This window comes from Xiphophorus maculatus, chromosome 9 (genome assembly GCF_002775205.1).
Source record: "Xiphophorus maculatus strain JP 163 A chromosome 9, X_maculatus-5.0-male, whole genome shotgun sequence".
Lineage (NCBI taxonomy): Eukaryota > Metazoa > Chordata > Actinopteri > Cyprinodontiformes > Poeciliidae > Xiphophorus > Xiphophorus maculatus.
The window spans coordinates 27,649,556-27,775,014 of NC_036451.1; the positions used below are offsets into that span (position 1 = coordinate 27,649,556).

Genomic DNA, 125,459 nt, shown 5'->3' on the forward strand with positions numbered 1-125,459 from the left:
TTACATTAAAGCACTGATGGTCCCACGCGTTCATTTCCAGTATGTTTTGTGCTCATTTAACCAGCAGAGGGCGCAATTTCCCTACTCATTCGCTGTGACGTTTGAGCTTTTGTTGGGGGGGGGGATAAAACAGTGGATTTTACCAATAACAGACGAGCGTCTTTCGGTCTTGATTCAAACGTAGAAATGAGTTAAAGGGCTTTGAGCTGTTGGCCTTCAAGTCATTTCCACTCACCAAGCCCAGCAGAATTCTGCCCACTCTACCTCCTTTCATCTCTGCTCTGCAAACATCGACTGAATGAGAACTCTCCTTTTCTCATTGTGAAAATTTCTACTTTTTAATTCACCATTCTCTGTGTATTCTCTCAACATAAGGAGCATTTTAAAATAGATTTCAAATTAAAAAGCTACTTTTATGAAATATGCTGGCCATAAGACTCAAGCATTCCAAAGAGCACACACACACACCCAACTACATCAGTAGATGATCAAAGAACTTGATTTTTTAAAAGTAACTCCATTAAATGCAGTTTAAATGGTAATTTAATTTTCAAACTGAAATCATGACAATGTATCATAATCATGGTCACTATCAGTTTAAATTAATGCATGATGCATTGTTTTTTGATATATTTTCCCCCCAAAGTGGTCAGATTGTTATGGTCCGTAGGTGTTTGGACTTTTATCTTCAGTTATTTTCTATTTTGATCATGTCCTTATTATTTATTTCCATATTTCTTGCTGTCTTAGTTTATCCTTTGTGTCAGTTCAGTTGTTCTCATTGTTTGTGTTTTTTTTATTTGTTTCATTAGATTAGTATTTGTTTCTGTTTACTGTTCAGGTTTCCTTTCCCCTTTCATTCCCTTTGTTTCCATCCTCACCTCAGCCTATCATTTTGCTCCCCTTCACAACTGTTAATTATTTCCCCACTTGCCCCTGCCCGCTCCCCATCTGCCCCCACTTACCAGAAGAATCGTCTTGTTAGAATTAGGTCTTCTGTTTTTTTTTTGTTATTTCCACTCCCTCCTCAGTATGCTTAAACTCTCTAGTTACTTTGTCCTCCACTCAGTCCTTCATTTGAAGGATGCTTCTTATTCATTTGGACATGAAAAATTAAACCTGTGTAAAAACATTAGGGGTGGGTGGAGGATATATTTTCACTGTGTTTCAGTGGGTATTAGGACTACATGTAGACTTTTTGAGAACTTCTTTCTGTATTACATCACACCTCTCACTGCCTTTCTACTTCCAGGAAGAGCAACAATCTACACTCTGCCAAGAAACCTTTAGAGAACATTTTACTGTCAGTCACTTTTGTGAGTGAATTTGACTAATAAAGAATTAGAAAGATGGAGCTCTTTTCAACACTCCGCTTTTCGACCCACTCAGGAATCTACTCAGGATAATTAATTTAATTTTCTACAAGTTGAAGTGGTTTTGCAGAAATATTGCAAACTATTGAAATGCAGTGATTAAAGATTCCACCACTAAACTACCGGAATCTATTTTTTCCTGCTGCCATTAAAGCATGAAACTCGAACCCTGGAAGTCAAAGACTTAAAGAAAAATAAATTACTTGACAAGATGCTTTTAAAGTTCTTTTGGTTTCAATTTGTATGGATTGAAGTGCAGAAGTATTTTCTGCAGTCTCTTCTACTTTAAAAAGATCTTTCCTGGAATGTATGGCTTGTGGAAATCAGCACACTCTTAACACAGTCATTCTTCTGAATAGATCTTCAGTCAAACTTTAAGATGATATTAGAAGTTTTTAATTCTATAGCCAAACACGAGGAACAAAGCAATCAGTTTGTGGCAGTGTAAAAATGTCAGTAATTTTAATCTGAATAGATCAGATATATGCTGTTTATTCTAAAGGATGCTTCAGTTAAAGCCGCCAAGGTTTTACCGTTTGTTTGTCTGTCAGCTTCGCACATCTGACCAACTTCTATTCTTGCAAAATAGCTGAGGTTCACCGGATGGAAAGTGTCTGCAAGCATCAGCTTTCAAGTCAAATTTTTTATTTATTTTTTTACATATGACATATAACAAATGTGGTGAAAACGTGACTTTAAAAAACGAACTTCCAGTTTCTTCCTTCTCATGACAGGCTAAATAACAAATTATTACTGTTTGTTTTAGACTAACTTTACAAATGGCATCCCGTAATATTCTACTTTACATGCCTCAGGAGGATGTTTGAACACAAACGTAGTAACAAAAAATAAACAACATAACATCATTATTATTGAAAACTGATATTTTAAATAAGAATTGTATGCTCTGCGGCTGTTAAAATCATATTTTATGCTTTAAAGCTGCCCAAATTAAAGACCGTTCGCTGCTATCTGACATCGACAAATCGAGTCTGGATATTCATGTCAATGTGAAAAGACAGGAAGAAACCCGGAAGTGCTGCAGTTAGCTAACAGCAGGAGAAAGGAGAAAGTACAGCAGTAGATCTGCTTGTTTGTTTTAGCAGAAGCGCTTTTTTCGTTCCGTACTCCTTACAGCAGAATGCCTGAAATTCACAGGTAAGGCGGGTTAAATTCATACCGTTTTCATTTAGCATCGAGCCATTTAACAGGTCCACCATCATTGGTCCTGTTTATCCCGTTTAGCTCTGGACTGGGACGAATGTCAAGGAAAAGCCGATAGTCGGGTTTATCATCTAGGCTTCAATTGACAGCTGCTTATATTAGGCAAAGACTTTAATTGACGTAAACTGATGCTACACAGTTTAAATACCCCGCTGATCAATAAACAAAGTGAAGATTAGAGCCTCAATTAACCAAATGTGACAACAACTTTAATCTAACAAACGTTCTCCAGGCTGTAAGGTCAGTAACCTGCTGATGTCACCTGAGATATTTGTTCAGTTCAAATAAGGCATGATGTTTAAATTCTTTCTACTTTTTATTGGGCGTGTTTACACTTCTGGTTTCCACTGTACACGTGTTAAACAGCAAACACACAGATTAAGTGATGCTGCTGAACATCAGTCCTGTTCCCACCTGTTCCTAACACACAGCAGTCCACTTCGATTCAGGCCTCATCCAGGAGAACACACTTCAGGGAGTAAAGTTTAATTATACATTATTTAAAAAAAAAATTAAGGAAAAAAATGTCAAAATACAAACTAGAAAATCCATGCTAGCAGGTGCTGAGCCTCCCCTCATGTTGGTGCGTTTTGCCATAAATGGCAGCTCAGTTAGACTTCCAGTCATCAGCCAGATCTCCTTCTGGTTAGTCGCCCCCAGGATTCAGGTGAGGAAGTGATGGAGTGAGTCACCTCGGGGTGTGTGGCCTGGAGGGCTGGGGGGCCAATCACATGCAATGAACGTAGCCATCAAAGGTCTGTGCCCTGAGCTTTCCTGATCCTACAGTGACTCCAAAGATGAAAGAATCACGATGGATTCTTTGTTTTGACCACTTTTAAAGGCCGTACTTTAGAGGCAGATTTGTGCTGCGGCTCAAGCTTTCTGTGTGTTGTCTGACGACGATGTTGTCTGTGTTCCTCTCTGTCCTTTGCGTTTCGTCTTTCTGCTCGTCGTCTTCATGGGAAGGATTCGAGCCGTTCGGACCAGCGCTGGTACCGGACTGGAGGGCTTCAAGGCCCATGCTGTGTTTGAGGAGATCAACAGGAAGCTGCAGGAGGTGACTGCATTACACACACCAACCAATTATTCTTACTTTAAACATGAACTCACAGGGAAGTTTTAACATGGAAGAACCTTGCATGAAGATACAGCAGCTTCATTTTAAATAAAGCATGTCATTTGGATCTAAAACTGAAAAACAACAATTATTTCTACTGCTGGTAATGGACTGAAGAATCAACAACTGGATTTCACTAAGCAACAGGAAGAAGCATCCTGTAGGATAATTACTGCATGGACAATTACCTTCCAGCTGGCAACAAGTTATTTAACCCCAATGAGAAACTCCTCATTTCTTAAAGGGGCAGTGTTATGTTTTTTCCAGGCACGTAGAACAATCAAGTAACTATGTTACTGTCAGTTGTTATAAAAAATGCTATATATATCAAAAATGACTTTAAAGAAATTTGAAATTGGGCCTGTTTCTTTCAGAAATGTCTTGCTCTTTTTGAAACTCCACCTTCAGGAAGTCATCACAACATGGCTCCTCTATTAAACCTTTAACAACATTTTTACCAGGATTTCACTGAGAAGTAGCTTGTATAATAAGATAAGCAGGTGCACAGTTCCACCAGATGTTTGCTAATTGCTGCTGGCTAGTCTGAAGGAGCTGAGTGGGGGAGTGCTGCTCTGTGAGGCAGAAACTCTGAAGTTTGGAAACTGCAGCTCTGAGGAGGAGCTGCGTCTTGAAGGCAGGGCTATGTCCACCCAGCCGTTTTCTACAGCTGAATGGTTGCCATGGAGATTAAAGGATTTCTCATACATACATGAAAGAATCAAGGCAACACTCCAGGAATGTTTCTGATGAGGGAATAACATTATGACATGATTCAAAGCTTAAAAAGTGGATTTTACATTTACACACTGTCCATTTAAACAAACATGGAAAGTTGGGCTGGGCGATAAAATGATAATGATCTCTAAGGCAATAAGACATGTGATCAGTACTGGTAGAAAATATGTCTGATCAAATGTTGTTAATTTCACTCAACCTAGATCCAGAATCTAAAAAAAAAGTTCAACAGTTCAAGAAGAAATTATGGATAAAAGCTGAAAGGTAACATAATCAGTTTGGCAGAATTCTGGATGTTTAAAATAAAAACTAATCAGTTATTATCTATCAACTGATAAGAAATGCTAATATCATTTTTCAGTCATTTGGCCCAGCCCTGGTGGAAAGACACATCATTGGTCATGGAAATGATGTTTAAGAAGTTTTTAATGATTGTCGTAAAGCAGAAAAAATACCTAAGGATAACACAGATATTCTAAGATGACAGTGCCAGCTTTCAGCCAGCTGACTGGCAGTACACAGCAAGGTGTCGCTTTGTTATTCTAAGCTTTAAACAGCTGAAAATAGCTCTGGACTTCTCTGGCACTCCATTCTAACTGTAGGAACAGAGTGCCAGAACATCTGATCAGTTTTAAAACCTCAACGTACGTTGATACTGGTAACCAACCCACCACTTATGGGATGCTTCAGATTTTTACAGCTGCGTAAATAAAATAATTTAAAAAATCATCAGTTCATTCATTTGTTTGTGCTCACGTGTGCGCCTGCTGCACCAGCTCCAGGTGGCACATTGGGACCGCCTCACCGCACACACATCACGTCAAGCTTATGCTGACTCAATCAGCAAATGGTTTCCTCACTGACTCTGCTATCCTGAAGCACTTACCTCTGCCTGACCTCAGGGAAGGCAGGTCGATCTCCAGCTCTGCGGCAGGGCCGGCTGTGAAGATTTGTCTTAAATGACAGAAACGTGGAGATAGAAGTGTCACTGTGTCAGTTAAAAAAAAAATAAAAACAAAAAGTCAGAACGGGTAGGTTGGGCTTTTTAAGCCTGGAAAAGAAATCTGCAGTCGGCGCCTCCCCACTGAAAACACAAAGAAGGACTAAATGACAACAGCTGACAGGGTGTAATTTTTGTCAGAGAACACAGTCATTATGGACTTCTACATGTGTTCAGTACCTGATCCATATTCAGCATATGAGCCATTGTTTAGATGAATTCTTGATAGTCCAAAAGAAAGCACAGATTAGAGTAAAAGCTGTTTTTCAACAATTATTAATTCCTTCTGTTGACATCTTTAGCTTTGTTTGTAACTTTCTATAGCTGTAATCTGAAGCTTTTGATCAGCATTAAATCTTGTTTTCAGAGACTTGACCTCTCTGTGTCTTCCTGGTGTTTTTGCTGCAGCTCACCTTGAACTTGAAGCCTGGTTACATAAAGCAGAGAAATGTCAGTCATTGTTCGCTGTTCTTAAGGTTTTGAATGCATTGAAGCAACTCGGAGTCTATCTTGGCTGGTTGTCAAGTAAATTAAGTCTAACCATTCATGTGGTTCTCAAATTAATACTAAAGCAAAGAGAACATCAGGAGTTTAGCATTTACATCAGACACTTGCAGGACCCTTGGTTCAGGAACATTCTGGGAAAATAAACTCCCAGTGAACTTCAGAGACAGGTGGAGATCGCCATGGAGACTCCCTCCACTTCCCTTTCCAGCTTCTATAAAATTGACCAACAAAAACAAACGGTCATCCTCCAACTACTTCCTGTCCTCTTCTTCATCGTTTTCGACAGTAGCAACATATTGATCATGTGACTCGTGAGGCCAAAAAAGTGTTTCCATTGTCGTTTTTGCAAAGTACATCAATTTTTATCAGACCAAAAACCACCTCATCCTTATAGAAAAACATTTTTCCTTAAAGCAAATTTATTTTCGTAATTTCAATTTGCGCAACTAAATGTTTAAAGAAAACGCAACTACATTTTTCAGCTGAAAATGTAACAAATGTTACAATTTTTAATTGAATTTTGAATTCTCTAAATGTTCACGGTTTCTGCGGTTTCCAGGAAGGGGAGCAGTTTGTGAAGAAAATCGGAGGAGTTTTCGCCTTCAAAGTGAAAGACGGCCCAAACGGACAGGAAGCCACTTGGATCGTGGACGTGAAGAACGGCAGCGGCTGCGTTCACAACGACGCAGGTGGGAAAACTTGCAGGTTGTCTTTAGTCACAGATTGAGGTCGAAGCTGAAGGTCTGCTCACTTATCTGCTTTATCTCCGTAGATTACCTTTAACTCAGCAAATATGTCTAATCTTTAACTTCTTTATCTCCTCTCGGCAGACAAGAAAGCAGATTGCACCATCGCCATGTCCGACACGGACTTGTTGGCCTTGATGACCGGGAAAATGAACCCACAGACTGTGAGTATGCAAACCATATCGTATCCTAGAAGACATCTCACCAGAGAAGGAGCCATCTTTCTTTCTTTTTTCCCCCTACTGAAGAGATGGAAATGTGGGAAGCATAGAGAAAGACAGCAGGCACTTGAAGACTGCAAGCATTCCAGCTCATTAAATCACAGCATTGTTATGAAATATGTTTGGCTGCTTCTGGAAATGATGGAAGCAGCGGCTGCAAGGATGAGCTCAGAATTACTGTGAAAATTCTAAAAGTGTGTTTGAAAAAAAAAAAAAAATATTGTCCGTATTTTCATCCTGCGACGAGACGATGACCTCCAGGACGCAGGCTGTGTAAACACGACTTTTATCAGTGTCAAACAGTGAGTGCTGTTCACCGAGGAGGGAAGCTGCCGGAGCAGAACCAAGAAACCTTCAATTGAAGACTTATTTGAAAAAAAAAAAAAGTCTTCCCATGGGAATAATCCAAGTTGCAGAGCATTCAGAGAGAACGCAGCAGATAAAAACTGCTCTGTTAGTTTAAGAAGTAACCTCAGGTAACCTCATCTTCTAATGGATTGTGCTTTTGTGTCCTGGACCAAACAGAACATTAAATTATTTAACAACTTCTGCGTCCATAACAGTTTTGACTCATTTGACTGGTTGCCCAAAAAATCCGCCGTTATGAAACAGTTTCTTTAGGGTACTTACAAATCATTTACCTGCTAATAGAGTTTCTCCAGTTTTCTTCTTCGCTGTTTGCCTCCTCAGTTGATGCTCCTAAAGCCTCTTCCTGCTTAATGGGCATGATTTTATTTCCTAAGTTTTAAAAGGGCAGGATTATGTAAAAATTTTTTTGTGCTTTACGTCATGTTATAATGTTAATTTCTCATCTAAAATATACCTGGAGTGTTGCTTTGATTCTTTCATATGTTTGAGAAATCCTTTCATCTCCATGCCAACCATTCAGTTATGCAAAAGGCCTGGGTGGACCTAGCTCCGCCTTCGAGGTGCAGATCCTCCCCCTCACAGAGCAGCCCTCTCCTACAGCTCCCTTCAGACTAGCCAGCAGCAATTAGCAAACACCTGGTGAAACTTTACATCTGCTGAACTCATTATAGGAGCTACTTAGTGAAACGCCAGTAACAACTTTAACACATTGATAGAGGAGCCATTTTGTGATGACTTCATGAAGGCAAAGCCTCAAAAGGAATTTCTTAAAGAGACAGAGGCCCAATTTCAAGGCATTAAAATAAATTTGATTTTATAATTTAAGTCATGTTTGATATAACAACTGAAGGTAACATAGTTACTTGATTAAGCTATAAAATTGCACTGTGTGCATGGAAAAATCATAATACTGGCCTTTAAAGACTTTTTAAAGAAAACATTCAGGTTTGTGCAAAGTGTTAGTTTTGTTTTGTAAGACTTGCTGAGTTCACTGTGACATGTTGGAGTCCTGACTGATAGGGAGCCGGTCTGGTCTTATCAGAGCTTGGAGGTTATCACAGTTTTTGGTCCACTCACTTTCTGAGGATTAGCTGTAGGTTCTTAATGAGGTTAAGACTTTCCCACAGAAGATACAGACTTTATATATAGAAAACTATGTGGTACTTATTCAAATAAAAATAAAAGTCACTAAGGAAATTATTTTATTTCATAACCTGTTGGACTGCATGTCTGCTGCTGCTGCTGCATACAGTCATTAAAATTTCTGTACAAAAAACGTTATTGATCCCAAAGGAAAATTGAACGTCGTAACTCGGTATTGATTCAAAGTTTTTCAAATAGTTGTTGTAGATAGTGATGACTGTTGACAGAAAAGCTCTCCTGTGCCAGTCTGTATTGCAGCGAATCTGAAGGAGCCTCTGACTGAAGACACTCAGTTTTTCTAAGACAGTCTCATGAAGAGGAGGTTCAGAATTGTCCATAATTTTCTTGATTTTTATGCATCATACACGTCAAACTCAATCAAAGAGGCCACTTCAAAAATACCACCAATTATTATAAACAGAACACAGTAATTTAATAGTCATTTTTTCCAGCGGTATGTCATGTTGCTCCAATGAAGAAAACAACTGATCAAATGGGGAACAAAAGTCAGCTTTTGGAGTTTGCTTGTAGCATCAATTTGTGTTTGAACTCATCATAAAAAATAATTCCTCAGTAATAAATGATTAATTACTCATTGATTTACTGTAACAATGTCTTCACAGGTTCTAAAGTCCTTCCACTGACTCCTGCAGCTCAGAGAATAGACTTTAAAATCCTGCTAGTTTATAAACCACTGAACGGTTTAGCACCACAACACATTAAAGATCTGATCTGGCAGTTGGATCAAGCTGCCAGACCTCTAAGGTTCTGGTTCTGGTTCTGCAGATGGAGAAGCAGCATTCCATTTTTATGTCCACTAATCTGGAACAAACTTCCAGAAAACTACAAAACTTCCGATTCACTGAGTTCCTTTGATATTTAAATAGAGGCTGTTTAAACCCACCTGTTTGCCCCATTTCCATGTGATTTCTTGGTTTTTCTGTTTTTAATACATTTACAAAAGAGTCCAAAACTTTATTCCCCATTGTCATACTGGAGTATTTGTGTGGTGGGATTTTGATGAATGAGATTAATTAATTTAAAACAATTTGGAATAAGAGTGTAACATAAAAAATGAAGCTCTGTGAATATTCATTACAAATTGTCTTTATTTTCCTTTTGTCATATCACTGCATTTACTTGTGTTTATTAGCCTGTTTTCAGCATAAAAAAAACACTTTATATTGCGACTTGTTCAGCCTTACTGTGCTGGGTTCTGGTTTTAATTAATAGCCCAGTTAACTGACCAGTGTGTGTTGAAGCAGGGAGCCGTGGGCAGGCAGGGTGAGCAGGACGGGGTCTGGTTTGAAAAGCCAAAAAGAAATGTCAAACATTTGTTCCAAACTTAGTTTATTGATGCAATACTGGGAAATCCTTACATTTTCATTATTTATTGATATTTTTTTTGCTGCATTCATCTTTTCAGCTGCAAGAATTTGTAACTCCAATTTATTGTGTGTAATAGCAGTAAATCGCAATACCAGGTTGAGCTTAAAAAATGACTCGATCAAATCACCTCCGATTTGTAGAAGGTAGTTATAACAAAAGAACAGTTTAGATTTTTCTCGTTACGACCAACTTTTTTTTTTTTTGGATTCAGAGAGCGGAGCCTGCATTTCAGTCGATGGCTCTATTCTGTTTTTCCAGATTAAGTTAGTCTTCCCAACATTCACTGCTCCGCTCCGAACGCGCCTGCCGTGCCGTTTCCTGTCGTGTCATAAGCTTTTGTTGCCGTTGCCCCACTTTCTCCCCGGCTGAGTTAATCTCTCACGGTAACTCTTAAAACTGCTGCTGCGTAGTTCACTCTAACACCAATTCCAAGCTGTTCTGACGCTGATTTATTTATTTATTTCATTTCATTTTTTTTTCTTTTTACCCATCCCCGCCTCCCTCTCCCCATCCGATTCCCAGGCATTTTTCCAGGGCAAGCTGAAGATCACGGGGAACATGGGCCTGGCCATGAAGCTCCAAAACCTGCAGCTGCAGCCGGGCAAAGCCAAGCTGTAAGAGACGCTGCATCAAGCCCTCACTGAAACGCTCGACTGTGAAGAGTTGAAGGTGTGGAGGAAAGGTGGAGGTCTGGAAGGAGAAACCGTTGTGGACAGACTGAACCACTTTTCCTCTTGGATGATCTCACTGACCGAGCTGGGGGTGGTGGTGGGGGTGGATTAGTCAAAGCTCCCTCCTGTCTAACTGGGGAATAGGATAGATGGACAGATAATTAATTTCCTAATTGAGTTCCTGTCTGCACTCTGTCTTTTTAGCGCCGGCCTGGAGTTCAGACAGTCACTCTGTACTTTGGTACTAATTCCGCTTCTGTCCAGACTTTTTAACCTTCACCGATAATGACACCTAACTTTGAGTGCACTGTAACTGCAGGTGTTTTTGAGAAGAACTGATCGATAATATGTTGCACAATTATGAATGCAGCTGTGTTAAGTGCCTCCCTCAGTATCTCAAATCAGTGTTTGTAGTTAGCTACCAACGCAGAGCGGGTTTGGACTGTGGCTACCCAACGTTTTCTCTCCCTGCCTTGTCATTTTCTGGAGTACTGTCTGTACGCTCTGGATCTTTGTCGGATTTCTTAGAAATAAACTTGTCCTTGCTGAACAGTTTAGCCTTTTTTCCCCCTCATTTGCTGCACTTAATTTGCACCCCTTGCTGCCTGGTGACCTCATGTTTTTCGTGCACACAGCGGCTCCCGTGAGAGTCCACAGAACAAGGCTTTATTTTCACTTGCATTTTTTCCAACACTACAGCGACCTGATTCTGCACTCTGACACGCTGTACATGGAGGAGCACGGCTCACACACAAATCTTTTAACTAGCTCTGACCCAGATTCCTCTGCAGCTTTGGCTTGGAGTTTTCTGGCTCTTACTCTGATGTCACAATGAGGTTGTTTTACGACAGATTTCTTTTTTTTAAAAAAAAGACTTAATCAATGCAATGCCTTTTTATCTTTCAGTAGAACCCTACACTATTAAAATTTATGTTGTGCATCTCTACTCCTTTTGATGAAAACAAGAGAGCAGAGTGTTTGAGAGAGTGAAGTTCTTGGCCAATAAAATCAGTTTCTAGTTTTGTTTTCAGTGAATCTGGATTCAATATCTTCAGAATAACTTCACTTATGTTTCTGGGATAAAAAAAAGAAAAAAAAAGCAGATTGGGGTTAATTTGAAACAAAGTATTTCCATGTGAAGATATGATGATTTTTTAAAAGTGTCATTTCATTTTTTTTTTCTTTTTGCTTAACCTTTATTACAACAGAAAAATCTCATTGAGATTAAAAATCTTTTGCAAGTGAATCCTGGCCAAGACTGGCAGCAGCGAAACAAAGATTACAGAACATTCAGAGCAAAACCAGAAAAAGTTCATACTGTCAACAAATTAAATTAAATTAATCAGTTTAACAGACGTTACTTTCCCAGAATTAGTATGTTTGAAATAAACCCAAACATAGACATGCATTACATAAAATATCTTATTTTTTGTCAATTGACCTGAAATCGGAATGTTTATCTAAACCAGATGAGCAAAGATCCTACTTGATAAAAGCAAGAATGCTTTCTTGCTAGCTTGCTTGCTATCTAACTAGTTAAGTAGCTGGCTAAGACGTTTATCAATTTTCAAATACCCAGAATATGTCATGGTTTTGCAAGCTGCTGATTTGTTAACTTGCATGGTTTGCGTTCAGTAAAGGCACATGTGGATGTATTTTAGGCAGTAGGCAGACTGCCATGCTTCAAAGTGAGTTGAATAGAATAGAAATGTCCCTCATTGTCCCATACTGGGAAAATTGAGGTAAGTAGGTCCAAGATTTTAAGAAAATTGTTAAAAATACATGAGCAACATTAAGGGTAATGTACTGTAAGAAGAAGATAAATAGTGCAATTATCAGAAATGGCATACTCCAAATGTGCAACCGAGTAGGACCCTTTTTCTTTTATGCAAGTGCATTGTGCATCAAAAGACAAAGTATTTACAATATATGAAAAATAAAATCTGTAAAAACAACTGAAATGTGCAAATACCAGCAGAAATGTTATTTAGAAAGAGTAAAGATTCACATATCAGCAGAGATGTACAGTAAATACACAGTTTGTTGTGAGCAGTGATGGTTCCAGAGTCTGACAGCTGCTGGGAGGAAGGATCTACCATAATGCTCCTTTACACATTCATGATGTAGCTATCTATATAATGTTATGTGAAAATGGCACAGAATCGCTGTGACAGAGGGTGACCCAATACTTCCAGCATGTACTTTCTAGATTAGCTGGGTTGTGTTGACTCGAATGATATTATGTCAAATTTTGCAGCAATTTTAACATGGTAAAGTTCTTAAAAGCTTTTCAGCATGTGGTAATTTAACACATTTAGCTCTTCCAAACACACACATTCTTGTCATTAAGACCAGATAGTTTAATATTTGTCTGTCCTGAGCACAAAACTTCTCCAGTTGGTCGTTTATCTTGTCCACATGTTGGAAATAGTTTCTTTCTTGGATAGAGACAGTTGGGAAAACGACAACTGATCTCTTCAGTTCACACTGAGTGAACAAATAACTCACTCAGTTAGTGAGTTATTTGCTCACTAACTAAGTGAGCAAATAACTCAGTTATTGCTGAGTTATGGTTGACAGCCATATCTGTCAACACAAATATGGCTGAAGTTTGTTGTTGAATGATGTTGCAGAGTCAGGTCAAGAACAGCTTGCCTAAATGCTGCTTCAGAAGAAAAGCACCAAAATCTTCTTTGGGTGTCCTCTCACATTTTAAACACTTGTTGTGACCCAGGTCAGAGGCAGCTTCTGACATATGGGCCACATCTGTCCGGTGCAACATTTGCCAGTAATAAAAACAGAGCCATGTGAGGAGAAGGTGGCCCAGATAAGATGTAAAACTCTTCCTCTGCTTTTGTAAACAGAGTTTTGTGAAGGAAAAACTGATCCAACGTTTTGTATCTAAGGATTTTCTGGCATCAAGAGCAGCATGAGGCAATATGGACTTCATTCTTATTTTTCAGTTAGAATTATTTTTATGCACCAAATATTAAACAGGTTTGTTCTGGTGTACACAATTACAGTTGTCTAACACAGTGGTTCTCAAACTTTTTTCAGTGATGTACCCCCTTAAAAATATATTTTTAGTCAAGTACCCCCTGACACGGGCAAAACATTTTTGGAATTAAAAAGAGGTACAGTGCTGTAAAATCACTGTCTGATTTATTAAAGCCAAACAACTTATATCAGTGAACCTGACAAATACATCCATATTACAAACATTGCATGGTTAAACAAAAAAGAAAAACAGAAGACGGTGACCACCAGGAAGGTATAAAACCAGTCAAACCGTTTTATTTTAAAGGATATTGAAACTAAATACTGAATATAAAATTCAGTGCATGAACACACATTTATATTTTATCGAACTTTTTACAAAATAATTTTTCCCAAGACTTATTATGAGGAGCCTACTGATTTTTTAAAGATATTTTGAAAAGCTTCACGTACCCCCTGTAGTACCTCCACGTACCCCCAGGGGTACAAGTACCCCCATTTGAGAACCACTGGTCTAACAGATACTAAGAGGCTAAGCCACAAACCGTTATTGCTAAATAGGCTTTACAGATTGCTGTATCCAAGCATTTTGATGAAAAAAAAGTTGAGTGGAAGGAAAAAGTCTGGTAGAAAAAATAACTACAACTTATGGATTGTAAAGCAAATCGCACTAAAGATTTTCAGGGCTACACTACAACATTCTTTGTGTGAATAAGAAGGTTTTGTTACAACACTTCGGCCAAGGAGAAAAAGGAAAAGTACCAATAGATGCTTTAATTACCAAACTGACCCAACACAAACCCCACAGAGAATCCATATTCATATCTTAATATCTGGATTCATTTTTTAATGAAATCGAATATTTAGCTTTAATTAGAATAAAATAAAATAGAATAGAAATTGCATTTATTGTCTCATATGAGGAAATTTGAGTGCAACAGCAGCAGTAAATATATAGGTTCACATAATTTGCTCCTTAATGTTTGTTATTTTGTTTTGTTTTCTACGTAATCATTTTATTTAAATTTTTATCTGACATTTTACTTGTTTGCATTAAATAAAAATTTCATTTTATTTTGAATAGGAACACTATTTTATTTTGGGGTATCAGCCTGAAGGGAGCTGAATATAAACAAACACAAAACCTTTCCGATTTTCATTAAAACAAGCAAAAAAGAAGTTAAAGCTATACATTATTTACTTCCACATTATGTTTTTGTTTGTGTCGGCCATTATGGCATATTAAATACTGTGGTTAGCTGCGTTTGCGGCTAACAACAGAGGATCCTGGGTCTTTTTGAATCGAGCTTCCAGCTTTGTGTATCTGTAAAGTGAAATATATAAAGTGTCCTGCCTCTATTCCAATGACTGCTGCAGACAGGAACCAGCCCTGTCCACCTCATGGACGGTCGGCCGGACGGACGGACAGATGAAGAGCTGGTTTTAGCCTGAGAAGTAGAAGTCAGACGTGGGTTTCTGTGCCAGACTCCCTTTCCAAAGCTGCAGAAAAACACACTCATGTCCATGCTCTCTCTATTAGTCATCGTAGTATTTGGCAGTCTGTTTTTTCCCTTGGAGAGGCTCTGTTTGCTGCTTGGTGTTTTCACTAACTTTCCACTGTTCCAGATGTACAGACGGCGTCCTCACAATAACAGACCTCAGAGTGAATTGCTTGTCGCTGCCACTCAGGCTGCTTGATGTCATTCTGCACAGAGCATCAGGCGTCTCACTGACGCACACCATCCTTGATATCGTCCTCTCTCGCTCCTGCTGTTTTAAATCACAGACACACACATACGGTCAAACCTGATCAGTGTGAAGTTTTATCATTTGCAGCCAGGCTTTCTCCTCCTCTCTTTGCACACACCAGAGGTCCCATCTGCATTCTCCCCATCTGCTGTGTTTGATCTTTGACTTGAGGGAACCATGCTCCTCTGAGCAAAGTAGTGTAAATGTTGACGCTCCTCCCCAGAAACAAGGATTCCTATGCTTCTCCAAGAATGTTTGTGAAGGAAACATTATAAACCCCAAACAGGACAGTTATTATCCAACATATTTTTGCAGGATTTATTTTCCCCCCTCTGCCGCACAGCCAGGGGGTCTGTTTCCACGGAGCATTACTGTGTCTCCAAATCCCATCTCCGCACCTGTCCCCTCCAAAAACAGATTTAGAAATATATCTGTAGAAGCATCTTGTGGCAGATAATTGTGTCCCAGCACAGGAGCTGAATCACCGCAGGGATGCGTTACTCCTACTGAGCAGGAAACTATTTCTTCAGGTCAGAGTCACGGCCACAGAGTAAGCAGGTGCGTCGTGGGAAGTAGAGTCTGGCTGAACTGTGAGTGCTGGTTTGCTTCCTTTCATTCAGTGCTGGACTCTTTTATTTGGTTTATGCCAAAAGACAAAGAGGATTATCACGGCCAGTGAAAACCTTCTATGGGTGTATCTATATATGTGACTCAGCAGCGCATGTTCGTAATTAGCTCAATCAAAGAGGTGGTCTTACTACTAAATGACCTTTAAATGTTGGGGTGGGATGTATCTCAGGTGTAGATGGTGTCCACTGCTGCACATGGAACATGGAAACACTGCGCTTGGAGTGTGATGGAATACCACCATCCTGTTGTTGACCATAATGTTCGGTCAGTGTCCTGTCATTCACTTTTTTTATCCAAAAGAGAAATTAAGTGTCCTTACTCCTATCAATCAAGTTTATTCAAAGAGTCATAGTGATTGGTCATGCTGGGAATGAACAGTCTCTGGTAGCGGTCAGAATTGTGACAAATCTGTTTGTACTATGTATTTTCCACACACAGTGCGATCTTATTGTACAATCAAGAAACTATGTTAACTTCAGTTGTTATAAAAATGCTACATATATAAAATTTGACTTCTTAATATTACACCTTAAAATTGGCCTCTGTCTCTTTAAAAACTGCTCTTTCTGTCGCTCTGCCTTCTGGAAATTATCACGGATTCTCTATTAACCCTTGAAATACATTTTTACCAGTGTTTCTCTGAGTGGTAGCTCCTATAATGAGCTCGGCAGATGCACAGTTTCACCAGGTGTTTGCTAAATACTGCTGGCTAGTCTGAAGGAACTCAGTGGGGGAAACATTGGGGAAGGCTGCTCTGTGAGGCGGAAACTCAGAAGTTTGGAAACTCCTTGAAGGCGGCACTCAGTCCTCTAAGGCTAAAGGATTCCTTAAACATGCATGAAAGAGTCAAGGCAACACTCCGGCTTTGTTTTTGATGAGAGAATAACATTTTAATATTATGTAAAGCTCAATAAAGTTGATTTTACATAATACTGCCCCTTTAAATCTCTGTCTGACTGAGCCTCTTCCTTCTTTTCTCTGGTCCCTCTCTGCATCCACCAAACCTCCATTTTAACTCGGTTGATGGTAATCTGTGGATCAGCATCAAATAAGAAACACATCTTTACAGTGAGAGGTGAGTCACTGCTATTAATACATTCAACTCCTGTATTACCAAGATGTAAAAACAACTTTGTTTACTTTGTTAATCTGCTACTTGCTTGTCCACAGCTTTATATAATATAAAGACTCATTGATTGGAATTATCAAATGATTTGAATGTTTACTGGGTCTCAGTTTTATATAACACGTCTCTAATCTACACATAAATTACTGTTATTGAATGCAGTCATGTAATGTCAGGTCAGGTAAATGGTGGATATGATCTTTTCTTTTAAGCCATTTCATCCTTTTGTGCCTTTTAAAATTTTAATTTAAGGTTTGACGTTGGGTCGGTTCTTAGTCGGGTCTCAAGGTTTGATTCTAATTAAGGCTTGTTTATAATTTGTTTTGTAAAATTAGCTAAATAAAATTTCATTTTATCTCTCTTACTAGCCACCAAGCCTTTGATCGTTGGAATGATAACTGATGAAAATCACAGGTATTGAATGATGAGTCACAAAACTCTTTATTAGTTCTGATTAGAAAAACAAATCAGAGAGTGATTTGAACATGCTACAGGAAAGCTGACCTCAACTTTTATTTAATGGTGTGCTTAGAAAAAATAAGACGAAACGGTTTGCATGGTCTTCTAGAGTCTTGTTAATCAACATGGACTTGTGAATGTGCTCCTTTAATGCTTTAATGCAAAACTGCAGAGAACAAGATGGTTATTAACTTGTATTACGGTTCTTAGTCTTAGAGAAATGAGAGGAGGAAGACTATCTTTCTCAGAAAGGTGTGATTATCTCCAGAGGAGCAGGATTTAGTCTATCAGTGAAGCCCATCCTGGACCTGCCTGAGAGCGCTGGAATAATTACAAAAACAACTTTATCTGTAAAATCTGTTACAGTCACTACTGCTCCCCTTAATAGAAATCTGATACCAAGTTACAAAATCAAAGATGAGCATTTTGCCATCTTACTTCTAATGGTTTCACCTAAAAAAGAACAAAACAAAAAAAGAAGAGTATTTTTCATCAAAGGAAGGTACTCAACCTTTAAGCAATAACCTTTTCAACCTCTTCAACCAGCTGGTAATCACTCTGACTCAAACATGCTCCATCTGTTTCAATTATGTTTGGCTTTCGGAAAAACATTCACCGTTCCATAGTCCCCCAGCACCGCGTCATGAATGGGCAAAGAGAATTATTCTCATTCGTTCTCTGCACAGATTAATCTGGGCACACACTGTTCAATTTTTAGACCATTTTCAGATGACCTTTGCGACCAGGCCGAGTTTTGACTTAATAGTGTTTTGTACATTGCGTGAAATTAAAAAGGGCGATGAGCAGCGATTAGCACCTCATCACCAGCTTCTGATGAACAATCTACAGCGGGATGAAAATTTAAATTCTGGTTGTTCTTTGTGAAGCTATCTCACTTTTGAAACTGTCACAAGCCAAATTTACCTGAAACTCTCACAAGTCATTCACTATAACATTACTCAAGAAACTATCTAAGTAACCTCTCTTACGATAAGTAAGCATGAAAAGCAATTTAATAATTAAATATTACCAGAAGTGTTTAGAGAATGTGACCACTACTAGGACAGGGTCCGGTCTCGGCTGAAGGTCAAAGGACGCTGCGTTCAGGTTCGGTGGCAGACTGGCAGTCAAGGTGGCTAAGAGAAAACTGCCTGCACGGAGTGAAGAGGGCAAAACAGGCCGTCCAGAGGATCCAGATTCACGTCACGTCCAGCGATCCACAGAGTGTGAAGGGGTACAACGTCCATCCCAGAGGATAACAGCAAGGATGCTTAATGCCCCAGAGAGCTCTCTCTGCCAGGTGCTTTCAGGAAATTCTATGTCTGATTTGAGGAACCAAACATCTCCCTCAGCACCAGACCTACTCCTCAACCAGGAGAAGAGACACGGTGACCCCAGCAGAAGTGAACGGGACCCTGCAGAGGATCAATCCCTGCTAAGTTGCTGACCTTGACAACGTCTCTGGGCCGGTGCTGAGGGGCTGACTGACATTTTAAGTACCTCTCTTCTTCAGACTTGAAGACCACAATCATCCTCATCCCCCAAACATCCACATTGACAAACCTGAATGTCTACTGTCTGGTAGCCTTCACTCTGATAGTCATGAAGTGCTTTGAGAGACTGGCCATGGCTATATTGACCATGCAATAAATTGTGATGTTTTCAAGTGGTCAGTATAAAAAATGCTTTCCTGGAGTCAACTTTAGCCTTTTTGTCGCAAAACTAAAATCCTGTTGTCTTATCCAAGGGGCTCTTAAGGTTTACCCTGGGATTATGTGGTGAGGGGTGGGGGCGCTTTGTGTGAACAGGGATGTTTTGGGTATGATGGTTTGAACAAAACTATTATTTTATCTGTCATTTAGTCATTAAGACATATTTTGGGGGAAAAATATTGCGCTGCAGAGCCTCTTTAGTTGCGTTGAGGACAAACAGGTCTTTACATTGTGTCAGAAAATGGTGCAAGGTATTCCATTCTGCTCCACTGGCATAATGTAACAGCTTGAGGTGATGAGGAGTGGGGTCTTGAAAGTCATTTCCTAAATAAACAGAAAAGAATTTGCAGAAGGCCTGGCCTGTTGTTTTAACTCAGGGTGGACTTCCCAGAGCAATAACAAGCGAGATGACTTTCTCACTGCTGGATTTCAGCTCTTGTGCGTCTATACACTGATTTCTAATGGTGTGAAACCAAAGTTTGAAACCAGAGAAAACAACACATCTTCATCATCTTCAGTCTCCAGCTCCTCTTGTTTATTTGCTGCCACCCCAAGTTACCCCAGCGCTCTTTGTCTCTCTTGTGCACTGCTGGTTGCTTTGAGTGGTGAAGCCCTGGTGTTTAAACTCATCGACCTTCTGAACAGCAACTCCTTGCATCTCCACCAGCTGTGTTCCCATCACAAATATGCTCAAAACTTTGTCACTATTCCACTAATGTAAAAACAAACATCCCACAATATTGCAATTGCAGTGTTTCCAGTAAATGAGAAACAATTATAATCACAAGTGAATAAGTTTGTTCAAGTGATAAGTTATTAAGAAACACGATCCTCTAACCACTTCCTGTCATCTTCTTCATTGTGGTTTGTTGAAGTGGTAACATCCGGTTGTTGATCATGCAGCTCGTGTGATGTAGAAAAAGTTTTTCTATTGCAGTTTTGGGAAATAAACCAATTTTGATACTGCAAAGAAAAAGCAACAAACACCTCGTCCTAGTCCTAGTTTAAGATGTCTATATTTTATGGCTTATCTGTTTTAGTTTGAATCCCAGGTTCCTCTTCCCCCATCATGACATTTAATGTAAGAAGTTGTGAAAATATTCTTCTGAGAAATATGAGTCTCTATCAAGAAGCATCATCAGTTCTTATTTTTAATTATGCTGATGGATGTGACTTAATATAAGGGTTGTGGATCCAGTATTATAATTTCATAATGTATTGCAAATATACAATAAGAAAAAATGTTGACCACTTAGTTTATATTTGTTCTGAAGCAGAAGACTTTATTGAGTCTACTAATCATTAAATACTCTGTGTTGCTAAAACGATTCTCTCATCTGCCGTCACACATAATCATGGGGGACATGTCAGGATTAATCCATTGCATTTCATATGATGTTGGCTCACTCATCAAACTCTGGTTTAAAGTGTATTCCTTTGTTTGTTTTGCAACAACATGTCAAAAAAGAAAAAACAACCAATATCTTTTCATTTTCAAACATTTGATTCTGTTTATTGTGAAGAAAAACATAGAAACGAACCACAGTGGTAACAATGAAACATTGGGTCTTTTAGGTTTCTATAGTGACTTCTATAATGATTAATAATAATGAACAGTAGCATTACATATTGGAACATTTTAAATAAATAAACTATGTGAAGCAGCAGCCATTCCTTTATGATTTGTTGAAGTTTTGCATTCCTCAGATGTTCTTTCACTCTTGGGAGTTGAGTTAAACTATTAGTTTAAAAGGCCTTTGACCTTTCTCTTTGACCCCTCCGTCCCTTAGCAGGGTGTTATCTGGACCAATCATCTTTCCACTCTCCAGCCTCGGTAAATCTGCCCCCCTCCTCTTCCTTCCTCTCTTCTTCCTGATCCAGGCACTTCGCTGTGATAGCAGGATTTTAAATCTCTCACCTGCCCTGCAACTGCCTCTACATTTTGTCTGTAATCTTTAAAAGCACAAATGGTAAGCATAGACATTTATTGTTTTGGAGGCATTTCTTTGGGATTTCTTTGCATTTAATGAACTTTATGGTTATGGTTCTGAAAAGGACTTATGTTTCTGAAAAAAAGAAAAAAAAGCTGATGAAGGCTGGTCCTTCAGTCTTTTTCCATTTAAACAAAGTGCAGTTTCAGTTTGCTTTATGCATGCTTACAAAAGCACTCTGCAAAGGACAACATTTCCTTCAACGTACCAGTAGTTTAGTTCTTTTAGATTTACAAGAAGAAAACTAAAAAAAAAAAATAATAATTTATTGAAGTATTCAACTTCCTTTAACCTCATTGTCAAGTTATGAGTACTTCAGTATTTTTAATGGGAATTTCTGAATCAAAGATTTTCCTGATAATGCACCAGAATGAAAAGGATCTACAGTTTTCAACATCTCTAAAGTTTAATGTGTGTTTCTTTTGACCCCCAGTTATATAATAATAATTTAATAAAGTTACTTAGAAGTCACCTAATCAAGAAACAGAATCCCCCTGTGTGTAATTAAATTTCATTTGTTCTATGAAGGGATCAGGTTTTTTAGAGGACATTGGGGAACTACTGGAGACCAAAGAGCAGCAGGCAGGTCAGAGAGGACGGCGTGGTGAATCCTGGAGGAAAAACTGGAAAAAACTTCAAAAGATTTGAGGCTGGAAAGAAAGATCGCCTCGCAGCAAGAAAACTACTGCAAACATAAAACCAGTTAGAAATGGAATGGTCTGGATCCAAAGATATTCCTTCCTTAAAATGGCCCAGTCAAAGTTTAGACCTAAATCCGGATTCAATTCAATTCAGTCAGCAACAAGTTTTGTCTTGAGGTAATTTACAAGTATGTCATTTAAATTAAGGCATAAACTTCAATTGACCCCGGTTATCAAACTGTGCATTAAGTTCAGCTGATTTTTCAAATTAGTTTGAGAAATTATGAAACGCAGCAGATTGCACCGAGTCACTGACAAGTTGTGACAAGATATGGAAATTAAGGTTCCCAGACTCTTTTACTCCAATCTCAGTTAGACTGAGCTATGCTGGAAGGAAAACGGGCAAACATTTCAGTTTCTAGATGTGCAAAGGCAGTAGAGGTAGAAATGGAGAAGACCGGCAGCTGCAGCTGCAGCAAAACTAATGACTCAACAAGACTGAACATGAATAAATGCCACACCTTTCAGATAAAGACTTTTGCTTAGTTTATTTTTCATTTCTCTCCACAGTTATGAGCTTAGTTTTGTTGAAAAAGTGAAAGTGCAATGAATACTTTTGTATAAGACTAAAAGAATGATGCAACTCTTGATTTTGCTCCTCACTCCCTGCCTGCCGGCTCGTCTGTTACATCCTGAAATCTCCTTCAGTAACGTCTGGAAACCCCAAAGAACCTGAACCAGCATCCACCTTCACCACGCCCACTTCCCTTAGCGTCATCCTCATCCACCTATTGTCTTTCTTGGATATTGTTTCAATTGTGATTTCTGCAAATAATCCAAATAAAAATATCCCAATTTTTGTATGGAGTTTAGTTTTAATGAGCCTAAGTTTAATTTTTATTTCTTTTATTGTGTTTTGCTACATTTTACTTCCCTTTCTGTGTTAATTCTGTTGAGTATTTCTTTAAACCGTTTTTCAATGTGCTTAAATAAATGTAACATTAAGACTTGCTGCTCTTTTACTTTACTATTTTGTCTGGATGGTTAATCTTTTCACTTTCCTCCTTACATAATTTAAGCACATTTTTCAGGCAATTTGTACAACAATGATTCATGGCCCTGAGAAACTTGACTGCTTTTAAGTATCCTTTTCTTTTTTTTTTTTTTTTTTTTTGAAGAGATCTGAGAACATTTTGGTGAAGATATTTTTTAAAACCCAAATTCCACAGTTGCTTTTTTCTTTTTAAAAGAGCAAAAACAAGGAAGAATCTGCGTTTTTGGCTGACCCTCCTCCAAACTCACTTCCTTTTCACATCTTCCTGCCTTCTTCTCTCCCTTTAACCTTCCCTCTCTCACTTCACATCTGGAAGGGGTTCTACTGCAGATCTGTGACTCCTCGCCTGCTATGGGACAGCCTCAGCTTGGACCAGATATCACGCTTCGGTTCTTTTCAGCAAATGTTGGTCAGAGGGGGTAAAGTAGCGTAGTAACTCTGCTGCATGATTTGCGGTTGGCTGTTATGTAGGACAGAGCTTGCACTGAGTTTCCAGAGTCAAGGTAATTCATTTATGCATGACAGTTCTGCCTTCTGGTATGTGTTAAGACAATCCAGTCAGCTAAATATGAGCAGAGCCTCTTCATAACCTCTGCTTTGCTCAGAAATGGCATGAAAACAGACCAAAGTCATAAAAGTACTGAGCATCTCTATTTTGTACTTTAAGCCCATAAATGACAACTTTTAGCAGGATATTGGTGTTCTCTTAGAGATGGCTTTAAACTTCTCTATGACCCTTGGTTGCTATGATGTTTTTATGAAGTCGTCTGTGTGCACTAAGTGCTCGCTGCGCTGAGTCTACTCTAGCCCATGTTTTTAAGCTGTTTCTATTAGTTCTTACCCTGCGACAGCCTGAAAAGGTTCCTTTGATGGACAGCTTTTAGAAGCTTGCCTTGAGAGCTGCTCTGAGTGCATAACAGTGGTATCTCTGTCAGAATCAGAGAACGTAATGAAGCAGTTTTTTTTTTTGAACGAAAGCTCAAGAAAGAATAAATTACAGCAATATGTTGCTGTAGAAGTTTGCACACACCTTGCTTAAGACTTCAAATCTCAGAAAATCACTGGTGCAATTAGAAAAAACAGAGCAAAAGCCCTAACATGTCATGCTTTTGTTTCTTTAAATTAGACTTTACATTTGGGTGTTGACCTTCTGCTACTGGTGGAAATGTGCTCATAATGTTTATTTTTATGTGTTGGTGATCAATATCCAGACAGATTTGAAGTGAAATATTTTAAATCAAACAGGTTTATATCCAGGTCGTATCTGTGAGAATTTGCTTCGTTATAAATTTCTTCAGTTTTTTCTGTGATGTCACACTCAAGTGTTTCAGGTAATCAGGTCTTACTTTCAGACAAAGATAACATGAGTAAATACAAAAAAACCCTTGCAAGTGATGATTTTGTCTCTTAAAATCCATCCAAATGAACCCGTCACTATGTGAGAAGTATTCAGAATGCCTGCTAAATGAAGAAACAGCTGTGAATAACCGTATTTCTTTTTGAAACTGAGTTCAGTTTGACCAGCACCGCTAATGCTATAGAATCAAGGAATTTTTAAAATAGAAACCTGCCTGATAACATGAAGTAGGTTTACCTGAAGCCAACAGTCGACACTCGGTCATGTAGATGCTGGACGTTTGTATTCGCACACACCTTTCACACACGGCACAGATTGCCTTTGAACACCATTTGACCTTCAGTCTACGCCACACTGGCGTCTCCACTCTGTTCCTGCATCCTCCATTTTGCTATAACTAAACAGCCACACCATTCTGCAGACTGGCTCCTCTGTGAACAACTGCCTTGGAATTTTCTTCCAAGAGTTTTTGGCCATTTAACAGTCATTATAATAGGTATTTTGTGATGACAAATTACCTACTATCACTGCGTTTGATAAATGCTACTCAAAAGTATTAATGTCAACTGTAGATACAAAACCAGATGGTGGAAGCAGACAAGTTGAAGCGAAATATCAACACTGCCATCCAAGTGCATTTCTGCATAAATACAAACTTCTGACCAGTCATATAAAACATTGCACTGAGCTCTGTGAGAGTGAGAGGAAGACTGCTCCCTGAAGGAAGATGCCATTTTCATCATGCGCCTACATTTTGAAGCTTTGGACGAAGCATGTCAGAGCCTTTAAGGTCTATACAAGCTCTGCAAGACCAGAGACATTTGTTTTCTCTCCCAGGGCTACAAGTAAGAAACAGCACTCTTCTATTACTGCAGCCCTGGTTTGGGCTGCAGGATCTCCTTCATCCAGTTTTGAATGGAGATCTCAAAGCAGACAGTCATGTACTGAGGATCAAAGTCAAGAGCTTACTAATTCTTTGATTGCTCTTTTTTGCGTGGTCTCCAACAACTATGGAGTAATTAGTCAGAAATATCAAGTGGGTGTGGCAAGAACCTTTGAGCACTTCCTGAAAGTTCTTCACTTGTTTCTTTTGAGGTATGAGATATCCAATCAAAAAGATTTCTGTTATTTTGTTTTTGCCACCTCAAGTACAGCTGCCTTCTCCTTGACTAATAATAACATCATTTAAAACCCGAGAACGGATTGGCTAGTTTGCCAGATCGTTAGGAAATGCAGACCTTTCACTGCTTGGAAGACTTTCATTTCTGTAGTTTGTACCTAAAAACCCAAAGATGAACAATTTTGATTTCTTGCTGGAGCATCCATTTAAAAGCCCCAGCTCAAAGGAGAATTATTGAACTAAATATTGTTTGAATGATTCCTGAGGGAATTCCAAGGAAAACTCTATTGATCAAAAAGAAAACACAAAAGCTTTAATAACATTTTCCAATCATCTTGAAGATCTCTGACATTAGGAAAAAATATTCTGATGAGTAATAAGATAGGAATTAAACATTTTGGATTGTGTGCGTCATGATCAAATCCTGTGAGAAAATTCTGAAGATGAATGTCCAGTTTGTAACCTTAAGCTCAATAACCCACTGACGTGCATATACTGCTTTGCTTCATGAAATATGCAGCACAGAGTCCAACTACAAATGAAGGAAAAAAAGAAGGTTCTGAAGTGATGTAGTCAAAGTTCAGATGTAAAAATGTTTGATATCCTGTGGCATAATAGTAAACAGGTAATGCTCAAAAACATTCTGATCTTCCTTCCAATGTTGCTGAGTTAGCAGAGTGTGTCAAATTTCCTCCACAGTGAAAAAAATACTAATTGTCAGTTTTTGTGAATGCCTGGTGGCAGTTGTTGCTGCCAAGAGTGGCACAAACAGATATTAGGTTTCGGGGGTCTCACATAGTCTCACATAGAGTCTGGTAGGTTTGGATAGCTATTTTCCATTGAAGAAGAAAAACATTTGGGACTGATATTGTATTTACTCATATTATCTTTGTCTGATATTTCAATTTCTTCAATGAGCTGAAACAAAACAGAAAAACAGAAAACTGATTGCTGCTTTTTCGTTGAACAGTGGAGATAACTGTTGCTGTGTATTTGCTTGTGCAACAGGACATATCAACAGTAGACATGGACTTTCCAAAGCATTCCATCCTGCAGGCCTTCAGTGTGATGCTCTTGGTGTGGATGCTGGTACGTTGCCAGACCCCAGTGGAACCTGAGGAAGAAGAAGAGGAAGAGGCAGTAAAGGAAGCTGACACTGCAACACTGGTAACAGCTGAATGCCCTTCAGAATGCAGCTGCACAACAGACGGAACAGTGGACTGTGCAGGAGTTGACCTGACAGAGTTCCCCGAAGAGCTGCCTAATAAGATCCGTCGACTTTCTCTACAGGTCCCACACACACACAATTGTGTTTTTGTGCCTTGTGGGGACTTTACATTGACTTACATTCATTTTCTACAGCCTAACCCTTTCCCTACCCCTAACCCTATTCTTAACCGTAACCCTATTATATCTATCAAACACCTAACCCATAAACGCAATTTCCCCTTATGGGGACCAGGATTTGTCCCCACAAGAAGCAGTGGTCACCACGACCCCACAATGTCGACAGAAATATGTTTCCACAAGGACATAAAAATCTGGTTCAGACGCACACACACAAATTTGTATTTCTACCCATATTGTGACTTTGCATTAACTTCCATTTATTTTAGTAAGTATATTATGCCTAATCCAGACAATTTCCCATGACTCTAATCCTAACCTTAACCTAATTCACACCTTACTTCTAAACCCTCATGCTAAATGTAAACAAAAGGGTCCTTTGTATTAGGACCAGCATTTGGTCCTAATACAATGTTTGGTCCCCATAAGGCTTATCTGTCTTCAAAAGATCCATAAATACTGCTAAACAAGTAGTCACACACACGCACGCCCACCCACCCACCCACACACACACACACACACACACACACACACACACACACACACACACACACACACACACACACACACACACACACACATTTCTCATCAATTTCAGCAGTACACCTACCTATTCATAATACGAAATTATTGCTCAGAACACAAAGTGCTGAACTTTAGTCTGCCTTTGTAAATGTTGCATATTTTTTTCCCTGATGGCAGAACAACAAAATCAAGGAAATAACAGTGGAGCACATTTCCCATCTGCATCAGCTCGAGACTCTCAACCTCCAAAACAACTGGCTCACCACAGAGGGTAAACACAGTAACCAAGTCTCAACACTATGCTGGAACTCTGTGTTCACTGGGGAGGGAAACTGCAGACATGGTTCCAAGGCCATTTTAGAAGCAGAGTGGAAAGTTTTATCAGTGCAGCTTTGTTTGTAGGTTGGCTGATTGAAGTAAATATCTTCAATATGCACCTGTCAGTAGCAGAGGAATTGCTGCTATTTCACTTGTTGCCTGGTTCAGCGGTCTGTCCCAACGTGTGTTTAATTCCAGCAAATAGTCACATACAAGAAATAGATGGCAATGGATGGAGACGAAAGAATTCATTTTTAATTTTTGACAGAAAGGTTTCTGAAGTGTTGTTTAAATGACATGGAGTCACATGATCAACAGCCGACTTCTAGTGAAAATGACAAAGAAGACGACAGGAAGCAGCAAGAGGATGAGTTTTTTTTTTGTTGACTTTTTTGTGTGGGACAGAAAAACAAAAAGACGCTGGCTCTCCACAGAGGGTAAATACAGCAACCAAGTCTCAACAGTGCAGAATCTCTGTGTTCACTGGGGAGCCCTATGTGAGCTCTCACAGCATCACACAGTTCATAAAAAGTTCTGTGTCATTCAAACATGTTGAATCCATAGCTCTTCTGTAAAACCCATGGCAACAATTTCCCCAAAAAGCCGCATGCGTAGCTGCTCCCAAGTAGGCGGGGCTTGTTGCTCCAATGCCTGAATAAGATGCTAATTTCTCCACTGATTGGCTGATATAGGATGAGTGCCAGCACCGTGGCTGAATTATGAATATATCTCATGTAGCTGTTTACAATCTGTGCAGCCATGATTTTTAATGACTTATTGCATGAACAAGCTTATTCACCTGTGATTTTATTTTTCATTTGTTATTTAATGGAGACACTACAATTGCAAAAGTGTGTTTTAACTGAATATAGACAAAGTTTTGCACACATTTGTAGAGTGAAAGACAGCACACACAATTATACTTTTACTTAAGGAATATTTATCGTCTTTAATGATCTTAATACACCTGTTTTTTGGACTGTGGGTGAAAGAGTACCTGGAAAGAACTCATGCATTCATGGGGAGAATGTTCAAATTCCATACAAAGTCCTCGACCAGGATTTATCAAGCCAACTCTATTTTTATTTACTTAAAAAATAACAATGACAAAAGTGCTGAACTAAAAAGAATTCATAAAATAAACTAATAGAACCCATGAATTTCATAAGGCAGATCTGACATGCATTAGAAACACATGTAATGATCAAAAGTAGAAATAAAATACAAGTAAAAGTAACACAGAAACTTTTACTTGTTTTTCATATCTGTTATTCACTCATAACAGATATGATTGAATAATGAAAATATTAAAATGTAATAGGACTTGCTGGCAACTGTTTTTTCTCAGTGTAGAACACCATATGAAATATTGCTTGTAAAAGATATGAGAGCTCCGTCGCTCAAGAGTTGTTGTTCAGGTCAAAGAAAAAAGTTCTGCCAGAATCAATGACTTTTATAGCCAACGACAGAAGATTCACCTAAACATCTTCTCTAGTTTTACAAAACTACGTACATCCCTTGAGAATAACCTTCAGGGATGACCAGGTAAAGTTTATTCAATGAAAGAATAAACTTTTGTAGAAAGTTTTGTGAATTAAGACAATAAAATGTAGATTAGTAATGTAATGTGAGAGGATGTAATAAAATTTCTAACTCTCAATCCACATTAGATAGTTGACTGTGCCACTCTAGAGAGCACAAACTGCCATCAAGCCTTGGCGATAACTGAGTCTTTCAGATCACTGAGTCAACGTCAACTCACTCTTCTCTGGATAATTGTATTAATTCAGCTGCAATAAAGGGTTTGATGCATGGATGGTGTGTTTATGGTCATGCCACAGCAATTTGATTAGATTTATGTACAGACTTTTAACTGCCAATCCAAATGATATGATTTGGTAACATTTGAAAAGCTCAGATCTGGACTTGTTTTTGCACTTTGAATCACTGTCCTGCTGTAAACCCCAAGTGTGCTTTGATCAAGAGAGGAATATTCTCTTTCAGAGTTTTCTCATAGAGAGAAAACGTCAGAATCCCATCAAAAGGTCAAAAAGAATGAAAGCAGCCACAGACCATCCTATTACAGCTGTCATGTTTGACTCTCAGTACAATGTCCTTTTTCTATAATGTTGTGCTAGGTTTAATCTAGATGTTACATAGTGCACACATGGCAAAAATTGTGCATCGTTTGACCATTCCACAGAATGGTTTCCCTGTAGTCTCTGGGATCTTTGAAATGTGGTTTTGTCTTTGTTTTTGGTCAGCAGTGGATTTGGCATTGGAACCCTTTCCAGGCCATTTTAACACCATCTCTGCTTTTAAAGTTCTTTTGAGACCTTGGAGTAAGTTTGATCTACCAGACAATCCAGGGATGGTTCACCACTGTTCTGTGTTTTCTCTGTTTGTGGATAACGGCTCTCACTGTGGTTCACTGGAGTCTGAACGCTCTACAAACGGGGTTGTAACGCTTTCCGGTCAGATAGACATCAGGGACTTTGTTTCTCATCGGATATCAATTTTATTTTAAATAGGATTTTATGTGTTGTTTTTTCAGATCTTTTAGCCTACTTCATGTTGTTAGGCAGGTTCTTTTTAAGGGATTTGTTAATTCCACTGACAGGAAGGCGTGGCAAGGGGAACAGAACTAAACAAATGTGGTTAATCACAGTTAATCAGTTATTTAAAAAATACATCTTCATGTATTGTCAGGGTGGTTTGGGTAGGATTTTTCCTCTAATGAATGAAATCATCTTGAATGCTATATTTTCTATTTAGCTTTATCTGATTTTGAAATTTTGTGATCTGAAACATCTAGGTTTGACCGAAAAACTTGCATGCATGTGACATCATGATTTCATAGGCAGGATTAAGTATTAAAACAGCTTTGATCTCCAGGTCTTTTTCTCTATGGCCCAATTTCAAAGCGATAAATTACAAAGTCAAACTTTTTTTTAAGTCATGTTGGATATATAATTTTATAACAGCTGAAGTTGATACAGTTACTTGATTGTGCTATAAAATGGCACCAGGTACCACCACCCCTTTGGGACAATGCAATGACAGGCAGGCATATTAATTCACATTTTTGTCTATTTTTCAGGCCTTGAAGATGAAGGCTTTGAAATGCTTGAAGAGCTGGCTTATTTGTACCTGGCTAACAACAAGGTGAGTCATACGCAAGAATCTAAAATGTACAAAATTATCACACTGCACAATGGCACGATTGTTTCTTTGCCTTCAAAACATCTTGTCTATTTTGTTGTGAAAGACACAACAAAATAGTGTGTTTTAGCTGGTCAAAGCTAAAAATGCTACTGACCTTTCACTCAGTAGCAATGAGTGCTACTGAGGACCGGATTGGACAAGGCGAGTGAGAGAGAAAGGATGGGCAGATTTGTGTGTCCAAAGGGTCAAACAGAAAAACAGAATGCAGGAAGAATAGAGGATTTTTAAGTGCTCACTAAGCTTCAAAGACATCCCGTGTTACTTTAATACATAAACCGTGTTATTAAGGAGAAAGCTCTAAATGAATGTGTAATCTCAAAAATGCTTCTCTGCTTTTTATATTCATTTGACAGATTTTAGCATTTGAAAGCCTTATATTATTGAAGAGATACATCTTTTCTTTTTAACTATGATGACACTCAGAAAGAAAAACGTGTATGTTATATAGATTTACTGCACATAGAGTGAGATATTTTAAGCCTTTAATTCTTGGAATTTTGATAATTACAGGTTACAAATAGTGTTAAACCAAGATTCAGTTTTTCTTCTCAAAAAATGTAAATATCTTCCAAAAAGTTAAGTATTGGAAACTGTATCCAAGCGATTTATAAAAAAAATTGAGTGGAAGGAAAACACCTGCAAAGGTTTCCTGAGCCTCTAAATGGTCTCTCACTCTGGGTCAGTTGGCTCCACAATCATGAGTTAAACTGCCGACTGGACAGATGTACAGAAGACAAACATGGACACTTTTCACAAGGAAGGCAAGGAAGGGAAGCCACAAAAGGTTAATACTAATTATTCTGATTGTTCACAAAGTGCTGTATCCAATCATTTTCATAGAAAATTGAGTGGAAGGAAAAGATGTGGTAGGAAATGGTCCATCCATGAATTTCATCCAGGAATGTCATGGCAACAGGTCTGTAGTTGTTAATGCCTGATTACTGAGTTTTCTTTGGTACCTGAACCAGGCAGGATGTCTTCCACAACAACAGAACCTTCTGTTTGGTCAGGCTGAGGATGAGGAGATGTTGCAGAATCCCACAGAGGCCTTCAGGACTCTGGGGCTCACACCATCCAGACCTGCTGCCTTGCTCCGGATCAGTCTCTCCAGCTGCCTCTTCACCTGACTTCTATATACAGAAAAGTGGGAGGGGAAGCAAAGGGAGCAGCAGCAGCTCCTGATTTGGTTGAAGACAAACTTGTGGAAGTAGAAGAGTCAATGACTGAGGTAGAAAATAAAACATCTCAGATTTTACAGGAAAGCTGTGGGTCAGAGGAGGGTGGGATGCCTGTCTGGTTGGGGACAGGAGAGGAGAATGTGAACTTTTCAGAAACCTGACATTTCTGTTTTATAGATAGTATGTAATAATCTAACTTTCTATGCAAAAAATTAGAAAATTTAGACAAAACTGGAGTTTCTTTTTCTTGAAAAATCTGCTAAATGAAACCATTTTACATATCACGTGCTTTGAGGCATACATCATCAGAGTAATTAATTGCTTAGGGGCAACAACATTTTGATTGCTGATATAATTTGATGAGAGGCCTCAGAGCTCAGAGGCTTTTGGGTAATCTGGGCTGTGATTTAGATCAGAAAAATAGAAAAGGAGATGTGGAAAGAGACTTTTGGCTTCAGACGTAAGACATTAGGGAAGGTGGAGAACGCATAAGTAGTTGGAGCTTTAATATCATTGCAGGAATGAAACTAGGAGATTATGATCCATGCTGGAAATGTGAAAGGACCAATGGAAGGGTCATTATATTATATAATATGCAACACTTGTTTTCAGAAACTGCATGTCTCTTGCCATCATCAATCAGAATTTGATTCAGGATGAATTCTTGGAGAGTAAATGCACTCTGGATGGAACTGGAAGAATTTTCACCGTAATCTATGGATTAACCTTATATTTTAATTATGCTAATAATGTTTGAAGCACCTCTTTTCTTATTTTTTGTTCTTCTCCCTGTTCAAGTCTTGTTTGTTGCAGTTCTGTTTTTAGATTCCTAAAGTCGCTCTCTACATTTAAACTGAGACGACCTCTTTCACTCCCTCTACTAATACCAGTAGAGGCCTCTTGTACATTTGGAAGGAAGATCTAACAACAAACAATTTACAGTTCTTTGTCTCCAACAGCTTAGCCAGAATAAGGCAGCCTCAGAAAAAGCGGCTAATGGCCAGTTGTGACAATACATGTAAACCACATAGAGAAAACTAAAAAGAAATCACAATATTTCATCCGGGAGGGTCTCAGAGTAGAGCCGCTGCTCCTTCACATCGACAGGAGCCAGTTGAGGTGGCTCGGGCATCTGGTCAGGATGCCTCCTGGACGCCTCCCTGGTGAGGTGTTCCGGGCACGTCCCACCGGGAGGAGGCCCCGGGGACCCAGGACACGCTGGAGGGACTATGTCTCTCGGCTGGCCTGGGAACGCCTCGGGATTCCCCCGGAGGAGCTGGAAGAAGTGGCTGGGGAGAGGGAAGTCTGGGCCTCCCTTCTGAAGCTGCTACCCCCGCGACCCGACCTCGGATAAGCGGAAGAAGATGGATGGATGGATGGATGAATATTTCATTCATTCTCTGATGTGCTTGTAGCTCTCCTCTGCACCAAGAGTCCTGCCGCCATCTTTGGTCAGCGCTGATTTTGCTGCTAATCAGCTCTCCAGGATCTACCCATACACATTTGGTCATAAACCAAAACTAAGGTACCGACATGTCTTATGTGTGATTATACCTCTTTTTATTTCAGGTACAGTTAGTAGAACATATCCTGTGTGTGTATCATGACTCCATAGGTCTGTGTATCTCCATAACAACAAGCTGACAGATGAAGGACTTCCCGATAATATGTTCAATGCTTCTGACACGCTGGAGATCCTCACCATATCCAGCAACTTCCTGAGGGTCGTTCCCAGCAATCTGCCGTCCAGTCTTCTCCGACTTCATCTGAAGGTCTCACACATGCAGCAACAACAATGATATTTGGACACAAGCGATTACAATAACACACGTTATTTATTCCTCCATAAGGTTTTCCTCTTCAGCGATGCTGAAGTAAGAGGAAAAACTTTTTCAACAGATAAGTACGGTAGTGGTTTTATCATGCTGTGTTGGTGTTTTACTGCAGGAGGGACTGGTGCACTTCATTAAATATCACTGTGAGAAAAGAACATTATGTAAAAATACTGAAGCAGCGTTACAAGACTTGAGCCAGGATGTTAAGCCTTGAGCACAAACGAGTCTTCCAGATGGACAAAGTTCATTAAGGACAACAATGTTAATGTTTTGAACTGACCATCAAAAACCTCTGATATTTGTTCCATAGACGTTTGCAGAACTAAAAGAGAGCAAACTTACAAACCTGATTAAGATAAACCAGAAGAAATGGGTCAAAATTCAAAAATTGTTGTGAGAAGCTGGTGGTGGGAAACCGAAGGAGCATAAAAATTACTAAGAAAATTATACTTCTCGTTATTTAGAACATTTGCAAATAAAAATAATTTTGGCAATCTTAATTGATGCTTCTAGACAGATTTAATATCAGACAGTAAGAAAACTGCTTGTGTCTACTTACATAATGTATGTAGAAGTATGTTCTTAGTGTGAGCCAGCTGGGGTTCATGTTTCTCTAAAGCAGCTGGACAAGAATATTCTATGACCAACACAGTAAATAAAATGCAGAACAAGACACGTAAAAACCCAGGACTCCATCTCAGTCAAACCATATCCTGAAGTCATGTCTGGAGCCACTTCTTGTTTCCTGCCACTACGCCGTCTCCTTCCTGTCATAAAGTGCGGGTGGTGTTGGTGGTGAGGCAGATGCAGCGGACCCAGGTTAGATGAATTATGATGATGTTTAATTATAAATAAGTCCAGCAACAAGCAGCAGGCACAAGGAAACACTGACGAAACATAGACGTAACAATGATGAACATTGACGAATAATTGACGAGGACCCGACGAGGAACAAGGAACACAGGTGGAGTTAAATACACGGGAGGGTAATCACAGAACGAGACACACCTGGGAACAATCAAGGGGAGGACAGGACAACGAAGAGACTCAAGGACACAAAACACTCTAAATGAACACAGAAAACACAGATCCTGACAGTACCCCCCCCTCAAGGGCGGCTACCAGACGCCCACAAAACAAAAACACAACAAGGGTGGGTGGAGGGGCGCCGGACGGCGGGCCAGAGTCCAAAATAACACAAAACAACCCACCGTTGTGGGCGGAAACACAGGGAGGGCCAAGAGTCCAAAAACAACAAAAAACTACCCACAGGGTGGGCGGAGGCAAAGGAGGCGGGAACCACGGAGGCGGTCTGGCGGTCGTCCGCGGCGCTGGAGGCGGGAACCACAGAGGCGGGAACCACGGAGGCGGTCCGGCGGCCGTCCGCGGCGCTGGAGGCGGGAACCACGGAGGCGGTCCGGCGGCCGTCCGCGGCGCTGGAGGCGGGAACCACGGAGGCGGTCCGGCGGCCGTCCGCGGCGCTGGAGGCGGGAACCCCGGAGGCGGGACCCCAGGAGGCGGTCCAGCGGCCGTCCGCGGCCCTGGAGGTGGTGATGATGAGCCCCGGGGGCCGCCCACAGACGGCAACGACGAGCTCCCCGAGGCAGGGTCTCTGGTGGAGAACATGGGGTCTCGGTCGGAGCACAGGGGGTCTCGGTCGGAGCACAGGGGGTCTCGGTCTCGGACGGAACACTGGGGTTCTCGGTCTCGGACGGAACACTGGGGGTCTCGGTCTCGGATGGAACGCAGAGGGTCAGGGTCTCGGGTGGAACGCAGGGGGTCTGGGTCTCGGTAGGAACGCAGGGAGTCTCTGGAGGAATACAGGGAATCGGGGTCTCAGGAGGAACACAGAGGGTCTGGGTCTCAGGAGGAACACAGAGGGTCAGGGTCTCAGGAGGAACGCAGAGGGTCAGAGTCGGAATGCAGGGAGTCTCTGGAGGAACACAGGGAGTCGGGGTCTCAGGAGTCGGGGTCTCAGGAGGAACACAGAGGGTCTGGGTCTCAGGAGGAACACAGAGGGTCTGGGTCTCAGGAGGAACACAGAGGGTCAGGGTCTCAGGAGGAACGCAGAGGGTCAGAGTCGGAATGCAGGGAGTCTCGGAAGGAACGCTGGGGGTCTGGGTCTCGGAAGGAACGCTGGGGGTCTGGGTCTCAGAAGGAACACTGGGAGTCTCGGAAGGAACACTGGGAGTCTCGGAAGGAACACTGGGAGTCTCGGAAGGAACACTGGGAGTCTCGGAATGTGCGCCGGCTGGAACGCCGGCTGATTCGGCCTCGGGTGCGCCGGCTGGAACGCCGGCTGATTCGGCCTCGGGTGCGCCGGCTGGAACGCCGGCTGATTCGGCCTCGGGTGCGCCGGCTGGAACGCCGGCTGATTCGGCCTCGGGTGCGCCGGCTGGAACGCCGGCTGATTCGGCCTCGGGTGCGCCGGCTGGAACGCCGGCTGATTCGGCCTCGGGTGCGCCGGCTGGAATGCCGGCTGATTCGGCCTCGGGTGCGCCGGCTGGAACGCCGGCTGATTCGGCCTCGGGTGCGCCGGCTGGAGGTGAGCCGGAGCGGAGCCTCGGGGCCGGCTGCGGGGGCGAGCCGGAGCGGAGCCTTGGAACCGGCTGCGGGGGCGAGCCGCAGCGAAGCCTTGGAAACGGCTGCGGGGGCGAGCCGCAGCGAAGCCTTGGAAACGGCTGCGGGGGCGAGCCGCAGCGAAGCCTTGGAAACGGCTGCGGGGGCGTGCCGCAGCGAAGCCTTGGAAACGGCTGCGGGGGCGAGCTGCAGCGGAGCCTGGGAACCGGCTGCGGGGGCGAGCCGGAGCGGAGCCTGGGAACCGGCAGCGGAGGTGACGGATCCGGAAGGCGACGAGGGGCCGGGTCTGCCGGCGGCTCACGTCGCCGTCTCCGGGCTGACAGCGGAGGTGACGGATCCGGAAGGCGACGAGGGGCCGGGTCCGCCGGCGGCTCACGTCGCTGTCTCCGGGCTGACCGTGGAGGTGGCGGCTCCGGAAAGCGACGAGGGGCCGGGTCTGCCGGCGGCTCACGTCGCTGTCTCCGGGCAGACAGCGGAGGTGGCGGCTCCGGAAAGCGACGAGGGGCCGGCTCCACCGGCGGCTCAGGTCGCTGGCTTCCCGGACGGAGGTATCGACGGGGGCCATATCCGGGGGGTGCTAACACCAGCCTTGTTCCCCGGAAAAGCTCCCGCTGCAGGTCGGCGAGAGCCTCCGCCAGCTCCCTGTCCTCCCTGCCGGACCTCCGCCACGGGCCGCTCTGCCCTTTAGGCGGTAACCTCACTCCAGCTGGGTCCATCATAGCAGCCTCGCCTTTCGGTCTGGTCGGGTCCTTCTGTCATAAAGTGCGGGTGGTGTTGGTGGTGAGGCAGATGCAGCGGACCCAGGTTAGATGAATTATGATGATGTTTAATTATAAATAAGTCCAGCAACAAGCAGCAGGCACAAGGAAACACTGACGAAACATAGACGTAACAATGATGAACATTGACGAATAATTGACGAGGACCCGACGAGGAACAAGGAACACAGGTGGAGTTAAATACACGGGAGGGTAATCACAGAACGAGACACACCTGGGAACAATCAAGGGGAGGACAGGACAACGAAGAGACTCAAGGACACAAAACACTCTAAATGAACACAGAAAACACAGATCCTGACACTTCCATTATTGTTCTTCGTCATCTTCTTGAACTCTTCTTCTTTATCTTGTTCCTTTTCTGCTCATTTCCTTGTGTTGCATGTTAACAGATCACATTCCTTCCGCTTCTCTTAAAATCTTGAATATCTTTCCTGATGAAGCCACCAGGTGTTTCCCATCAGTGAATATTTCACCAGATTAATACGTCAGATTAAAGACGTACGATGACATATTTTAGTCTGTTTTTTTTCACATTCTAAAAATCTGACAGTTTTATCTTGGTCCTGTAGACTTTTTAGATCCAGAGTTAATCTGTGCTTAGGCTTTTATGTAAACACCAGGTAGTAATCATTCACTCTGACTGTGTTTTAGAGACATCTGTTCAACAAGCCTAAACGGAATTAGGGAAAAATGCCTGTAAATATGCAGCAGATGTTTCCTGGAATAATTTTAAAAACAGAAAAGAACCTGAAATGTTTGAAACTGGATACAAAGAGAAAGATTTAATAAATTCTGATGATTTTCTTTCATATTTCGCTTATTTATTATTATTACTGTTTTATTTGTTGTAAGTTCAAATGCTTTGGACCCTTTGAGACATTTTACCTAAAAACAAAAGGATATGATAAAGATATAAGGTCTGGAGGGAAATCTTCTTGCATGTTCCTGCATGATCTGGTGGGGTCGTCATGGTGAGACACAGTAGTGATGCAAACTGGAAAAACTTTACTTGCCGAGTACTTGAGCCTGGCAGGATCATGACTGACTTCACACCAAAAGAGTTTTAGTTCATTTGCCCCAATCCAGCCACTCTCTGCTAAAAGGTTGTGGAGAGCATATCATTTTATTCATAAAAAAATATTTCCTTTTTGCTACAGAGTAACAGGCTGGAGAAAATCCCAACAGGGGCCTTTGAGGATTTGCGCAACCTTCGAGAACTTTATCTCCAGAACAACCTCCTCACCAATGATGGGATGGACAACGAGACTTTCAGGTGCGCTTAACATTTTAGTCACAAAACAAAACAATTTAAATATTTCACTCTGTATTTTCATAACTAAAATAAAGAACACAAAAGTGTCTCACATCACACAAATAGATCATACCTCAAAATTTACACAACTAACAAGTCCACAGCATTCTAAGACAGAGTCTGTACTGTGAATGGTTTGTTAACATGATCATCAGATCTCAGATCTCCCTAAATGAGCAGCACTGCTGGGAAAAAGACTTTACCTGATCAAAAAAGAACCAATCCGCTTGTAAAATCATAACCACCAGCTGCAGATATTTAATATTTTGGTCAACTTTTATCTTCGTTCTATAGAACAAGGATTTAACAAACTGTGTAGTTTCTTAATGTTTCTTCCACTGACACCATAAACACCATAGAATCGAAGTATTCAACTTAAGCAGACTCACCACTTGGTCGTCTGAATGGTAGTTGGTAGTTAACTGCCAGTACATCTAGCTAATGCTGGAGAGGTAACTGAAGTCTCCTGGTATACATCATCCCTTGATCCTACTTGGACAAAATGTTTTTTTATTACTATTTTCAACTCCTAATGTGCAGGAAACTTATTTCAAGCATCTTTAAATGCAAACCTTGGAATTTGCTCTGTAGCTGTTAAACAGCTAGGAGTCACAAAGAACATAAAGTGTTAAATTACAGAGTGCAGAATCAAAAACATGATTTCCCTCCTCTTCTATTTCCTCAGCCAGCTGAGTAGCCTCGAGTATCTTGACTTGTCAAATAACAACCTGAGCGTTGTTCCTATGGGTTTGCCTCGCAACCTGGTGCTGCTGCACCTGGAGAAGAACGCCATCCGCAGCATTCCTGGAGACGCGCTCATCTCTGTGCGGAACATTGAATACCTGCTACTTCACAATAACAAGCTGCGCTCCCGCTCTATACACCCAATGGCCTTCCAGGTACTTTAAGGAAAAGTTGACATATACTGGATGCTACTCATATACTGTATGTGTAATGGCAGTGCATATCCTCAGACGCACTGCATAGCAACAGTGCTCTTCATTCATTTGAATTGCATTTTTCTCCTAGGGCTTGAAGAAGCTGCACACACTTCATTTGTATAATAACTTGCTGGAACGAGTTCCCAGAGGCTTACCTCGGCGAGCCAAGACTCTCATGCTGCTCCACAACTTTGTTTCTGAAATTGGCCGCAATGACCTGTCCTTGCTGTATACCCTGACTGAGCTCAATCTCAGCTACAACAAACTGACCAACACCAAGATTCACCGCGACGCCTTCAGAAAGCTGCGCATACTGGAAACTCTGGACCTGTCTGGAAATGCCCTTCATGCCATTCCACTGGGCCTTCCGCACAGTCTGAAGGTTCTGGAGATCAAGAACAACCAGCTCAGTGCTATACCATATGGAGCCCTGGCAGGAATGCAGAAGCTACAGAAGTTGATCCTCAGTGACAACAAACTTAAACTCAACTCAGCCTACCAAGGAGCTTGGATGGAGCTCAGTGCTCTCACAGTGAGTGACCTGCAGAGATACTGGTCAGATTATGCTTAGTAACAAGTCTAGTAACCCCAGTCTAGTACCTTAACATAGAAGGTTAAAACCTACAGTAGATTACTTTTATTTACATTATTTGTTTTAAATGAGACTGTGAAAAAAAATCTGTGAAAACATTGAGCTCCATTGCCTCCTTCCTGTGGTCAGATCTGCAGAGATATACCGCTCAGGAACCTAGCAATCAGAATCATGCTCGTGTATGCACTACTCACACCCTTTTTTCTGCTATGCTACCGCTAGTTGCCCTCAACAGAGCCTGCCGTGAATGCTAGGCTAGTTAGCATAGCCACCGATGATGGCAGATAAACTGTTTTTCAGTAACAGTAAGTTGCTTCTCCGTCATTAGCACACTGAGGAGCGCGTACACAAGCTTAATTCACAGTACTAATACCTTCCTCCTGGCTCTGATTGGTTGTTTTTGACTTTACTTAGCAGTAGGACCACAGGGACAAGGTAGAGGAACTTGATTCTTTTTCACAGATCATCTGTCTTATGATATACTGTCACAGCATACTGACAGGTGTACAAAATATGCAAAAACATTTTTATAAAAGTTACATACTTCAAGTGTGACAAAATACAAAAAATAAATAAATTTTTACGGATCCATCCACCCACCCACATGTGATAGTAGTATATGAGTAACATTAATTTCTTTTGCTATGTTCCTTTTTGATGATATATATTATTATCATTATTATTTTAGACACTAGACCTTTCTGGTAACCAGCTAACACACATCCCATCAGACCTTCCTGAGTCTCTGGAGTATCTTTACCTGCAAAGCAACCGGATCTCCAGTGTTCCTGCTTCAGCGTTTGAAGGCACTCCAAACATTAAAGGCATCTTCCTTCGGTAAGAGACGCACAAACATCCTTAACCTGAAACATGGCCACATCTGCATGCTTCAAAAAGTATTAAAAACCTAATATCTGCACTAATGTTCTCATCCCCTGGTCTATTTGTTCAACTATGATCTAAACTTATGGATATTTCTGCTGGCAGGTCATTGGTGCTTTCTGCTTTGTGAATTATAAACTGAGATAGAGCAGATAGTGAATGCAATCCACTATCTGCTTACAAATAAGTTATTTGTCAACTTACAAATAATTCAACACTTTTTTGTAAGATCTACAACATTCAGCGTTTACATTTGGGACCATTTTCCTTTCTGGAGCTGTTTTTGGTTTTAGTGTTAATAAAATGAGATTTTTCCTCACAGGAACGACCTTCTGTGTGCGCCGTTCTGTTGCAAATCAAAAGAAAGCACTATCTGCTGCGCATTCGGACTTAGCTTCATTTTGTAGAGTACCGCAACACAGGATCTAATCTCTCCAACTCCACTAACTTGAGTGCATTCAGCAAATGTTCCACTTTGGTTTATTCCACGTACTGCGGGCTTACCGCCACAAGCCCTGCAGCTGAAAGCAGCGGTCAGACAAGAGTTAAGAGGGTTTGAACATGTGCTTTCAAGGTATTTGTTCTGGTTTGGTTTCAGTGTGACCTTAACCTTGTTGCTTTATAGCTACGCTTACGAGCTTTGACCCCTTCCGGGATGCAGGTTTGTCATTATTATCATAACAGCCGCTGCTCCATTTCTCTCCGCTTGCTTCCCTCAGCAGTGTTTAGTACTGTTGCAGTACTAAACACATAGTCTGTTTCAACTGGAGTGTTTGCAGCAGGAGGGAAATGGAAATAAAGATTGTAACGTCACAGAAATCACTTGGTGATGGATGATTAAACTCATGGATAGGCTGTGTAATCAGTTTCTACACATGCAAGTAAATGGAATGGATCTCAGACATTCCTTAAAAATACTCTGAGGTAACTAAAGCCAACACTTTGGTGAGTAAATGGTGCAGAACAACTAAAACTAGTTTTGCTCAACAGTTGTAAGAGATGCTCACAATTTGCACCCTTCCAAACTCACTCTGGACCAGCATCACCAGACAGATCTGTAAATTTAAGTTCATCTGCTAAGTGAATCCTAAAGCCTTCAGCTTCAGTAGACGAAGTGCCAATTTCACAAACTAAACCGTCCCTCCTGTTTTTCGTTCCAAGGTTTAACCGGCTGTCGGTGGACTCTGTAGACGAGAGCTCCTTCGCCCACCTCGTCAACTTGCAGGTGCTGGACTTTGGGACGGGAAACACAGAGCTGTCCTCAAAAACAGATGAGAAAGAAGTTGGAGAGGTGATGGAGCAGGAAACATAGAGCACCGGGCTGCATGTTTCAGAAAACAGAACAGGCTCTTAAATGGGACGGAACCTGTGTATTGTTTTTTTTTTTTTTTTATCTCCATCTTTAAATCATGCTGAGATGCAGAGCCACATATTTCTGGTGCAGGATACCGGATGGAAGTTCATTTTGTTCAAACTGAACTTTAAAATTTGCTTTTGATTGTTCATATGTAATCTTTATCTTTAAAGAAAAACTATAAAAAGAAAAGAAAGAAGGAATCTATCATATATGCATCTGAACACCAACCTGGAAAGAAACATGAAAAAGGACAAAGTCACTTCCAGTTTTCCTCTTCATTTTTATGTCATTTTGAAAATGGCTGCCCTATCAGCAATATTACCAATGCAATCTACTTGGATTTGTTGAAGCAAATATAGCAACCAAAGCACTCATTTTGTTATTAAAACCACAAAAACATTTGAATCAAACATAGAAATCAGGGACATAATTCCATGTTACTGTTCCTGGATATTTATAGGCCAACACAAGCCTAACAAAATTTGTTTTTATGTTATTATTCAGCAACGTAACAAAATCCAAAGGTTTTAAGTTATTTTAAGCCAGAGTAGTAATAAAAAAACAACTACAGAGTAAGATTTTTGTGGTTGAGCAGCAGCCGACCTGAAATGGACTTATAGACTTGATCTTTTAAAGACTGGTGGACTTTCTCCCAGTCAAACGTTGTGTGATCATAAAGTATGACAAATGTTCTCAGTATGTCCACAGGTTCAACTTTCCTATTTGTAAGCCAGAACATTTGATTTGCAAGACCCAGTGGATCAGGGATGTAAGTGTACACACACTCTGCGTTGAAGTCCTGGTTTGATATGGGTTTAGTAAAGAAGGAAAAAAATGACACCAAATGCTAAATATTACTACACGTAGGCATAAAGTAACCTTCAAAAACAGACATGGAGAACCCCTCCTGCTCTTCTAAGGAAAATGGTTTTGCTCAACAAGTAAAGATGGTTTATTTACTAATGATTTCTCTTTAACATTCTAAGCATTTAAACAATTTTCATCCAAATTAATCTCAACAGTGCCCTACAGACTGTCTCAAACAAAAAATTTAAAACTGAACAGTATCTAATTTTCTAAAGAAATAGTCAAATAAATTACTAATTAAGATAAGGTTAGCTTGTCAAACCTTGTCTTAGTGAAAAACAAAAGGAAACATGGAACTGAAAAATTTGAGTCCAAAAATACTTTCATGATGCCACTTCAAAACAGCATGGCTTCCTGGATGTCATCATGAATTATTATCAGTAGATCTTGCACTGCTATGGCGTGGCGTTCTTTAGATTTCTTCTCCATCTGCACATTTTCTTTGGCTGCTATTGACAGAAAACAATCAAAACTGTGCACATACATCCTGGTGGCTGCCTTTAAAAGAAATATTCTTCAGCTGATTGTATGCCCCAGTCAATATTTTATTACATTGCAATATAAAATAAATTTATCTAGATAAAATGTCTTCGTTTTCCAACGAGAAATGGCAAAAAGGTAAATGGACATATTGGATATGTTTCGGCATCTTTATGCTCAAACTAAGCTGTGTAATCCTTCCATCCGTCCATCCATTTTTTAACAACATTGTCCCTAATGGGGTCGGGAGGGCTGCTGGTGCCTATCTCCAGCTACGTTCCGGGTGAGAGGTGGGTTCACCCTGGACAGGTCGCCAGTCTGTCGCAGGGCAACACAGAGACAGACATGACAAACAATCATGCACACACACACTCACACCTAGGGAGAATTTAGAGAGACCAATTAATATAGCAGTCATGTTTTTGGACTGTGGGAGGAAGCCGGAGTACCCGGAGAGAACCCACGCATGCACAGGGAGAACATGCAAACTCCGTGCAGAAAGACCCCGGGGCGGGAATCGAACCCAGGACCTTCTTGCTGTAAGGCAACAGTGGTACCAACTGCACCACTGTGCAGCCAAAGCTAACCCATCAAAGTTAATCACATTTATCATTTTAATTCCAGATACAATTAAAATGATGAATGATCAGACTTATGCCTCATACATAACCTGGAAAACATTTAGATTTCAGCACTGATCTGAAGCCAGAACCTCTTTAATGTTACACTAAATACAACCAATGACTTACTCCTGTGTAGAAATAAATAATGAGCTATGCATGTTCTTATTACTTTCTGTATTATGCTGTATTTTTGGATGCAATACTTCAATCAAAAGAAAAAAAAAACCCCTTATCAATATAGCTGAGGAAGAAGTTCCTGCTACTCTTCCTTTACACCCAGCCTGTTTTCCACCAAGATATCAAATATTTCTTATCAAATTAAAATGCTTAACTAACATATAACCTTCATCATGTTGCTATGAACACAGACACTTGCACATATTGTAGCCTTGTATCGTCACATAGAGTATTACAGTCATTCAAAAAAGCAATAAATCATTGAAAACGCTGAAAAAGAAATTGCTGTCTGTTTCCTTAGAGTCAGCAGAATCTTCTGGATAACATCGCTGCAGCTTGTCCTACAAACTGAAAGTTGTTTGACGTACAATCATTTGGTCTCAATATGCACCAAGTGCCACAGTGCTCCATATTGGGGGGGTTGTGTATGGCTGAAAGAAGGCACAGATGAATGTCAACATCACAGAAGTTAGATAACTTGATGAGGAAAACTGAAACTGTGAAATCTACTGTTGGTCATAAGACTGAAAACCTGAAAGCAGTTCGACCTTATGTGTGAGACAATCACTGAAATCTTTCATGTAGGAGAGTAATTTTCTGCTGTTTCAAGGCAAACTTCTCAAGCATTCCCTGTAATAACACCAATCATCTCCAATACATAGACACTGTCAACAGCGACTGAACGGTAGATGCCTACATTTCTAACTTAGTGAAATTGCTTTTCCATGAAAAACAACAGTCAGTAATTTTTGTAGAAATATTTTCTAAGAGATTTCATACGCTGTTCTGACAAAGGTTTAGTTGGAGCTTCAGTATTTGTACATACTGTATTTAATGTACTAAAGAATAACATCAAAAACTGTGACATGTGTTTCTTTAAAGAAAAGCATGTCACATCAATGAACAGTTTGGCACAGAAATGTTTGTCTTTGTTTGAAAAACATTCACACACTAATGGTACCAAGCTACCTACTAGTAGCCACAGCGGCCCTGGGCCAGTCTGATAGAGGAGAGGCTGCCAGGCACCGGCCCCACCGGGCCCTCTGACCAACACCAGCACAAACTAACAGCATGAAAAACTGGAGATTACAACATCACAATCTCAAAGATCATGCAGCAAAAACCTTGATCTCCACTGCACTACAAGCATCTGGCTGGGAGATCTGGCATTGTGGACTAACTGCAGACGATGGAGAGTCGACTGATCCAGGTCATAATATGAGTTGCAGTAGTCCAATCTAGAGGTAACAAATTAATGTAAAAGATTTTCAAGATTTTTAGGAAGAATGTAAGATTTATCTTTGGTAATTTGGTGATACAAGAAAATCCTGACTACTGTGGACACTTTCTGACATTTCAAGGAACTACCTAACAACACTCAGAGACTCCTGACAGTGGAGGAGCGATGGACTGCTAAGGGAGCCAAGGAAATCAGTTTGCCTAGGAAGGTGTGATCGTCAAACACAATAACTTTGGTTTTGTTGTCATACCTAATAAGGTAAAGACTGTCGTCTGTAAGCCTTTTGGGTTGTTTGAATTTAACAGAATGCTATTTGGACCTCGCAATGCCCCCAACACGTTTCAGTCACTAATGGAGCAAATGTTTGGGTCTCAATATTGTCGGTCTCTGTTATACTTGGATGACCTTGAGGTTCTCTCTTCCTCAGTTGCTGAACGTTTGCATCGTCTGGAAACTGTGATGAAGCCACCTGAAACAAGAGGGACTAAAAGAGAGGCTCAAAAAAAGTGGATTCTTCAGGAAAGACATAAAATACCTAGTCTTGGTTATTTCCAGTCAGTCCATGGACTTAATTAAAATCTCTACTGTAAAGAATGAATCTTGTCCAACCAGTGGCCCAGAGCTGCAGTCCTTTCTGGGGTTTGTCAGCTACTACAGATTATTTATTGAAGGCTTTGCAAAATTGGCAGCCAAGAGCTAATAGCTGATGAAATGCAGAAGATTTAGGGTTGTCAGTGGCAACGGCAGTTAGGTTACCATTGGTCAGATGATTGTGAACAAGGCTTTGAAGAGATGCAAGTCAGGCTGGTTGGCACACCCGTTCTATTCTCTTACCACAGACTATACTTTGTGTTTGTACCACTGATCACTTGATTCACTTAATATAAACAGAGCAAGGTTGTTTTTTTGTCTCTGTCTTTCTTGCATAATCTACGTTCCATATGTTTGACTGTTAATTTCTATGCTTGGTTCTTGGCCTTCAGAAACTTTTGTGCATATGAAAAGAATGATGCAGTGGAGTGAAAGCAGTCTGTGTAGGCCTGACTTTATTGTAAGTGTTTCTGTTTTTTATGTGAATTGGATATTAGCCATTAGCCATATGCACAACCCTGCTGTAGAGGCCCATCACATTCTGCCCTGATTTGTATGAAATGAATGTTCGGACATAGCAGCTGAAACTATGAATATGCCAGTCTGATAAACGTTGAGAGCATTGTTTTCACCACTCTAGCAGATCCACTGATCAAAAGGAAAAGAGTGGTCCACTGATTGACTTTTTCTTTTTTCCTTTCTGAAACAGCCTTGGCTGTGGACATAATCAATCCTTAATATTGGCGAAACACAGGCAGCAACTCAAATAAACAGGCACAAAAAATATATAGACAAGAGTTAGGAGTTTATTTGTGCTGTAAGAGTCTTATTTATCTTAACAGTTTTGAGACTTGGACTGTTCATTAGACAAAACAAGTGAAAGTATTATTATTATACTGGGTGTAAATGTGTGTGTTTTTTTCAGATTAATCAATGAGATCAGCCAACACGTCAACTCCTGTAAACAAAATGACTTTTCTGTCTCTATGATGTAAGTAGCAAGCAAAAAAAACAAAAACAAAACCTTTTTGTTAAGATAGCATTTGATTAATGTTAGTCCCAAACCTTGATTGCCATGGTTGGCTTTCCGTCCAGCCTTGCACACTTGACATTGCTCCTTTTTCACCACCTCATTTCTGGAAACATTTCTTTCTCCAAATTTTTTCATGCTTATCTTCGGCAACTTCGTTGGATGTTGTATTGTTACAGGGAGGCTGGGTAATTGTGAAAGGTGGCTGGAAATGTTCAACGTTAATAGTTTGTTGAAGAAATATCAAAAAGGTCAAATCCAAATAAAGTCCCAAGTCTTTTGCTTTGATCAAGTTTAGCCAAAAGTCATTAAATTTGTGTCTTTTTTCTTCATATCGGTTGAAACATACAAAACAAAATCACTTCAGTTCCCATCCTTATCAGCCAAGGATCATACGAAGGCAAAACCGTTTAAGTTTACCTTTTCATCACCAAGCTTGAATGTATGTCCTTTTGCATGGATGTGGTTCTGTAAACCATCCGTGAAAGTCAGAATTTTTCCTGCAACTGACAGAAGCAGACAAAGTGTGTAATCAATCTGACGAACGCTCAAGAAAAAACTGGTCAAGGAGTTGAGCATTAAGGTGCCACAGAAGATTAAAAGTTTGTTATGGAGGAAAAAGTTGTCGTTTGAGAACTTGGTTTTGGATTCTAGTACCAAGATGTCAAGTGAAAGTAACAGACTTTTGTGTGTCAGTATTTCTGACACTCAACATTATTCACTGCAGTTCCAGGTGAGGAACAACTTATCGTACACACACTTGAGTACACACACATAGACTCTACAGAATCCTTCTTTTGGTGCATTTTTCAGACAAGTGACTGGACTATCTTAACTGAATATACAATTGCATCAGTCAATATCTGACTCTGGGGCAGAGACATGTTACCTCACAATGTGCTCCAACCAGTCATTGTAATTTTCTTTACTTCATTGTATTGTAAACATGTTTTCACTATGTGAGCGGGAACGTCCCGTCGCTAAGGAATCTGTAAATTGAGAGGAACAAGAAGCGACGTCTTGTTTGAGCATGAAAACCAGTCCTGGGTCAGAAAAACAATGCTTAAACATAGTGGCAATGGAGAGAAACGGCATTGCAGTCCTCTTCCTCGCAATGAAGAAATGACAATAAGAGGTTTTTAAAACCCGACAGAGTCTGAATTAAAAAACAAAACAAAACAAAAACTATCACAGCTGGAAAACAAACTCCATTCATCACACACAGCGTGTAATTTGGGTGAAACTTATGTCAATTTATTTTCAACTAAACCATATCGGTGCCGGTGGACTAGAAGTTTTCTCCACATAAAAACTTTCCAGCCAATTTTTCCATGTTTTCCAAGGTCTGACTCTGGCCAGTGTCTACTGCTCACAAATTCTGACCTTTAAGTAAAAGTACAACTTATGTCATTTCTTTTGGTGTGACCAGTGCTGCAGTATACAACAAGCTGGGTAGCTGGTTAGACAGACAGATTGCTAGCTAGCTGGATAGCTAGATAGACAGATAGGTAGATAGATAGATTTTGGTACCGCAGGATATAAAATACAATATTGATGCCTTTACCAGTTTCCTTTGCTTCTGGGCATCCATCTGTCCAAATACACTAATGTCAAATGAAATTGCACTCAGAGGCTATACATTGGTCTCAAGGCCATTCATGTCAATAGTGCAGTGTTGTTTGCTCTTCTTCAGATATCTTGGAGGAATTGGAGGTTTCTTTTTGTCTGAAATCTGCTGAACACCTTCCTCAAGCTGCATTAGTCGAGCAACATCAGGCGGGATGAGCTTGTGTTTGACTCCTGAGGAAGGCGGTCGAACGTTCCCATTGTTGTTGTGGCAGTTCATTGTGGGTGGGGGATTCACTGGGATTTTAGCCTCACAGACCAGAGGTACCTGTGGACAGAACATAAAAAAAGTACTTACAAAAGACAAAACAAACAAACAAACAAAACCAAAAAACAGCTTTTGGTTCTTTTCGCTTTGATTAAACACCTCCAGAGAATTTAATGAAGTGAAAATAAAAATCCAACTGAAAAAAGTAACATTTTAAGCTGAAACTTTAAAAGCAAATTCAGCCATCAATTCTCAATAGAAATGTGATCACAAATGATCAGACTTTGACCGAATCATTGTTTGTTGAAGGATGTTTGACAAATAATTATGCTTTGCAAGTTTAAAAATGTGATTTTGATCCATGTTTAAAAAAACAACACAGAATGTTTTTTCTCAATGAATGGTTTTAAACATAAGTATAAGCAACCAATGAATTAGAACCAACCCCATCTCCCTCTTTCATGAAATCTTTCCTGCAGATGTGTGCCATGATGCCTGTGGCCAAAGCGTCCCCCATTACATTTACCATCGTTCGGAATCTGTCCCTGCAAAGGAGACAAAGAGAAGCCGGATCAGAAATGCAGCGACCATGCAGCAAAAATGAAGCCGGTATGCTCAGCCTGATGAGTTTTTAGAGAACATTAGTAAAAAGAAGCATGACCTACAGTGCCCAGTCCACTGCAATGATGAGGGTGATGTCATCAGTGGGCAATCCAACAGATGTCAACACAATTACCATGGTGACCAGTCCAGCTTGTGGTATCCCTGCTGCTCCGATGCTTGCTGCAGTCGCTGTGATGCTGGTAGAGATTTGGAAGATTAGCATTGTTCCAATGAAGGACTGAAATTAGTGACATACTGTTTGTTTATGTTCTGCTATTTCACAACAAAAGTCATCTCAAGGTAGAAACACAAATTTATATTATTCACAGCTGGGTTGTTCAAAGTGTGGGGAGTAAAACAGACAAAGTAACTGCAAACATTTAGTCAACTTCACCAAGACCATCCCAGTGACAAAATGAATAGATTTTTAGTAAGTAAAGTGAATGTGAATAAGGAGACAGAGTCTTGACCAAGCAAAAATAATAATAAAAAAGAACAATGTAGAGTTAATCTGTGTTCTCTAATTAATGAATGGTGCTCTCTGGGGACAATCATCAAATATTTAGTCTCAGAGTTCAGTTAAAGTGTGTTAATTTTCAAAAAGTTTATTTCTTTAAGACACTGTAATTCTGACAGTTTCAATAACTGTCTTCCTTCATTTGAATAAATGTAATAGGAAATATTATAAAATATGTTAATGATCTCTCCAAGTGAGTAAAAATACAATATAGCAAATATATGATATATAGCAAAAATGTTCTTGAGGTGTGCCACATAATTACCCAGTAGAGTTTGACATGACATGGTTTATACGGACACTGAAGATCCAAACCCCTCCATTCAGAAATGTCCACCAAACTAAGAAGTGTGTTAAATAAGACGATGCAAGCTACAATGTCAAATATCTGTAAAATGTACAGGTATTAAGGAGAAGCAGCATAATTTATTTTACCAATTTGTTTTGCTTGAGAATAGTGGATTTGACAACAGCTCTGGAGTTGTTTTAAATATCGGATTCAAAGACTTTATAAGAGCTTTAAGGCACAGAATGTGAACTTCCCAGAAGCTGTGAGTTTGATCACAGCTCTTTTAAAAACACCAGAGGTCAGATATCAGGGGAATATTCCTTTTCAGTTGAATAAAACAAAAATACAGGATGCTACAGGATTAATATTAGAATAAGCCTTAGGAAAACACAATGATGGTCACACAGAAATCTTTTCAAATATATAAATGGTCGATGATTAGTCCTAAAGCGAAGATCAAATGTATGCCTTGTTATATTAGTGGCCACCATCTTATTTTTTAAGTTAAAAGAGTCTGCAGCTTCATCACAGGAGGGGGTAATCAATGTGAAAGGTGAAATCATAAGCAATTAAAACTTTCCATTTGATAATTAGTGTTAAAATGTCTCTACACATTCAGAATGTAAAGGTTCAACCGGAGCAGGGGGTCAATAAATTACAATACAGTAAAATATATTTTTCATACCTACTTAGAAGACCTGGCATTCAGAAGTGAAAGAGCCATTCTCCATCTGATTATAATTGTAATTCTCTTAAAGACCACAGCAAGACTTCCCCCATGACCTTGGCGATCGACAATGGTAAAAACGGAGGAAATTAGAGGACGTTTTTCATAAAAATACAAAAAACAAAACCCCCCAAAACAAAGTTCTTACTGTTGCGATGTTTCAACTTTAAAATGATCCCTGATTAGAAGTTAAATTTGGCAGAAGCAGAATGGTAATTTAACAGAGCACATTGTACTGAATGTGTCTGGTCAGAGGTTCACTTGGCTGGTTGTGGACAGATCTTCAATGTAGGAAGTTCCAGGTGTGTAAGCATAAGATGTAGTTGTGGAGTAAAATGAGGAAGGCGCTAACATTGGTAGTGTGAGCATCAGCCATAGAAGAAAAGAGAAATGGAGATTCCTGGAATGTCATGGTTGCTGTGACGACTACACAGCATCTGTTAGCATATGTGAGCCTTGATTGTTTGGATGGGTACTGTCTCACCTTGAAAAGGAAAAATGCTTGCAAGTTGAAATAGTCAATAAAGCCAGAGTTGAGGCAGCGTAAAGAAATAAAACAGACATTCCACTGCTCATGATATGGTTTATGCTCAAGGTCAAAGAACTGGTTCAGATCCTTCTGTGAGATAACCGCTGAACTACATTGTTAGGTTTTAACCAAATCTGGGACTCAGGGTGGCACCTTCTATAAACCACCTTATAATGACTTTAAAACATTGGGCATTTAAACTCCCTACCAACCAAATGATAAGAGGGACCGGGTCTTGGTTGATTGGTTACAGAATTGTCAAAACTTTGAAGCTTGGGAACAGCTGGGAGCAGAGCCTAACCCAACCCTGGTAGGGCTGGAAGGGGATGGAGGGTGTGGTGGAAGCGAGCACAGGGGCTCTTTGTTAAGAGCAACGCAGCTTCAATGTGGTAACAATCAAAAGTCCTCAAATTTCGGAAGAAGTCCCAAGACAAAATTTTAAGAAATAAAGCCCATAAACAAAGTGTAATATGAGTCATATGTGGCCCTTTCACACTTTAAGATAGAATTGAGTCACTCTTTTGCTGTTTTCATATTGTGTGTGTGTGTGTGTGCGTGTGCATGTGTGTGTGTTGTGAAAGACTGATGTGATGAGAGGACTTAAAGTCAGCCCACCTCTGTTACCTTTGTTTTCAAAAGCGAATTCTGAATCAGCTGACTTCTGCAGGGATGAGCTGGCTCTGCTGGTGGAAGGAGTGATGTAGCGAAGATTCATGGTGTGTGTGACCAGAGTGTGTGTGACCAGAAAATATCACGATTTACAAGCATAAACAGGACTTCTGATGAGAAGATTACAGGTGCAGTGCTATGTATTTTCCAAGCACATAGTGCCATTTCCTAGAACAATTATATAACTATGTTAACTTCAGTTGTTAGAAAAAATGTTTTATATCAACTATGACTTCAAAGAAATTTGATTTCTTAATTTAACGCCTTGAAATTGGGCCTCTGTCTCTTTAAAAACTTCTGAAACTCCGGCTTCAGGAAATTATCACAACATGGTTCCTCTGTTAAACCTTTAACAACATTTTTTAGCAGTGTTTCACTGAGAAGTTCCTATAATGAGGTCAACAGATGTGCAATTCCACCAGGTGTTTGTTAACTGCTGCTGGCTAGTCTGAAGGAGCTGAGTGAGGGAGTCGGGGGGTGAGGGCTGCTCTGTGTGCTAGCAACTTGGGAACTGCAGTTTTTTTTTTTTCTCCGAAGAATTTTTGCGGCGCTAGTGGCTTGTATTTTTTCTACAGTAGGCAGACAGGAAGGAGGGTGAGGAGAGGGGGGAAGACATGCGGTAAAGGTCGTCGGGACCGGGAGTCGAACCCGCGACGTCCGCGTCGAGGACTAAGGCCTCCAAACGTGGGGCATGCTAACCCCCTGCCACCACAGCACGCCCCAGGGAACTGCAGCTTTGAGTAGGAGCTGAACCTTGAAGGTGGGGCTATATCCACCCAGGTGTTTTGCAAAGCTCAATGGTTGCCATTGGAGATAATAGGATTTCTCAAACACATGAAAGAATCAAGGGAACACTTCCCCTGGGACACAAAAGTGAGGCTGTGGAGACCCATGTTGGACCTTAGGTTGCTGTCATAAAGGCTGCAGAGATCAAGACACTTTGTTTCATAAGGGTCAGAAGAGAAAGCAGGGACTTGATACAAAGGTGGGCCGTCCTCAACCCCCTTAAAAGTACAACGTCAAGACATCAACCAAGGCTAAGGCTAGAGGAGCAGATGGGTCTTCAAGTGGATAATAACTAAACATGCCACCAAAAGCTGTAGTTTGTGGATCAAATCACTGACAAAATCAGTGGTTTGGACAGTCAGAAAAAGAGCCTTTGTGTCAATACTGTATCTGACTCTAAGTGTTTATGCTTTTATAAAAGCTACTGGTTGGATAACACTATGGATTCTATTTTTTATTTAATAAATTGAAAAAAGGGACATTTTAATTTATTAAAGCTTTATGAAGGATTTTGCATTCTGGACCTACCATTGTTCTAAACTCCTACCAGTCACATGTAAATGTTGTTATAAAGCTGGTACAATGTAACGTCACTGACCTGATAGTGATGATCTGGCCAAAATCCAGCTCATAATTATTAACTTGTGCAATGAAGATGGCCGCCACAGCTTCATAAAGGGCAGTGCCGTCCATGTTGATGGTGGCGCCCACTGGGAGCACAAATCGGATGATGCGCCGGTCAATGTGATTGTTCTCTAAGAGGCACTTGAAGGTTATAGGCAAAGTGGCAGAACTGAAGAAGATAGAAAAGAGGTGTCATTAGAAAATTAAAAATCCCAAATCAGATTAAATCCTTTTATAGAAAAAATCAAGAGGAAACCTTTTAAAGACGACCAGAAACAAATGTAGAACATATGTCTCTAACTGTGCTACTTATTTCTTTACCTGGAGGAAGTAGCCAGGGCTATAAGCAAGGCTTGCAGGATTCCCCGGATGTAAACGATGGGGCTCTTTTTGGTGATGAAGAAGTACATGGCAGGCAGGATGAACAAGCCGTGCAACACCAAACCAAACACCACGGTGATGGCATAAAAACCCAGCTTCTTCCCCATTGCAGAGGGATCACTCATCTCCAGGATTTTACCAGCCACCAGGAAAACAATGCCGAATGGAAAGTACCTGGCAGGACGAAGTGTACACCTTTAAAATCAGCTAATTCATTTATGAGTGCAAACATTAGAACAACTAATAAGTGAAGATACGTAAATATTTAAGACCCTTTCTCACAGAGTAAGGACTATTTTACAGCCTCCACAACCACACACTGTTTAGGAAAATGTCTGGATCTGTTTATTAATGAAACCTTCAGTGTGAAGGTAATTATAATGTTTTAACTCTTATTACTTGCACACTTTGGTTGTTTTGCGCAACTTTTTTCAATGCTGTTTCTCTATGACCTTGTACATTGTTGCTTTATGTTGGGATGAAGCTACAAGCTAAAGGTTGCAGCAGAACCTTGATGCCACTGCTGTGGGTGGGACATCTCATTTGTTGATGTCAAGACTATTTTGCAATTTTCTTTTTCTTCTCATTTACACACTCTAATGGCACTTTATTAGGTACACATGTTCATGTGACAATGGTAGAAATTCAATGCATTTAGGGATCTACATGTGGTGATGTTGATGTGCTGAAGTTTAAACCGATCATCAGAATCTGGAAGAATTGTCGCTTTTACCCTACAGCCAATCAGAGGAATCATCTTATTCAGGCATCCGAGCAACAAGCCCCGCCTACTTGCGGTGTTTTGGGGAAATTGTAGCCAGCGATTTTACAGAAGATCTATGGCGACCCTGATGCCACTGCTGTGGGAGATCCAACACGTTCAAATGGCACACAATGTTTTATGAACCGTGTGAACCTGTGAGAGCTCTGGCGGAGCCAGCTGCTCTATGTCTGGAAAACAACTAAACCAAACCATCATCGTCCTACTGCTTCCTGACGACTTCATCTTTTCTGCCAGTAGTAACATTCGGCTGTTTATCTTGTGACTCGTGTGATTAGAAAAGTGTTTCCATTGCAGTTTTGTGAAATGCATTTATTTTGCTACAGCTGAAAAACCACCTCATTCTAGCGCAAAAACATTTAATTGGAAAGGAAGTTTTTTTTAAATTGCTGTTTCCAATAAGCAAATTTACTTTTGTACTTTCAGTTTGTGCAATTTTATGGGAACTGGAAGCGCAGCCGGTATGGATGAAAAACTCTGAGGAATCTTTCTGATTTCTTGCTGAATTTATGCCACAAAAAATGAAAAGCAGTTTTTAAGGAATACCAACATGCTAATAGCCACATGTGCTTAATACAGCAGTGAGCGAATATCATTAGATTCTGCAATTCTGAACCTCATGATGCCCAACAAAGTCAGCGCATTCATTTTAACAATCATGGTTATGACTAACAAATTTAGTTCATTTGCAACATGAGAGGATGGAGATGAAGGCATTGTTTTGCAAAGACTCAACCACAGGCAATTTTCTTTTTTCCTCTTAATGGGAAGAAATGCTTTTAGGTTCAACTAAAAGAACAGATGAGTCAATAAAAGGTTTTTTTTTCATATGTAGACCCGGAGCGGAATCCTCCAGCTGCATATTGTTTTTAGTGAGTGTAGCTCTGAAACACAATGCACAGCAGGTTTTTCCAGCCCGTCCCACAATGCACTGCCAAGACCCCAACACACTGCAACAATAGCAAGTCGCCGTAGACCTTGGAAGACAAGGACACTCAGCAACCACTTGTAAAAGAAACACCGTCTTGCTTCTGTGTTAGCAATCTTTTGGTCATATAGTAATATCCATCCCTTTATTTCATCTTGTTCTGAGCTTGTGTTTTACTCGTTTGCATTTTCTGCACTGTGATGAAATATGAATGAATGTATCACTGATTCATTCACTGATTCATTAAGTGTACTGAAGAAATCTTGATAGAGCTATTTTGTGCACCACCAGTTTATAAATGGATATAATGTAGCTATTCAACATAAAAAGTTTTATAATGCAATGACTTCATGGATAATGAAAAACCAGTAGAATATTTCCATTCTATGTAGCTGAATAAAATATTACCTTCTCTTCCTATTGGTCTCAGTTGCTGCTATTCAGTTTCTATTATGATGTCAGCTGTAGATGGCTCCATTGAATTCAGTTCATGTCAAGATTCATTATGAATAAAGTCCTTGATGAATTATTCACTAAAATCTGCTTAATCTTTTTCTTTGAAATTTAAACAAAACATGTTTCAATGTTCAGTTTTCTCTGTACTTTCTGTAACACAAAGCTTTAAAGCTGCAGCATGTAACTTTTATTAAAAATGAATTTTTTTGCATATCTGTTAAAACTGTCACCTTGTCATGACAGACAGATAATCTGTGAGAATCAATCGAGCTCTTCCACTTCCTCCCTGAGATACTATCGCTTCCTGAAGAAATGCACCGTTTCAGAACCAAAACAACCAATCAGAGCCAGGGGGAGGGTCTTAGTGCTGTCAAAAACTCTAGTGAAAGCACTGCTAAATGTGGCAGAGAAACAACTTACCATTACAGGAAAACTGTTTATCTGCCGTCATTGGTGGCCATGCTAGCTAGTCTTAGCATTCATGGCACAGAGCTAGGAGGTGCTAAGACCCGCCTCCTAGCTCTGATTGGTTGTTTCTAGTTAGAACTGGGAGCACTGGGACAAGGCAGAGGAGCTGTCTCATAATAAACTGAACATGTAAACAAATATGTAACAAGCTTCAACAGAACGTCTACTTATATGTACTGTATGTATAAGTATCATTAAAGGTCCTCACCATATGACAATGGCCACAATTCTAAGAACCGCTTCATTGAGACTTTGGCAGAAGTTGACCAAGGCGCTTCCATTGGGGCCCATTCTTCCTAACATGATGCCTGTCAAAACAACAGGATGTCAAAAGCACATCATTCTGAAACGGTTCCAAATTCCAAACACAGTTGGAACACGTACCCATGGTGGCCGAGAAGATAACGATCCCGAGGACGTTCATTCCGTCACTCGTTCCTTCACGAGTGCGCACCAGCACGTCCGGAGGCGGGGTGAGGTCAAGAGCAAAGTTCTGGATGTCGCTGCCGTTATCGTCCTGGATGCCGTAGATGAGCGGCCGCCGCGTGGTGGACTCTGACTGGGCCTGACTCACCGTCGGCTTCGGCTTCATGATGAGCTGGCTCCGTGTTTGGTACTGTTGTCAGGGGAGACAGTGACACGTTTCATGAGGTTGAATAAATTGTGTTAAGATTTTTTTGAACCAGAACATACAAATGGATTTCTGGGACATTTTCTGAAGCATTCCAACTGGAATGAACTGGAAACTAAGATGATATTTTGACAAACAGCTGAATTAAAAACATTGCTTTTCAACAGAGGTTGTAAGCAGAGCTTTAGTTTGAGCCTCTCCTTAAGAATCTTAGAAGATTTACTTCAAACCACCACAGGTCTAAAGGTAATGTAAGGTGTCTCCTATGAATGCTAGCAGATCCAATAATCCATATTCAGCACATATAAAAGATTATTTTTGAAGCCCTTTGATGACATGTAAAAGTTACAGTTACACCCAGTTTTGCCAGGTTTGCTAACTAATAAACATAAATGTATTTCTATAATGTATGCAATACTTAGATTAGCAGAGGATTACTAAAGCAGAATACTAAAACAAATTAAGCAAGTAAGGAAATATTAGTTAGCAATGAAATTCTTCATTAAACAACAAAACATAAATATTGAATAAAATATTTTTCAATCCTTGACCTCACTACTTAAATGGTGCTAGGTAAAGCTATGGACAGCCTGGACACATTTTCATATGATATTACTGTAATGGACTGATGATGTGCCTCTTGCCTATTGACCTTTAGACTCAGGCATGTATGACTGGATGTAACCTGGTTGTTTTATCCAAGAATTTGCTGTTTTATCCCCATCAGTATTTAAAATTCCTGTTATAAGTCACCCTTCAGTGTTTCATATTCCAGTTTTATTCCCTTTTAATCCCATATATTTCTATTAACTTTGCTAAACTCCTGTTAATTTCCATGGTTTTATGTTTCCAACTTGGAGATGTCTTAAAATCTTCCAACCTCTAGTTTTACCAGGTTGATTTGTTGTATTTCACCTCTTCTGTTATTATGTATTATAGTCATGTTCAGTCTGACTTTATCAGTTTGTCACATACTTATGAAGTTTTCTTTCCAATAGTTAGTTATTGTTAATGTATTTTTTTAAACAAACAAACAAAAAAAATAAATCTACAATTGACAGAGGAACATTTGTACCTGTCCTGTACCTTTAAAGAACTCTGTTGGATCTTACCTGCTGAAAAGTGGCCTGGACCAGATTTGATGGGAACATATTTCTGTAAAGAAAGAAAAAGAAGGAAAGATGTAAAAAACAAACAAACAAAAAAACCCAACCATAAAGCAACTTGGTTCTTTCTGTAGTGAAGTTTTATTATGTTAATCTTTTTTACGGTTTACAATTATGGCTACATTTTTGTGCTCCAAAATTTTATGCACATGAAACTTCAATGAGACATATCAAGCAGATTCTTAAAGAGAAGAGTCTTTAAGTGATTTGGACAAAATAAGACAACACCGAGTTAACAATTGTGAACTTGCTCCAAGGAGACTTAATTCATCTGACAGAAAACTGATTAAAATGAACTAATTTACAAAAGGTCTCTCACTCCGTCTCCCTGGGCTAATAAAACTACACTCCACTGTGTAGATTATGTTCAGCTGGTGTCAGGCAATCCAAATCACTCTTCAATAAACATTTCCTTTGGTGTTTACTTGCCTGCTGCAGCTGAAGTTGTGCAGATGAAGAACTAGAAGCTACGGCTTTAGCTGAGAACATCAGAGAAAGTCTCTCCTGACTAAACTGAGCTGAGTTTAAAATATGAAGAAAACATCTAGTTTTAATGAAAAACCTCATTTGTGTTCAGTGAAAAGAGTCTCCACAGCTTACAAGGTCTGAACAAGATGGCAGTCAATGCCAGTTCCAGAGTGGAGTCAGCAGCAGTGTTGACCATGCATTTTATAAAGTTTAGTACCTCATTTAAAAACCAAAGATGTTCATAAAATACAAGCTGCTGGAAGATGATTGCCTCCTGCTAATTAACTGTGGTTCTGCGAGTGGAGATAAGATGTGTTTAATAACTGATAAACATATACAGCGCTAAATTGGGGCCATAAGGTTTCTTAAAAAAATGGAAACTGAAACTGAACAAAAAGATTTGAAAGTGAAAAAAAACAAACAAGCTATTTTTCAGTTTAAATTTCTTTCTGTTTTCATAAATATTTCACAGTCAACTGTTAGTTATGTCAGCTGGACTTTAGAGCAGTGGAGACATTTCATCTGTGTGGCAGACAGATGGACAAGTCTGTCAAATTACCTTCCGGAACATTTCAAATGGAGGCCTTCTCGTCCAGCATCGGTCAGATATTCCCATAAACAAACTTCTAAACCTCAGGGATGGACAGGCCAACATCAAATTCAACCCTAAATATTAAGAATGTCACTTAAGCTTGTGTGAGTTTGAAGGCAGAGAAGTGAATAATTTTGTCGCTGTAGTGAATATTTATTTCCTTTGATCAATTTTCTTAAATGAAACAGGTTGTTATAAGTGTTGCGTTTATCAGTATATACAAGGTGCTAATTTTCTTTAATTGTCATCATGTGTGCATCAAACATAATTACATGCATAGTGAGTGACCAGTATTTCTTCTGTTAATTCAAAAGAATCCTTTTAGAAACAAACTGGTTTTTACTGCCAACAGTAATCCAAAATATGATCTCATGCTCCATCAACATGCAGCTCCATCTGCCTTGTGGTTTATCCATGTGTTCTTAAGCACACTGCAGATGGACAGTAATGCCCTCATGGATTTCTCCTTACATGCCTTAGACAGCCGTCCTTAATCTTTAGTGCTGTATTGATGGTGAGCTAACTTAGATTAATGTAAGACAATAAAAAAGATATTTACGGACAATCTTTGATGTGGCAACTGAAACAATAAAACAAGCAAGTACTGGCAGGGATTTAGAGTGGTCATTGAGTCTCCCATGATCCTTTGGTAAGATGATCAAATCCATATAGCTAACTCTCCTGGGGGAAGGAAGCAACTGCCTTGATCTTCTTTGTTTCTACTCCATGTCGGATGGAATTCCAACCAACACGGAAATAGTTAGAAATAGTTCGGCTGATAAAATCAGGAGAGGGGGTTGAAAACTCAGTGGACTTCCTGTTTTTCATGATGAACCATGAGTTTTTAACAGGCTCAAGATTTTTTTTTGAAGCACACTAGCATGGTTTGTTATGGTTTTAGATCGTGCGTGGGGAGCAGAGGAGACGGCAGCATATCCATGAACTGGGCCGTGAGTATTCACATGTTGGTCGTCCTTGTCAGGCTGACAAAGAAAGACGAATGTAGAGGACAAAACATGCCAGAGAAACAGTGACTAACAGCAGCTAATGCTACGTGTTCTGTGAGTGGAGGCTCATTCAGCTGATGCAACTTGAACATTATAGTTTCAAACTTTCAGGCTGTATTGAGTCAAATTTGCAACCAAAACCTGAGAAATATGCATTGAAGCTCTGAGCCTAGTGAGGCCGACTCATTAATCTGTGAATAAACATGCAGACTTTTTTTTTTAATCCAGTGGAAGTCTCCTGAGATTAGACATAGCCTGTTTGGAGATCATCTGACCCCATAGATTTCACCTTCCACAGTCATAGTTGTGCATTTTAGGATTTCTCCATGAAACAGACAGTTTAAGAACACATTTGGATCTGGGTTACAGACTAGTAAGAGGCAAAAAAGGAGAAATGTTTCTTATGAGCTGCACTAAATTACAGTTACTTTTATGCAGTGAGTTGGACAAAAGCACATCTGATAGAACCAGAACATCCAGAGAAAAGACGCCAATGCAGAAAGAGTCCAAGCTGGGATTTTACCCAAATCATCATTATTGTTTTGCTTTTGTTAAATATATATATTAGAAAAACAAACAAACAAAAAATTTAAATCAAAATGTTATTGCTGTGAGGATGCAGTGCAATGACACAGGTAATGATGTCTGCATTTCCACCTGTAGCCAGTTGGCTTTACAGTGTACATGTAACTTCATTCTAATTTTCTCTGCACTCATTTATAGATTATCTATAGATCAACATATTTGCATGTGCATGCTTGTTATACATTAAATTACCTCATCACTCTTAGTTTAAGTAAACTTTATCTCTTATGGTTATTTGTATGATTAATATTTAATAGCTATTCTATTCTATTCTATTCTATTCTATTCTATTCTATTCTATTCCACTGTGCTGCTATGGAGAAATAAAAAATCTAGCAGTTTTTCAGACTTTGTAAATTTATCACAATGTACTGAATGCTCAGATTTCTTTGGTTGAAATGATAGGAGATCAGAGCAGTTATTCTTCCTGGTTCGTTGTTCAGGTGGCTGTGGGTAGACTGGTAGGTAACTGGTGGATAAGTGCCTTGCTTAGAGGCTACCTCTACATGTCCCAGGGGAGGAAAAATGCATCAAACTGACAACTTTCTGAATTCTTCCATTGAACCTCAGTTGCCCCAATAAATAACTGTAGACATCATAACTGCAGTAGCTGCCTGAGGACTGAATCCACCAGCTCTCTAAAGATGTGCGCTCAGACTTGTTCAGTCAGTGTCCACGTTTCATCCCCTTAAACACTCATTCTGTAGGTTTCTTCCTCCGGATAAGTGGAGGCAGTCAGTCTTCCCATCAGTATCAATCTGAAGCTCAGCCTGCATGCTGCCTGTACTTAATGATTTTTGCTTTGAGAACACTGATTTTTCAAGGCTCTGACAAGCATTACTTGTCCTCTGCTTTGTGTTCCTCCTGCTGATGTGCATCAATCACACGCCACCAGCAGGGCCTGTCACCCCCGTCAGAATAACGGAACAAAAAGCGCCTCTTCGGCTCTGACGCCGTCACGGCTTCGTCTCTGCTCTCCCATCGGCCCGTGATGCCATTCTGAAGCTCAGACTGTTGGCGTCTTACCGGATTAGATCCAGCAGAGCGTCGGCAGAACTCATGATGTGCTTGCCGCTGTCCTCAGAGTCCTCCTTCTGGGCCGCTCCGCCCGGGTGGATGATGGACACCATCATGATCCCTATGATCACGGCCACAAACGTGGTCCAGAGATAATACGACACGGTGATCAGGCCGAGCCGGCTGGAGCACTTGGCATCGAGAGCCGCCAGTCCAGACATCAGGCTGCAAGAAAGAAGAGTTGGATGTTCTTTATTTGTTTATGTTACACAGGATATGTAATCAAATGTTGTTTGCTGCTGTTCAATTACATATTTTTTCTTGCTGATTTCAAACAAATTAGGCTTTTGTAAACTCCGAAAGTTTGCAGGGCTTTAGCTGTTCACAGATAAATAGGATTTGTCACAGTGCTGCTTTCATTTTGAATAACAGAACCATTTTATCTTTTCAGTTCGTTTTTAAATTTGGCATCTTTATGTAGTTTTCAGAAATACGTCCTCAATTTTGTCTTTTTATTTTCTCCACACATAGATGGGGTGTAACCACTGTATTTATATTTATCTAATAAATTTTAAAAATGAATTGTTTACTTATGGATTTCAGTTGGGCAAAGCTCTATGTGTTGGAGTGTTTTATAAAACCTAATATTCAAATATAGACTTGTTAATAATGGTTTGGTTTTTTGTCATAAATGGAGCAATTAAATGTCAAAATAAATAAATACAAAAAACAGCACTGCTTTAAATTAATTACTTTGTCAGGGTCAATAATTTTCTGTGACAAACTATAACATTTCACTAAATCAAACTGAGTTTGGGAGGTAGTGTGGAAGTGGAGAGTGGGCTCCCTACATCAAACCTCCATCTAAGGTTTGATTCCTGACCTCTGCTCAACGTCTTGTGTCTCCACCCTTTTCCTATGTCCTATAAAACTGGCAAAATTTTGAAAAATACAAAAATTTGCTCCACAGCTGAACTTAATCGTCTTGTAAATGATTGATTCAGGCAGTAAAGGCTCTTTCAGCTGCGTATCCCAGGATCATTTTTGTAAAAGTGACAAGTGACATTTTCAATTAATTCAGTCCTTCCTCAGATGAATGTGTAAGGTCATGCTGTCCTTGTTGACTAAAAAGTCAATAAAAATCAGAACTTGTTGAGTTTTTATAATGATTTTATTTATTTTATCTTTTTTTGTGATAGGCAACAAATGACATCTGGCAGATTAAAAATATCTGCAGAGTTAAAAATGTTTGCAAGTCGTTTTCTGATTTCCTTATCAGGTTCTTTATGTTCTGGACAAAATGTTGTCACACAATGCAGCACCAGAGAGAAGGGAGCCATATATCAGATTTCACCTGTCGTGATCCTGACAGATGGAGCTGCAATCAGTTTTTTTTTTTAAATGTTGGTCAACGGGGTTCAGTGTTGGACTCAAACATGAAGTAGGAAACCCTGAGGACATCGGCTGATTTGCAAGGACAAGAGGTCAGCTAAGGTTGTTTAGTTCTCTGATTAGGAAAAGTAAAGTTTCCTACTGGCTTCACTGTGCATCTTCACCAGTTCTATTGCTTTTGTTTCGGTGATGATTCACACATTTCACATTTTCACACTCTGGGACTCAGAACACATCTCCATCCTTAACACTATGAGGACTAGATCATCCAATAGTGTTTATACTTCTGTTTGAACATCTATATGTGGAACCTCCAGTGGTATTGAAGGCTGAACCAGACGGCGAAGGACCATAATTCTTTACCAAATATCTTGTCTGATTTCTCTAGACGTTTCCATGATGTCACTTAAGGAAGTTGCTCATAGTTCTACCTCTGATTCAAACAATCCAACTGCAAACGTTGCGTGACACATGAACTTATCCTGTTAGCTTTACAACTTTGATTGGATAATCTAAAGCAGGTAAATCCTTCCATTTTTTTTTCTCTGCCTAATTTTACTTACAAATCTGGCTCCAGTCACAGCAGTTGTGTTTCCATTACGAAATGGGCTCAAATCTTTTTCTATATTCTGCTGATGTTGAAAAAACATGATTTTGCAATTGTGGTTCTTCCTCAAGATGAATGAGGAATGAAATTAAAATCACACATGAATAAGCTCCTTCACGCAATAAGTCATTCAAATCATGGCAGCAATAGACAGTTATACAAGATATATTCATAATTCAGCCGGCCCTCATCATCTATCAGCCAGTCAGAGGAGACGTTGGGCTCTTATTAAGGGGTTGGAGCGACAAGCCCCGCCTACTTGGGAGCAGCTACATATGCGGCGTTTGGGAAAAATTATAGTCAGTGATTTTACAGAAGAGTTATGGATTCTTCAACTTTTTATGTCTGGTGGAGCCAAATGCACATTGTCTGAAAAACAACAAACTGCAAACCGTGAGGAAGACTACTTCCTCTCGTCTTCTTCATCTTTTCCACCAGTAGTAACATCCAGTTGTTGATCACGTGACTCGTGTGACGTGGATAAAATGTTTTCATTGCAGATTTGTGAAATACTATACATATTCTGATACGGCTGAAAAACCACAGCATCCTACTGCAAAAACCTTTTATCAAAAATGTGAGTTTAAATTGAATGAATTTATTTTTGTAATTTCAATTAGCGCAAACCTATGGCTAATGGAAAAGCAGCCAGTGTAACTGAAATCTCTGCATTCACCCACTTCAGTGAATCAATAAGTTACTCATTCGGGACAAATTCACATATTAGCAGAAACCTAAAAATAAATAAGCAGATGTTTGTTTTGAAACCTCACTAACAGAAGAATGAGTTGTTTGTTTTTTTTCACTGTCTGGTTCTCACATTGCTCCAACATTCCTGCTGTGTGGGTTCACAACCTGAGCTGTATAAACATTTGACTCAAAGCGAGACTTTAACGTTTTTTCTTGACTGAAGCGATTAGAACCATTTTTAGAATTTCCAGTGGATCTTTTTCTTGGGTTCTGCTTGGCGATTCTCTATATGAACATCTGAATCTGTATCTGACTAAACGCCTTGAAATGCAGACCTACTGTTGTTGCTTTGAAAAAACTTGAATGGGAAACATTTGAAGCATCGTTGGTGATAATAATATTAATAACAGCACACAACTCCAGCTTTTATTACTGAATGCAAAAGTTAGATTTCCTTGGAGTCAAGGCTGTAATTAAGTATTTTTGCACTGAGACATGAATCACGTTTCTATCAACAGAAAGGAATTGTAAACTGTGAGCTTCGATTATCATATAAAGGAGAAGGACGATTGTTGTGTTTCACAAAGAAACAAAAGTGGTGTGTTCCTGCTTTGTTCTTGGTTTACATTATTTTTTCTGTCACGATTCAGTGGAACTTGATTATTAACGCTGCTGTCTGTTCCAGTCCCTGTACTGGGATCAGACCACAGAACAACAACAACTTATGTATTCAGCCAACATGCTGCTCCTTTTATAACGTTCTTCTGTAAATAATAAAGAATTATGTTATTTGTGTGATTAGAAAAAACGGAACTTTTTAGCCTTTACACAAAATGTCATAGGGGACATAAGATCTAAATCTGAACCATAGTGAAACCATAGTGAAAGCTTGGTGGTTTTACATAAAATCCATAGAAAGTACATAAGAGTTTGTGGCACAATGTGAAAAGTTTTTCACATTGAAAAACTTTTTTTCAATGCAGCCCAGAGGTGTTGATTCTGGCCATTGCAGAATTGTGGCGGGGCTGTGAGTGCAGGTACCTGGACACGACAAGCGGCAAAATGAGCATCTTCAGCATCCTCATTAGGAGTTCACCAGGAAACTGGAAGTACTTCACCTCCTGCCAGGAGCAGAGCACAGGACACAGCAGGGAGAGGTTCATGAAGGAAGGATAAGAAAAGCAGTCTAATGATATTTAAGAAAAGGTCATGATTAATAATAGAGGATGATAAAATAACTTCTGAATAGTCTCTGAATGTTCCACCTTAGAAGCAACCAGAGGAATGAACAAAAATGAGGCTGGTGACATTAATTTTCCTTTTGTAGTTAAAAAAAAAACTGGTGCACATTACAAACATGGCAACCCATTAGTAAATCTTTTGATTTTCTTATTGATCCCTTTTGCCCCAGAGACGCCCTCCTGTTTGAAGACAGTTACCCCAAAAAAGAAGGTCCTTAATTTTCTTTATGGTAAATGGTCTGCATTGGATAAGTACTTTCTCAATCAGAAGATAATCAGGTGCCAAATGTAACTGTTTAACTCTCCCGCAGTCTCAGTGCGATGCTCAGGAACAGCGGCAGATGTCACAGTCGGCTCTCCGGGTAACTCATCGTCTCTTCAGTTCGCAAAACCACAAAAAAGCTGCTGGAAAATGGCAACCTGGGCAGAACTGCACACGCAGCAAAAAGTTCAGGCTAACTGATATGAACAGAGCAGACAAATACTTATAAAGTCTCTCTGAGAAGATCTGCCAAACAAGAATCTCTTGTTAACTTACAAGCTGTTTTGATTTCTACCCCAAAAGAAGATAAGCAGGGCATTAAAGCTGATCTTTTCCATCACAGAGGCAGATTTAATAGGTGAGGCAAATTAGAACTAACTGACAGATTAGTTGTTACAGTTGCTAAAATATTATGTCTGTCAAAAATAATATCCAGTACAACTCTTCATCATTCACCTCCTTTAAACTATGTACTCTTCCTTGATGAAGCACAGATTTGTTGTGCTCATCTTTTGATGAAATGCTTTTCATCTAAGAAATCTTGATTACAATTTTAAAGCATCCATCCAGTTACATATAAATTTGTCAAGCATTTTAATCAGCAAATTTTTTATGTTCAATAGTTAATTATTTTCATATTAATTCCTTTATTTACTGATATGATAACTTTCTAACTTGAATGATCCTAAGCTGTAACACCATGTTACACCAGTGGTTCATTTTCATTAACATTAGTTAGAATTTGACATGAGATGATTATGATTTTTTAAAACCTGTGTTCATTTTTAGACAGTGAGACAATTATCACTAGAACATCTGACTGGTTTTAATGGATCCAAGACAGAGTTTAGTATTAGAAAAATCAATGCAGCAAAAAAAAAAAAAAAACCTGACTTGCTCTCTCTTTTCGGCAATTTTAAGAGGTTCTGACTAGAAACTTGCAGGACATTAGAGAAAATTTAGACATATTCTGAAGGTAACTGGAAGAAACCAGCATCCTCAACAACTATATCAAAAGTTTTGAAATGAAGTCCTGGGCAGGTTTTACCGCCTGCTAACTGACCAGCCTGTCTGTTCCAGTCTTTTGATTATTCAGATTCTGGCTGCTTTCTGCTCAAATACAGCTTTCTATTTGCTGTTGTGGTTTGAGGCTTCAAGAATTTCTGTTCGGAGAAAAACATGAACATTCCCGGAATATCATTTGCTATCAACTAAATAGTCTGCTTGATAAAACTTTCAAAAGCCTATAGAGTATAAGGAAGGTCAGCTGAATCAACTGATACTCAGAGACATGAGAAATGTCTTTTTCTCATTCTTACTTTATAGTTTAACCAGAATGTTCATTTTGAAAATACTGTAGTTAGAATGTGTTTAATTAATGGAGTATTGAAATGAGCCAAATACAGTATGATGATAAATAATCCATAGTGTCAAACATGACCTTTTGGCTGAATAAAAGAACAGTTACAGGTTAGTTAACTAATCAATGCAAACAAATTGTAATTATAAGGTACACAGAAAGCATCCATGGATTTTTAAATCTTACAAGGCCTGAGGACTGACACAGCCAATCCCAGAAAGTTTAAAAAGTCAACACCAAATTATTTTGTCTTTATTTTAATGAATAAAAACCCTGTTTAACCCCTTCTGCTCTCTCTCTTTCTCTCTCTCTCTCTGTCACACACACACACACACACACGCCTGCACACACCCGTACACCTGCAGACATACACACAGTGTGATATCATCTTTCCTCCTCATATAAATACTGAATTACTGCTCACAGCAGGTAGGCCGTGTCATGACCTCCGCATCTACCCGACTTAGAAAAAAACAGACACTTGGATGACTGCCAGAGGAAAAAATCAATCAAACTGAGCATCTAGAAACCAGAGCTGACACATCAGAGCAGAACGCTGCATGACTGAGAGACGTCTGTTTCAGCTGCAGAAAAAAAGCAGGCAGGAACTCTTAACAGCCATGCAGTACTCTCTGATTATTGGTGACGCTGCTGTTAAAGGAGAGTTATTATGCAAAATCAGTTTTCTTCAATTTAATGTCATGTTATAAACCTCCATCAAGCACATATCCAGAGTGTTGCTTTGATTCTTGTCTGAGAAATCCTTGAAACTGCAGAAACAAGAACTTCACCACCACCACCTCCTGCTGGATGATCCTGCACAGTCTGCTGTCCAGGACTTCACAGAGGATGGTCAATACTAAGAATTAAATGAACTCTGACTCACATAATCCTCCCCTGATGTTTAATTGGTTCATACATCCAAAACTCCCACTGCTGTGTGTTCAGAGTAAAGCCCAGGGTCTGGGTCTCAGAGAGCTTTTTAAATGCAGCTCATAACAGAAGTACAGCAAAACTATGAAAATAGTGGTTAATGTCAAATCTCAATATCTGCAGCACTCAGTTAAAAGATGTTAAATTAAGCTAAGGTAACTAAATAAAGCATGACTCAATGTTTCAGTTGATTTTTTTCCATTCAGTTCATTAAGATGGTGTCAACTGACAATAAATACAGCATCAAGACACTATAGAAAAAAAGTTAATATAATACAATCATACAGCCAATTCAGTTTATTTTTGCTCTCAATACTAATGTTATGTTTCATGTCTTTTGCTCCATGGGCCCAAACTTCCAAGTTAAAAGTAATCAGGGGCCACAAGTTATGTTTGTTTCCAAATGAATTGCAATATTTCTGTTTTATGATCTTTAGATGTTTGGGCTTTTATTTCTGTTTGGTTTTGATCATTGCCTTGCTGTTTATTTCTGTTCAATAGTTAATACTCAGGTCGCTTGTCTGTATTAATTATTATTAATAAGGTGTTACCACATTACTTTATTCCTTGGTGTTTAGTTTCTTAGTTTATTTTTGTGTTTTTATCTTTCTCTTTGTTTACTTTTGAGTCTTAGGTTACATCCACAAAGCAGGCAAAAGTAAGCCATATTTTTATCTACTCTTTGTGTCAGTCGGAGCAGATCAACTCCAATCTTTCCACCCTCCAAAACAATCTGATTTGTACCTTTTCCAAATGGAATAGTTGTAATAAGAATAAACAATGAAGGATAAATTCCAGATGTGATTAAAGAAAGTCTCTGTGTGCAGTCATAAATCATATTTCTTTAGCTAAGTCACATCGTGAAGAAGCTTATCATTATTTGTGTCTGTGACGCTTTAAGCATAAAGTTACCTGAAAAAGAGATAATAATTTGTATCATTATCACAATATTACAGCAAAATATTGTGATAAAAGTCAAAGTCCATATTGCAATACCTTAACCAACTCAAGATCCTTTTCAAAAAAAATTTTTTTCATCTAAAGCAGTTCCAAATCTAGATATTGTATTTCAGCTTGTCTAAGCAAACAAATATTTTTTCCATATGTTTTACATTTTTCATTGAACAGCTCTTCTTATTGTCGCTATTTGTTCAGACAAGCAGGACTTGTGCTGCTACATTCTTGAAACTACAGATTCTCAGAGTTTATGTGTATTAGTGTGAGGGTTTGCAAATATGAATAGTCATGGTTGTTTCATCGGTAAGAAAATACTTTTTGATCATTTGGGTTTCCACTGGATGTGCTAAAATACAAAATCAGGGAAAATCTGATTTTAAGTATTAAACCAACTTAAAGAAGTTGGGTAGACGGGGGAAGAGATTCCTGGATGAGACATTTTTAACCCTTGACCTCTCGAAATGTGGTAGCAGTGATACTTCAGTTGAGTCTCATGCATGGTGATTTACACGGCCTCTAAAAGGCGAGACTCTCTGTTACCCATGGAGACACAGAGCATTGCTCTGACACCTCCTGCTGGTAGGAACATATGAATCATGACAAGAACTGCAGTGCTGCCCCATCATGCTCCAGATACTGAGAGAAGTGATGAGCTAATCTGTGCAGAGGGTTTCAAGAATGTCATGAACGCATGAACTCAAACAGGAAAAGGTTTCTAATGACCAAAAGCCACTGTCAGCCACATGGAGACTGTTGCTATGCCGATTTTCCTGGCTGCAACTGTTGGACAGCAGGATGTATTGTTATGCTTGTTATTAGTCGATGATGCTGATGTGAAGTCCACTGCCAATATTTATAAAACCAGCGCATTTTGGCCTAGTTTGTCATTGTCAATACACACAAATCAGACAAATCACACTAATTATCTCATCATTATGGCATATGATATATTTGGGGCAACGATAATTTTGTCATCAACATTCATTTGTGAGAACCTGGCAAAAACAAACAAAAAAAAAACAGTAAAGGGAGCATTTAAGCCAGAATCAAAATTGGTCCAAGAAAGGAACAGAGATGAGCCCCAGATGGCTCATGGGCTGGAGGGGCTTACTGATCCACATGGGAGGCTAAACGCTGTTCCATGTGTGCAGATGAACCAGTGCTACTCAAACTGCTGGTCCTGATAGAAAGGTGTCAGAAAACAAAGAGGATTACAGTTTGGTGCATTTTGTGGCTTCATAGCAGCAGACCAGTGAGGACAGAGACAGCCGCGGCATTACAGCAGATAAACATGTCTGGTTATAAAGCAACAATGGTTCAGGAACAGTATAGTGAATGCAGAAAGGTTTGGATGTTAAATTGGCCTCCAAGTTCTCAAGTTCTTAATTCAAATGAGACACTATGGGATGTTCTGGACAAACAGACCTGATCCATGGAGTCAGGTTTTCCACCCCAGCTGGTCAGCTGCCTTCTTGGCTACTGATCTGATTAATGATTGGCTGGCATCGGCAACTTAGCTGCCAGCGCTGGAGAACGAGTAGATTACTCACTTGTCTCAGCTTTGGAGATGCTACTGACTAACATACCTCGTCTGCTGTCCATTAGTATGGACAAGTTGGTGCTAGCATTAAAAAACTAACAAGCAGCATTCTAAGGCCGGCCTCCCTCTGGATTAAACATGCTTTTTAAAACAAAATTTTATCAAGAAAAATGGCTGACATTCAATAATCTTTAATGCACGTAATATTAAACACAAGGCACATTTATACACAATGATATCATGAATAATCTGGCAAGCTTTATAATCGCAGATATTGTATGTCAATCTTTTCTCATGATATTTTTTGCTGTGTTCACATGTGTAATCCAGTGGTTGAGCAGCTTAGGCATGCTAGTTGTTAGCTTCTAAAATGCTAACGCGAGTAGTCTCCTTTTGGTGCCATCGTTAATCGGATCAGTAGCTGCCTTAAAAATGGACACATTGTTATTCCAGTGTTGCAAATAAATGTAATTCATCATTGTAAATTTATGATTTAACAAGTGGAGTAATTATTCATTCACATAATTCCAGATTTGTTTCAAATATAATAAATTAAATAATTATTTGGAAAGTACCTTTTATATTTTATAAGGTCTGTCTAATTTAATATTACAAGAATGACAAAAAAGCCTCTTGTGGTTTGCAGTATTTACCTGCATTGCACAATCGGGCATCAGTCACCTGAACAGATAGAAGCATGAAAGTGAGAAAGGATGTAAGTTATGGAACTAAAGTCATTTGGAAGCTCCAGCTTTGCAGACAGGGGATGCCAGTGCAACCATCGTGACAGACCGAGCTTTTCCACTCTTGTTCTCTGACACTTGAGTACGTAGATTTATTTCCACATAAACACAACCCATAATTCATAGCGAAAAGCTCATCTGTATCCAGCAAACATGGCGCTCGTGTGTTTTGTCTCGTCTCCTGGGCTGTGGCCTCTCTGCAGACCAATCTCATTTCTTCACTCTGTCAAAACAAACTTGGCCATGGATCAGGGGTTTGAAAAAGCTTCTTAGGACGTTTTTTCAAACCTGATGTCACAGCTGTGGCTCAGCAACAGATGTCTAATGAAACAGAACATACTGCAGAGAGCGGACAGCATGCAAAGGAACTCTTGCGAACACTGTTGGTCTCTGGAGATGTGATCAATCATCAACGAAGCATTAGTGCATTGGGATCATTTCCTGTTCACGGTCATTAACGGCCATAACTTTTTATGTGGCCCTCTAGATCCTAGAGAGGCATAAATGGAGCCGCCAAGAAAACAGTACAGTAAGTTTAAATATTGTTTCATCAATTAAACCAAAGCAGTTTTTATCTGTATTCTCCCAAATTACATACATGTGAAAAGATGTTCAATACTGCAAAACTTTTAGAAGTTCTCACTGAATCAGAGAGAATATTTTAGCAATTAATTGTGTAGTTTTATCATTATATTTTGTTGCCCATGAGTACATTCATGGTCTTGATGTGGCCCCTGACTCACTTCATCTCTCATGTTACAGAATGTCAGACCTCCAGCCACAGACTGAACCACAGTTTTATGAGCCTATTTACAGTTAAAGCAGGAACAGGAAGCATTTTGTTGCACGAATGTGACATCGTGTTAACAAAGACGAGCCACTGACAAAAGCAAACTGCTAACTGAATTTGTGGATAATCAAAACTTTTAACTTCAGCTGTTCCATGAGTCTTCAGCGGCTTGTTAGAGAACAAACAGCCTCATAAAAACCTGAGAACAGCAGACACAGCAGGGAGGAGGTCATAAATAAAAATGTATAATTAGGTTCTAAACCTGTTAAGGTTTGAACATCTCACAAAGTACTCAGTTCTAATATGACTATTCATCCAAATTGACAGGTTGAGCAAGGAGAGAGAAAGGAAGCAGCCAACAGGTTAAGGGTTAACTCTGTCATAATTTGTTGTGAAGTTGGACCCAAAGCCAGACAGGCGAATGTCAACCTGATGTTGTAGGTGATGATGATTTACTGAACTGTTAGCTGTTAGGCAGATGGAGAGAGGAATGTTAAACACGGGTTGTGATGAATACAGACTGAGCAGTGATAAAAGGAGACAGGAGAAACGGTGTGGAAATAGACAATGGAAGAATCTCACAAAGAGCCATTGACACTGACTGTTTCTGGACTGAGTTACAAGCAAACCAGCAGAGACGAATCAGTGGAGTGCACAGTGTTTGAGAAACCAAAGAAAGAAGATCACGGAAAATGACTATAAGACTTAGAAAGGAACACAAAACGATCAAGCTATACCAAAGATAAAGGCTGAAGGCCAACACATAACCTCCATGAAAGCAAATAAATCTGTTCTTTTACTAGAAATGTCAAGTTGAATAAAGTTTGTTCTGGACAAGACATTTCACACTTCACAATAACATGGCTGCAGAACTCTTGGAAAAACCCACAGAGTCTTCACACTGAAGTATTTCTATATAACGGGTGTTGAGAGCAGTGCAAGAAAAAAGTTCTGTCCAAATGATGCATCAAGGACAAACAAGAAGTTCCAACCAGGCCCGAAAGAGGATGACATCATTTACTATCAGCTTTGGGAGAGAGAACAAAAATGTGTTCCTGCATAGAATTTATAAACTTTAATACTAAAATGACAATCTCAAAACAAGAATAGAACACCGAGTGACCGAAATCAAAGAACAACAAACCCAAATGAGCCATGAACAAAACTAACCCTTTCATGCACAGCGGTCACTGCAGTGGACAGCTACTGTATCTAAAAGCCATTTTCTTGTGTTTCTTGTGGATTTTTATGTTATAAATGCACACAGACCACTGACTTGCACAGTAATGCATCATACAATACACTATCAACTACTGATCATTCAATGCAAGTGCAGACTAATACTACTGATATATTTTCCAAATTACTTTGTATTTGGAGAAAATGACAAAACATAGGGATAAACCCAATGTTCATCCCTAGAAAAAAAATCCTAGATTTTATTTATTTATTTACAGAATTCTTTTTCCTACCTCTTTCTTATGCCTTAAGAAAATCAAAAGCACTTTGGGGGGAAAAAATCGTGACATAAAAGATCATAATTCATGCATGACAGAGCTAAAGTAAGAAATGTACAAAGGCTAAAAAAGGTGTGTGTCAAAAGCATCTAGACTTCTAAACCTTTGCACACGAACACCTGAAAGCAACGTCTCCTCTAGAAATAACAGCTGCACCTCAACATTTGACTTCCAGGTTCTGCCTCATGTTGTGGCCTCTACTCCCAACATTCAACCATAAAAGGTTGAATGTTGCAAAAAGCAAAAATCCTCATGAATGTGAAAGTACATTTAATGAGTCAGCTGATTAATGATCAACAACGGCACCCATGAAGAAGAGTAACAACAACAAAAAACATAATATCACAATGCAGAAATTGAGGTGAGGATGTGTTTGATCAGGAATGACATTATAGCGCAAAATTAAACCAAAAAATGTTGATTTTGCATAAAACCTCATTTTAAAATAGAGGAAAGCTGATTTTAGAAAAGCTTGGCTGCAGAGGTTCTGCTGCTGATAGGAGTGTGAGAAAGGAATGCTTTTTAGGAATTGGCATGGTTCATTTCAAGGAGTTTAAAACTTAGCAATATATGCAAAGCCCTCTTCCCCATAACTTTTACTGTATGCAATTATTTCATGGAACGGTTTTCCCATTTCTGAAATTACTAGCATCATGGAGATTAGCTTTTCGGGCATCCTGCCAGGGAATGCTAACACCTACCAGAACCCCCAGAATATAAACACAGAAAGTGGAATTTATAATTAGGCCCACATCTCTAAAAATGTGAATGTTGTAAAAAAAAAAAAAAAAAAGGTCAATTTGAGCTCACATAGTTTCATGTAACTGGGTCATTACATGTTCAGTGGAAAGAAAAACGTTAGCAGGAAAATGCGAAGCAGCAACAGGGAAAACCGGCGTGAGAGGAATGTCAAGCACAATGCACTCAAGAATTTTGGAGACTGGAGTCAGCACATCAAGAACCGTTCCACACACACACCGATCCTACACACACACCAATTCCACACACACCAATACTACGCACATACCAATTCTTCAAGCACGCACCAGTCAAAGGCTACAGGCATCTTTACCTGGTTAAGGAGGAAAACAACTGAACTGCAACTTTTAATGTTTTTTAAGAAGTCATAGATGAATGTATTCTCACACTGAGGACTGACAAAGTAAGTCATATTTATAAAGCATTTAGCCTACAGAGATATGAATATGAAACTTTCTCACTTGCTGTTAAAAATCTTCTTTCATATTCAACAATTTGCAGGATAAATGAGAGCTGAGGATTAAAGGTTACAGCTGAGGAAATCTCTCATAACTAAGTTTCTGTGTTTTCCACTTTTTTCAAATCTAGGTGACTGGAGCTTTAGAAAGCAAAAGCAAAGTAGATTGTTTTCTCTCGAATGGTTAATGCAATCATAACCATTTTTTTTTTTTTTTTTACTGAAACCAAACATTTCAGTAATTTATACCCTTTGCATCTGTTGAGGTTAAGGTACTCTCCTATCCACACATAAAATACCTTCTTCCTGTTTGAACTAATGGCCAAGTTGACAGGTTTGTCTCTTTGTGCAGAAGGAAATCCATTCCTCCTGAAGTCTTTTCTCCCCAGACAGGTAAGCTGTTATTTCTTTGATGGTTTTTACATCTCCCTTCCACAAAACCCATTGATTTAGCACAAGGTTAAGATATCAGTTGTCCTTTAGTGGGTTATTCCCATGACATGTTTTTTATCAACTTCACTGAGGTGTGAATTGCAATGAAACAGTCAGCAGCATTCAACAAACTGCTGCTGCAAGAAGGAAACTTTTCAAAAATCTGTCCCATTTATAATTTCCTCTGTATTTCAGGAACACTTGGCAGAGGGCAGCAACCTTAATCTTTACTCCTTCTCACACTGATATTCACTTTTATAGTCATGAAGGCCATTAGCTAATGGAGATTTACTTTGTTTGTACATTCAAAATGTTTCCCAAAGTTAAATTAAGGCATGAACAATGCTGCCTTGGAGTTTTTAGATTAAAACTTTTCATTCTCCACTCATGAGTCTACTGTTGCCCGATCAATCCCACATCCCATATTGCTCTTTATCTTCTCACATTATATGAAAACGAGAAGACAGAAGGTCCAAAAATACAAAAGCGATTGTGAAGAAAATCAAAAGTGACACAAGAAACTATAAGACTGGACAACTGCCAGAAAAAAAAATCAGATTACAAAGGCTATGATGCAAGAAAAAAAAAGAGTTTCCAATGATTAGTGAATTTGCAGAATTTCTCCTGTTTGAAGCTCATGTAGCGTGCAACACAGTTACCTCCATCCATCCTCTTTGTGCTTTGGAATCACCAGCGACAAGAGAACAGAAAAGGGTTAATGAAAGTGTCTCAAGAACAAAGCGTTTTGTAACAAAACGTCAAATTCTGGATCTTTGTGTATGATGAGACAGCTAAAGGATAGAAAGACATTTGTTAAGAAGTATATAATATTTTATGGCTGATTTAAAAAGAGCCACAGTTCAAGAGGTTGTAGTCAGAGCCTCACCTTTCAAATCTTCACATAAAAGCATCCAATCTGCCGTCATGCAACAGCTGCAGAAAGTCAAACGAATAGACCAAACCCAAAGTGGCGCATCAGGCATCATAAATGCTGTGGCACTTAACCACAGTTGCTAGAGAACGTCAATGTCTTGTTTCAAAGATTGTGTGGGTGGAATCTGCTATAAACCCAGACACAGAATGTGTCAGCCTTTAATGAGAAAGAGGAAAGTCATGACCTTCAAGTGGAAATGACCCCAGTGACACTAGAACTATGGAGAATGATGGGAGAAAATGTAGGTGTGAACAGCGAGGCGGTAAAGGTCCCTGCATACTCAGGTCTGCTCCTCCTCTGAGGTCTGCTCTTAGATGAGGCGTCCAGTGGACATATTTACACAAAAACAAATCTTTATGACCGTTTACGTACTCGGTGTCGCTGCTTGGTGGGAGACAGTGTTGCATGTGACACTGAACTGATCAGGCTGAGAATTAACAGACAGGTTTCAACAAACAGAAAGCATATAAACCACTTCATCCATCTCGTATCTGGAAAAGAGATGCCACCAATAACTCTCTCTGATGCAGTTTGTGCATAACAGAGGGATTTCAAAGCAGATGAAATGAAAAAAAAAAAAACCTTTCCTCATATGTGGATGTCACTTTTCTCAAGAACCTCAGGGACTCTTTAAAAAGAAATGAACAAGGTCATCATGGATTTCCACTGCCCATTAAGAAAAGGCTCCATGTGCCAGATAACAGAGGTCAGAGGTCAGGCTTGCAGCTCAAAAATTGTTTTTCAAAAGACAATAAATATAAGTAAGGTACATATACCAGATACATAGCTGACATGACTGAAGAGGAGAAACAAAGAAGTTGAGAGTAATGCAGAGGAATGGTACACGTCCCATCATGGCACTTACTGACCAAATAAACCAGAAAACTGTAAGTTGTCTTTATTCTGCAAATCAGCCATAATGGACACAGTCTCTCTGGTCCAGATATGATAACAGATGTGCTCACATACTTCAAGCTACATGAAATGGCTTTGATTTGTGACACAAAGAAAATGTTTCACCACTGTAAAGTATAAAACAGTGATCATGACCATCTCAGTATCGTATGGTGGAAAAACGGAGACCTCTGTGAGCAGCAACAGCAAAACAGACTGACAGTTGTTTTTTTCTGTCATGTCCTCCTTGAAGCTCCAGCTGTGGCTTAAAACATCTAGTCAAAGCAAACCAGCTGGAATATCAACTATGACCACAGTTTATCACTGTTATGTTTGTGTAAAGCCACAAAAGTAATAGATGCACCCATAAGCAATTTTGGGCAGATATCGATATCCCATATTAATATTGCTGTTAACCAATATTTACCGACAATATGTATATTTTACAACTAGGGGTCTCCCAATCCCATATTGATATCAGAAAAAAGTCAAATTTAAGCCAAAAAATGGGTATGCATCTAAAATCTCTCTGCTTTCTTCCTAAAGAAAAGTTCAAACTAGAAACAACCAATCAGAGCTAGGAGGAGGGTCTTATCGCTGTCAATCACCCGCTGTGCCATGTTACACTTGACAATGTTAAATTATGTTGTTTTGCTAAACATTGATCCGACCCATATCAAAAACCACCACATACTGGAGACTATGGTTCCAAAGCAGCATTTTGAAACATCAAAATTAGAGACAATGCAAATATAATAACAGGATAACAGGTGTGCAGCTTAAATGTGTTCTGCTGGTTTTAGATGTAAAAAATAACTTCCTGTTGAGTTTTCTTTTGCTGCGAGACTTTGTGCTTAGTAGAGTGACAGCAGTGATTCTATTTCACAGGTGTAAAACAATCAGTGCTGTGATGACACAACTGCTCCATTGATAAACTTGGGGTGCACCTGTTTCTTTTTTAGTTATCTAAAAACTTAAAATAACTTTTGACAGAATATAGAAGTATAGAACAGGAGTATCACAAGTGAAATACAATGCAGCCTAAGGAACTATCAAGAAGAAGCCAAATAAAATAAAAATTCCTATGCAGTTCCACTTGATTCTCATCTCCCTTCAATGCGCCATCTGGTATTTCTCCTATGGAGCTGAATTTCTCCCACTGGATTACATCCTGGCCAATCAGTAGTAGGAGTGTTAAACATATTTTATTGCTGGCAAAGATCTGGTAGCCCTACTCCTCCATAGGGTTGCTTACAGAACTAAGCAATTTCAAGTAAGCTCGACTGACACCAGATAAGTTCACAATAATCGTAAAATACTAACTTGCAAAATCATTTTTGAAGGTGATGTTCTGATTTTACTAAATTTCCATAATGGAAATTTAGTGTATGTTAAATCTAGGAAACAGTGTTCATGTTAACATGTTAATGGTGAAATTTCAGATTACAGGTCTGCGTAGACAGAAGCTCTTATGTTTTATTTAAGGAGGCTTAATAGTACTGAAAAATTTATAGGAACCAATATCTGAAAACCTTCAGATTTTCCAATATTTTCTCACCTCCGTCAATATTAAACAAGAGTTTGAGTTTATTTTTAAGTTTTTCATAACAGGCCACATTTTCGTTGTTTCTGTTGGACCAGTTTGTTTGGATGCTGAGATCTAAAACTCTGTCATTTCAGACGTCTGTCCTGCTTCACTGCAACACACATCAGTAAGTTCCTTTAGTCCAGAACGTCGTCACACTGCTGGCCACTGATCAGTCAGAAGAGTACGTCTGATTAAAAACATCTAGCTGGTGATTTCCCTCTCATAGATGCCCCAGAGTTGAACTTGGTTTTCCCTAACGCTGTATTACAGTTTCAGAATGCAACACAAACTATTTAATCTTTCAGCTTTCAAAGCGATGAAGAGGCTTTCTATTCATAACAAAGGTTTTCACTGGCATGCCCAACTAAATGGATGACCTTCAGCATGAGAGGCAAAGTGGCTTCTTCTTTTTGTGAACAAGGTAATGAGCTAAAACAGATTCAAGTTCACTGTTAGACTGATTGATCCCGTCTGTTGATGAACAACAAGTGCACTGTAAAAAAACAAAAAAGTCTCTAATTTACAGTAAAGTACCAGCAGCTGTGGTTGCCAGATTTTTACCAGAAAAATACAGAATTAAATTCTGCCAACCACAGCTGCCGGTAATTTAGAGACATTTTTTTGTTTTGTTTTGTTGGTTTTTTCTGTTTGCTTTCCTAGCTTTTTTACATTTGAGTTATTTTCCCTACAAATACAGTAACCCTAAACTTACTATACAGAGAAGGGAAGTAAAGATTAAGGTGATGGCAAAGAGTCCTTCCAGTCTCAGAGACTTAATGAAAGAACATGAAGAACATCTCCACCTCATATGAATGTTCTTCATTTTATGTTCAACGTGGGGTAAGAAGGACATGATGTTTTTCATCTTATGTTGACGAACATTTTATAAGTTCAACACCTTATGTTGAACAGAAAATGTTCTTTATCTTGTACTGAGGATGTTCAGCATACGAACATTTTATGAGATGAACATCATCTAGTGAAGATTTTCTTTATCTTATGTTCAACATCTTATGTTGAGCAGAAGATGTTCTTGTATTGAACATCTCATATAATTATGAGACACAACATAAGAGCTGATGTTAAATTGTTCACAGAATCAAGCTACATTTAGTTTTGTTGTGTTACAAGAGGTATTTTTATTATTCACTTACTAAAAAAATATTAAGAAATGAAGAGGAGTAAACAAAATGTTCGGATCACAGGAGGGTTAAGAGATATAATTACATAACCATAACTCCTTTGTGCAAATCAGCATGTTTTGCAAATGTAATGTGCCATTAATTAAATTAGCAATCTACTGTATATTGTTCTATACAAAGAGAAAAATGATTAAACACTATAAAAAACACTGGAGTTAAATTTTGTTCTTATTATAAATTAGAAAAAATTAATCAAAGCCATCAAATGAATTAAATCAAATATCTTAACTTAAGACAATGAGGGAAAATGTTTGTCCTTGTAAAGTGAAAAATTTGGCTTCAAATGACCATTTCTGAATTAAACAGCTGCTTACATGTAGAGCTGCTGGAATTAGATTATTTTCATTTAAATTTGTTCAAATAGCTCTAATTTACATCAAATGTTTGACACCTTTAAGTTCCTGGGAGTCCACATCTCCGAGGACCTGACTTGGACGACCAGCTGCTCCAAACTCATTAAGAAGGCGCATCAGCGCCTCTTCTTCATGAGGACCCTGAGGAAGAACCACCTGTCCTCAGAGATCCTCACGAACTTCTACCGCTGCACCATTGAGAGCATCCTCACCAACTGTATTACAGCTTGGTACGGGAACTGCTCTGTCTCTGACCGGCAGGCGCTGCAGAAGGTGGTGAAAACTGCCCAGTATATCGCCGGGGCAACGCTCCCTGCCATCAAGGACATCTACAGGAAGTGGTGTTTGAAAAGGGCCGGGAAAATCACAAAGGACTCCACTCGCCCAGCACACACACTCTTTTCCCTCCGGCCCTCTGGGAGGCGCTACAGAAGCCTACGGACCAGAACCACCAGGCACCGGAACAGCTTCTTTCCCACAGCTGTCACGCTTTTGAACGCCTCCTGACATAAAACATAAACTATAAGGACTGTACTCCCCTATCCTCTCATACAACAATAACACATGGACTATCCTCACACACACACACATCAAGGACTGTTTTCTTCACACACACACACAACCTGTAAATTTTATCTGCCATTATTTATCTTGTATTATATTATGTACATATATAATCCATTCCCTAACATTCTTGTATATTCTGTATAATCTGTGCATATAGCTCCCATATTTATATTTATACACAATATCTATATCTCTTGCTATAACCCCTTATAGTCCATACATACATAGTCTTGTACATCTGTGAATAAATATTTATATCTCGTAGAGCACTTCTGGATAGATGCAAACTACATCTCGTTGCTTGTACTTGTGACAGTGCAATGACAATAAAGTTGAATTCTATTCTATTCCATTCTATGTTTGAAGGCACTGAATAAAAATATTGAAAATTCAGTCCTGAAACTTTGTTTTCAATGGTGCAGATCTGGTTTCTGAAAGTTCTACTTAATCATTTGCAGAGAAAACTTCCACAAAGAGCTTTTTCCTGCTTCATAAATTAAGCTCTTTGCTTCTCATGTTGAAGAGCTGCAGTCAGACAGGAAGGATGGCAGCAAACAGCAAATGCTTTGTTACTGCTGCTTTACTGTGAATGTCAGGGTAAAGGCACACTTATAAAACACTTTTATCACAAATTACCAAAGGTGCAGTCTTTGTAAGGGAGCATTGTGCTGCCAGAGAAATGGACATGTCCCTTGGTAATGTTGCCATGGGAACCAAAATAGCTAATCAGGAGATAATTGGAGATATAGTAATGAGCAAGAACCAATCAGGAGTAACATCCAGTGGCGTATAAAAGCCATTGTTCATTAAAAGTGTGCAAATTTTTGGGTAAACCTGACATATAAAACAATATTGATAAATGTTGTAATAATGATATAACTTGAAATAACTGATCAAATAACTAAATATTGTTAAGTGATTTCTTCTTTGGGTCAAGGATACCAGACCCTGAGTAGACAAAGCTGCTTTATTTCAGAATAAGTTTGAAAATGAGACAGAATTGTCTTTCAAACTAATTTAGTGTGCTTCAGAAATATGTTGTCAATTACTCATAGCACCAAAATATGCAAGGCTAAAACATAAAATAACTCATAGAATGACCTTGATTCTTTTATTCGGATCTAATTAGTTTCTGCTCTGACATTCTTTTTTTTTTAAAGGTTTTATCTCTAGTGGCCTTTATTTGAAAGTAGTTCGACAGGAAAGAGGGTAATGAGAGAGAGGGCAGACATGCAGAAAATGTTGCCAGGCCGGGAGTCGAACCTGCAACCACCAGTATGAGGACTAAGGCCTCAATATGTGGGTTGTGCATTGCCCCTGCGCCACCACAGCAACCATTTGCTCTGACATTCTAATTGTTCTTTTGAACTGGGAGATCTCCAGTGATCAGTGAGGCGAAGTGAATGAGTGAAGGAAGGGAGTCGGTGGATGAGGAAAAAGTGGTTCCTTTTTTTTCAGTTCTGGTGGTTGGGGACTTTCACAACAGGCGAAGCATCAGCTCAGTTGATTCAGTGACAGGATCAGAGGCAGCGATTCTGTTCGGGGAACCTGTAACTCATAGATTCATTCTGCAGAATTATAAATTTACTTCTTGGAAGAAGTGGTCGTCTGCTCCCAGTGAGGCTGGATCCCATGTGATGTCGTCTGTTACAGCTCCAGAAAAGGGAAGGACAGAGGTCAGCAGGCCAGTTTTGTTAGCCATGCCACGTAGTCACACTGTAACACTCATCCTCTTCTTCTTGGGTTAATGCAATGCATTCTGGGACAAACAGGTTTTATATCAGTTTCTTTGTTCCATGTGTATAGGTTAGTCCTTCATGGCTGGATCCTCACAGTCTCATCATCATCATCATCATCGTCATCATCATCATCATCATCATCATCATCATCATCATCATCATCATCATCATCATCATCATCATCATCATCATCATCATCATCATCATTTAACTCTGATGAGGCCAAGAGATTGAGAAATTAATCTGATTGAGATATGTTGGAGAAGGGAGTCATCTAATAGTTGCAGGACAGACTGGACTGGACTTCAGCACCCTGTTATACATGTTAGATAAATCTCCAGAGTTTTTTGTGTGTGTGCCAAAAACAGAATTCTATTGTATGTGTTACAAAAAAATAATCTAGGTTTGACGTAAGTGTTTAAAACTTCGAATTAAAACTGATCAGGGAAAGAAATCACACATCGCTGTATCATGAGACTGTATGAAATGATGTAAAGGATTGCACACACTTGCAAAACTGAAAACATACATACAATATATGCTCAGAACAGATGATGAGATATCAGAGAGCAGAGAGATGGTTAAAAATAATCGACTAAGTGGGGAAAATATTAATAGGTTTGTGGACCACCAAAACAGTAATTAACTGCAGTCCTTTGGGCTAATCCTCAATATTCCAATTCACCTCAAACATTTCTTAAGTCTTATCTCAGCTCACAGGAGTCTGTCTCTCGCTCTCTCTCTCACACACACACACAAACACACATCCTTGTATTTCCATCCTAGTAAGGACTTTGTATTGACTTACAGTCATTTTTTGATTTATTTCTATAGCCTTACCCTGACCTTAATCCTAAACCTAACCATTACCAGTACATGCCTAACCTTAACCCTGACCTAAACTCACTTCACCCCATAGTCCTAAACCTAACCACTAAACCTTAAACAGCACTTCTTCTTGTGGGGCACGAGTATGGGCCCCATACGGAGTCCTCATCCCCACATGTAGAGTTGAGCAGATGAGCAGCCCCGTCTCATAGAGGAGAGTCTGGGCTTCTACAGGCTGTCTGGAAACACATAGGTGTGTATCTCTGGTGTCCCCTGGGATGAATCCCACTGACAGGCACTTTTATTTGATGTACAGTTACAGAAAGCATTTGTTTGATTGGACTGTAATCCCCTATTGTGAGAGTCAAGGAGACATGGCCTATTTTTAGGAGTATTTGACAACAGGAGGCTTTAGCCTTTAGGGGTGATGGTTTTACTTCATGGAGCTCTTCTCTGGATAGGTTACAGGTAATACATCGATGGTACTAAATGTAAACCTGAGTGTATGTCTGTAATCTTGTCTCTGGGTTTGTCTGTGTTCTTGTTTGATTAAAAACCCGAAGCGATTCTCGGACACACAGAGAAATGTGAGGATGGATAGAATGGATTATACCGTTCACTAGTCACTGAGGTGTTCTGTAAACACGCATCAGACGGGCCGGACCAGGACAGAGAATCAGCTGATCATGACATTTTAAAACTTTAGAAATTTTCTTTAAAATGTGCCGGTTTTCATTACATTGCAAAAATAAAAAAAACGGGTTTATGTTTATGCAGTTTAACATGTTTGATCCGCAACATTTGTCGAGTCCTGAAACTTTCCTTATTAAATACACAAGTCTTCTGCTGCTGTAGCCCATCAGCTACATGGTTAGACAGGATGTGTTCAGAGCTGGTATTCCGCATACCTTAGTTATAACCCATGTTTAGTTAATATCTCAGTCCATTCCATCCATTCTCCTCTGACCTTTCACATCAGCAATGTATTATAGTCCACACAGCCACTTCTCACTGGATGTTAACACTTTTCTTGAACCATTCTCTGTAAACCTGAGAGAAAAATCCCAGTATGTCAGACGTTTGTAAAATAATCAGACCAGCTTGTCTGGAACCTATGACCATGCAACATTTGAAGTCACTACAATGCCTCTTGCGTCCTCTTTCTGATTCTTACATAAAATTTCAACAAGTTGTCTTCACAACATCTAGATGTCCTTAACAGTGAGCTGCTGCCATGTTACTGACTGTTTTACTATTTTTGTCAAGAAACAGGTAGTAGATGGCGAGTTTATTTCAGTCCTAGAGGTTTTGGACTTCTATCTATCTATCTATCTATCTATCTATCTATCTATCTATCTATCTATCTATCTATCTATCTATCTATCTATCTATCTATCTATCTATCTATCTATCTATCTATCTATCTATCTATCTATCTATCTATCTATCTATCTATCTATCTATCTATCTATCTATCTATCTATCTATCTATCTATCTATCTATCTATCTATCTATCTATCTATCTATCTATCTATCTATCTATCTATCTATCTATCTATCTATCTATCTATCTATCTATCTATCTATCTATCTATCTATCTATCTATCTATCTATCTATCTATCTATCTATCTATCTATCTATCTATCTATCTATCTATCTATCTATCTATCTATCTATCTATCTATCTATCTATCTATCTATCTAGTGAAGGCAGCACATAGTTCTTCATAGATCAAAACAGGAAGCAACAATTAAACAACAAAATGAAAAAGAAAAATTAGTTAACACAGAACAAGCATAGAAAAAAAAAGCACAAAATGTGTTCAGTGGAATCTCACGTATTCACAATATATTTTTTTGTTTATTATTGTTCTAAAACAAAATATTCAAAATAACATGCAGTTATGTTTGTATCTGATAAAGCAGTGTTCTCATCAGATTGCATAAAGTTGGTCCCACAGTATTATAGCTTAACAACAACAACAACAACAAATAAAATATTAAATTTTCACAGGTTTGCAGAAGGCATTTCTTTTCTATTATGCTCTCTACTGTACATGAGAGAACAGGCCAGGGACCAACATGGTTTTTAGTGGAGAAGACTACAGACTTTAATTTAAATCACCATCTAATGAAAATGTGATAACTGCATACCAGTTTATAAACTGGTGTTTGTATGAACCACTATGTGATGACTGAGCCAGGATTTATTTTAACATGGTAGAAATCCCTCTTAGATTTCTTCCAGCTGAAAACTTTCACTCCAGTTTTCATCTGGAAGATTATCCAGATGAAAACTAGCTAAATATGCTACATCCATTTATATAGTAGAGGTAGTATTATCTAATCTTCTAACAAAGCTGAACTTGGAGTAAAAAGAAAGGGTGTTTGGTTTTCTGAAACCGTAGTGTGTTATTATTCTACAGACGGGTTTAGACAAGATGTTTTAAAATAAAAGTTCTGCTTTTTAGCAAAGAAAGTTGAAAGCAGAGAACGCATTTAACGTTTCTTTGATGACATGTGACATGGAGATAATTGAATAAACTGCCTGCGTGGTTTTGTAGTACAGCTGTTTAATGGAGATATAATTTTTTCAGTTCTTGGAAAAAATCAATCTTTTTACAGAGGTATTAAAAACCCCAATATAATTGGGGTTTTTAATACCCCAATTGACATACAGTGAAGTGATGCATACCTGTGTTGGTATTAAGTTGAATGAACACTGCAAAAACACAATTTAGGTACACTTGTTATCACTAAGTGAAACAGATAATAAAGATTATTATCTTTTTTACAACACAGATGGATGCTTGATTACTTGTCATTCAAAATTTAAAAACTGCTTTAAAAACAGATTTTTTCCCTTAATGAAAAGCTTGTTTAACATATACTTAAAGGTTATGTTAAACATGTAATCTGATAAACAAGACTCATTAGGACATATATCTTAATTAATTGAATAACACTATGGCAGATTGTTTGAAGTCAATAATACTTAAATATTGATGGAAAGTAATAGTTTCATTGGCACATTTTTTTTTACTTGTAACATAAAAATATGTCTTGTTTTCTGTTTTTCTTACTTGTTTGGTGAAGGTTATGTTTTGCAGTGTAATCGTTAGATTTTGACCAAAAAGTTTCTTTTGACAGGAAGTAAAATGGATGTATGGAGGGCTGCAGCCAGAGTCCCAACTTGAATGTCAACGAGAATCTCTGGAGGGAGCTTAAAGATTGGGGTTATGGCAGAGAGGCCTTCCAGGCTGAACGAGTTTGAGCTCATTACCAAAAATAAATCATTAATACACCAATGAAAACACGCAAAAAAAAAAATCAGCAATTATAAGTAAGAGGGTTTTATTGAAATGCCGAAAAGAAAAAAAAATCTACTAATTATTTAGAAATATATAGTCATATTTAATAAAGTAAGATATGTGTTTAGATTAGACTTTTGTCTTTTAAAAATTATTTTTAAGTAAGTATTAAACATACAATTCATTAAGCCAAATTTCTGTCTTAAATATGGTTTTCTATTGGTCTGATATAATATTGTAAATTTTTCATTACCTGGAAGTGGAAAATCATCATAAATAACAGAAATAAACATCCAACTGTGTGTAACTAATCTATGTAATGTTTTTCACTCAATAATAAAGTTCCTGAAATAAATGGACTTTTCAGTAATATTATAGTTTATTAAATGGGTGTGTATGTGTACATATTTTTTAAAATAATATATAATAATAAATAATAATAAATTCCCTTCCCACCCACCGCAGGTGGTTCTTATCCTCTGAGCTCGGGTCCTCTACCAGAGGCCTGGGAGCTTGAGGGTTCTGCGCAGTATCTTGGCTGTGCCAAGGACTGCACATTTCTGGACTGAGATGTCTGATGTTGTTCCTGGGATCTGTTGTAGCCATTGGTCCAGTTTGGGGGTGACTGCCCCGAGGGCCCCGATGACCACAGGCACCACTGTGGTCTTCACCTTCCAGGCCCTCTCCAGTTCCTCCCTGAGGCCCATATATATATATATATATATATATATATATATATATATATATATATATATATGTCCATTTTGAAACTGATGATACCTTTAGTTGTTTCAGCTGTTGCCAGATGTGTGTCTTATTCCATCTCAAACAAACTTCTGGGTTGAATAAAATCATTTGAAATGTAAATCTATCAACAGGTATGATTAATTTTGGGCTGAACTTCATCTCAACACAGAGCTGCATCCGTTAGAGGAGAAGAGAAAGGTAACCTGGAAGCTGAGACTCAGAGCAGGACAGTACAGTGCATGTAAACATATGTCAACAGAATAATACTGTGTGGAGGACAGGATGTTTCTGGATGACGTCACTGCGGGTCAAGGGGAGGAGACAGACTGACCTGCTCTGAGAGACGTCGTGTTCTCAGGAAGAACCCCAGAAGACACCCAATGACCACAGCCAACACGGACAGGATGAGGAGACCGTTCTGTTTGAGGACATTCTTGACCCTCACCCACACTGCGTCTAAAGCCACGGCCATCGTGAGCTGTGTGCCCCCTGTCCTCTCAGTAATCCATAAATGTGGCTCTTCCAAAACTTTGAACTCCAGGTAAGACGGTGAAAGTAAAACACACAAAGAGAAACTCCAGGGGCCAAACGCAAGATATCCAACCCTCTGTGATGTTCTAAAGGACCTTTGGGATCAGCATCCCTGTCGTCCTCACGCTGCGTCCGTCCGCATTAAGCTCAGAGGATCCTCTCACTTTCCAGGCATCACTGCCCACTCTGCTCCACCCATCGGCAGCCCTGCGTGCGCTCACCCACAGCCTGGGGGAGGGAGGAGCTGCTAAACCCTGTCCCGATGGGTTAACATCCACAATCCTGTTAGAGTGCCGCTGTATTAAACAGGTCCGAAGCTGGATTAAAGATCTGTGAGCGATTTGACAGAGGTTATCAGAGCAACATCACAGGGGATTCTGAACCTGGTGCGCTGAATGGAGAATGTTTGAGCGCTCTGGTGTGCGGACACGCAACTTTCAGAAGTAAGAAAATCTTTTTCCTGAGCATCACAATGCACAAACTTCATTATCACACTGCACTGATAACAACAAATGTATTAGCAAAGCATGTGTTATTGTTCCTGACAGCAAAAGGGATAAAACAGAATGTAAGAATGATTGTCAAACTGTTGTGTTTTGTAATCTCCTACACATCATTGTCCAGGGTTCTGTGGGACTACTTCCATTTTTGATATTTCAAGGTATTAAAACTAAATTCCTCAACTGTCTGCAGTTGATTAACTTTTAAAATGCCAACTGTGACCCTCTCTCTACTTAAATGAATGCAGAGAATGCCTGAAATATCCCACGCATGAACTCAAATGCCTTTCATTCAAGAAGTGTCAGCAGGACTACTGGTTCATTTAAAATGAGTTTAAACCAAAGGAGTTTGGAGTAGCAGGAAATCTGAATTTCCACCAACTGCATGCTAAATGACTTAATAATGGCTTGTCATTAGGTTTAATTTAGAATAGTGTGATAACTTTCTATAATACTCTTTTCAGATCAGTTATTCAGAGTCTCAGAGCAGATGAAAGGAATCTGATCCAGATCTGGGAATCTTTGACTATCTCACCATTCAATTCCAATTTTTGGGGTCACAATTTAATTCAAAACTGATTTTTGCTTCAAAATGACCTTTTGATCTCTTAAATGGTGGCACACCTGTCTTAGTGAAACATCTAAGGCTCTCCCATACTTCATCCAAAGCCAAACAGTCATGTCACTGCAGAACGTTTGTATTTCCAAACACCTTTCATACACTCATAAACCACCTGGGGGACAACCCTCCTGCTTCAGTATACGTTACGCCACTGTAGCATACAGGCACAGCTTTCCCACACACTCCCCGCATCCTCCATGTTGCTTTTATGAAACGGTCATGGAGAGAGCGCCACTCCTTTCTGCAGTCAGCCTCCTCCATGGACGACGATGTTGCAATCTCCATCCAAAGTAAGAAAAGACATAATAACATGACGGGTTGCCATGAACTGTCGACCTGTCCAGGGTGTTTCTCGCCTCTCGCCCGTTGACAGCTGGACATAGGCACCAGCACCCCTCAGGACCCCAATGGGAAAAGAATGGAAGAAAATGAATGGATGGAGATGATATTGCCAATGCAGTTCAACAACTTCAAATAAACATGTAATGTTTATTCACACATTAAATGTTGTGACTAAACCTACCTTCACAATAAATTTTGTGAAGGTAGATATGAAAAATAATTTACATTACATAATGCAGAGGGGGTTGCAAGTGTGGCTGTTATGTAAAATTATTAACAGAACAGTAATCACATTGTTTACATGTGATCCTGAAGGCTTCTGCTTCCTGCATCACACTGTAGTTCTGTTACACTTCAGTTACATAAAAGTCAAATAAAATGAGACGTGACCGTTCAGATCGAGATTCCTTTGAACCACATTCACACATATCATATCCAATTTAGGATTACATGGGCCACTTTTGACAACAGAAGAATTAAATTTGTGCTGCTCAGATGATTATGAAAACGTAAAATTAAGATCAGAAAAGCTGGAAGTGAACCATTTTTGCCTCCAGTACTCAAGTATTTGATTCTAAGCTTTACAATCATGAGAAAAGGAAGAAAAACATTCAGATAAAACAGAAAGGTGAAGTTTCTGTTCTACATTTTTATGTGTTAAAAAGTCAGCAAAACATTTTATCTTTGGTTAGGATATGTTTCCTGTTTATGCACATTATTGCTTCTTTCCCATCATTTCTGGGTGCTATTCCTGAGACTTCTTTTGTGACAATTTGACCACTTTTGCAGGCCTCTTCCTGTTGAATTACTATTTCAACAGGAAATGGTTTTCTCTCTACAATCCCACACAATGTGAATGAAGATGATAAAAATGACTCACTACTGTTGTGCAAAATACTCAATGATGTTCTACAGATTACTTATTCCATTTATTCATTGGAATAATTATTCTTTAGAGGTGTTTAACTGGTGAACAGGAGGCCCAGTGAGGTTTTTACCAGACATTAATAGCTCATTTTGTTCTTTTAAAATTCAGGTAAACAGAATTTTTTCACTTTGACAAGAGCACAGAAAGAACATTCTGTCAACCCATTCAGGGTCATTATTGGGCTTTTAACAGAAAGCCTTTCTCTGATTGTTCTTATAAAAAACAGCCTGACAGTTGATGTCCTTCAGGATCAAAAACAATTTAAAACAGCACAGTAAGTCTAAAACAAAAATAAAAAACACAGTTGTTTTCTTTCTTCTAGCTAAAGATGGGGCGGGACAGTGCTGCCCTACTCTGAAGAAAAGCAGCAGAAGGAAAGGTTTGTTGGTTTTATATGGTAAGTAGTAGAACCTGATACTAGTTTCAATCACAAATTAATGTTTGCAAAGTGAATCAGTAATTGATGGAAGTGTGTTAGTGATGCAAATTTCAGGGCTTGATGTGACATTGAAGTATCTGCAGTGGTGACCTTTTGAAACAGGAAGTACTGAAGAAGAGCTCAAAAGGTGCCATCATTGCTTTCTGCTCTATTTCAGACTTTGAAATATGAGGGAAAGTTGAAAGAAACGTTAGTATGGAGATTTATTGCAGATAAAAATTGAATGCATGATTAGGAAAACTTTTCCTGATTTGTGTTTGAAACTCCTGAGATTTGTTTGCGGCAGAGTAAAGCCTCTTTTTTCATCAGGTTCTGCTTAGCTGTCTGAAATTTAATCTGCTTGAACTTTTTTATGCTTTTCTGAATGTTTTTCTGAAGCCAAATATAATTTTTTTCTCTTACACCCAACAGCAAACTAGAGACATGAACTACGTTATCTCAAAACATTCTCTTTGAGATAGATTAAAATCAGTTACTTCTCATATAGGTGAAAATAAATAGACACAGTCATGTAATTATCTGTTAAATTGTTATTTAGATAGTTTGAGGTTGACTCTTGTCCTTCATCAGACAGAATGAATTTTCCTGTAGAGGTCTCAGTGGCTGCAGCTGGAGGGAATCAGGCCTCCGATCCTTTCTGCTGTTCTCCAAAACGAAATTTGATGGTATTTTTTTCATCTTCAGTTTTCCTTCTTCAAAAGAGGAACTCAATTAGTTTTTTAATCACATCATCACTGAGACCGGAAGGAGCCAGGAATAATCAGCAAAGTTCAGGTAAAGAAAATACGAAAGACTGTTTTTGTTAGAAGAAGAAGCTCAGAAACCGAAGCACGTTTTCATATTCTGTACCTTCCGAAACTATCATTAAGACCCTCAAACAGTTAGACGTTTCAGTACATGTAATGAATCTCTATAAAATGATATTTGACTTTCTGAGATGAGTGGCAAAAATTATTAAACAATTTTACAAAATATTCTATTTTTATTTGAGATATTCTAGTACATTCTTTGCTGCAGTTATTTAATATTCAATATGCTTGTAACTTCAAAATTTATGACGTTGTTGCAAAGACGTTTGAAAGTCATGTTACCATGTTTAAAATGACCAGGAACAGATGGTTTTATTAGATTATTGGTTGGTGGTCGCTAACAGCGTAAACTATAAATGAATCATTTGAAATAACTCAATAAAAAAATTAAACAGATAAGATGATGTAAGTTTGCTCTGATGGAGAACTTCTATATCTGGATCAAACCGATTTCCATCAGGCCATGTTTAAACAGTCGGCTCTGTTCGTATACAAACACCATAAACTCATCAAATGGATGAGATGGAATTCTATCACATTTCCATTTGAGAGGAAACCAGGGCTGAGCTGAGACAAGCTCAAGGCTCCTCACTGCTTTATTTATCCAAGTCCACATTCTAAAACACGTCCAGCCTGCCGATCCTCTCTCCCCTCCATTCCTGACCTGTTCTATCTGCAGCACAGATTTGATTGAATTGATTTATTTCATCCAGAAGGCAGAGTTTAATCCTCCGTATGCTCAAGTGAGTCAAATCGATTTGAGCTTTATATTCTGTCCTTGCAGTGAGATTATGAAGCGTGCCTCAGTCAGGTCTCATTAAGAAGTTGTCCAATTGGGCCTGTTCATGGCTGCAGATGATGCATCATTGAACATACTTTAAGCAGTTGCACATCCTGACCAGAGGACTGACGCTCGGTGCTGCAGTGCCGCTCTGGTCCAGCAGACAGCCGCACAGATGTGAGTAAAGCATGTGCGCACGCTGGGATCACATGCTTTGGCAGACTCCATGATCACTAATCCGTCTCTTTTGCCAATATTTCAACTGTGTCTGGTTTCATCAGGGAGGGATTACACAGGATTAGACAACCATGCCCAGGCCGACATGCAGTCATTCATTAAAAACCCATATGCAGTTGCTCACATGCCTCCAACAGAGCCAAAATTCACCCCTCATGCTCAAATCAGATGCATATCTAGGTCACACTTTAACACGGGTTCTGGGCTTTTCCTTCGGTCTCAGGAACGTGTGCTGCATGATTACACAACACAGATCTGGTCGTCTTGCTTTGATATCATGAACATGGTGGGGGTGTCACTGAAGCATTAGTGAAGGAACCATCTTTACCTCAGAGCTGAAGGTCGTCCGGCTGAAAAAGGAAAGCTGGGAGGGAAGCTGTCTTGTGATTTCATCTTTGTGCCAAACTACAACAAACGTTTTATGCTTAGCAAATGAAATGGACTCTCTGAGGTCACTACATTATTTTCAGCAGGACATTCTTGTGTTGTCCCCTCCAACCACCAAGAATATATTTTGATGATCCAAAGCATTAATCCTTCACATATTCACTGAGATGAGAAACACTTCAAGGTTGTGGAGTTTTGTAAAGGGCAATTTGTAAAAAGTAAACTGGTTGACTTGTAAAGTTTCACAGCTGACTCCAAATAAAAGCAACTCTTATACAGCATCTTACAAAATATTATTTTTTACCTCAATGTATTTTGTTGGTTTTTTTACGGAGCCCTATGGGGGACATGGGTATTTTTTTTTTTTTTTTTTTTGCACTACCTCAAAATAAGCTTCATTTTCCCTCACAATATGCTTGCTGCAATATTTGCTGGTCTGTTTTGTATACAGTCCCAAATATCAATTTAAAATATCAAATATATACACATTTAAAGAACCTCAGTGTTTATTCTTAACTCTTTTGTGCAAAAAACTGATTGGGAATCGATTTGTTCTCTGAATGTTTATGTCTGTTTGTGTAAGGTTGAGATGGAACTGCACATGTAAACGGCCCTTTAAACCATTCAGGCTACCAACACAATAGAGACACAATCAAAACTGTCAGATGACTTATGATAATAACTCAGAAATAGTTTGGATGTAGTTTTTCTTTCTTTCCAATTTTTGGAAAGTTTCTGTTTATATCTTAGCTATGTGGTACATTTCTATCCTAAAGAAAAGGATATAAAACTTCAGATATTTCACAACGAGATATTAACACACATGGAAAAACCTCACAAAAACCTAGTATAATAGCAGAAAGTACGAAGGGCACTGTAATAAAGACTTTCAATATTCAATTATGCTGCATGAACTGATCAGTCCATTACTGCCAGAGAACAAGAAACCTATTGAGAGGGTATTGCAAGGTGACGCAAAAGAAAAAAAAAACCTCCATGTCCTCTGGGGGGTTACGGAGTTTTTATATGGCAGCCCAACACAAACACAGTCATCATTTCGGAAGGAAAGGAAAATAATGCATGATTTGCATTTCTTCATTTCTTTCTTTTTCCACCAGAGAAGTTTGTGGTTGTTGCAGTGCATCCAGAAAGCATTCACAACACCGCTCCACTTTTTCCACATTTTATTCTAAAGCCACATTTGTAATTGTATGAAATGAATCTCCTTAAGCAAAATTCTACACACAAATACCCCATTATGCCAATGTGGACATTTTTAGGAGATGTTTCAAAGAAAAAAATATATATATAGAAAACCAAGAAATCACATTTATGTAAGTATTCACAGCCTTTGACATGAAGCTCCAAATTAAGCTGTTTCCCCTGATCATCCTGGAGCTGTTTCTACAACTTAGATGTAGTCCAGCTGGGGTAAATTTAGCTGACTGAACTTGATCTGGAAAGGCTTATGCCTAACAGAAGGTCAGAGGTCAAATGCCAAATAGGAAGTCTGTAGACCTCAGAGAAAGGATTGTCTTGAGGCTCAAACCTGGGGAAGGATGAAGAACATTTCAGCTGCTCTGAATGACCCAATGATCTCAGCGCCCTCCATCATTGGTCAGTGGAGAGAGGAGAACGTTCCAGAAGGAGAAACATCTCTGTAGCAATCCACCAGTCAGATCAGGCCTGTAGGGTAAAGTGGCGACTCCTTAATAAAAGGTTCATGGCAGCCGGTCCTGAAGGACTCTCAGACCAGGAGAAACAAGATTCTCTGGTCTCATGTGATGAAGATTGAACTGTTTGGGTTTAATGTCAGCTGTCATGTTTGGAGGAAAAGAGGCAATAATATCCCTATGACTACTTCCTGGACGTATGCGTCAAAATGTATTATTATTTTTGCCATGCAGAGTAGATGTGATTCTCTTCAGTCATTAGCTCCAATAATTTGAGAGGAAATGCGACATGGACTCATCGACTCATCAAGGACAGTTCTTTGCAGTTTAACCATGAGAGAGAATGTCCAAAGAAGAATGGCTTAATGATGGCAGAGAGAAGGAATGTGTGAGATGTATAAAAGTCTGCAGAGGCTGTTAAATCTCTTAGCTGAATCTTTTCCTGGTGAGCCAGGAGAAAAATGGCAATTCACAACCTATAGCTACCAGTTTTGAATGAAGGCTTGGTGGGGAGGATATCAAGCTTATTTCTTCAATCACACACACACGCACACCCTCACAACACACACATCCTCCATGTTATACCTACTTAGGATTTGAGGTTGTCAGCACATCAGGCCACCCAAACCCCTGACTGAGGGGCATCACGTTTCCGTTCTCTTGAGGGAACTTTTTTTTTTTTGCCCTCTAGGTATGGTGCCCCCATCAGGTTGACCTGTGTTACTGCAGAAAATCAGCATACTTATTTATTATTCACTCATTGTTCTGTCTGCTGGAGTGTGAAATAGTAGCTCTGAGAAGAACCTCTAAAATGTAGAGCAGGTGTCTCAGGAAGGCTTAAACGTTTATACCCATAAGTTGACTTACTGCACACAACAAAGTAGAGACTGAGAACATTTCTGACACAAGATTTTGTAAATGTAACATTTGTGCCAGTAAAAATGCTTTGGCTTTTCTTTTTTTCCCCTTCCTACCTACCTGTCAGTAAGTCTAATTGACCTCTGTCTCTTTAAGAAGTTCCTACTCTTCCCTACACTCCACCTTCAGCATGTATCACAACAATACTCCTCCATTATGCTGTTCATAACCGTTCTTCAGAGTGCTGCAGTTAGCTCACCAGGAGTTTAGTAATTGCTGCTGCCACTAGTCTGGAGGAGCTGAGTGGCGGGGACAACTGGTGAGTGAAAGTTTGACTCTTTAGGCTCCCAAACGACTCTTAATTTGCAGAATCATATATTAGCTTAAGTTGGCACTTAAGTTGAGTTTTTTTTTGTTAATAAATTCTTCTGTAGTCTGTGTTTTTCCGAGGAGTCTTATAATTGCATAATTTTATGAATTTACAAAAGCAGGCACGCTGGCTTTTGTATAATATTTGAATTAAACTTTTATTTACTTGACACTAAATGAATTTAAGATAACAGCTCAAACAAATCTACCCAACAGGTACATAAAAATAATTTATTATTGTTTAATATTATTATTGCATAATCTCTTTAAACTGTATCCAGCTGCTGCTTTGTTTACAGGTGTCAGTTATATTTATGTTGTTTTGCGACACAATCTTTTCCTTACATTGTCTACTGACTGAGGGAGAGGACAGATTCTCCACCTGACTGTTGAATCTGTCCCCTGCTCTGTTTTCATATGATCGCACCTCCTCATGTGTTTGGCCACAAGGCCGTCATGATGTCAATCAAAACAGACTTCTGTTGTAAGCAGGGCAGAGCCACCGAGAGTGAGAGCTGAGCAGCAAAAAGTAGGAAGCCGGTTCTGAGGACAAATACATGAACCATCACTATTGAGGACTGCAGATCCACAGAACTTTGGGTAAATAGGCGGCAAGCGTTTAGGCACCCAGAGTGATAGGAGATTCAATGATTCCTCAAACTTGCATGAACAGTCCAGATATGGTTTTAATGAAGGAATAACATAACATGATGTAAAAAGTTAATTTTACATAACACCTTTAAATGGGAGATTTTCTTTCCAAGCTGACAGTATTCTTAGGTATGAAGTATTTTTAAATACTGTACAGTCACATAGTTGCAGCTTGATTGGTGTTTGACGTTAGCTTGATTTAGATCAGCTGGCAAAAATCAACTGGTGAAGATGTTTCCAGGGAGAAAAAGGCTTGTTGGCTACCTTCATGCCCTATCAAAAACAGCAAAAGCACCTACAAAAAGTTTTCCAGAGCCATTAAAGTACATCAGCGTTTAATTTATCAGCTGCACCCCGCCGACCTGTGCCACCCTGCAGCTATGTTCTCTCAACATTCAGTTCTGCCCAGTCATCCTCCGGTTCTGCCCAGCACCTTTCCTGCTTTGCCCAGCCCCTCCAGCTGCCCTCCAGCTCCGCTCAGCTCAGCTCCTCAGGAGCCCATCAAACACTGGACTTTATCAAATCTTTGTAAGACGTTATGGGCGTGGCTGCAGAGAATGAATTGGAGAGAGCAACTGGTCTCACAACTCCTGCTCTCTTTGTTTATCTGAGTAATTTAAAAAGCACTTAGATAGCCGTAACATAAGTCTGGAGCTGTTATCAGTGATTCTTATTTGACGACGGCCATTTGGCCTGCAGAACCCTCACAGCTGAGAAAAAAAGTTATTTTTCATTTCTTGTGTAATGTTTATTCCTTTTTATTGATCCTTTTGTGAAATTTGTGTATTTCACAAAACTGATCTTTTTTCACATCACGCCAGTTTATATACAGCAGCAAATCGCTCATGTTGCCTTGGACAATACACAGCCTGCTCTACAAGACATCACACTTCATCACAAGTTGACTTTGTCATTCATGCAGAATACATAGTTCTGTAAAATCTGATACCACAATTTTCCATAAATTGGTGTTTTTTTCAACTATCAAAAAAGTTTTGTGCACAGGATTTAGAACAAACTTATAATCCAGAGAAACTCCTCATTACCTTAGATCAAAATCTAGTTTTAAACTTTTAATATTGGAGCAAGACCTAGAGAAACTCCTGTTAGTTTACAAATCTAGAACAAACTTAAGATGTACCATCTAGTTTATAAATTACAGACTACTTATTCTTAAACACAAGGAACCAATACTTAGTTTTAGATGGTTTTTTGCTTTTACTCTTTGCTTTGGTTTGTTGTTTTGTTTGTATTTCCTTGTAATTCATGTAAACCACTTTGAACTGCCTTGCTGCTGAAAATGTGCTACATAAATAAAAAGACCTTACTTTACCTTTGCAATGGGAATGAAGTTAATGACATGATAATCTAAATGGTTTCTTTGATAAGAAAAACTTTTATCAAAATTGATTAACAGAACTTGACTTTATTGTACAATTTGTACTTAATTTCTGATTCGACCATCTACATAATGAGTTTCTTCCTCTTGCATAAGTCTAAAGCAGTCTTAATAATAAAAATATAACTATTCAAATTACTCTTTTAATTGAACAAACAGCTCAAAGCATGTTAGATTTTGAAAAGAGAAGCTTTTAATTATTTTAGTAAATAAAAAATAGTTAAAATATCACTGTGCTGAATAAAGGCTGAATCAAAGGATGTGAATTAGAAAATGGCTTCAGTTTATCAGATGAAAGATTCGTCATTATGCTGGGATTTCACCTCACTGAGGTCTGAAGGACTTTTCATTGAGCTCCCTGAAGGTCCCACAACATCATTCCAGTCAGATTGAGGTCTGGACTTTAACTGGGCCATGTCAACACTGTAATCCTTGTTTTTCCTCGGCCGTTCTGTTGTAGATTTGCTGCTCTTATTGGGATCACTGTCTTGTTAATCACTAGTTTTGGATGCTGCAGCTTTCAAATGGCCCCATATTTGACTCAAAAATACCAGGAGTTTCTGTTCGACTGACTGACAAGAAAATCACACAAGATGATTTTACCTGGCCTGTGAAATGGAACCCCTGCTGTTTCTGCTTTTTTGTGTTTCAGCAATTCATAGTCGCAAACTGCAAGTGGTAATCAGGTTTTCAAGTTCCCTCAGTGTGGTTAAAATGCATCCCATTTATACTGATACAAACAACTGTGAACGCTAAAAAGGCACCAACTGAAGATTGTTGTTAAATTCCTGTCTTTTTCACCAGATCACTTGAGAATGATAAAGCGGATAAACACCGGCTCACTGAAAACATTTTTCATGGTGCAACAATAACTGACTAAACATGCACTTTTTTAATACAGTGAATCAATACTATCATTAATACCATTTGTTGTAGTTCAGATATTTTCTCTGCAAAGCTCTTTTTATCATTATTGATCAAATCTGTTTAGTGAAATGTTGCTGGTTCTGCAAGAGTTGGGTATCTATTACTTTTTTTTCTGTTTTCTGAAGGCAGAGCAAAGAAATAGATTCATATGCTGTTCATCCCTTGTTTTTCCTGCTGGTGCCTTTATCTGCAGAGCAACATGGAGACACAAACAACCAGGCTCACACCCACTCATATTGAGAGCCAATTTAAAGATATCAATTAACCTAACAGTCGTGTTTCTGGACTGCAGGACGAAGCCAGAGGACCAGGAGAGAACCAACACACACAAGAAGAACATGTAAACTCAATGCAGAAAGACACCAGTTATTTTTAAATATGAGAAATTATAATATAAATAAATTAGAAAACTACAAGCTATAGAAGCAGAAGAATAAAAAAATATATATAAAGCAAAACTGGGAAACTATTAACAAAAACACATTTATGGTGCATATCAGGTATTTCTTGACGTATTTATGAAACCATACCATGAACACGGTCTAATCACAGTTTACAATACACACCATGAAAGCAACAGCTGTCCATGGATCACATCATGAAAGCAAATTGCCTGCAAAGATAAAATAACCTTCCACCCATTTCCTTAAATATGTAAAATAAATGTTTCAGTAGCTTTTTTACTTTTTTGCAGTATAAAAAGTGCAGTAACGTTTTTTGTGCGTATTCCAAAAGGTAAACAGATGAAATCTTTCTTAACTCAGGTTGAATCTGAAGATGATCTCACTGAATCAGTCTGTCAGAAAGTTGACTCTTAAAATCCATGTCCATCTGTTACCTGCTTGAAGTGGCAACATTTTTAATCAGAATAACGCACATTGATATTATGCTTTATTTCTGCAAGCATACACTTAGGCATAAATTTAATATGGATTAAAGCTGTCTAATTGGCTTATATGGATTACATTTTATGGAAATATGCAAAGAATCCAGCACACAAAGGAAGTAAAATGATCAACACTAGTAGCAACAGTCTTTGGACTTTACAGCTCCCAGCAGAAATCTTTAACCTTCTGCTCTGTCACAGGAGGTGAAATTAGTTCCTGTTTGTTCTGTCAGTGCCTCCATTTGAACCCCACTGAGCATGTGTGGTAGGACAAGTCTGTCTGTGATTGAAGATGTTGATTTGGAACTGTTGAGGGACTAGAAAGGTGAGGTGGTAGACAGCAGCATTTATCCCTGCAAAAATGACAGGCGGGTAACCTTCAGTACCTGTCCACTGCAGATGTTTACACGCTTCAAACACAGAGCAGGTGGAGGAAATGATGGGTTACATGATGAGAAGAAGAAAAACAACAATGTTGTGTGCAGAAATAGTGCAGATTTCCCCATCTGGATAATGTATCAGTAGGACACAGACCTGCATTGGTTTCCCTGTGATAAATCACTTTGTACAGTCTTCTGTAGCCAACTATGGTGCTTCTCTAATCTGTGTAGACAGAGTCCAAACCAGCAGATTATAAACCCCCCCTCCAACCTGCCTCCCCTAAAGGCTTAGTGAAAGCTGCATGTCTCTGACTGGACCTCTGTGTTTCAACTGAACTCAGAATAAGGTGAATTCAGGCCCGTTCCTGTCTGTACGGTCTAAGATCCCGTTTGCACAGAGCAGGTTTTCAGTGGAACCATAACCTTTTTGTTTGCGATTCCTGCTCCTCGTTTTAACACGGCTCCAGAGATCAGAGCCTCTCACACTGATGCCTTTTGAAACCAGGTTTTGGAGTGAAACTTTGCGGGGACACGCCCTACAGTAGAGTGAAGTACTCAGAGCACATGTGCAGGATTTGTTTTACCCATGCACGGTCAAGTAGCAGGAAAAAACATGGCGGACAGCATTACAATGTGCTGTGCTACTTCACCTGTTCAGCTTAACACATCTTCTAATACAGGATATGTGTGTTACAGGGCACTTGGTTCGACTCACTTTGCTTTTGTAGACAGTCAACAGACTCGTGAGGTGAAGAATAGTTGAAATGACAGCACCACATAGTGGCCTGGCATGACAACTACAGCACATTCAAAGTGACTTGTAGGTGCTGTCTAAACCTAAAACTTTTCTCTGATCAGCATTCGAAAATATCGGCGGTTTCCAGACAGCCGTTTCATGTGAACACAACCTAAGTAGATGCATTTCCAATAAAAATATAATTACGCAATTTGACATTTCAAAAATAATTTTGCTCAATAGAAACATTTCAAAACGTCTTGTTCGATAAAACATTTTGGCATCAGGATGAGGGGCCGGGGGTTTGGTCATATTGAAATGGCCATAAACTTAATCATGTGTGATCTTAATTCCGTTTTATATTTAATGGAAACTGCGCAATTGCTAGTTTTGCACACATTTCTAACAGAAATGCAACTGTTGTATTGTATATACTTAGGTCTGGCTGTGAGTGTTTTATGACAAGGGTTTCAGATTAGATGCAAACTGGAGGATCATGAAGTTTGATCTCCAGTTGGTGAGTCTCTGGTACCGATGGCACAGTTTAAAGGCCTGGCTTCTGTCAGGCTGCCACAGGGCAGCTGTGGCTACAATCTAGTAGCTTGCAAAGATTGGTGAGTGAATGAAAATGATTGATTTCATGTAAAGTGTCTTGAGTGTCATGAAGAGTGCTTTATAAGTCTGATGTCAGACTTATTTCATTCATGCTGCATTGCGTGTAAATGAAGACAGACCAGTCTTTCAGCTGATTTTCAACATTTCAATTAAAACATGTTGAAGTAATGGGACAATCTGTCACTTCAGAGGATAAAAAACTAAGTTATTAAAAGATTTTTTTTTTTTAAAAAAACTTTATGTAGTTATATAATTTACATTTTCTATTATATTTGTCTCACAATTTCAATGACTATCAGTATTTTTTTTTTTTTTTTTTTTTTTAGGATTTCAAGCCTCTGAAAAAACAACAATTATATGTACGGTAGTTATTTATTATCTGGGTCACCTCCTTCTTCATAAATAATGCATTTTTTTGATAAAACAGATTTAGAATATTAGATATTCTTACGTTACCTGGAAACTGTATGGAGATTTGATCTGTGTTCAGGTACGTAACCTCGCTCCCCCTGCTGGGGTTGTTTAACCACTTCAGCAGCAGCAGGCAGAAATGATTCAATCTGATCCCTTTAATTTAAAGTTTTCTAATATAACTTTGTCAGCCAGTGACTGGCAGCTATATTATGCAACTGTCTGACTTTTTAAAAACCCTAAAACTTACATGACGCCTATTTTTTTGTGAATTTAGTAATTGTCTGAGTCAGCCCGGAGGTTGTACTGACCCCAATATATTTTGAAACATCTACTTTCTCCCAAAAGAAGCTTCAACTGTTTGTTAAGGAAAGAAGACGTGCGACAAATAATCCATCTATTCTTTCTGCCAGACCTCCAATGGACAGCCTTTGCAGCATCAATTTCTCTGAGGGTGACTTTCTAAATATTTAACTGGACCATTGATCCAGATGAGCATAGATGTGGTCAACCACTGTTGTTGGACAAGATGGTCTATCTTGCACTTTCCACTCTAAGTCCTCCCAGAGGTGCACTGTCAGGTTTCAATCTGGGCTAGTCAAGTTTTTAAGCTTGGACCTTGCTTTGAGCGCCAGTTCACTGTCCTGCTAGAACAGGAACTCTGCAAAATGGACAAAAGGTTTCTGACAAGAATTCTGTCTTTTTCTTGGAAATGAAGGCAGAAAATTTGCATTAAAGGCCCTCAGCCTTTAATGACAAAAATTTGTATATATTTTAAAATTTAGTCACATTTAATTCAAAGCGGTACATTGACTGAAACACAGCAAAAACACAAATCTCACCAAGTCTTGATTTGGTATCTACTTCAAATATCTTAGTACACTTGAAATAAGACAAAACTAACTCACAAGTAACTTTTTAGCAAGATATAGAGACTTGCTTTAAGTAAATAATTTCTTAATATTGATGCAAAGATATTAGTTTCATTGGCAGATTATTTCACTTATAACAAGACATTTTTCCCATGTCATAATTTAATTTCTCTGCCAATGGAACAAGTCCTTTTACATCAATATTGAGAAATTATTTACTTAAAACTAGTCTCTATATCTTGCTAAAAAGTTACTTGTAAGTCAGTTTTGTCTTATTTCAAGTGATGTTTGCAGTAGAAACCAGACCAAAATTACTTGGTAAGATTTTGTGTTTTTGCAGTGAACTTTATTATTTTCTAATGTTTTTAAAAAAAGCCATACCAACATATTCAGGTTTTTTTAAGTATTTAATTACATTACATAAAAGGTAATTTATGCTGTATTCTGTCTAGAATGCAGTGTAGTTGTTGGGTCTATTTAGAATGAATTGCATTGTGGGTAACCTGGTCTGGGTGTTAAGAAAACTGGCAAGTGACAGAGTGTGTAAGTGAGTAATGGGAGCAGAAGCTGGAAAATGGTTCCAGCCCAGTAAAACATGTTTACACAACGTCAAGGTCAATTGTTATTTGCCTCGGAGTCTCATTAAATTCAGCGAGGTTGGTGGGATTGTTTCCACTGATCTTTGTTGAGTTTGAGTTGGTGTAGCTGTGCAGAACGTTTCCAGTCATGCAGTCAGCTGGTGCTTTTCTTCTTGCTTGATAATTACCCACATCTAAACAGAGAATCTTCCCATGATTGAGCTGCTGGATCCATGAAAATCAAATGATTAAGTTCAACAAAAAAACATTCTGTTCTGTTCTTTAGAGGAATGTTATCATATAGGATCAAGCTTGCCTAAAAAAATGTATAAATGAATTTGACCTTTTCTCTCTTCCAACTTGAAGATAATGCGTCTATCTTTTCATAAATGTACAACAAGGACAGCAGCTTTAACTTTGTGGAGAATTGATTCTAGTTTCATTATTATTTTTGTGTTCTCATTTTGGTTAGATCTGTCTTGTTCCTGTTTTCCTCTTAGTGTTCCTGCTTATATTCATTTCTGGTTTATAGTTATTCTTTGTTAGTCTAGCTTTTCTTAATATCCTGGCTGCTTTGTTATGGTTTGTTTTTGTTCAACTCTGGATTTCTGCATTTTTGTAAGTTTGCCTTTTTCCAAATTTTTTATTAAATATTCAAAAATCACCTGCTGCCTTCCTCTCTGCATTTGGGTCACCTTTAAAAACATTCAAACTGCATAATGCTGCTTAATCTATGTAAACGATCATCTGCTATTTAACAGCTTAAGTGAACGCTGTCACATATGAAATGATCCTTGTATGATTCAAACCCAAAAGTCAGAGGATTTATTGACAATAAATGGAATTTCCATAAAGATCAGCAGCTTCTCCTCCAGATAGTTTACCAGCCAAATTTTGCAGACTGCGGATTTATAATAACGTTGCAACAGGAAGTGAGGCTTTACATGATTAAAGTGAATTCTTGGCACCAAGGAATCCAGCAACCTAGGAAACTTGGAGGAAGTTCTTCTGGGTGACAAGAGGAGAAAAGGTTGGGGTTTACTGGGGATTGTTTCACTCACAGGACCGTATGGATATCAGAACTCTATAAGACAGAGCTGGCAGTGGGGGCATTACCGAAACAAGAAGTTTAAAGCAGGGTTAGGTTAGAAAACAATGTCACAATCTTTGAACTCTGTTCAGTCCATCATCTAAAAGTTAAAAGAGTGCTGCAAAACCACAAAAACGTACTAATCTATCTAAACTAGCAGACTGGGCCAGGAGAGCATTAATCAGAACCCCTTTCATAACACAGTTCCTCAAAAACCAAAAAAACATACAACTATTACAAATTAACTCTCTAATGCTCTGCAGGGTTGCTTATAACATATTTGTAATTTAGGGTTTGCTTGTATTCATTGATTGGTAATCCAATAGATGATCATCATCCCTAATAATTTCACAACTGCTTGTGCCCTTTTTCTGTTTTTCTCTTTACACCTGCATGGTTGCTACGGTGAAGTGAAACCTTTCAGCGAATCTTAAAACCTCTTAGGAATCCATAAAATCAAATCGCATTTCCTTTCATTGTATGACTCTCAAGAGCTACTGTTTGACATGCAAGTGGAACCTTTTGTACATTTTTTATTTTGCAGTTCCAATTCAATCAGCCTATTGGACCCGTTTGTCTCATGCCATTCAGTGGGCTGCAGTTCAACATTAATCTGGGTCAGAGATCAGATGGATCCATAGCAGAACCAAAGAGCAGAGAGAGAAGTAAGAAGTTTAAACCATCATGTCCTCGATTCCAACATCTCTCTCCAAGACTTTCTAACCTCACAGAGATTTAGAGGAAAGAGGCAAAAGCAAACGAGGTGGATTAGCAGTGCTTGCCAACAACCAATGATGTCATCCAAGACGTGTTGAACATTGTCCCTCTGTTGTCGAGGAACTGAGCTGTTATGTCATGATTGTCACTGGACTCATACAGGAATAGTGTTTAGTCAGAGGCTTCTTCAGATCAGTTGCAACCCTGACTGCTTCCTGCCCACAGAATCACAACCCACAACGAGTCTTTGAAAAGACTGAGATGATTACGAGTTACGGCAACATTTATTTCCCCTTTTGGAGAAATAACAAAGAGCTGTTTAAAGACTTTGATGAATGTAACTCCCTAGCAAGCGCATTTGATTTCACATCAATAACACATCTTTCAGATATGTTATATTCTATTTTTTAAAATATGTTTTCATATATTTTTGATTGAGATGAAACTATTGACAAATGCCTCCATTGGTGTACAATAAACCTTTTGTATCTGTATAAAGCCATCTGTTTTACAGTGAGGCTCCACACATGAAAAGCTTCTCTCAGTGTATTTATACCAGACTTCTGTATAATGAAAGAATTTAGCTGACTTCTGTCAGAACAAAATCACAGACTAACTATATCAGTCCTTTTGATTTCCATCCCGAATACTGACTTTATATTTACTAAACACAGCCTGAAGCATTTCACAAGCATATTTCTATAGCAATGTTTTTATACAATGTTTTCTTATTTGCCATTTTCTCTTGCTCCACATTTTACCTTTTTAAATTAGCTGGGGAGGAAAACCTGTTTGTTCACTGTCTTGTTGATATTGCTGTAAAATTTAAATTATATACAAGTTTACATAATCAAAAATATCAGTTTTTCATTTCCACACTTTCCCAGCCTACCATGAGGTTCATCACTCTGACAGTTCTGTAACATTTTTACAACACAGGGAAACAGTTTGTTGAAATTGTCACTATGTCATGACAGTATAGTATGAGACTATACTGTCTCATAGCTACTTATGTGGAAAAAAAAATCAACCTCTTCTGTCTCCTTCCAGTTCTAATTAACATCCACAGATGATGGCAGATTATGTTTTTCCTGTAATGGTAGATTGTTTCTCTTTCTTTAGCGCATTTAGCAACAGTCCATGAGGATGATTGACAGCGCTAAATCCTCCTCCTGGCTCTGATTGGTTGTTATTGATCGAGAGCGGTGCATTGATTCAGACAGCAATAGCAGCTCAGGGAGGAGGAGGAAGAGACTGATCTGCTCACAGATTAAATGTCTCGCACCAAACTGTCAAACATTTTTAATATGCATAAATAAAAGTTATGCTACAGCTAAATATATTTAAAGTTGCGCTTTTTACATTTTTTTTCCCACCCAACTTTAGTACATGATATCTAAAGGTGAGTGGGGAGCTTCTGGAGCAGGTGAGGCAGTGATGGAGAGAGGAGAGGAGGGGGCTCTCTGTCTTTCTTCCTCGCTCTCTCTCTCTCTCTCTCTCTCTCTCTCTCTCTCTCTCTCTCTCTCTCTCTCTCCCACTCAGCTGCAGCAGCTGGATCAGAATGAGAGCAGTCTGTTCCCACTGGCCGGTTGCGCGTCCTGTGCGCCTGACATGAGCGCGGTGTGCGAGAGTTACCACTCCAGGGAAAAGCTGTTCGTGGACAGCTTCACGTGTCCGAAGGCGGGGGGCGAGTCCACGGCGGTGTTCTGCTGCGGCTTCAGTGACTTGAAGTACTGCTGTGATGACCCGAACAGCTTCTTCCCCTACGAGTATGGATACATGTGGTGGCTGAGGTGAGGGACCACTGTGACTGTGTGCAGAGGTGGAGCTCCGTTTGGGTTCAGGAGGTGATCAAACTGCCTGTTGCTCAGTTCAGCAGCAGCCCACATGTTTCAGGAGCAGACTGGTCTCTGCGTCCCTCTGACCAGCCTGGCTGAACTGAACACCTCCGGTTCGCTCAGGAAGGTGTTCCTGACATTTAGCCTGCGGAGTTTCCGCGCAGTGAGGAATTTGCATGTTGCGTTGCTTTATGTCAGATAACAACAGCGGAACTGGGTTGATTAAAAACGTTCAAACAATGAAGCGTAAAATAAACGAGGCGCTGCTTAATGTCAGCGGGAGCTGATGAGTTTATGAAAGCTTTATTAATGAACTGAGCAAAGAGCAGCTATTCAACAAGTATTTCAATGAACAGTGTGTGTGCTGAAGTATCTCAGTGTGTCCCCAGTGCTGACAAACCGGTAATAAAACCAGAATCTCGTTAACACTGGAGTTTGGGGCGTGCTGTCGTGGCGTAGAGGATAGCGCGACCACATTTGGAGGCCTTGAGTCCTTGAAGCGGACGTCGCGGGTTCGATTCCTGGACCCCGTGATATTTGCCGCATGTCTTCTCCGTTTCCTGTCAGTCTATTTTCATATAAGGGACACTAGAGCCGACGAAAGACAGGGCAGAAAAAAACACTGGAGTTTGATTTAGTAGTGAAACTCCATTAAAATGTTTAATTATAGTTAATTGCAGCATCTGTAATTAAATAGCTATTCAGGCGCTAATAAATAAAAAATAACTGAAGGGCTTATTTTAGGATAAACACCAATGTTAGTGCACAAACGCTCAATTTAAAAGCCTCATTTGCTGCTAAATTATTGAATAAATAGCAAATAGAGTTCTGTTTTGTTTTTAGTCTGTTATACCAGCCATCAGATTGGATCAAAGTTCTGTTCTATCGCTTCATCTTTCCAGAGTTTCAGGAACTCCTGATGATTCATGAACTTCTTCAGAAATGTCGCCTGTAGATGTCCACATTAATGTTAGAGACTCTGCTGCTGCTACATGTTTAGCACTGAGATGCTATTTTAGGCTTGAGTAGCTTCAACTCCTTTTAGCACAACTTGAACACAATAGTCTTTTCCAGCAAATGGTTTTTGAGACAGGCGTTGACGCCCGATGGACCAAGAGAAGTAAGTGCCTGTACTTGTATAGAGTTTTATCAACTCCAGAGGATCCTAAAGAGCTTCACACCACATTCATCCATTCACACATTGACAGTGTCAAGCTACCTGATAGTAGCCACAGCTGCCCTGAGGCAGTCTGACAGAAGAGAGGCTGCCAGGCCCTCTGACCAACACCAGCACTGCAAATATGGACGACATAACCAGAAGTGATTTTATGGGATCAGTGTACCTCTCACACTCTACATGTATTAAATCAACTCTTAAACTTTCAATAATTTAATAGTTGTTGCAACTCTAATTTCTTGTCATAAACCAGAAAAACAAGAGGAGTACACTGATCCTGTAATGAAGCTGCAGAGTCTTTCAAGTGGTCTTTTTTTTTTTAATAACCCTGAAGACGTTTCAGAGTCGAATCCACAAGTTAGAAGTGATTTTGTTGTCCATCACTGCCTTTCGTGTGTGGATGTCGATTCTGCATCAGATAAATGGAAATACCAGAAATGCGTGAATACAAAAGTTCTGGACAGAAACTTTGTATGTTAGGAAAAAAAGTGGATTAATTGCATTAAAGTTTTCTGTGCCTTAAGAGCCACGTAATTCTTCAAAATCAACACGTTAAAGTCACGGATGTATAACATATTTGCTGAAAATGTTTTATGAGCTGAACAGTCACTGAGTACATTTGCTTTTATATGTTTATGAAATGAATATGCTATTTTAGTCTCAGCCAGACTGTGCAACAGCTCTGAGGTCCAGGAGAATTACTGGCTCTGGTCTGTGTATGCTGGCCACTATGTGTCGTTATGTGGCATTATGTATAATGAGCTTGTGGCTGTGCTGTAGACTCTAATGCTGCATAATGTATATCCTGGGAAGCACACCAGAATCTCAATATGTTCTTATGAGCGCAGATGTTTCAGCTCAGTTTACACTGAATGACTGTTATTTTCAGCCGGTCGGTATGTGTGTGTGTGGGGGTGTGTGTTTGTGTGTGTCCGAACGGTGAAACCAACAGAACCAGCACATTCAGTCCAAATTATCCATCATGTTTTTAATGGACACACTAATCTGAATCTGACATCCAGCTCGGAGTCTCTGCCTGAAAACTGGACCGTGTTTCCAGGTTGGCTGATTTTCTTGACTTAATTTTCATTCTTGTATTTGCAGAATATAAAGGTAATCGCGTGAAATGATCTAATAAAAGATTAAGCAGGCTTCATTTCTCTCATCACAGAACAGACTCTGTCTTATCACTGCTTTGCATACAAAAAAGTTGTCAGCTTTAATTACTCGACACACCTGCAGTTTTTATTTTGCAAAATTGATAAAGAGGTGCAAAACTATCTTTCCAGCAGGAAGCCGAAGTGCTGCAGCTGCGAGCGGAGACAAAGAAATCTTCTAGTCCCACTTTGTTCTCTGCTCTAAGCTTCCTTCTGCTGTGCCCTGCAGCCTCGGAGCTCTTGTGGGTCTCTCCGTTGCGGCTGTGGTCCTGCTTGCTTTCGTCATCACTCTGTGCGTCCTCTGCTACCTGTTTGTCACCACCAAACCCAGAGGTCTGGACAGCGGACTGCCCCTTCGAGCACCAGGTACTGTCTCCAGATGCAGCGTCTGTGTGGGGCCCAGTCTACTAAAACATTGACATGCTTTAAATTATTCAGTAGTCCACTGACAATAGTGTTGGGGGGGCGAAAAAAAGATGGACTGGGCTGTAAATGTATTTTCAAGGTCTTAAACTTAATATACAGAATAATGTCAATAGTTTTAGCCTGTCTGTCTTCACACATATGACATTAAGTGTTACCCCACAGCGTTCATCCCTCTGGGGTTTGAATAATCTTGGGAAGAATTCAGTGGAGTTTATAGGGCTGTAGAGGATCATCTCTATGTGACAGGCCTCTTACTCGTGGAATGTGCTTAAGATGATGTTTCAAACTAAATTTACCTAAGTTCCAGAAGTGAAATGCTTTAAACGTGTTTTCAGTTTAGAATTGGTGAGTGGGAAGTGATTGAAATTCTAACAATAAGCCCATTGTGACAAGGTCAAATAAAATCTAGGCAGCATTAACTGTAGGAGAAATATTCCAAGTTTGAGTCTCACCTGAGGCATTACTGCATCTGACTGCAGGATCCCTGTGCCTGTGGGGCTTTTTTCTGGGCTCCTTCTTTTCCAAACTCACATGCATGACAGGTTTAGTGGTTGGTGTGTGACGGTGTGCACAATCGACAATATATCTTGGTGTTAGCATTAGCTCTGTAACCTCTTTGACCCTGGAAAGAATGAAGCAGGAACAGGAAGTCAGTGACTGGCTGCTGGGTGCAGATTTACATGAATCAATCAAACTAAGAATTATTGAGTATGAATGTTGTCAACCAGCTTTATATAAAAATTAAAAGGCTGATGTACCTTAACTGGTTGTTGCCCATTTTTAGAGTTTTCAGACTGAAAATGTTTGAATTAGCTGACTTGGCAGCTTGAAGGATTGATGTATCTGTTTGTGTAACCAGATGGCCAAAGATACACTTTTGCACATTTGACCAGGGACGACCCATGGTTTTAAGAGACCTTAAACAGACTTTAGATGCATTTCCATTATCCATAGAATAGTGCAAATTAAAACTATGACAATAAATTTGCTCAGTGGAGGCACGCTACTTTTGAAAAAACTCAGGTTTTTCAATAAAAAGTTTTTGCGCTAGAATGAGTTGGTTTTTCAGCCGTATCATATTTCAGAAAGGTTGCAAAGGAAACACTGTTTTCGCATCTCATGAGTCACGTGATCAACAACTGGAAGTTACTACTGGCGAAAACGACAAAGAATACAACAGGAAGTGGTGGCAGAATGATGTTTTTTCTCAGACAATGTACAGCTGGAGCTGCACCAGAGCTCTCACAGCATCACACAGTTCATAAAACATTGCATGTCATTCGGATATGTTGAATCCGCATCTCCTCCATAAAACAGCCAACTACGACATCCTCAGAACACAGCCGCTGCCAGGTAGGCGGAGCTTGTTGCTCCAACACCTGAATTAGATGCTGAAGTCTCCTCTGATTGACTGATAGATGGGGATTGTTAGCGCCATGGCTGAATTATGAATAAATCTCATGTAACTATTTACATCCGTCGCTGCCATGATTTTTAGTGACTTATCACATGAGCGAGCTTATTCACATAAAAATAATAAATTTTATTTATAATTTATTTATTCAGATCAAAATATTAAAGGGACATTACTAGATTGCCCTGGGCAGGCAAGGTGCCCAGAGACCGAACCAGCATGCCACTCTGTGCAGCTGAAACTCCTACTGCCATCGCCACCATCACGCTGTGTATTACTATGCATATTGTTTGATATGTACACATTGACATCTCACTTTGACAGAAGATTCCTGGCACTATTTTTACGTGAAATGCTCCGTATGAGTTCTGTTGAGTTCCACTCCAGGCTTAATCAGGGCTCTGCAACGCCAGCTTGATTCAAGAAGGCTCACATCTGTTTGGGTCTGTTTCTGTAGGAGCCTTTAAAGTAATTTGTCTGATGTTCATTTATTTAGGTTTCAAGTTTTTTAGTTTTCTTATTTGCTTATGAATATGTAGTTCAACTAAACTTGTAACTAGGGGCTATTCACCCCCCTGCTTGAGTAGCAGGGAAGAGAGTGTGACTGCTTCACGTATTGCAATCATTTTCAGTTTAATTGTGTCTTGCACATAATTTTTCTAAGTTGTATGTTTTTATGTGGTAAATTAATGAAAGGCATGTTTTAATCTCAATGTCTCTTTTTTAACCAGCAGCGTTTTGTTCCTCCTCTGAATTTGCTGCAGTATCAGTTAAGAAATCAGCAGCAGATAAAGATGAATTACTAGAGCATCAAAGGAAACAATTATTGAACTCTTCATTCAGATGTAGTTACGTTAGCTATACATTGTGTCTGTATCTAATAAACGTCATATCCTGCTGCCTCAATATGATAACAGAGAGAGGACAGAGCATCAAAATGAAAGCATTCAAAATATGAATCACAGCCCAGGAAATGAGGATCATAACTATATGCTGTACATAATGAGGACACAACACAATGCCATCCATCTTAACAAAAAAAGAAAAAAAGCTAGGTGTCACGGAGCTTTATCTTCTGGAACTGAGGCCCATCAGACCTCAGTTCCAAAAGATAGATTGATGGACTACAGGAGCCCATCAATCTCTCAATTCTGAAAGCAAAAACATTATTTGGCAGAAAATTGCCCATGCTTTCATGGAACGAGTTTTCTCACAGCCTCCAATAAAAAGGGATGATGCAGAAATGCTTCAGGATCACAGCCGTTTCCTTAGAGGACGCTCCAGTGAAATGGAAGGAATTCATTACCTGGATGAGTTTGACATCACAGATAGAGTAGAGCAGTCACCACAAAGGTGCTCTACAAACTGCAGGAGAAATTTAAAAGCCAACTTTATTCTCTCTTTATTGAGAGAAAAATGATCCTAACTTTTCCTTTATTTGGAAATGCCAACAATGTTCCCTTATCAAACATAAATAAATGTGTGAAGGAGCAGAGATCACAACCTCATTTTGGTTAAAGGGAACTACAGATGCTACAGATGTCACTTTATTGGATTAGAAAGAACAAAACGTGAAAGTGAAAGAGGCAATTCTGACAGCACAAAGTGTCTTTGTTGTGGAGGAGTCGATGTGCCAGTATTATGTGCACAGTTGGAACAAAAGGTTCACTGAGAGACGACTGGCTTCTTCAAGGAGAATGGCATCTGTTTGGCTGTTTGTGTGCTGGATACATCAATGATGATTGAAGAAAATGGATTCCCATTGAAAAACCTGGTTCTCAACACCCAACTGTGTTACTCTTTCATCCAGAGGAAAACAAAGACAGCTATGAGTTTATTGATATGGACACAACACGAAACAACAGAAAACAACACGTCTGTGTCAAGCGGCTTAAAGGGGCAGTATTATGTAAAATTAACTTTTTAAGCTTTACATCATTATTCCCTCATCAAAAATATTCCTGGAGTGTTGCCTTGATTCTTTCATGCATGTTTGAGAAATCCTTTAATCACTATGGCAACCATTCAGCTGTGCAAAACGTCTGGGTGGACCTAGCTCCACCTTCAAGACTCAGCTCCTCCTTGAAGTTACAGTTTCCAAGGACGGTTTCCTGAGGAAATGTGCAAAAGATGAATGAATGAGTTGAGTAAAGAAACTGTGGGTAATTTGTTTCTTTCTACATGGATGACTGTTTGGTGTTTGTGGCTCCTAATAACAAAGTGTGATTCTGGATGTAGTCATCTCAGACCAGGGGCCTCTCTATGAAACTACTCTCTACAGCCTGTCTGTGGCGCCTTACTGCTCTCAGAATAGGTATTTTTGAAATATGTTTAATCTGAAGGTAAACTCTTTGTAGCAGTTCATCACATCCCAGGAGTTTCATCTTTGGCATTATGGGACACTTTGAACATGGTGGTCATAACAATTTCATATAGCAAAACAGGAATGTCTTAAACAACTAACCAAAGAGCTTCTAAATGTGGATGAGTTTTACCGTAGATCTCCGACAGCAGAACGTTTTACAAAACACTAATCACTAAAACTGAATTTGATATTATTTCTACACAACAAGCTGAATATATTGTATCCAAAACGATGGCTGAAAAAGTAAGAAGACAGGTTGATTGCTTGCACATCAGCTAACATCAGTGAAACAAACAATCCCAGTGATAAAACATGGGAGATGAGGGGGCGCGACACACTAATGATGCAGAAATAAATTCCTGCTTTAGAGATTTTTACAAATCAATGTACAGCTCTGACTTGCCCGCTGGCGCTGATGAGCTGAGAAAACATTTTCAGATCTCTGCAAATCCCTTCTGTCACTGCTGATCATTTTAATGAGCTTGAGGAAGATCTGACAACTACAGAAATAGCGTCAGCATTCAGAAGCATCCAAAGCAGGAAAGCACCCAGTCCGGATGGCCTTGCTACTGTCAGTGTGACCTCAAAGGCAGTACCAATACTCATCCATCAAGCAGTTTTATCTTTATTGTTCAAAAAAGGCAAAGATCTGCTTAGTTGCAGTTTTTAATCGCCCTACCTCTCTTCTTAACACCGACTCAAAAATTCTTGCTAAAGTATTGACATGTCATCTTCAGAATTTAATCCCAATGATTATGTTCCCTGATCAGACAGCATTTAAAAAAGATTAATATTCTTTTAACATCAGACACCAGTATAAAATTCTATACCATTAATCTACATCCAGAAACAAAAACCTGTGAGGTAATAATGTCATTTGATGCTGAAAAAGCATTTGATTGGTTGGAGTGAGACTATCTTTTCAAACCTTTAGTCTTGTGAGGAACGAAAGGCTTATCTTCTAATATATCTGAGTCTCTGCAGAGGAAAACCTGGGAAACCACCTGCTGGATAAAACATAACTTCCTGTTTTAGCATTCTGTCCTGGTTGTGTTACCAGTCAGTCACCATCCTGTCTCTTTTACAGTCTGACCTGAAAAAGAAAAAGGATAATGTTCTGTTCCTGCTTTCACCTTTTATTATTATTTCAATAAAACTACTTGTGCCTGTATGCAATAAAATCTTAAAGTTGATTTTGTTATTAGACACTCAAATTACCTGACATTTCGACTGTATGCCTTCGTCTTCATCAGAGGTGTGACAGCTGTTGTTCCTAAGCCTAGCAACAAGCCGGAAAAAAAAACAGGCATTGCAAGAAATCTTGAAATCAGCTACAGCGGACCACGGTAAACGGGAAAATCACATCATGGGTTGGGAAAGGGCCAAGATCATCTAAAGGGAAAACAACAGACAACAGACATCATGGAAACGGTGGAGGTTAGGAAACAAACCTACACAGCCACAGGATTCTAGCCTTCCCACACCTGGAATGACATTGTCAAGCAAAAAGCCAGCAACAGTAGGCGGTGTTAGTTTGTCGTCATAGTGATGGGTTGATGCTCCCTTTGGAAACATCTAGGACACCTCTTCAAGTTTTCTTTTTTCTGGTTTTTCAGACTAAGGAGAATACCATGGAAACATGTCAGGTATGCCTGAAGAGACAAAGTAATCTGAGCGTCCAATACAAAAGAAACTTTAAGACATTCTTGATAAAAACTGTTTAACCTTTATTGCTGCCTCTGTCTTGGGTGCAAAATGTAATCTCGGTCTCTGTTGGGTTTTAAGAAAATTATTTTATTTTGTGAAACACAGCTTGAATGTATGTGGGTCCCACTTTTTCAGTATTACACCAAGACTACTGGCTTTGAGCCATTTGTGTCATGGACAAGCCTGTCTCTTCCTCATTATGAATCATGTCTTGGTGCATGTTCCTCATAGTAGGCCATTCAAGCTTAAATGGGTTAAGTTGCTTTGATAAATCTGTTGGAGAAGCAGCAATATGTATTTCATACTGAATCCAAGCTCAAGTTTTCGTTTTTTCATTTTTCCAGACGCCATCATCAGTCAACAAGGAGCGGGAGCCGGCCACAGCAGCGCCCCTGCTGGCCCACAAGGCCTCAGGAAACACTTTGTAAGAGGCAAGCTAGACTGTGACAACCAGCAGCCAGACCCCGACCGCCTTTTCCAACGCTGTTTCATGGCCACTGTCACATCCATCAATGTGGAGAACCCTACATAGGACGACACTTTTTTCAACATTTTGGATTTGAGTTAACGTCTTTTTTCTTCTCTGCCCCTATAGTATAATCTGAGTTGTTGTTGTTTTTATTTTATCAACAAACACAGTATTATGTAATTCAACAGAACAAAATTGCAAGTGCAAAATCTTTATTATGGCCCCCATCTGTGGGAAAACCTGAACTGCAAGTCCGATTTTTGACATGTAACATTTAGTATTTGAGCTTTAGTTTTGTAGCTGTTTAATTAGTTAACATTCAAGTAACCATTATATCTGTCTTGATTTTAAAAAATGGAAGCTTTACTGCCCATAACAATGAACAAAAATAATTGAAATTCCGATGGAGATTTATTCTTGTTTAACAGCTCAGATTATCAGAACTAAACAGGCAGATGGGAAACTGGTTCTCTAATAGGAGAAAAGTGAACACTTGCTTTTCTGGGATTGCTGTTGTTAAGCCCTTATTTGGTATATGATTTACTTCATGTCGTTAATTACTTGTACTTTTATTTAGCAAAAACAATGTGAGCAGTAAAGTCTGTTTATCACCATCTATCCTGTAATTTTACACATTCTGCTCAATTCCCTAAAAGTGTCAGTATTCTTTGAGATCTGAATAGACTTTATAACCACAGTCCATTAGCACATCATGCCCGTCTTTTCTCTTGAATCATTTACACAGGCGCACATATTTAGCTCAACAGCACCCAGATCAACACCATACTAATGTCGTGTGTGTATTTTCAGTTCTATTTTTAAGGATTCAGGGATAATAGTGTTTGTCTGGTATCAAACCTTTACAACCTGAAGATGTCAAAATTAGTTTTTTGGTCATATTAAAAGAGATTCAATGTGGGGAAAATGAGGACTGAAAGCATATAATTTGGTGATAAAAGTGCCTAATATCTTTAAAGCTCTAGAGAAAAAGCAACATGCAGTTTGTTAGGGCACCTTGGGTTTCAAAAATACACTCATAAAGGTTAAGCTCACAAATAGCTTAGTGGAATGAAGTGGGTGAAACAATATTTGACTGTTGTGAGGATTATTAATATCAGATCAAATAAGTAATAGGTGGCATAACCTCCACCTTGGATACCGGTGATGATGTTATGAGAGTGTTGTCATGCAGTCATTCTATCTTTTTCTACACTATGTTGGCACAGCTGATGTAACTGTGTGCCAGATTATCACCAACTCTAATCCAAGTCTAAGTCAATTTCTACACGTTCCCTAGTAGTGGAACGATTTATACGGTTCTGTCTCTTAACAGTATTGGCGGGACTGATCCTCTTTTGCATCTTTGCAGGTTGCATTCACAGCCTACAAATCAAACTTTTTTAAGACAGTATGAACAGCCCATTTCTGATCTTTTCACACTCTAAAAAAATCTGTGTATGTATTACATATAGAACACAAATAGAACACAGACACACTATGAAAATACGCATCCATATTTTCATAGCATCTGCAGCCTGAACTGTTATGTTTTTAATCCCACTTTTACGTCATTAACATGAAACATTCTGAAGAAGCCAGATGCTGTAAATCCGGACCTTAGCAATGTTTAAACTTATGTCTAAATGTACGTGTATCAAGTTTTAGCAAGCATTTCTGCGTCAGTCAGTCAAACTTTTATTTCAAAACAGAAAGTAACTAAATTATTCCGTTTTATTAGATATGTAGTTTAATGATATGTGGTAAAAACCCTCCCTTATGGGTCTTTGTTAAATGTTAAGTATTTATCACTCTCTCAGCTCAAACTGTAAGTGCCAAGCAGACCATTTTTCATTCTGCTAAAATTAAAGTGGTTGCTGAAAAGTGAAGAGAAAAAAAGAAGCAAAAATTCCATTGCCAATTCTTAGAAGCATTAGTAATCCTGCTGAAAAGTTCTGCTGAGAAAACCCACTTACACACTCCAATCATGTTACAGATGGTCAAAAGGGACCAGCTCCATTTTCTAAGGATATTAGAAAATATGGTAAGCACATTATAGCAAACTGATTTAATCTGGGCCCTCAAAAATGAACACACTATGGATAAATTGAGCAACGCGGAATTACGGGGATTTGATCCTTTTGAACTGACTGCTTTCCCAAACGTTACCAGTTCCCATCATTCATACAAATGGCGCTCTTCTTTATAGATAGACCAATGGCAGCTGTCTAAGATTGAACTCACGCTGAGGAAAATGTAAATATTAAAAGGTTATTATGGCTGCTAAATATTTATCTGTGTGGCGTCTTGTTGTTTAAGCTTATCACTTTTGCTTTTGTGCAGATAGGAGAATGTTTTTTGCGCCTTTTTAAACCTGAATATACATTCACATTGTAGTTTTTGGCTGTTGAATCAAGCATAGAAAACTACTCACCAATAGAAGAATATGGTAGTAGGAAGTTAAGTGCCTCAATGCATTCTCTACATCTCTTCGCTGAGGATGCACATGGTTTTCAGCCATGTACACTCATGGCTGAAAACCGAGATTTGGATCTTTGTTGTTGGCTTTTTGACCAAAGAATGTCAGGCGTCTATTTCAGATCTCAGGAACTTGCATCAATACCTAAAAATAAGCAGAAAATGTCTCCTGAACTTTGGCGATTGTCTGTTTTTAGCAACATAGAAAAAGAAATGGCTTTATGTGACCTTAGTTGTGACATGTATTATACAGCGAAGCTAAAAATATGAGCTGTAACACATGCTAGCAAAGTGATTTTGTGTCTTGGGCTAATAAGCAAACAAGCTAGTACTGCTTTGTGAGCCTCCAACCATCCTGTTAGCATTTGGCTCAAAGGAAAACTGCGCCTATGAACAGAAATAGTACAAATCACTTCCAAATTAGTTTTTGTCTTTTAAGCAAACATTTTAAGTAGTAATTATTACAATTTTAGTAGCAAATAAGTTCTGCTTTATTTAGCACTTTATGGCACCATTTCGTGTTACCATTCTGCTTCTTTCTACTTTGATTTCATACCCATTAACAGACAATTGGTTCTAACCCATAGTCTCATCTGATATAAGACATTCAGAACTCTTCACAGAACTACATTTCCTCCTAGAATACTATGAGTAGAATATAGAAAGCTACCTAAATGACTTTTTGCCAAATAGCAGATACGAAATGTTCCATCAGTGGGTACAAACTGACATGGTTGGTAAAACTCATCTCATGGTTTTGAATTGATTGTGGATTTGAAAAGACGGGTACAGGAAAACCAAAACCTCAATGTGATTACGGTGCAGGTGAGGCCGTGCTTCGTTTTATGCCTGTAATTTCTAAACATGAACACTACACCGGTTTTTATCTGATGAGAGGTCTGCATAAGACCTAATAAAAATTGAGTACTGGAGCTGTTAGGTACATGTTATGCAAAACTGAGAATCTTCAGTAACTTCAACCTTTCACACAAACATGGGCCATGAAACATGTCACTGTAATATGGATCTTTTTTGCCAAATGAGTTAAAATAGTCAAGGTGAAAGAACATAGGGCCACCAAAATTCAAACTACAAATGTAGTCCTTTTAGGGATTTTTAACTCCTGTTATGAACATGGAGTCTTCATGAATGTTTATCTTACCAATGTATTTTGGTTTTTTGTTTGTTTTATTTTAACAACTTTAACAATCCCCTAATCATGCAATATTTGAAAGAATTGAAATAAGAATTTTTTTTTGTCAAAAAGGGATATGCAAATTAATGCACACCCAAAATACAGTATATCAAGGGTCTTATATTTGCCTTACTTATAGACAAGCACCTAATTTTCAAAAAGTTTGTGGTTGATTCTTTTCTGTCTTGATCACCAAGAAAACAAAATGTTTTGTGTGTTCTCTGCCAGGTTTAATGCCCCAAGTTTCCGACTCTGTAACAAATCCTAGATCCTTGTGGCCCCATTTAACGGTCAAATTTAAACTGAAGCATAAAGTGTGGCAAATAAAAGACAAATATGTTTTATTGTGTCATTTTTTTATATATATTTTATGAAGCTTTAAAATCATTCTTTTTCCATCTGCATTCCAAGAATCACACTTTTGCCACCCATTGGTGCCTAAAGAAAATTTTACCTCTTAGCTTACTAAGAAGTAAAAGGCCATTTTAATTTAAGCTTTAAATTTGACTTTTGATATTGATCAGGGGCTGCACAGTGGTGCAGTTGGTAGCACTGTTGCCTTGCAGCAAGAAGGTCCTGGGTTCGATTCCCAACCCGGGGTCTTTCTGCACGGAGTTTGCATGTTCTCCTTGTGCATGCGTGGGTTTTCTCCGGGTACTCCGGCTTCCTCACACAGTCCAAAAACATGACTGTCAGATAAATTGGTCTCTCCAAATTCTCCCTAGGTGTGAGTGTGTGTGTGTGTGCATGGTTATTTGTCATGTCTGTCTCTGTGTTGCCCTGCGACAGACTGGCAACCTGTTCAGGGTGACCCCGCCTCTCGCCTGGAACGTTAGCTGGAGATAGACACAAGCACCCCTCCTGACCCCACTAAGGACAAGGGTGTTAGAAAATGGATGGATGGATATTGATCAGTAAATGCAAAAACTAAGAATTACTCTACAATCCAGCTTTTATTAATCCTGTAAGATGTTTAAATGAAGTAACTCTCAACAGAGCTGCTGCACCACGCTGCCACATTGTGTGGTGCCACATTGTGGCAGGTAAGGTTGGAGCTTACCTGCTTTAACCTTATTGTCCTGTTGTGTTGTGCAGTCAGAAAGAAATAAATCTTGTGACTCATGGATTCACCAGTTCTCCACTCCAATATGATTTCTGCGGAAAGGATCTGAGTGAATTTCAGAGCCGCGATGCTCACGGAACAACGCCACAAATGCAGCTTTTAAGAATATTCATGAATGTAAATATCTTTCAAGATAGTTAATGTTGTTTACACAAATGTTTATGTTTCATATTATTGTACTAAATATTCGTTACTGTACCTCTTGCTTTTATGTGTGTATTTTCCATTCTGAGGACATTTTTGTGTGTTGTTTTCATTAAATCTTAAATTGCTTAATCTTTTTTTACCTCTTCTACAGTTTCTTTTTGCCATATTGGTATAAGAAAACAGTTTGTTTTTCTGTTCCACGTTAGGGGGGGAAACGTGCGACTTTTTGCTGTTGCCTTGTTACTCTAAAGTTTTTTTTAGTGGGATTTGTGCAGATCGAAGAGCCTTTCTACTCCTCTTTCTGCCTTCTGCATCCCTGCTGAGTTTCAGCTGTTCTTATCCTCTGTGGAAGCTAAAACCTGAGACAAGCACGACAAAGCAAGACATGATATCTTTTATCATCATAGCAATAATGCATGGCACAATTGTTGCTATGACAGCATAAAAAGAGTAAGCGCTTTATTGTAGACAGAAGAGGCTAGAAAGGTGTTTAAATGACAGGCACTGGCAGAATGTCTCAGTACATTTGTCTTCATCCAGCATAGTGGTGGGAGCTGATATTAACTAATACCAACAGAGATCATTTATATTCTATTCAACGACGAGCTGCAAAGAACATAGTTAGTTTGGTCTAAACCAACTCAGATGTAGTTCAGTTTAAACTATGAGGCGCCTTGGGATGCAAATGTGTTTCTGTTTTGCTTCTTTTTTTCTAGACTGACAATTTATTGGTCATTTTTAAAGCTAATTATATGAAGCTTGAAACAGTTATTGGGTATCTTGGTGATTTTAAGGGCTGGGCGAGGCTTATTATGCCTTCATAGAAGAATTAGATCATGAAGACCTGAGTGCATAATATAATGATATAATGTAATAATATGTCATACACATATGTACAGTACATGCCAATATTACTATTATTGCTGATGTGGCAGATAACTTCCCTTTCAACACCTTGGGGAAAACGACCACACTGCTATCTTCACCCCTGCTTCTCTGCTTCAGTTAAACTTCCCACAATCTTGTGACGCTATCACTGTCATGTGACCAAACAGAGACCACATGACCGACCTCCTCCTGTCTCCAGAAGAAAATGGTAACAAGATGGAAATAAATACCATTAACATTGACCCAGTTTTATTCATCTGACCAATACGATGCGTAAAAAAAAAGACTAATATCGGCTGATAGTCTTGAAAAATAATTACATAAGGGTTAGCAAAGGTTCCCTCTAAAACAGAGCTTTGTGCTATTGTCACATGATATCAAAATGGCCTCACGTGTAGGAAAGTTCTTGCTAACAGTCACTAAGCACTTTAAGTTGCAAGGTTCAGTTATAATGAAGGAGGCCTTGAAAAACATCCAGCAAGGTAGCTAGCCTCATTTCTTTTCAGGAGAAACAGAACCTGTTGGGTTAGTACAGTTTCCATCCTGAAGTTCTGCTGCAGGTACAGCTCAATGATAGACAGCTTTGAGTTTCTAACACTGCAATTTTTAAACATTCGTAAGCATGAAAGTTATTAGTAAAAGTTACTTTTCTGTACTATCTCCCCTCCCAGTGGAATAGTTCAACAAAACAAATAACTTTAAAAGTGTGAATTGATTGTAGATTTTTTTTTCTAACCCACACAGGGTCACTATCATACATATTTAATGCAGGACTAAAGGTCAAGCCCACTGATTTCAGTTTACTAATCTCATGAGACAAAAGAAGATATTGTGATCGTTCTTATTTTGAAGTTGCTGCTTTTCTCAACCTGTGAAGGTCCTAATATTAAAAAAAAGTATCGAAAACATTAAAAACTGTAAAATAACAGTTGAGTGAAACATCTTCAGATACTGTTTACTGCCAGAGATTTTTAGCAGTAAGCAGTAAAGGCTGTCACCATGTCTTAAGCACATGTTGTTTGTTGCTATGGCTTCTCAGTTCTGTTTTTGCTCTTTTTCTGCAGGTGAAGCAGATTTCTAAGGTTTTCTTATTCTCTTTATCCTTCTTTCTCACCTCTATTCTTATCTCCTCCTTTTTAAATGGTCCATTTCTTTCCCTTTCCATTGCTGTGTATTTTGAAAAAAACTCAACACCCCAAACCCTTAGGTGGCTCATGAAAGACGAAACACAAACAAACAGATTAGAGGGGTATGTGGCCTAACAAACCCATTATTATCAGAGGAAGCTTGACGATGCAGGACTCTGAATGTTAAAGTCTGGCACAATACGCTGCTCAAAAAGAAACAATAACTGTGCCATTAAAGTACTGGAATAGTCCATAACACCCTGAGCCTGGACTATTCTGAAAAGCTGAATCCATGCAGGAATTCAACTATTTTAATAATGAACACCAATCAGAGGGATCAGATGCTGGTGGTATTACCTCAGTGGTGAAGGAGCAGATTTCAAATGAACAGCAAACAAAATATGAGTGAGGATGCATGTAATCATACTGGAGCCTCTGTTTGTATTTTTGCTCCTTTGTGGATTAGAGAAAATCCACAATAAGTTCAGGCTGGTTTTCTAAATTCTTGTTTTTGGACATCCTGTGATGCTCGGCCTGGAAAAAAGAAAATCAGTCAAATCATTTGAAGCCCCAGATTAATATGAACACCACTCTGTGCTTTCCAGAAGCCCTTTATGTTCTTTGTGTTGAAGAGATTTCACTGTAACACCAGAGAGACAAAAACTGACTTTTTTTATTTTTAGTCCTCTTCATCACAAGACTTTATTACAGATGTTCTGATGCGCAGGGGAAAGAGGAGCTCCAATTAGGGAGAGGTTTTGCTTGGAAAGTAATTCTAGCAGAAGTGTGACAGAACCACAGGTGTTGATTATCCATCATGTCCTCAAAGAAAGTTTGTAACATCCTTGGCAAAACAGGCAGACAAAATTAGACTTTGATACATGTCTTTGCATTAAAATCCACAAACAACATTTATTGAAAGACAACATTTTGGGTATTGTGAGTCATCAGCGCTGTACGATGCAAACTATTTAATATTTGAGAGTGACTCACCAGGAGGCTGGCCCAATTCTGACCAAGATGCTCCAAACAGATAAATAACCCTGGCTGCTGGGTCCCATTCTTGTTTTTATGAATAATCTTTTTAAAGATGCAAAAATATTTCTTCTGTTCTGTTACCATCTTTGACTTCTGAGTGCAGACTTTGAGAAAAATCTCTGGCATAGTGCAAGACTGACTGCCTTTTTCCTAGAGATTATTCTACCTCATTTAGCCAAATGAATAAGTAAGTTTGCTTTGGACAGAACTGGGGATTTGTCAAGGTGAAGGCAGTTATGAATCATTCCAAATACCAATCAGACAGTCGACTAAAACCTTTAAGCCTCTGCTAAAAAGCAGAAGACTGGCATGGCCTGGTCAGAGTGCAAAGCTAAATCTGGCCAAGAGTCAGTGGATTCAAGTGAATCATCTGTGGACAAGAGACAATGTGGACCAGAACATCTTTAAGGCAGAGTGAACAAATACTAATCAAAAGACGCTTCTACAAAGTTAGTTTAGGGTCAGCACAGCTATGTCAACAGAATCTTTTTTTCTTCTTTTAATTTTCTCTAGAACAGATTGGTTTGTTCTTCAGGTTAATTGCGCAGAATATTGTATTGTTTATTTTTTTCAAAAGCGGTTTTGAATGATTTATGGTCTGATTTTTTGCAGCACAATAAGCTGGCACTTTAATAGCGGTCAGAGCCCCTGTAAATGAGTAGCATACAAATATTCACTTTTGCAAAATCCCCCTGAAATGTCAAATAAAAATGGTTTTAAAAAAGAAAAATTCTGAATGGAATTTAGCAGGATTATGAGCTCACAGCTTTTCAACATGACATCCAGTTTCATATTCACATTCCAACCTGCTCAGGATTGTAAACACATAAGATATTTGGTCATGAATGCTGCCTGGACATTTCTGACACTTTTCCAGCCATTTGTGTTCTAAAGTCCCATTTAAGCATTCAAAGAATGAATCCCAATTTATTTCTGTTCCTTTTGTAGTTTCTGATTGAAACTCGCAGAGTGGCAGATAAATATTCAGCAGTTAAAGGAAATACTCCTTCAGAGACATTATGCTATTAAAGATTCATTGTACATACACAGACTTGTCA

At 39.1% G+C, this 125,459-nt stretch overlaps 4 protein-coding genes across 4 annotated transcripts; 3 read left to right on the plus strand and 1 right to left on the minus strand.

Moving 5' to 3' along the window:
• The first annotated feature begins 2,390 nt into the window (after positions 1-2,390).
• scp2 (sterol carrier protein 2) lies at positions 2,391-11,052 on the plus strand. Its single transcript, XM_005813358.3, has 5 exons — positions 2,391-2,531; positions 3,564-3,654; positions 6,516-6,645; positions 6,787-6,866; positions 10,347-11,052. Exons 1-5 carry the CDS (start codon positions 2,515-2,517, stop codon positions 10,440-10,442), a joined length of 414 nt encoding a protein of 137 aa, XP_005813415.1. The 5' UTR covers positions 2,391-2,514; the 3' UTR covers positions 10,443-11,052.
• A 12,080-nt stretch (positions 11,053-23,132) lies between these two features.
• Positions 23,133-42,575, plus strand: podn (podocan). The gene is made up of 11 exons (XM_023338895.1): positions 23,133-23,357; positions 26,340-26,621; positions 27,381-27,474; positions 30,622-30,686; positions 33,340-33,449; positions 33,540-33,696; positions 38,279-38,394; positions 39,119-39,332; positions 39,463-39,906; positions 40,655-40,803; positions 42,010-42,575. Exons 2-11 carry the CDS (start codon positions 26,358-26,360, stop codon positions 42,158-42,160), a joined length of 1,764 nt encoding a protein of 587 aa, XP_023194663.1. The 5' UTR covers positions 23,133-23,357; positions 26,340-26,357; the 3' UTR covers positions 42,161-42,575.
• Positions 42,576-44,053: 1,478 nt separating this feature from the next.
• LOC102237992 (excitatory amino acid transporter 5-like) lies at positions 44,054-88,589 on the minus strand. Its single transcript, XM_023339091.1, has 11 exons — positions 88,449-88,589; positions 66,002-66,081; positions 62,281-62,496; positions 58,549-58,591; positions 57,190-57,421; positions 57,014-57,113; positions 54,113-54,346; positions 53,766-53,960; positions 49,713-49,847; positions 49,493-49,592; positions 44,054-49,107 (listed from the first exon to the last, which is right to left on the minus strand). Exons 1-11 carry the CDS (start codon positions 88,587-88,589, stop codon positions 48,847-48,849), a joined length of 1,737 nt encoding a protein of 578 aa, XP_023194859.1. The 3' UTR covers positions 44,054-48,846.
• Positions 88,590-107,453: 18,864 nt separating this feature from the next.
• Positions 107,454-120,420, plus strand: shisal2a (shisa like 2A). The gene is made up of 3 exons (XM_005813029.2): positions 107,454-107,648; positions 110,257-110,393; positions 116,284-120,420. Exons 1-3 carry the CDS (start codon positions 107,467-107,469, stop codon positions 116,469-116,471), a joined length of 507 nt encoding a protein of 168 aa, XP_005813086.1. The 5' UTR covers positions 107,454-107,466; the 3' UTR covers positions 116,472-120,420.
• Positions 120,421-125,459: the final 5,039 nt, after the last annotated feature.

Excerpts from the sequence above, each read along its gene's own strand:
- podn (XM_023338895.1), top strand. The coding sequence starts at position 26,358 with ATGGACTTTCCAAAGCATTCCATCCTGCAGGCCTTCAGTGTGATGCTC. Across the intron at positions 33,450-33,539 it reads GGTCATAAACCAAAACTAAG|GTCTGTGTATCTCCATAACA; the intron begins GTACCGACATGT and ends ATGACTCCATAG. Across the intron at positions 33,697-38,278 it reads TTCTCCGACTTCATCTGAAG|AGTAACAGGCTGGAGAAAAT; the intron begins GTCTCACACATG and ends TTTTTGCTACAG.
- scp2 (XM_005813358.3), top strand. Across the intron at positions 3,655-6,515 it reads TCAACAGGAAGCTGCAGGAG|GAAGGGGAGCAGTTTGTGAA; the intron begins GTGACTGCATTA and ends TGCGGTTTCCAG. Across the intron at positions 6,867-10,346 it reads GGAAAATGAACCCACAGACT|GCATTTTTCCAGGGCAAGCT; the intron begins GTGAGTATGCAA and ends TCCGATTCCCAG.
- shisal2a (XM_005813029.2), top strand. The coding sequence starts at position 107,467 with ATGAGCGCGGTGTGCGAGAGTTACCACTCCAGGGAAAAGCTGTTCGTG. Across the intron at positions 107,649-110,256 it reads GGATACATGTGGTGGCTGAG|CCTCGGAGCTCTTGTGGGTC; the intron begins GTGAGGGACCAC and ends TGTGCCCTGCAG. Across the intron at positions 110,394-116,283 it reads ACTGCCCCTTCGAGCACCAG|ACGCCATCATCAGTCAACAA; the intron begins GTACTGTCTCCA and ends TCATTTTTCCAG.
- LOC102237992 (XM_023339091.1), bottom strand. The coding sequence starts at position 88,589 with ATGGCCGTGGCTTTAGACGCAGTGTGGGTGAGGGTCAAGAATGTCCTC. Across the intron at positions 58,592-62,280 it reads GCTCTGCTGGATCTAATCCG|AAATATGTTCCCATCAAATC; the intron begins GTAAGACGCCAA and ends CTTTCTTTACAG. Across the intron at positions 57,114-57,189 it reads TATCTTCTCGGCCACCATGG|GCATCATGTTAGGAAGAATG; the intron begins GTACGTGTTCCA and ends TTGTTTTGACAG.